The sequence below is a fragment of the Cupressus sempervirens genome, chromosome 5 (genome assembly GCF_028749045.1).
Source record: "Cupressus sempervirens isolate cs-2001-9-10 chromosome 5, ASM2874904v1, whole genome shotgun sequence".
Classification (NCBI taxonomy): domain Eukaryota; kingdom Viridiplantae; phylum Streptophyta; class Pinopsida; order Cupressales; family Cupressaceae; genus Cupressus; species Cupressus sempervirens.
In genome coordinates this window covers 941672279-941816457 of record NC_143122.1, presented here as the reverse complement: position 1 = coordinate 941816457, position 144179 = coordinate 941672279, and the positions used below count along the sequence as shown (strand labels likewise).

At 35.4% G+C, this 144179-nt stretch overlaps 1 protein-coding gene across 1 annotated transcript; it reads left to right on the top strand.

Annotated features, from left to right (window-relative positions):
* The first annotated feature begins 61956 nt into the window (after positions 1-61956).
* On the top strand, positions 61957-126777 carry LOC149559074 (uncharacterized). The gene is made up of 5 exons (XM_089833028.1): positions 61957-62619; positions 68426-68508; positions 68626-68838; positions 69040-69143; positions 126366-126777. The coding sequence occupies exons 1-5, from the start codon at positions 62439-62441 to the stop codon at positions 126526-126528; spliced, it is 744 nt and encodes a 247-aa protein (XP_089689154.1). The 5' UTR covers positions 61957-62438; the 3' UTR covers positions 126529-126777.
* Positions 126778-144179: the final 17402 nt, after the last annotated feature.

The following is a 144179-nucleotide window of genomic DNA, read 5'->3' as shown; positions in this document are numbered from 1 at the left end:
AACAATTCTTCAAGTACATTTTCTTGTAAAACTTTTCGTACTATTTCAACTCCAAATGTTTCTTTCAAAACCATATGTGAAAATGTAAACATTAAGTACAACATGTCCAATATTTTTGTAGATATACATATTAATTACACCAAATATTTCTTTCAAAATCATATGTGTAGATATAAACATTAAGTGTGAAATGTCCAATAATTTTGCAAATATACACATTAATTACTCCAAATGTCTCTTTCAAAACCATATGTGTAGATATAAACATTAAGTACATGTCCAATATTTTTGCAAATATACACATTAATTACACCAAATGTTTCTTTCAAAGATATAAACATTAAGTACAACATGTCCAATATTTTTGTAGGTAGACACATTAATTACACCAAACATTTCTTTCAAAACCATATGTGTAGATATAAATAGTAAGTACAACTTGTCCAATATTTTTGTAGATATACACATTGATTACACCAATAAAAAATTCAAAACTATGTGTGAAGATATAAACATTAAGTACAACATGTCCAATATTTTTGTAGATATACACATTAATTAGACTAAATGTTTCTTTCAAAACCATATGTGCAAATATAAGCTTTAACTACGACCAACTTAATAAGGGTACATGAATCATTTATTCATGTGAAGAAGGATCATGTCAGATAATACAAGAGAGTTTGATTGAAATAGGGAGACAATCACTAGATTGTTGTCTAACTTTCAAAGACTAGGCAATGACAAATGTTATTATCCTTGCAAGTGTTGTAATGACTTAAACACAAGAAGAATCAAAATTTAAAAAACTAAGTGACATTGTTGGGAGAATGGTCACACTAAAGGGGGGTTTGATTATCATCAATTGGTAAGTTTTTTGTTATATTGTTTTCATAATTAATATACTTATGAACTACAGAACAGGGGTTTGATTATCATCATTTTTATATAGGTCAATCTCCCCACAGTAGCACATGATATGGACCAACACATCTCGGAGGAATACGAAGGTGTGAATATGGAGGAAGATGGAGGTGAGAGTATTGAAGAGAAGATCATGATCTCATGGAAGATGATGATCATGCACTAGAAAACATATTTGAAGATGATGGTATGAATGCATTGATCCATGACACATTTGGTATTGGTGGTGGTGCTAATGATGATGATGATGACAATGGCATTGAGGTCGTCCATGATATACCTCTACTTGAGAAGGAAAACATGAACCTTTACAAAGGATCCCAATCAACTCTTCTCTTTATTGTATTGTTGTTGGTGAATTTGAAGGTTATGAATGGTTTATCGAACATAACAATGTCATGTATGCTAAGGTTTGTGATATACATTATTATAGTCTATAAAAGGTAAAATGTGTACCATTAGGATTATTTATACTGAAAATTAATATATTTTTTTGTATATTGATAGGTGACTATTTGTCACCACCATTAAATGTTCTCCCTTACTTGTGTTGAGAATTATGTGCCACTATAAAACATATTGGAATGGAGTATTGACCAATAGTGTTTGTCCTCAAGATCATGTAATTTATCATAAAGAACATGAAAATGCAATAGAATACCCTGAATGCCATATGAGTACATATCAAGATGATCAAGTGACAAAAAAGGTGCCTCACAAGGTTCTTCATTACATCCCCATTATTCTATGTCTTAAAAGATTATTCAGGTGCAGTAGCTTGGCACAATTTATGGATTACCACGCACATAATAGAAATTGATATGACATTATTTCAATGCATGTGGATGGTTTAGCATTTAAAGACATAGAGGAAAAGTGACCACACTTTAAATAAGAAGCTCAATCCATATGGAGAGATGAGATCTATTTACTCAATTTGGCCTATTTTTGTTATCAATAATAACCTTCCTCCATGGATGTCAATAGAGAGGGAGCACATTATGTTGGAAATGATTGTTCCAAGTATTTTATTATTTTATTGTTACCTACATGTAATTATAAGTCTTGGAGTGAAATGACCACAATAATTATCTAATGTTGTTCATTCAACTAGGTAAGTACCAAGTGAAAGATATGAATGTATATATTGTGCCTCTTATCGATGAGTTGCTAATGTTATAGAATGGTTTAACTATGTATGATATCTCTAGACCAATTGGAGAAAACCAATTTAAATTCCATTCAATGCATGTGTGGATAATTCATGATGCCCCAAGGTTGACACATTTATGTGGTATGTTATGTTAAAATTTAGTTGTACGCAATAATATAATTCTAAAAATGAACATATTTAATCCAATTGTATCATTATCTTGTAGGTCTTCAAACAAAGCGAAAATGTGCATGTCCAATGTGTGGTCCAAAGATGAAATCTAGTCATTCCAAAAGTTTAAGAAAGTAGGTGTTTGATGAGAATGGGCACTTCCTCCACAAAAAACATAAGTTTTGAAGTGCTAAAAAGCATATTTTCAACAAGAAAGAAGAAACTACATCAAAGCCATAAAGAATGATGCCTCACCTATGACAATTGGAATATAATATAATTTGAGGTCGTTAAGGGATCAATACTGACCACCTTCCAAAGGGACTAAAATGTTATCCTAGATAATTTAGTAAGCTGCCCTAGTATGAGAAGCTACAAATTATGCATTTGTTTAATGCCATGCATGTTGGAAAGAATGTAATAGGGACAAAATGGAAAATATTGGATGGAAGGCATGACAAAGAAAAAATTAACAAAATAAGTAGTGGCATTCATGATTATAATTATATAATAAAAAATATCATTGAATCAAATAGCAATGGAGATCAGATTAATGCAAGTGCCCATCTTGGGTTATTAACGGAGTATAAAAGTAATGCCATAAAAGAACTCATAAGAAAAATGAGATTTCCTATAGGATTTGTTGTAAATAGAAGCAATCTCATATCAAAGAAAAGTGAATTTGACCCGGGGCTGAAAATGCATGATTGACATACCTTCATCAAGGTAAGTCACTATCTTTTGTAATTACAATATATTTGTGAAATTGCACTCAATTTTCATTGAATTATGTTAGAAAAGAGTGATATGATCAATTAAAAATTGTTGCAGTATGTGCTACCCCTATCACTCCCAAACAACTTTGACAATAATACCAAATAAGTGATATATGATCTTGAAAAATACATGAGCTAAGTAGTGATATTTGTTCAATATATTAAACAAGTAATATATTGTAAAGTCTCGTATTTATATGTTTTTGTATCTTGAATCCCTTGTAAGTGGTTGTCATCTAAAGGAATCCATAAAGAGGATATAAAATATTGGAAGAAAATAATTCTTCTACTAATGTGTGAAATGCAAAAGTGTTTAACTTTTTTCAATGCACAAGAAGACTACCTTATACACCAATTTGAGGAGGTTGAATTATGTGGACCTGTACAACCTAGGTCAATATGGATGGTTGAGAGACACTTGAAATTTTTGAAGGTTTTGGTTCAATGAAGAGCATGCCCCAAGGTTTCTATGATTGAGGGATATATGGCATACTAGATGATGGTGTATGTTACTCAATATCTTCCTAATCTTGCAAAAAAGACCCATATAGATTGAATTTGGGATCTCAACTCAATAAAAAATTGAACAGGAGTACTTGGTGGGAAAAGATGATAAATTATGAGATGTTATTGTAGTTAATTAATTCTTAATCTTTAAAATAAATCTATTCTAAATCATCTATTTACTTTTGTATGGTTGCTAAAGACTAGGATGCAATACATTTGTTTATTGTGAATAATGAAGATAGGATGACTGTATGGATTGAACAATGTCAACATTCTAGTCATGGATTAAAATGGGAATCCATGTCTTTATTGGTTAAACAATCTCATTTTAATTGAGATCCCAATGTTACTCAAAAGGAAATAGATTTAGCATATGGTTTAAGAGATCTCTTTGTACTTATAAGTTTGTTAATCAACCATATGTTTTTAAACTCGTGATGGAATAATTTATACATGTTTGACATTATTGTAGGTGAAACACCACAAGACTATGTTCTACAATGGTTATAAATTTTGCATCAAATATTTAGATGACATGAAGAGAACTTGTGATTCTGGGATAAGTGCAATCTTCCAAGTGACCAATATTTCATCTAGAAATGACCTACATCCTCGACAATCTCAAAATTGATACTATAAAATTTTGGTTTATATATTTGACTATGACTTTAATTCCTTTAAATTAGTTCTCTTAATAATCAAATGGTACAGACTATGACTCAATCAAAATGATCTTGATAGAATTGTTATTGAGCATGAGAATGGATTTCCAATGATTAATACAAGATTGTTTGAGCCACCTGGGGATAAGCCCTATGTTCTTCCAAGCCAGTGTGAGTAGATATTTTACTTAGAGGTTCCACATAAATTAGATCAAGGTCATTTTTTGTTGAAATAATCCAAGGGAAAGGTCGATAAAGTATAATGCGACAGAAGAAGAAGATACCGAGGAAGAGGAAGAAGTGGATCATGATCGAGATTTAGTCAATGATGCTCCTAAAGAAAATAATGTTGCTACTGATCATGATGATGATGCTTCTACTGATCATGACAATGATGCTGATGATGACGACGATGACCAGGATAGTGGTGGTAATAATATCGATGATGATGATGAGATGGATGAAGAATAATATCAATGTATATACAAGTAAACATTTTCTATTAGATTTTTTATTTCTGAATTATTAATACAAGTAAACATTTTAAATTGAATTTGGTGTAGTACTACAAATTTTACTATAATATGCATCAGGATTAAGAAAACATCTTGTATTGCAGTTGCAGGGGATGCAAATGATGAGCGTGTTGAGCTCCAAGCTGGTGGGTAAGATGATGTGGTTGGACAAGGTAAAGAGCACTACAATGTTCTTTAAAATCTTTAAAGTCTCAATTTTTTTTTAAATTTGACCCTTTTATTTGTTATTGCATAGGATCAACCTTTGCAAAGGACAAGGAGTACACATCCATGGGTAAGAAGAAATATTGATGATGGCATGGATATGCCTTTGCAACAATATAGGGAAGGACAAAAAAAGAAAAAAGAAATGGTTCATGTGAACCTATGTAACTTATTTGATAATGACTAATGTTTATGTATAGATATTTTATTTATGTTCTATTGAATGTTTATGTGAATGTTCCAATGAATCTTATGTTTCAATGTTAATGTGAATGTTCTAATAAAACTAATGTGTTAGTGAATGTTATCATGTGATAATTCATAAATGTTACATTTTATTAATAGAATGAATGAATTTTAGGTGTTGATGGGGAATGTAGATGTTGGAGGCAGGGGGGGCCAAATGAGCTTCCACCTTCACGTGGTTGTGTCTCTAATTAGTAGAGAATATTAAACTATTCTCAAAATCAAGTGAAGCTTAACATTAACCTATGATTCTATGACAACTAACTCTGTGAATTTCTTGGTTTCAAGCAATATAGAAAGATTCCATAGTCAAACTCATTAATTTATGAAATTTAGGTGCAATGTATGAAGTATTTGAAAGAATGGCTTTCTATAGGATTGCCTCAAATTATTCCTCTCTATGGTCTTCTATTGTTTATATTTAACTACAATCATGTTTGATTGCATTTGATAACTTTTGTTGTAAATTGGGAGACATGAAAAAGAAGTTGAATAGTGGAAACAAATAATATTATATCATTCTAAAGTATACATTGATTAATGAACTATTCTCATTATTTCTTTTGAGTGTGGTGATATGTTGAATAATATTACAAGGAGGAAGAAGAGGATCATAAAGTCTATATGACATGCAATACTTAATGGAGAAAGCAAGTAACATTTATAATTTCATAATTTATAATCCTTGTTGCAAATTACAATGTGCAAAAGTCAAACTTCATTGGCTACATCTCTAGCTAGGTTTATATATGATATCTACTTATTTGAATTTTGAATTTTACTTTCAAAATACTTTGGTTAAATTATAGTTTATATGTGAATATTTTAGTTATTGTTTCCAAATGCCAAGTTCACCTTTTCATTTTAATATTTCATGCTTTTCTACTGGTCAATTTGTAGGCCATTCTTAAATGCAGATTAGTATCATTGAAATTTTTGCTATCCTTGCACAATAGTAAAAATGACAATCTTCTATAGCAATGGTTGGTGTCATGTTTGATTTGGCAAGGCATTTGCACAAGAGTGTGCATTGTACTTACAAGGCTTCTAATCTTAGTTATGACATAAACAACTAGAATAAGTCTTTTCAGGTTGCAATTGAAGAGAGTCTAGTGCAATTTGCAAAAAAGGTGATAAAATCAATAGTTGTTTTCCTTTCTTAAATGCACATGTTGTTAGATGACACATATGAAATTAGTATTAAATATCCACTAATATGTAGAGTTGGTCAACATAATGCAAAGTTCAACTTGTTTAGATACAATCCTAGAGACGTGCCAAGAAATTGTCTAGAATGTTCCTTCTCTTATAAATGATGGATAATTTGTTCTCCACAATCCCTCTTCCTAAAATTCCTATTATGATGATATCAAATTTACCACCAAACTTATTTCAAGTCTCATAAAACTTCCATAGAAACTTCTAACAATACTCTCTTCAAAATGCTTTGTAAATTTGCATAGTCCTCTATATACTTATAAATCTATCCATAGAAGCCTTCATATATCTGCACTTTATCTTGCCTAATAGATCCACATTAATCTTGTGTGTGCTTCCTTATTCACAACCCATGCTCTTGCCAAGATCACCATCTCTTTTATATCCTAACACCTTCATGAATGCAGATTTTTGAAATACAAGGATGAAATATAGTCTATATGAGTAGAACATCATTTTAAGCAAATTTGGAGAATACTTATCTAACCTTATCTAGAAAAATTGTCCACAAACTCAATAAGTTATTATCCTTCAAAGAATAAGAGAAGGAAGAAAAAATTCAAATAGAAGATTGTCATTACCTGTATTCAATAGAGTAGTAGAATTTTGTACTTCAAAAATATAAAATTAAATAATATTCACTATTATTAATAGATTTTACCTACTACAAATTGTGTAACACTATTATAATCATGTAGTAGAAAAAAAATGAAGAGAATATGAAACAAAAGAGTTTTAAAGTCATAGTTTTCTAAAAATGTACACTAGAAATAGATCAATCACATTTGTAAGAGGCATGATTGTTAATTGTTCTAAAACTATGATGACCATATAGCCTTGAATGAGGACACTCTATCTGTGGCATTCACATTTTGCCAAATACATATAGCAATTAGAGAAAGCTGCCCATTAACTCACCATAACCAAAATGCATGTAATTTGATCTCAATGTATAAGAAAAGAAATGAGTGAAAAAAAAACATAATATATGACCCAAATGGAGGAAAAAAATGACATCAAGAGAGAATTTAAAGCAGTATTTGCACCTGTCAAAATTGAGACCACTAAACCTTCAAAGCTGCAAATGCCTCGTGGGACCTAGAGCTTTCTTCTGGATTGTTGAATCTTAAAACTTTCTTAATGGAATTGAACTAACTTATTGTCATAGCATATTTTGGTGTACTTATATATTTAGAATAATCATTCTACTATATATCAAACTTCCATAATAGTGTTGAACACACACTAAAGACTGTTGATCACTAAAACATGACTATTCAATAGAAAGAGATAGCAAACTTGCCCAAACATGAAAAATGGAAAGAAATGTCAGTCATAATAGAAATGAACACACACTAAGAAAAAATTGATCATTTATCTTTGAACGTACAATTACAAATAAAGGATAGCAATCAGTAATATTTTGATCCCCTCCCAAACTGCATTTATGGGACTTGTCTAAAAAATAAATGTAGGAAGGTGCTTTAGCAATCATTGGCATGGATATTTGTAGTGCATTATCGTATTAGAGTAGCAAATGATAAGAGAAATAGAGCAAAAACAAAGGTAAAGTTAGGTAAACCCAACAACTATTTTGGCAAACACTTATATTGATCAAGACCCTATCACAACACCATCTAGCCACCTTCCACAAAACTTATGGTTCTCTTTGAATTCAGTGGTAGAGAATGTTAGTGCAATTCGATATATTTGTTATTTACAATGTCACTAGAGATTATAAAGTGTGCAGACCTATATTTGCAATTATTGACAATGTCTCAAATTTGAATCATAAATTTAAAGTGGAGAAAGCATGAAAGGATGACATAGGTGTTGTGGTGTTTGAAAAATAGTTGTTTGGTAGTTGTTTGAAATGTATTATTTCTCTACTTTCTTTAAAATTTTGAATGCATGCACCAAGTTTTGGGAATATTACACCATTTTTGTAGTTTTTAAAGGTTAAATAGGATTGATTTTTCAAGTTGTTGAAATAATTCATATATAAGGGAGTCCTTTTAGGATGGTTCCTATAATATAAGATTTAAAAAAGAAAAGCATTACATTTATTCTTATTAAATAGAGACGAAGAATCAAAGCATAGTATTATTTTTGTAAAATATTTGCATTCTTCCATAATTATGCCTGAATTCTCACATGGTATCAGCATAGAAAAATTATTCCAAGAGAAAAATGCAATTGGATAATTTTGGGGGATCTAAGCTGAAGAAGATTTAGACTATTATGGAGAGGCCTCTAATCTAGATAGTTATGGAGTACATGGTTGATCACTCTATTTCATGTTCACATGAAAGAGGTCCTTTTACTGGATGAAGAGTTTATTGCATAGATATTATGAGACATGCTACATGCAATTTGTATCTACCACTAAAGCAAGAACCTATTCATACCCTATTGTATATGTCTTTGTATTGTCCTCAATTTTTTTTATTGTGTAGGAGGTTAAGGTCAAGATATTTTTCATGTAACCAATTTCTCATAAGTGCACAATAATTTTACCATTTCTAATCTCTAACTCTAGAGTGTGAGAATTCATCTAGGCAAAAAGTTCTTGATGTATTTGGAAACAAAAACTTATCAAAGCAACAAGAATCATGTTGAAAGACTAACGAATATTGGTGAAGAAGAACTAGCAGCATGGAGACATATGGTAACCACAATTCATAGAGCGTAGGAAATATCTTATCAACTTTTGCATGGGTGGGCTTCTCACATAATGGATAGATAACAAAGAAAAGTAATCCACAATATTTGATATCAGTCTTCCACCCCATATAAAAAGATTATAGATTTTCTAAAGAGGATTGTTGAATTTCTCAATTTCCATTGATATTCTTTTCAAAGGAAGGTACTTTAACAATCATTCCTTTTCTAACAATTTTTGTGGAGTTCTACGTAATCTTCTTAACCACATGCATGTCTATATTAGTCAATTACAACTAACAAAGCAAATATTTAACTTTAGTGCAACATATATGTATAAGCTTGAAGAAGAGATGCACAACATTGTACTTGTGCCCTTTCCATATGATAATTTAGACATTTTCAGTCCTTGGGATACCACTTTCTCCATTGGCTAAGTACTAAAATAAGAGTACTACATTCTGATTAATTTTTGTGATCTTATTTCAATTAACCTCTATTGAATACTAGTTTGATCTATGTTCTATTCAATGAGCCTTGTCACAACATACGAATTTACAAATGGAATATACATGTTTGCAGAGTTCAAATCTTAGCAACCACAAGGACAACTACACCAATAGAAGTTATGACCATAACCATATGAGAAAGAGGAACTACAAAGCAAGAGATGAGCAAGGAAGACACACATCCCCCATTGAAACACTAAAAGGTAGGGTGGATCAACAAAAAAAAAGGAGCTCTGGCAATATCATCAACAATAAGAGGAACTCAAATTGTGAGAGAAGCAATTAGAACCATCACAATGGGTTCTTGAATCACGTGATCTTATATATAATCTTGTGAGTTATTAAGCATGATTTTAAGATCATACTCGTAATATGTTAATATACATTTTTCAGAGCCAAGTAACACTCCACAAAATCACATTCATTGCTCATTAATTTTAGTGGATACTTATATAATGCTATGTATTAAATATTCTCTATTAAAATTAGCTATTATAAAAAGATAATAAAAGACAAATAGATTTAGAAGAAAATAGTTAAAGTAGACCTTGTGCAATAGAGGAGGTTTGTAATATTAGGTAGACCTATAGGAGAGAAAATGGAGTGTGCTTTAGAAGGAGGAAATGTGTGCTACATGAATGAAATTGCACCACATTGAAAGGACCTTATAAAATCAATGTTAAGTAATAAAAAGGAATAGCAAATCCCTTGGGAGATGTGTAGATAATTAAATACAAGACAATATCTCATCATGTGTTAGGACATCAGATATAACAAACATTGAATGATACCACAAGGAAAACATCTGAAGAACATGTAAAAAAAAATAAAAATTCTTCTTTGTTAGAAATACATTTTACTATGTTGATCACATGTGTACATTTTTTAGAGTGGTTCATGTAGTTTCCTCTTTGGCCCCTCTCATGAAGATTGTTTTTGACATTCTTCTAAGTTCTTTGATTGATGTTGCTTCTGCTCAAGCGTTTCATAGATAGTGTTGCATTTCCATTTCCTTTTAATATTACTATAGATAAGAAGCCAAAAATCATGATTATTTCTCCATACAAGAAGTCATGGATTCAACATACATTATATGCACAACATTAGTTTATCGAGGAATTGACATGAAAACAGGTAGACCACTACCAAAAGGCCACCTGGAAACATCTAGTAGTGGTCCACTTGTTTTCATGTCAAGTCCTCAATAAACTAATGTTGCCCACAAAATCTATGTTGAATCCACAACTTCTTACATGGACAAATAATCATGATGTTGGGATTCTTATCTAAAGTAATATAAAAAAGAAATGGAAATACAACACTATTTATGAAACACTTGAGCAGAAGTAGTATCAATCAAACAACTTAAAAGAATGGCAAACACAATCTCCGTGAGAGGGGCCAAAGAGAAAACTACATGACTTGCACTAAATAGCATACACATGTGATCAACATAGTAAAATATAATTCTAACAAAGAAGAATAAATTTTTTTTTAATATATCAGTAGGTTTTTGCAATTGTGATGCCCATATAATGGATCATCATTGGAACAAAAGCATTGTTGTCACACTTACGATGGATAAACACGATAGAGAGTCATCACACCCACAATATTGGTGTCTCAATTCCAACAAACATTCTGACACTTCACTATTAGCCATACAATGCAAGCATCACTATTCAGATGGAAAAGTGAAACTATTAGATGGCATAATTGTGATGATGACCTATTGCAATTATGACAATATCATGGTGACCTCTTGGCCTTTCCTTCTACCAAATTAAAATACATTTCCTTTTTCCAAATTGTGACATCTTTTGGCATTGTAATTGTGACAAATGAGGTTTCCATTGCAATGTGCAATACCAAAAGTTTGATGTTCATCCAACAAAAGCCAATTCTTAATACTATCACCTGGGAGATGGTAGGTCGTCAAAATTTAGATCCAAACGTACTAGTGACCATTACTAGGGAATAATATACAAAGATGGTCTATTTTCTAGTTGAGACTAATGCTTGATGTTCACTTGGTATTTTGAGTTTCTGGAGTATGTTTCCTTATGATTTATGCTTTAATTGGAATGCTTGGATATCCTGTTTAGATGATGTTAGTCCATTTGATGCACTCCTTTGTTATGATGTTTTACATATGATTAGATGATGAAATTCACTATTAGTTGGAGTATCTATGCTTTGATGGATTAGCATGTTAGATCTTTTTGTTATTATGATGTTATTACATTGTAGTAGTGACGCCCTCATAAGACAACTCCAACTATCTAGTTGGTAGTTTGGGATGTTACGTGCAGGGGATAGTTCGGGCCTTTGAGGTCTCATGATGCTATTATGCTTGGGAGGAACATCACATGATCTTTAGTTGTGTTGGTGCTTTGATGTTTGGTTTATGAACCATGTATGTACATTACGATGTTCCTTTATACATGTTTCTTCATATGTTGTTATGGATAAGATGGATAGTTATTTTCTACTCCCTGTTGAAAAGTGTTTTGTATTTCATGTATTTGAGTGTCCAAGCCTCGATTATTGTGAATCTAGTACTCCCTGGTGTGGAGGTCTTAACTCTTTTTCCCTTCTGATCATTCGTCAGGTTATTTCTTTTCAATCTTGAGTGACAGTGGTTTAGCATTGGGTGATACTGGAAGAGTATTGCATGCCTTAAGGATTTCTATCATATGATATTGAAAAATATCGCACCATCATAGTGATAAATATCGTATGACACTGGTGAAGTATCACCTAGCCATACTAAGAATTATCATCTGGCTATATTGAGAAGTATCGCCTGGCTTTAGTGAAAAGTATCACATGGCCAAAAAGTATCACCTAGATATAGTAAGAAATGTTACCTAACTACAATAAAGTGTCGCTTGATTTCTGGCAAAAAAACCTGCTCAGGCAAACAATAGGTATCTCTAGACTTTTTGGTTGAAAGTTAAAGGGTGTTTTGGGTAGCCTTGAGCGTTGCACTCCTTCCTAGTTCAACAGATTTTCTATGGGGTTTAAAATATATCATTTTCCTTATACTTAATATATATTCTAATATACGTGATGATTCATTTGAGATAGGTTCCAAACCTCTCTAAGTTAAGATAAAGATTTTAGGAAATTTTAGGGCTTCAGAAATTTAGACTTAACCAAATTTCAAGGCTTCAAGATTTTAGACTTACCCAAATTTCAAGAGTTGACATTTAAATTTTATCATGGTGTCTAGTAGATTAGTGGATGTAACTTTGATCCCTCATCTTCTACATGACCGTTGTTAGCCTCTACTTGTGATCCTTGATTTTGATATGATTAACAGATATGGACTTTATGTCTAACCATGTTAGGAGCTTTTACTTTGGTTTTGAGGAGAACATTCCCTTGGTATATTCTCATGATTCATGTGGTCTTGGTTTGTGAGTTTCATTTTTAAGTTTGGAGATATTTGGAAGTGTTTGTAAGGCTTTCGTTGGTGTAGGTGAACATGTGAGTTTAACCATGTTCCCTGTTCTCATCACCTTGTCTTGGTGTTTCATTATTATACTTGGTTACTTTTGTTGTTGTTAAGTAACTTATCTTAAGAAAAAAAATTATTCAATCCATGTTTTATTCTTGTGTTCCAAGGATCTTTGGGCAGGGCATTACAAAGAGGAAGGCTTAGACAATGAATAGGAAGAGGTGGTTTAAGATGAACTTATTTTAATTATGTTTAGTAAGGTAATCAAGCTTATGAATGTTATCAATGCCAAGGAAGGACAAATAGGACAATTGAAGGCTAGGAAAGAGTGACACATGTAGATGAAGAAGACAAATCTAAGCTTTAAAATGAGGTAGAGAGTGGAGACACCCTCATTATTAGGAGAACCCTAATAACTAGAGAGGAGTTAGATTAGAGGAAGAGTCTACTTTGTATAAGGTGTGTGTAAGGGTAAGTATTGTAATATAATTATCGATAGTGGGAGAAATAATAATCAGGTATCAGAGGAGATGGTCATAAAATTAAATCTTAAGAGAAAGAAACTCCCACATCTATATTGGATTTCCTAGTTGTAGGATGAACAAAAGGTCATAATAAATGAATAATGCTTGGTGAAATTCAAGATTGGAAGCTACCATGATGGAATCTAGTAGAGGTTTTAGGATTGTTAAATTCATTTCAAGATATTGTATCTAATATTATCCTTGAGGGGTTTCCACCAGTAAGGAAACTGAGTCGTCAAATGCACGAACCACATTCATGTGGCACATGAATGAGGTACTAAAGAAATTTATGAGAAAATTTGATATTATGTATTTAGATGATAATTTGGTTTTCATTAAGGCACTATATGAACATTTGATGAGTATTCATAGAGTCTTTGAGAAGATAAGTAGAGAGAAACTTTTGATTAATATACAAAAGTGTGTGAGAGACCAACAAGTTGAACAAACTAATTTTCAATATAATAGCTAGTATTCCTAATAAGGATTCTTGTAGGATTCCTAGTTTTCATTGATCTTATTGACCTTAAAATCAAGATCATCCTATTGATACTAAGTAGTTGAAAAATTAAGTTCAAGAATTATTGAAGAAGGGCCTAGTTTGAGAGAGCCTTAGTCCATGTGCGATAGCTATTGTAGTGCCTCTCCCATTTGACTTTTGTAAGTCATCCTGATGGATGCAACCTTGTTGATCTTTTGTTGTGATGGATCATGATTGTGACCCTGAGTGGTCTACACCATCGAGGTGTTTAGATTTGTGTTTCTGTATCAGTTGCTTTGATTGTGCTTTTGACTAATCTATGAGATTATGATGTGATTTATGGCTCACTGAGGTTTGTGCCAGTGGTTACCAGGATTGATGTGGTATCATGAGGTCATTTCATGATTACCTTGAGAAGTGTGTAGAGATTGCACTATGTGTTATTACCATGCTACACTGGACTAGATTCCTATAGTAGCGGTTAGTCATGTTTATGACTATGGTTGTTTATGTGTTTTAAATGTCTTTTAATGTAGAGTAATCAATCATTATTTAAATGCGTAAGCAACTAGAATGGATTGTTCATGTTGGATTATTTGGTTGTGTGTTGCGAACATTTACCTTGTTATATATCTAATTAGAGAGATATTTGTCACTCATGTTATGATCACATTTGAGACGACTCGAGGGTCAAGTGTTATACTTTGATTTCTATATCATAGATTTTAGACTACTATGCAGTTCAGTTGATCATATTGCATGACGATGCCATTTTGAGATGACAGTGTGTTTTATGATGATATCTGGTTATATGGTATTTGGACATACCTCTGATTATGTTATGTGATGGATTTAATGCTATGGTTATTTACTTCATTCCTACGTTGTTATGCTTTATGTGAACGTGAGTGATGTAAATAGATTGTTTTAATATAATTAAATAAATGGTTAAATTAGGTGATTTAATGCATTTATTGCTTCGGCTATGTTATTATATGCAATTGCACTTGATCGTGTTGTTTAGTGTGCAGGATTTATATCCCTAGCAGTGGCACATGGAGTTAGTGATTCAGCCTTTCATATTTTACCAATGTCATCCATGTATGGTTGACGTATCCTTGTTTTAATGTTTAATTTAAACCTTTCGATGATTATTAAATCTGAACTCATTTGCATTATGTGATTAGACAAGTAAGCGTGTATGTGCATTTAGAGGTTCGCATTGTCACGAAAGTTATTAAGGAGTGTATCACCTAGATTAATAGTGCAAATTGAATACTATCTATTAAATGGAAGCATCAACAATACTAAGAAAGCTAACACTTAAGATGGGACCAAGGGTTATCACCACAAAAGGAAGCAAACCAAGAATAGTAGGCTCCTAATGGCATAACACAATGATGCAATGGATTGGTCCTTGATTGTAGGAATGTATGCTCACAAGTTATGCTTCAAACTTCAAATGGATGGCTTCAAACTTCAAATGGATGGATGAGGTGAGTGAAACAAGGTTTCAACAATGGAGTCATGAAGTGATTTTGCCATTATAATGGTATTTTGGTAGTTTATGAGCTCTCAAAATAGCATTATAACTTTGCATGGAAGGTGGATGGTTTTAGTGAAGGAGGAGGGTTCAATTTATAGGCAAAGGGCTTGAGGGATGGAGGGTCAAGATGAAAGGATGGATGAAAGCTTATGGAGGGCTCAGATTGTATAAGAGGATAGAACATGGATTATGCTTCCTTACAACCAATCAGGGAGTGACACATGTCACAGGGTGAGTGGATGGAGGAAAGGGCAAGGATGAGTCAACAAAGGAGGCTCAAGGCCTTAAATGGCCCTCATAATGGCTTGTAAGAGCTTTTAAGAGCATGTAAGATCATTGAAGGCTTTGTGGTTGGGATAAAGTTTTATGGTTGGGATATTTTGAGGGAGGAGACTTTGATTTGGCTTAGGAAAGTCTTAAGCTCACTTAGGGAATGTGACAAGGTTAGGGGGGGGGATTAGGCTTGGTTTAGGATTAGATTAAGGATGTTAGAGATGTGCAAGTGGATGGCATTAATGAGGGTGGGTGAGGTAGTGGTTAAGCTAGGTTAGTATGGGTGGATGGGGTGGATTAAGCTAAATGGAAGATTTAGGATAGTTTAGGGGCTATTAGATTTGAGGGTTTTATTTATTAAAGTGATTTATTTAATAAATGAGGGTTTTGGAATTAGATAGGATAATAGGATTTAATTGATAAATAATAGGTTATTTGATTTATCAATTAGGACTATAGATGATTAAATTAAATTAATCAGCTAGGGGATGGCAAAGGATTAATTAAATAGGAATTTAATTAATGATGCCTTTAGAGATAGCTAAATAGGATTACCAAAGCGATGTAATTAGATTTAGGTGTCTACAAGGAGATTTCTGTGTTTTTGGGTTTTCGAGCTTTTTAATTGATTTATTTTAATTTTTGGCAGCTTTGCCATAGATGAATTCCTATTTATAAGAATAACCTATTTTCTTTTGGGTCGATTCGAGGTTTAACTAGGTTGGCTAGTTATTTGCCCTAATCGATTATTCACTCGAAAAGTGAATAAATATCCAAAAAGGAATTCAATTCCTCACTTCTCACTTTTGAATTAGAAAGTTGGAGAGTAAAAAAACCAAAATCCTCTTCATGGATTTACTGTTTTGTTCATTGTGGGAGCTACGGGCGTGGGATCGCCGCGAGGTTGAGCTCGTTGGATCCAGCTCGGGGAACCTTGGATTGCCACGATTTTCAGCCACTTCTGTAGGCGTTTTATTTTGTGGTTCAAGTTCTCGTTTTTCCTTTTTGGCTGTGAGGTAGGGCTTTCCCATTTTATTGTTTCTACTTCATTTCATCTTTTGTTTTTGGTAGTTGTTTGTTTAGAGGCTAAGAATTAGTGTTCCCCTTCGTTTTTGTATGCTAGTTCTACCCAGTTGGGCAAGTATGAACATTTTCCTATTTTTCGGGATGAGGGTTTAGCATTTTACACTGTTATGCTGGCCATTTTTGCATACGATGTTCATTTTCAATTATTTTTGGATTTTTGGGGTGTTTGTGCCCAAAGGTCGAATGGGTTTTATTGTTGAAAGCTTTCCAAAATTTGGGTTTCCCACCTTGTTTTGCGTGCCATCCTATTTTCTCGAGGTTTATTGGCACAATGTGGGTCGTGGACTTGGATGATCCATTTGGATATCAGTCAAACCACTTTTGCATGTTTATGTTGCTTTGGGATGCGTGTCGCACCCGTACTCCCGACATTGTGTTTGGTTGAGTGATTTTATACCTAGTGTTATTCTTCCTTTTAGACCTTTGTTGTTGTTTCATGAGCGCTAGGATTCGTGTAGAATCCATACTTTCAGATTGAGGTCAGTTGAGTGAGTTCATGATCTTTGGTCTTGTTGCATCATTGGGATTCATGTAGAATCCATACTCTTGGATTGAGGTCGGTTGAGTGATTTTATGATGTATGGTTTTGTTGGCTTTGGGATTCATGTAGAATCTGTCCTTTCTGTGTTGCTTTCGGTTGGGTGTTTTCTTTGCATTGTGTTCTCATTCTGTCCTTATGTTATGATCTTCGTGATGGTGGTGCACCACACACAAGTACATGCACGTATATTTTTCAGGTGATTTGTGAGGCTCGTTCTTCTGTGGTACTTCCAGAAGTTATGATCATTGGAGTTGGGATGGGAGTATGCATGCCCACGGGCACTTGTCGTAGGATGACCATGGGTAGGATAGGGTAGCATATGGAGGGGGCTTCTATCTCGCAGCCTGGTGACCTTAGTCCCATAGGGTTGGCGCAGGATAGGAAGTTTTAAATAAGTGATAACTAAATAAAATGTGTGTGCGGAGCCCTTCGTTGAGGATTTGAAACACACGATTTGAGCTTGGGCTTGTCGATGCCAAGCGACTCTCCATGATGCCAGCACCTACTTAGTAGCCTTTTGAGTGTTTGACCAGGACCTGTACTCCTTGCATTCTCTTAGGTTCTTGGTTGCAACCCTCATATTGCATGAGTGTTAGCCTTGGATGTTGTTTTGTGTGTTTCTGGTCGGATCATTATCTCCATTAGCACAACGGGTGTGGACCTACGGGCTCCATGTGGTTGGGAGGCGTAGCTACCTTCACCACTGCTAGGGACCAATGTACAAAGATGATCTTGTCCTAGTCCGACCGTTGCTGGATGTTTTCACTTGGTACTTTGAGTTTTGGAGTATGCTTTCTTGTGATTTATGCTTTCATTGGAATGCTTGGATAGATGATGTTAGTTTACTTGATGCATTCCCATATTATGATGTTTGGCATATGATTAGATGATGTGAATTGTTGTAGTAGCATATCTTTTTCTTATTGATGTTTAGCATGTAATAGGGATGTTATCTATTTGTAGGATTATCTGATGCTTTACTACTAGCATGTTAAGTAGTGACATCCCTATTATGATAGTACCGATGATCGGATTGATGGCTTGGGATTTTATGCACAGGGATGGCTAGGATTGATGATGGTCTTATGATGCTACTGATGGTTGGGAGGAACCGCACACTTAATTTGGTTGTTTAGTTTCTTCTATTATCTCTGTTCATTTCGATGTGGCTTATGTTCTCGATGATGTTTCTTTATGTCATTTCCTTTGATGTTTGTTTAGATGGTTAGATTCCAACTTTTTGTCTTTCAACTTTTATCTTGTGTTCTTACCTCGAATTGTGGTATCGGTACTCCCTGGTGTGGATGTTCTAGCTCTGTTTGGCTTAACATTCTTCCTTTTTAGTCTTCTTGTCTTTTCCTAGGCGACCATGTGTCAACATGGTGCGATACAATAAAGCGTTGCATGCCCATTTGAACTCTGTGGTGCACACCCTGAATGTGTTGCATGCCTCTTGGAGTTTTTTCATGCGATACTTCACAATATCGCACTCCCTTAGAAGAAATTTCGTACGATACACTTCTAGTATTGCATGCCCTTTGGAGAAGTATTGCCCAACCCCTGATTGTGTCACCCTCCTTCTGGACAAATGTTGCATGACACTAGTAAAGCATCGCACAATGTTGATAAAGTGTCACATGGTTTTTATGAAACCTGTGCGAGCACTTTTCAGTCCATTCCAAACTTTTTAGGGATGGTTCGGGGTACCCTCTTAGGTGTTCTTCAATCCCTTTGGTGGCGCAACTTGATTTTCAGTTGTGTCTTTTTCGTAGTTCTTTCTTCGGGGTTTAAAATATATCGTTTAAGTATAAGTTGATGTTATACTTAAGATATATTTTAATATATGCGACGAATCTTTTGAGAGAGGTTTCAGACCTCTCGGAGACAAGTTATGGATTCTAGGAAATTTCAGGGCTTCAAAAATCCAGACTTGCCAATTTTTAGGGCTTCAGGATTTCAGACTTAGCCAAATTTCAAGATTCTACATTTTACCCCAACTTGGTGTTTTGTTGATGAGTAGTTGTTTCTTGAACCCTCATCTTGTTTGTGGTGGTTGTTGGCTTTTGTTCACGTGTGTCAGTTTGGTAGTGGCATTCAAAGATCTATTGGTTGTTGGGATTGAGGTGAAATCTTTCGTTGCGATCTTTGTGATCCCTGTATGATGTTGTCATGTGCATTCATACTTGTAAAAAAAAAAAATCTAGGTTGTATTTCATCCTTGTTTCCAAGGATCTTCGGGCAGGGCATTATAGCTATTGTACTAGCACCACAAAGGATGGAGAGTGGATGATGTGTATGGAATCTAGGACCATAAACAAGATAACTATCAAATATATATTTCCCCTTCCAAGTATGGATGATCTTATGGACTACTTGAGTATAGCTCAATACTTTACAAAGATAAACCTCAAGAGTGGATGTTAGCATAGTTGGATCAAAGAGGGTGGTGAATGGAAGATTACATTCAAGACCAAGGAAGGTATGTATGAGTGGCTAGTCATACCCTCTGGGCTGACCAATGCACTAACCACCTTCATGTGGCACATGAATGAGGTACTAAAGAAATTTATGGGAAAATTTGATATTATGTATTTAGATGATAGTTTGGTTTTCTTTAAGGCACTATATGAACATTTGATGTGTATTCATAGAGTCTTTGAGAAGATAAGCCCAGAGAAACTTTTGATTAATATACAAAAGTGTGGGTTTTTAAAAATGGAATTAGTCTATTAGTGTTTGTTGTCTCACCTAATGATCTCAAAATGGACCTAGATAAGGTAGTAGTCATCAAAGATTGGCCCACCCCAAGGTATTCTACTGAGGTAAGGTATTTCCATGGTTTGGTTATTTTTTATAGGAAGTCCATTAGAAACTTCAACACTATCTTTGCACCCTTGACTGAGACAATGGGGTGGGATAGAAAATAGTTCAAATGGGCTATAGGAGCTACAATGAGTTTTGAATTGTTGAAGAAGAGGATGAGAGAGAAAATTGTGTTAGAACTCCCTAATTTCAACAAGGTGTTCCAAGTGGATTATGATTCTAGGGGTAATTTCATTAGAGTTGTATTGAGTTTAGGTCAACCTATTGCATATTTTAGTGAGAAACTAAATGATGAAAATAATAAATTTTCTATTTCTGACTAGGAATTATATTCAATAGTTTAGGTATTTAAGGAAAGGGAGGCATTATCTATTTCCAAAATAATTTGTTTTGTATAGTGGCCATCAATCATCATAATACCTAGATAGTCAAGGTGAATTGAATCAAAGGCACTTGAAATGGGTAGAGTTCTTGCAGAGATTTAAATTTGTATTGAAGCACAAAAGTGGAATATATAATAGGCTTACCGATTCCTTAATTAGGAGTTAAATATTAATAAACTAAATGAAGATAGTGGTGGTTAGCTTTAATAAACTCAAGACTCTTTACCCTTGGGATCCTTATTTCGTAGAGGCTTGGAAGGCTTTCAAGGAACCTATTACTCTAGATAGGACAAGGTGGTTAGACTACATGGTCCTATTGGAAGTCTTATCGGGAAGCAAGATATTGGGGGGAGGGGATGTGAATCACGATCTATAAAACTTTTAATTACTTGAAAAAAATAACATATTACCTACATTCACTTCTAATCCATCTCATATCTTAGATCATACAACATGTAATCATAAACTATAAAAATAGAATAGATCTAACTACGCATCTCATCCATCAACATGAAAAGTAAATGTAAACACATAACACAAAGATTTTGGTTACCCAAAAACCCTCCAAGGTGAAGGTAAAACTAGGGTGGGGATAACACCCACAAATATTTACTACTACAACAATAAAGTTTTCATGTTAGGGCTACTATGTTGATCACTTTTGATTATCTACCTTGTGAGGGGTCTGCCCTGTTAAGATCTTTACAAGATTGTTAAGTCTATCTTGATTAAAGGATTTAAACTCACAATGAAGTAAGGACTCTATTAGGAGATTTAACTAGATTCATTAGAACCATTCTATTAAGAGATTTACCCTAATACAATGGTTATAATGTCTCAGTACTTGATCCTCCAGTTTGTTCTTATAACTTTTTTATCAAATATTCTCTTTCCTTGTCTAAATTTATCTTGTTATCTGATTTTCTCTATTCTATCCTTCACTGCTAGGTTGCTCTATGTATTTCTTTGTCTAATCTCTATCTTTGATTATCAGACTTATCCTTCCTTCACTCTTTCCTTAATCTTCTCATGCATACATGAGCATCCTTCACATACATTATGGTTTAGGGCTTGAACCCTTACTAAATAGACAACTATGGAAGGTTATAGATCAAGATCAACAATCCAAAATTCACCCTTTTGTTGCTTAGTCCTTCTGATTTAGTGGTTGGTTACTCTACCTTCCTAGGGATTGATGTCCTTTGATAAAATGTATAATTAGCTCCTAAGTTGCCTCTAGAATCCATAAATATTGTATAGAAGTCAGCCAAAATGACTTACATAAGTGTTTGTGCTATTACAAACACATATGTCAAGATTGGTTTACTTGGTAATTTAATATCTTGATGCTTAGTCATAATTGATATTCATGTTGTCCCTTAGCTTCTATATGCTCAAAAGATATTGAATCACTCAACATAAACTATCTCTACTTAGCTTAGCTTCCTTATGTGTTACTTGACATATATTGTGACTTGGTCAACACTGGGGTGCTCAGGAACTTTAGACTTGCTTGGAATGTAATAAAAATATAAACAAATCTGTGTGACTCAGCCTTCATTAGGTGGCTTAATCACAGTGATGACTAACCAACGTTATCTAGAAAATGACTAAGTGTTGGACACTAATAGGCAACAAGGCTTAGGGATCAACAATCTCCCCCTTTGACATTAGTAGTGAAAACACTTTGTCATAGCTTAGCAATCCATTCAAAATTTCAAAATAAAAAAAATGACACTCCCCCTTAGACTGTGGTTCGGTCTCCAAAAAGAATTGACTTTTCTATATATATTATATGTACATATATCTTCATACATGTGATCTATGATATCTAATATTTAATCTGATTTTGATTTTGATTTCCCTTTGTGATTGTTTTGATTAACATTCCACCTTGTATGGCTTGGGGTTTGTATGGGTCAACTGGTAGTTATCTAGAAATGATTTGTGATTTAGTAAAATCACCTCCAATCCATTATTCCATCTTAATTTTTCTTATTCTAGTACTTATATCTGGATTTCTAGTTCGACAGCTAGATCAACTAAATTATCTGCAATAAAGAGATGGGGATCTCTCTTGACTAGGTTTGTTGCAACTAATAGTTCTTTCTACATTACTTCCATATGAGATAGAAACATGGTTTGAATATGTAAGAAACGATAAGATAGAGCAAGGAACAAGAAACAATCCAAGTAAGTTAAGTGTGAAACAATGTTACCATGAGATAAGCAAAATCCAAGAGCATACACCAAGATGGTTCAACAATGGAGACAAGGATTTATAAGGGGAAAGCAAAGAAAACCCCTTGTGAGTATTATGAATGAAGGCAAATGCCTAGAGAGAGAGAGAGAGAGAGAGAGAGAGAGAGAGAGAGAGAGAGAGTGTGTGTGTGTGTGTTGGAGCAAAATAGCTCAATACAATAACATCAAATTGATGTGTAAAGAAGAAAGAAAGAGGAGCATCTCTTTTAAAGAGATGAGAAAGGAGTTGCATGTGTTTGCATGTGTAACTCCCATTTCTATGAATGCCACATTCATAATAGGTGTGTGCAAAGTGTCACAATCCTCTTAAGGAGGATAAACTAAATTCCTTAATAAAGGAATTATAAAAATGAGTTGTCCTCGCATGTGGAATAAAGGACAAATAATGACATGTCCTCCACATGTGTACAATAGGACAAACTACATTTAGGGATCCTTGGAATATCCCAATTAAATACATCCAAGGGAAGATTAATGTTTCTAACATCCCCCCTTAATCTTTACTTGGGGAGTTTACATCAAAGGGTTGTAAACCCATATTTTTACAATGAAATTGGAATCTCTATTTAGAAAGTGGTTTTGTCAAAATATCAGCCACTTGATGTTTACCTTTACAATAAAGAAGAGTAATTTGCTTGTCTTCAACTTGTTCTCAAATGAAGTGATGTTGAAGTGAAATATGTTTGGTCCTTGCATGAAAAATTGGATTCTTTGCCAAGGCAATAGCACTTTGATTGTCACAATGTAGAGGGGTAGGTGCTTGTTGAGGTAGACCCAAATCTTCAAGAAGTCTTCTAATCCATAAAGCTTCCTTAGCTGCATTGATACAACCTTTTTATTCAGCTTCAGTTGAGCAAAGGGAAATAGAGTATTCTTTTTTACTTTTCCAAGAAATTGCACCTGAACCAACAAAGAAACAATAGCTACAACTGGATTTCCCATCATTGGGATCTCCACCTAGATTGGAATCAATATAGCCATGTAAAATAAATTCAGAATTGGTATCGTAGAATAATCCCATATTAATAGTTCCTTTAATGTAGCTTAAGATTCTTTTAGCAACTTTAAAGTGAGTTTTTTGAGGTTTAGACATGAATCTAGAAACTAAACCAACACTATAAGCAATATCAGGTCTAGTAAGAGTTAAATAATTTAAGCTTCCTACCAACTGCCTATACAAAGTTTCATCAACAAAAGGAGTATTCATATCAGCCATTAATTTAGTTCGTAATTCACATGGAATTGAAACATGGTTAGAATCATTCGTCTTAAATTTTTCTAAAAGATCATGAGCATACTTTCTTTGAGAAAGAAAGATACCCTTAGGAGTTTGGCAAATTTGCATACCTAAGAAGTAATGTAAAATACCTAAATCAGTCATCTGAAATTTTTATTTAAGTTGAAACTTAACATCAGAAATCAAAGCATCTGAACTAGAAGTGAGAATTAGATCATCTACATAAACAATAACAATGATAATATCATCTTCAGTATGTTTAATATACAAATTAGGATCATTCTTACTTCTAGAAAAGACTTGAGAAATAAAGAAAGAATTAATTTTAGAATACCATTCTCTAGGTGATTGTTTAAGACCACAAATAGATTTTTTCAATTTGCAAACCAGATTTTCACTACCTTTCTTAACAAATCCAGGAGGTCGAGCCATATATGTTTCTTCATGTAAATCACCATTTAAGAAGGCACTTTTAACATCCATTTGATGAATAGGCCAATTCATTTTAGATGCTAAAGCAAGAACTAATTTAATAGTAGGCATTTTAGCAATAGGAGCAAAAGTTTCATTATAATCTAATCCTTCTATTTGTGAAAAACCTCTAGCAATTAATCTAGCCTTAAATTTACTAATTTCATTATTAGCATTCAATTTTGTTTTGTACAACCATTTACAGGAAACTATATTCTTGCCATGAGGTAACTTAACTAAGTCCCAAGTTTGATTAGCAATTAAAGAGTCATATTCCTCTTGCATGACCTTTTGCCAATGAGGCTAAGAGTTAGCTTGATCAAAAGACTTAGGATCATTAGAATTCATAGTAGTAGTCATCAAAGCATAATTACAATAATTAATCCTTCTATGTTTAATTCCACCAAATCTAGAAATGTAGTCATCACTTTCATTGATTAAGTTTTGAGCCCATTTAGGTTTACATTTAGTTGCAATGGAATCATCACTAGAGGAAGAATCATTATCAATAAAAGCATTATTAGTAGCTACTTGACTATCATTACTTGTAGAAGTAGAAATAATAGGTGGTGCTTGAGTTGTAGGGTTAAGAGGAGGAGTAGGGTTAAGAGAAGGAGGTTGGTCCTCCACTAGCACAATTTTAGTGCCACTGAATTCTGCATCATGTGTAGTAGAACAGTCATGGACACCATTTTCTGCAATACAAATATCTCTAGCAACTTGAACTTTGTTAGTAGTGGAATCATAGACGCGATAACCCTTAGTTTTTTCATCATAACCAACAAACATATAAGGAGAAGACTTAGCATCTAATTTATGCCTTTTCTATTTAAGAGTATGAACATAAGCAACAGATCCAAAAATCCACAAATGATGTAAATCAGGTTTCCTACCAGACCAAGCCTCTTCTGGAGTAATATTCTTGAGAGCTTTGGTAGGAGTCCTATTAAGAATATAAGTTGCACAAAACATGGCTCCAGCCAAAAATTTATAATGTAGATTCTTAGCATGCAACATGCATCTAGCCATTTCAACAATGGTCTGATGCTTTCTTTCTGCCACACCATTTTGTTGTGGTGTATAAGGAATAGTAAGCTCGTGTTTAATTCCACATGATTTCAAATAAGAATGAAAAGCATTATCCACATATTCCTTTCCATTATCAGTTCTGAGAATTTTAAGTTTAAAACTAGATTGCCTTTCAACAAATAACTGAAATTCAATGAATATATCAAGAACTTGATCCTTGCTATGCAAAAAATAGATCCAAGTTCTTCTAGAAAAATCATCAACAAAGGTAAATGCATACCGAGAACCTTGGATGGAGTTATTCTCCATGGGGCCCAAAAGGTCACTATGGACAAGGTGCAACTTATGAGTTGCCAGCCTTGACTTTCCACTTGGAACGGGCTCCCTATGCATCTTACCACTCATACAACCAGTATAAGCAATCTTAGAAGGAATAATGTGAGGCAAGCCATCAACCATATTGATTTTTTTCATTAAAGTAATATAATCTGAATTTAAATGGCCAAGTCTTTCATGCCATATATTGAAATCAATGGAAGTATGTAAAGAATATCGTGACCTAGAAAATTCATGGAATTTAAATAAATTGTCATTTTCCATTTTAGCATGAGCAATCACTTGTTTATTTTGAGGATCTATGACATAACATGTATCTTTATAGAATTCAACTTTATAGTCCTGACATAACTGTGAAACAGAAAGCAAATTAGTTTTCAGATCAAGTACATACAATACATCATGCAATTTACCATTAGGAATAGTTACATCACCTAAACCTTCAACTTTACAAGTCTGATTATTAGCTAATTGAATAGGAATGTAAGCAATATCAGGTTGCAGAGAATCAAAAAAAAATTTATGAGAAGTTACATGTTGTGATGCACCACTGTCAACAATCCATTCTAAAGGTCTACAAAGATTAAAGCTACAAGTAAAAGCATGACAAGAATTAGAACCAGTAGAGTTACCTTTTTTATGATTTGATTTTTGATTATGGTTACTGTTGTTCATAGGTTTTTTATCATTTTTCTTTTTAAAATAGTTATTGACAACATGTCCATCTTTGCCACAATAAGAACAATGAGGTTTGGAATTTGAATGATTCCTTTGATTATTACTATTACGATTGTTATTATGATGATTGTTATGGTTATTGTTATTATTGTTATATTTGGCATGAGATTTATTATTGAAGTTATTAGAATTATTATTATAGGGTTTGTTATTATGATTATGATTATTATTATTATTTGAACGAAAATTATTATTATTTGAATTTCGAGACATAAATGCATGTTCAGTTGATTTAAGGGTACCAAACTGAATTAGCTTAGCTTCTTCCTATCTTAATAAAGTTTGAAAAGTAACATAAGTTAATTGAGTAGTTAATGTAGGAATAGCAAGTTGTGCATGAACATTAGTTATAAACTATTGAAACTGTCTAGGAAGACACCTTTTAAGAATAATATGAATTAAACGAATGTCATCTAACTGAACACCTAAAGCAATAATTTGGCTTTTAATAGAATCAAATTTTAACAAAAATTCATCCATAGTCTTAAAATCTGTATACTTGAGATCTTCAAGTTGATCCTGCAACTGTATTTTGCAATATTCATCTCCACTATCATACTTGGTTTGCAAAATTAACCAGGCATCATGAGCTTTAGAACAGTGAGCAATTAACGCATATAAATCTGGAATAATGGAAATACCAATTAATCCTAAAGATTCTTCATTTTTAAGTTTCCAAGTATCTTTTTCATCTTGAGTAGCCGCTAAACCAGGTTCAAGAGAAGGATCAGTGGCTATCTCGTAGAGGTGTTTAAAACAAAAAATGAATGAAATATGAGTTTTCTAGGAATGATAATTAGAATGATTAAGTTTTATTTTTGGAATTAAGGTTGACATCTTTAAGAAAAAAAATGTCCCCCCTAATAGAAATATGACTTATATGTGAACTTGAATTAAAGAAAGTTGTTAATAAAACTATAAATAAGCTTCAAGAAAAAAAATACGACCCTGCAAAGAAACGTTAGAATAATGATTAATCAGAATGAAACAAAAAAAATATTGCAGAGATGTTTTACAATGATTAAATAATTATAACATTAAGAAAAAAAAAATGATACAGGAATCTAATTAGCTATAATTAGGATCTGTAATGATACGAAATGATTGAAGAAAAAAAACTTATAAGTATATATAAGAGGTCCAACTTTAAGTTAAAAAGTGAAAAAGACACAAAAAACTTTAAACTTAAGTATAAAATAATACGTTTTAAAAAATAATGATTCAAGAGGAAAGGGACCACCACGCTTCCGCTGTAAGAAAAAACTTTAAAAAAACGTAAGAGAAATTAACTAACAAAAAAGAATGAGTGCGAAAGGAAAAAAAAAATATAAAGACTCACCGAATAAGGGTCAAAAGATAATAATGGAACAAGTATGCAATAATAGATTCTTGTTTTGGGTTGAGCGTCGGATGACAACACACTAGACGTTTCTCTTTTAAAAAATGTCTGAAAACACAAAAATGTCTGCAAAAAAACTCCTTTATAACGTCCTTGCAGCACGTTATTTGCACTGATACCTCTCACGTTTTGGATAGCCCAAAACGTTTTCCTTTTTTAAAAAATGACTAAAAAAAAGAAAAAAACAACTGCAGAAAAAATGTCTGTAGAAGAAAAACGTCTTTGCAAGAATGAAAAATGATTGCTACAATGAAGAAAGCATGTAAGAAACAGGCATCTTAACAGGCGTACAGATTCTCTCGACCTCCTCTTGGAAGAAGAACAAGAGGTAGAAAGCTCCTTCTTTGCACGCGGCAAAGCTTGCCAAAAAACTTGTTAATAAACCTGTGGAAAAGCTTGGAGCAAGGCTAAGCAGAAATAAGAAGAACTCTCAAGCGAGGATTCTGAAGATGACCAGAAAGCCAAGTTGGAAAAGGAAAAAAATCGGGTTTCTTTCCAAAAAAATAAATGGATTTGAAAGAAAGTTTCTTAAAAAAACTGAACAAAGATTTGGAAAAAAATGAGATATTTAAAATCTCATAGATTTAAAAAAAAAATTATAATTCAAAATAGATATATTAAGATAAAGATTAGAAATTTATTTATTTTTCAAATATGAATATGAAATATTTAAATTATCTCAATATATATATTGAAATGAAATATAAAATTTAAAATAGAGATATAAGGAATGTTTTAAATTTCAATTTTTTAAACTAATCTATTTGAGTACTAAGGTTTGTTTATTAACACACTTAGAATTATGATTTCCTTCAAGAATGTTAAGGACAAATAATAAGAGTAATAAAATATATATATATATATATATATTTTTTTTTTAATTTAAAAAAAAAATTGCACAAATTATAATAAATGAGTGCTATGAAGTAATGCTTCTTTTTTTGGCAGCACGCCTTCCAAAACAAGAGCAAAAAAAATTGAAATTTTTTGAACGGAAAACCCTTTGGCAGCTAGCCTTCCAAAGAGGGTTGGTAAAAAAATTGATAAAAGATGATACAATAAAACCTGCACACACAAGATGTTAGAATGAGCAAACAGACACAACACAAACCTCTTCTCTCAATGACGTCTCCAAATAAGGTGTGCTCCAATGAATGGCAACCTTCAACACAAAACTTAAAACAAGGATTAGATTACAAGCTTTGATACCATGTAAGAAACGATAAGATAGAGCAAGGAACGAGAAACAATCCAAGTAAGTTAAGTGTGAAACAATGTTACCATGAGATAAGAAAAATCCAAGAGCATACACCAAGATGGTTCAAAAATGGAGACAAGGATTTATAAGGGGAAAGAAAAGAAAACCCCTTGTGAGTATTATGAATGAAGGCAAATGCCTAGAGAAGAGAGAGAGAGAGTGTTAGAGCAAAATAGCTCAATACAATAACATCAAATTGATGTGTAAAGAAGAAAGAAAGAGGAGCATCTCTTTTAAAGAGATGAGAAAGGAGTTTCATGTGTTCGCATGTGTAACTCCCATTTCTACGAATGCCACATTCATAATAGATATGTGCAAAGTGTCACAATCCTCTTAAGGAGGATAAACTAAATTCCTTAATCAAGGAATTATAAAAATGAGTTATCCTCACATGTGGAATAAAGGACAAATAATGACATGTCCTCCACATGTGTACAATAGGACAAACTACATTTAGGGATCCTTGGAATATCCCAATTAAATACATCCAAGGGAAGATTAATGTTTCTAATAGAATATAAATAAATTTGGTTATGATGTTATTGTCTTTAGCCATCAACTTGACTCATCTTCCTTGACCAAATGTTAGTTTATTAAGAAATGATAGCTTGAACTTTCATTCTTGCTCAAAGAATTAGCACTAGCCTTCAAATATGCTTATAAATGATCAATTGAGAATTGATTCTCTATGTTGAAGAAATCAACATCACAATTTTTTATATAGAAAGAGTGAATAAGCGACAAAATGCCTTCCAAACTAATTGCAAGGTTTGAAAGCTCAACCTATTTTATTGCAATTTCTATTAAGACTTTGAATGAAGGGTGTTCCCCTTAATACCATAAATGTAATGTCCCCACTTGAGTAGTCGACCAAGTGTGTGTGCGTTAGCCTAGTTCTACATGGTCCTCAGGGCTAACAAAGGGTTTAAAGTGATCTTAGAGTGTTTTGGCCTAGTCATCTCTAGTTTGGGCTAGAACGAAGTTGATTTTTTCAGTCTCAAGCATACTTACTATTTTTTAGTAAGTCAGTGGGACATAAGGGAGGCTAGTGATGGTGATTGGATTTGATACTGCTTGGCAAGAGCTTTCCAATGAGCTATCACTCGTTTTGTTCAAAGTTCGATAGCTAATATAGTTTTATGCTTGAGGTATTATTAAAGTAACATTTAATTTAGTTGTAAAATATTGAAGTGTTATTTTAATATTAAATTTTATGGGAATGTGTGCAAATCAAAGGGGGCACCTAATGGAGACATAAATAATTATTTTAATATGTTTTATTTGGCACATCTTTTATCCCACATTGCTCATGTGAGTTGAATTGACCCTTGGAGAAAGAATAATGGGAACATTAGTGGCTTCATTTGACAAGTTGAATATGAAAAGAAAATGTATGTGTGAGTTGTGGATCTGTTCTTGGCATTAGAGGATGTATATCCTTTTGTATGACATTCTAGACATCATTCCCTTGGGGTTTGGCCTTTGGGACTCAGTGCTATCAGCTTTATATCTGACAAATTTGGTGTATTTCCAGCTACAGTTGAGTTCCTATAGCAAGTTATTGTAGCTACCAACTTACTGTAGTAGTGTGTCACTGTAGCAGCTATATCATTATAGCAACCGTGTTACTATAGTAGTGTGTCACTATAGCAACCATGTTACTATAGCAGCCGAGTTATTATAGTAGTCAAGTTATTGTGGCAAGTTACTATAGCAGTTTTACTATAGCTACTGAGTAACTATAGTAAGTTACTGTAGTAGTTGCATATTGTTTGCAAAGGGTCAATGCAAGGGCCATGTCCTCAACTATTTAATATAAACAATGTTTGTTATGATTTATTGCTGGAGTATTCAATGAGTCAACTTTGCACTTGTTATTATTTCTTGGAAATCAATATAAATATAGTGTCCCAATTATTTTTGTGATATATGTTATGTTTTTTTTATGCGACATGCCAAACACAACACAATATAGACAAACCTTTTAGAGCCATAAGGGTTGTAGCACATAATGAAAAATTAGAGATTGCAAGCTAAGTGTTTGATAAAATTACCATATAGCTGTGAATACTTGTAAGAAAATTTTGGAGTTATCCATTACAGTGGTATTAGAGCTTTAAGTCCTCCCATCCTGTGGAGGCCTTACAGGGAATTTGGAACAACCAGGTAGAGGGAAATTGTTTGAAAAAATGTCAAAACACTAAAATCAAAAATAAAATAGGTTAAGAATGTGTATTTGAGCATGCGACATGGGCCATTAACTTCTACCATACCAGAGCAAGGCAACAAAGATTTTGATTCACAAAGCGAATAGACTAGTTCATCCATGCAAGTGGACATAAAATCTAGTCATAGAGACACAAAGGAGATATTCTTTGAACAAGAAAACAATATGGATGACAAAGATGACAAGAATACAAAACTAGGCAGAGGCAAGAATGTCGATCCAGATCAAGAGGAGGTAATGTTTAGATGGTTATTGGGTACATTAGAGGAGGGGCAACATATACAATAGGAGCAGAATAGGTGAATGGATATGATGTTGTAGCTTATGGCTAGATAGATGGGTGTCAATATTAATCCAAGTGATGAAAACAATGGAAATGGGGGCAATCATAATAATGGAGGTTGAGACCGCACTAATAATGGACATGGCAACAATGGGAATGAGGTTGATAACTTTAGACATGTTGCATGCCCAGCTCAAATAGTGAGCTCAAGACCTCTTCTACCCACCTTCCCACCCAGAGATCCAATTCAACCAGTAAATGAACCATAGATTACTGAGTTATAGGATTAGTTTAGGAGGGATTGGGAGGCTAGTGGACCAAAGTTTCAGGTGGATATTTCCCTTAGAGATTATATGGACTTAAGGATAAGACACATGCTTAGAGCAAGAGGGAGAAATCAAAATTTTGAGCCGATAAAGAAAGTTGGAAAACTTTCTTTAGCTTATTATGATGCCTCAAGGAAGATGACTGCACGATCTTGGGTGTAGAAGGTAGATACATACTTCTAGTTGAATCTAATGTCTAAGGAGAAGGCAATCAAGTATGTGGCTATTCATTTGGATGGTTTAGCACATGAGTGGTGGCACCATGGCATGGTAACCTTGGGGCATAATCAAATCACATCTTACAAAAAGATCACTAAGAGACTTGTAGAGAGATTTTATATGAAAGATCCTAAGTTTTAGTTTAAAGAGTTAGCACAACTCAAGCAGTGGGGATCATTGAGATGTATATCAGTGAATTTTAGAGGTTAGTTGTGTTGGTTATAGATATTCCAGAGAGTAGATTAGTAGTACTATTTATGGATAGACTCTTAGATCCCTTGAGGGGTTGGGTCAAGGGGCATGACTCAGCTACATTACAGGAGGCCACTAAGAAGACTCATGACTTACCAACTTCTTCTTTTAAGAGTAGGGATTTCAACCTAGTTATTCACATACGAAGAAGGATAAGGATAAGGACAAAAAACATTTTTACTAGGACACACAACCAAAAGGGGCTAATAGGAAGTTGGATAATGACACCCTGAATGAGGTGAGGAGGAAGAGGTTGTGTTTTCATTATAGAGATCCTTGGGACTTATCTCATAAGTGCGCTCTCAAAACTAAGGAAAATTAAATGGAGTATTTTTCAACAAAGGAGTCATAGTTAGGGGGGGAGAATCAACACTCTAATTCTGATGAGAGTACCACTTTAGAGGAGAACATCATTCCCAAGGATGATAGGTTGTTGGTACAATTGATAGGGGCTCAACAGGTGATCACATTTAGGGTCGGGGGTACTATCCAGGGGTAGAAAGTAATCTCTCTCATTGACACTAGCGCTACACATAACTTCACAGATGCATGGTTAGTAGCCACAAGAGGTTTACAGATTGAGGAGCATGTTGGGTTTAGAATCATGGTAGCTTATGGTGATAAATTATTATGCACTCTAAAGATGTCTGATCTTCACATCAGGTTTGGAGATGGCTATAAGTTGGAGGATGAGTTCTATGTAGTAGACATGGGAGGCTATGATGTAATCCTTGGCGTGACATGGATGACCTTTCTAGTTGAGTTCACACTCAACTTAGCAAAACCAGAGATAAGATTCCAACATGACGGAAGAACTATTGTACTCAGAGGACTTTCAGATGGGAGTTGTAGAGTATTCTCCCTAAGGAGAATGCAGAGACATTTTTGGCATAATGACATAGATTGGACAACAAAGTGTTTCATTATGCTAGCCCCACAAGAGCCATAGGTAAAGAGTCATCCACTAGATATCCAAGAGATACTTGATAGGCATGCCAAAGTATTTGGTGATATTCCATATGGGGTTCCTCCTGACTGGGGAATAGAGCATGCTATTGAGCTCAAGGAGGGAGCCAAACTGATCATGATTATCCCATATCATCATCCTAAGAAACCCAAGGATGAGATAGAGAAGGTAATTAAGGAACTATTAGAGATGGGGCACATTAGGCCTAGAAAAAGCCCTTTTGCTTCAGCAATACTTCTAGTAAAGAAGAAGGATGGGACAATGTGCATGTGCATCAATTATAGGGCACTAAATAAGAAAACAATTAAAAATAGGTATCCCATTCCTAGGCTTGATGAGATGATTGATGAGTTTCATGGTGCATGCTTCTTCACCAAAATTGATTTACGATTTAGATACCACCAGATAGAGATAAGAGTAGAGGACATCAAGAAGACAGCCTTCTGATGTCACTATGGCCACTTCAAGCTTATGGTTATGCCATTTGGGATAACCAATGCACCTGCCACATTTCAAAGTTGTATGAATCAGGTGTTCAAGGGGAAATTGAGGAGATTCATCTTGTTCTTCGTTGATGATATTTTGGTCTTCAGTAAGACCTAGGAGGAGCACGTGCACCATTTGGAGGAGATGTTATCTATTCTGGATAGAGAATCATTGTATGCTAATGAATCAAAATGGAAGTTTTGCATGATTGAGCTCCTTTACCTTGGGCATATTATTAGTGCCAATGGTGTTTAGGTTGGTCAGAAAAAGATTAGAGCTATTATGGATTAGCCTACTCCCACAAACCTCATACAGCTTAAGGGTTTCTTTGGCTTATGTAATTTTTACAGGAAGTTCATTAGGGGATTCTCACAAATTGCCACACCTTTGACAAATCTTACCAAGAAAGTAGCCTTTACATGGATAGAGGCAGCATAAAGATGTTTTGACCACTTTAAATAAGTGATGTCATCTTGTCTGGTTCTAGCTCTACTTAATTTCACGAAGCCATTTGAGCTTCATTGTGATGCTTCAAGAGATGGGATAGGAGTAGTATTCATACAGAGGAGACCCCATTGCATTCAAGAGTGGGAAATTCCAAAGAGTTGAGAGGAGTTATTCTATCTACAATAGGGAAATGTCAGCCATAATGCATGCATTGGCCAAATTCTAATCATATTTGGTAGATGGGCATTTTGTGATTAAAACTGATCACAATAGTATTAAATACTTCATGAGCCAACATGATGTTAATGATCTGCAACAGAAATGGGTTACTAAATTGCAAGATTATGACTTTGATATAGAGCTTGTCAAAGGCAAGAAAAATGTGGTGGTTGATGCTTTATCTCAGAGACCTAACTTATGTACTCTAGCTAAGGTTTTAGGAGATCAGAAAGATCAAATTGTAGTACATCATGCAGGAGATGATTGGGCTTCTAGGATAGTTACAAGCATTATTCAAGATGAAAGGTATGTAGTGTTGGATGGGTTGATCATATTTTAGGACAAGGTTTATTTGATCCCTACATCATAGTTTAGAGAGGAGATTCTAAGGGCATTTCATGATGCACCTATAGTTGGGCATCCAAGGGTCTTCAAGACCTATAGGCAGATCCAAGAGTGGTTTTCATGGAGAGGGATCAAGGATGATGTTCAAAAGTATGTCAAGGAGTGTGTAGTTTGTTAGTAGAATAAGGGACAACACACATTTCTTGTAGGTTTACTATAGCCCTTGCACATTCCAGACAGAAAATGGAAAAATATTTCTATGGAGTTCATTACTGGGTTACCACGAATGTAGGGATGAGATTGTATTTATGTGGTGGTAGATAGATTAACAAAGTTCGCTCACTTCTTTGCTATTCCTTCTACTTATACAACAACACAATTCACAGATTTATTCTTTAGAGAGGTTTTTAGGTTGTATGGGATACACAGAGTTATTGTTAGTGACAGGGATAGCAAGTTCACGAGTGTCTTCTGGTAGGAATTTTTTAGGTTGTGTTGTATAGATCTTACACCTAGTACGAGTTACCACCCTTAGACAAATGGGTAGATGGAAATAGTAAATAAATGGGTGGAAGGCTATTTATGGAGCTGTGACTAGACAATAGAGAGTGTGGGTCAAGTAGTTATACATGGGGGAGTATTGTTACAATACCACCTATCACATGACCATCAGGATGACTCCATTTATGGCATTGTATGGGTATGAAGCACCCAACTTCATGGATTTAGTTTTGAGGAACAACTAAATGCCCAAAGCCAAAGACCTATTGTAGGATAGTCAAGATATCCTAAGAGCACTCAAGGAGAACATAAAGTAGGCTCAAAAGCAGCAGAAGTTGTATGTTGATTAGCATAGGGTAAAGCACAATTTCAAGGTAGGGAATATGGTGTATTTGAGGCTACAACCATATAGGCAGTCATCACTCAAGAGGAGTGGAGTAGAGAAGCAAAAGCCTAGATTTTATCGTCCATACAAGGTGATTTGTAGAGTGGGAGATGTTGCCTATGAGCTTGAGATTCCAAAGGGTAGTTGGGTGCACAATGTATTTCATGTGTCAATGCTTAAGAAAGCCATTGGTCAAAGTGTAGTTCCTTCTACAAATTTACCCCCTTTGGATGAGGAGGGGAAGCTTGTGTTAGTACCTGAGGCTATTCTAGACACTCGAGAGAGGAAATGTAGAACTAGGATAGTGAAGGAGTATTTGGTCAGATGGAAAGACTTGTCAAAGGAGGATGCTACATGGGAAGGTGAGCAAGTTATTCAATAGGTTGGACTAGGATTGCTTGAGGACAAGCAATTTCAAGGGGGGCAGACTGTAATGTCCCCACTTTAGTAGTCGACCAAGTGTGTGTGTTTAGCCTAGTTCTACATGGTCCCAAGGGCTAACAAAGAGTTTAAAGGGATATTAAAGTGTTTTGGCCTAGTCATCTCTAGTTTGCACCAAAATGGAGTTGATTTACTCAGTCTTAGGCATACTTACTATTTTTTAGTAAGTCAATAGGACATAGGGGAGGCTAGTTACAATGTTTGGATTCAATACTTCTCGACAAGAGCTTTCCAACAAGTTATCACTAATGTTGTTTAGAGTCTGATAGCTAATATATTTTTATGCCTAAAGTATTATTAAAGTAACATTTAATTTACTTGTAAAATATTAAAGTGTTACTTTAATATTAAATTTTATGGGAATGTGTGCAAATTAAAGGAGGCACCTAAGGGATACATAAGTGATTATTTTGATATGTTTTATATGGCACATCTTTTATCCCTCATTGCTCATGTGAGTTGAATCAACCCTTGGAGAAAGAATAAAAGGGAGCATTAGTGGCTTCATTTGGTTGGTTGAATATGAGAAAAAAATGGATGTGTGAGTTGCAGATATGTTCTCAACATTAGAGGACATCTATCTCTCGTGCGACATTCTAAACATCATTACCTTGGGATTTGGCCTTTCAAATTCATTGTTAGTAGCTTTATATCCCATAGATTAGGTGCATTTCTAGCTATAGTTAAGTTTCTATAGCAAGTTACTGTAGTTGTTGAGTTTTGTAGCAGTGTGTCACTATAGCAGTTGTATCATTATAGCAGCCATGTTACTATAGCAATGCATCACTATAGCAACTAAGTTACTATAGTAGCCAAGTTACTATAGCAAGTTATTGTAGCAATTTCACTGTAATAGTCCAGTTACTATAGCAAGTTACTGTAATAGTTGCATATTGTTTGCAGTGAGTCAATGCAAGGGCTATGTCCTCAACTATTTGACCTAAACAATGTTTGTTCTGATTTATTTTTTGGAGTATTTAGTGAGAGAGCTTTGCACTTGTTATTAATTATTGGAAATCAATATAAATATAGTGTACTAGCTATTTCTGTGATATATGTTATGCTTTTTTTATGTGACATGCCAAACACAACACAATATAGACAAACCTTTTAGATCCATAAGGGTTGTAGCACATAACGGGAAATTAGAGATTGCAAGTCAAGTGTTTGATAAAATTACCAAATAGTTGTGAATACTTGTAAGTAGATTTTGGAGGTATCCATTACAATAAATTCATAATAGAAACAAAGAAACAAAAACAAATGTGAGAATCAAAATATGGACTACTTGTTATTGCCACAAATGCAGAATTACATAATTCACAAGTACAATATGCTAACCCATATGGGTGCCTTCATTACAGTAATCTATAAGACTAAGCTATGAACTACCACCTAGAGTTGTCCTAGATAATGTTTAGGCCTTTCTTAAATAAATAATTTTATGCTGATCGGGAAGGTTTTAGATGCTCAAACTTAATACCTAGGGTTGGCAGACCCTAACAATAGATATAGAGTCGGCTAAATACATCTTTGACAAATTATTTTAGATATTTTGGGTAGCCCAACTTCAGAAGGTCATAACTCACAAATCATTGTTCTAATTGGCTATTATAACCACTTTTTGGAAACACCAACTCTTGATCTATAGGCTCATATTAGCATTAGCGCCCTTTCGTCAAGTTTTTGGACCTCATCTAGGCAATCTAAGGCCTCCAAAGGTGAGCCAAAAGATTTTTTTGCAAAATTTTCCATCAAAAATCTAGAATAAATTCTCTGATGCTTAAGCTGGAACAATGGGATTTTTATGGTAGGCTTATAACTCTAAAATGAACCTTCTTGTAGAAAATGAGAATATTCCAAGTTCATATGACAAACTTACTAAAAATAGCAAGTTCCCAAAAATAACAATCTCCTGTCTACTACTCCTTATTAAAATAGAAAAGACTGAAATACAAATATTTCTAGGTGATGCAAGATTGCTCTTACACCTAGGATGCTCCTGCATTAGGCACCTAGGGTAATTTAAGAAGTGACTTTGTCATGTCACAGGTGTTCAGAGGAAAACCAAGACGATTAACCTCCTCCCTTGCTAGTCATGATGAATTCTCTACTAGCCTCCCTTTCCATTTGACCAAGTATTCCTCATAAGTTAGATTCCTTGTAGTTTTTCCAACACAACTGTCCAGTATCTCCTCAATCTCCTTTGTAGCCAAACTAGTTGTAGGAATACTCCACTGTGCTTCTGTAACTTCATCTTCATCACCTCCTTCATAATACTCTGTCAAATATGAAATATTAAATACTGGTGAATTATTCAATTAAGTAGGCAACTCCACTTCATAAGCATTCTCAGAAATATGCCTTTTCACTATCTTGCATAATTCAAACTTCTTTATCTTTAGCTTATTATATGTACCCACTGGAAAATGATCCTTTTGCAAATGAACCATGACTTCATCTCCAATATGAGATTCCTTATACCTCATTTTCACATCTGCCTTAGCCTTATAATGTGTATTCATTTTTATGATGTGCTTCCTCACATCCTCATGGATGTTCTTCAAATGTTCAGCAAATTCTTCTACTTCAACACTATTTATCTCTCATTTATCCAACTGTTGCAATTCAGAAGCATTTCTAGAACTACTTCCATATACAATCTAGAATGGTGATTTACTAGTACTCCTATTGATAATTATTATATGAAATTTCCATCTGTGGTACTCCTATTGAAAATTATTTACCAAAACTTCTATTCACCACTTTTGTTTGTCCATCAATCTGTGGATAATGCAATGAACTAAACTTCAAATCTATCTTCAACTTCTTCCATAATGTATGTCATAATTACCCAAAAAAATTGGTATCTTGATCTGAAACTATACTCTTTGGCAGACTATGTAGTCTCACCACTTCTCTGAAAAATAACTCTACTAGATGAACAACATTACTAGTCTTCTTACAAGGAATAAAATGTGTCATCTTTGAAACCGTGTCAACCACCACAAAAATAGAATAATGTCCATGTTGTGTCCTTGGTAATCCAAGAACAAAATCCATGCTAACATCCTCCCATGACTTCTTTGGTACTGATAATGCCTAATACAACCATGTATTCTGCTTCACTCCTTTTGTCATCTGACATAATTTGCAACTCTATACAAACTTCTTCACATCTTGCTACAACTATGGCCAATAATAATTCTTAGCAATCAAAGCAATGGTCTTATCTCTACCAAAATATCTAGTCAATCCTTCGCTATGTTTCTCCTTGATGAGATTCTCTCTCATTAAACTTTTGGGAATGCACAACTGGCTTCCTCTGAACAACATACTATCTTGGATCATGAAATCCAACCACTTTGTCTTGCCAAGTGTAATAGGTTTTGTATAAGCCTTCCACACTTCACCAAAATTAGGATCATCTGGATACAAAGTACCGAGTTCCTTGAACCCAACCACCTCTATCTTTAGTTCTGTCAACAAAATTTGTCTTCTACTAAGAGCATCTACAACTTTGTTAGACTTCCCACTCCTTTATTTCAAAACAAATGTATAACTCTCCAAAATCTCAATTTACTTCAAATGCCTTTGTTTTGAATTTTCTTGACTATTCAAATATTGCAAAGCTTGATGATTAGTGTACAAAAAAAACTCCTTAGGAAGAAGATAGTTATGCTTGAACTATAGCATAAAATTCCTGATCATAAACAAAATATTTTTTTTTTTCATCATTCAACTTCTCACTAAAATAAGCAGCAGGTCTACCTTCTTGGCTCATAACAGCTCCTACTGCAATACCACTAACATCACAGTCTACTTGAAACACCTTGTTAAAATTAGGAAGTGTTAAAACATGCTTCTTAGTAACTTTCTATTTCAATAGATTAAAAATATTATCTGCTCCTACAATCCACTTAAATTCTTTCCTATCCCCTCTCATTGTTTCAGTCAAGGGTCCACAAATGCTGCTAAAACCACTTATGAACTTTCTATAAAAATTAGCCAATCCATGAAAAGATCTTACCTCTTTTTCACTCTTTGGAGTAGGTTCAATGATAGCCTTCACTTTCTCTAGGTCCATTTTCAGACCTTCTATTGAGACTACAAATCCCAGGTACACCTACTCCTTTACAAAATTGTGCTTCTTTAGGTTTATCAAAAAAAATTCTTCCCTCAACTTATCAAACACCTTGTGAATATGGATCAAATTCTCCTCCAATGTCTTACTAAAGATCAAAATATCATCTAGATAAACAATGATAGACTTACCCAAAAACTCCTTTAGTACCTCATTCATGAGCTGCATGAAAGTGCTCGATGCATTGGTTAGCCCAAAAGGCATGACTAACCACTCATATAGTTATTTTGTCTTCAAAGAAGTCTTCCACTTGTCACCTTCTTTGATACAAATTTGATGCTACCCACTCTTTAAATCTATCTTTTTGAAATACTTAGCTTCACTCAAATAGTTCATAATATCATCCATCCTTGGCAATGAAAATCTATACTTGATTGTGATCTTGTTGATAGCATGAGAATCTGTGCACATCTTCCATTCTCCATTCTTCTTTGGTACTAATATGACTAGTACAACACATGGACTTAGACTCTCTTGAATCAACCCCTTCTACAATAATTCATGAACTTGTCTACTCAACTCTTCACTTTCTGCTGGAGTCATTTTGTGCGCTACCTTGTTTGGTAAATTGGCTCCTGGAACCAAATCCATCTGTTGACTAATCTTCCTCATTAGGGGTCCATTAGGTACATTATCTGATACAATATCAAAAAACTCTTCCAACATATTTGTAACTTCTGCAGGTACCTTCTTTCTTCTTCTTTACTATATTTTGGACTTATAGAAAAACACATATGCTCATGCTTCATAACTCTAAGAAACTCTTTTCCACCAAGAAAACATATTCTGGCAGCACTACATACCTTGTCTTCTTTCTCCTTCAATGACTTCAACATGTGTTTCACTCCATCCTTTGTTAGAGTGTAGGTATTTGCTCACCCATTGTGTACAACATGCCTATCAAATTACCATGGCCTACCCAACAACATATGACATATGTCCATAGGTACAATATCACAAAGTACCTCATCTTGGTAGCTTCCAATCTTGAACTTCACTAAGCATTTCTTATTGACCATGACCTTGTGGTTATCTTGCACCCAAACAATATAGTATGGATGCGGGTATTTTTGTCTCTTCAGCTTCAGGTTTGTAACCATCATTTCTAACGCCAAATTGTCAGTACTTCCACCATTAATAATCACATCACAACACTTATCTTCACATTGTTTGAAATATAAGAGGATTAACTGAGAGGGGATGGGGGGTGAATCAGTTACTACTAAAATAAATCATAGATCCCTTAGATGTCAGTATAGAAAAGTAAATTGAAAATTGAATATTGTTGGAGCTCGATAAACACACATAAAATGTTGTAACTTGGTAATAACTAAATTAGTTTGGTAAGTGCTTAGCATATAAACTTTAGATTTTATCTATGATTACCATTACTTTAACTTGGTTGCAAACACATAAAAGAAAATAGCTTGAACACAATAGACACCAAGATTTAACAAGGAAACCTAATTTGGGAAAAACCACCAATTACAACTAGTTATTGTTTTTCTTTCTTCTGAAGTGAGCCCTACTAGGAGCCAACCCTATTAAAGGTTACAAAACACACTATTAGGTGTGACCCTGTTAAAGGATTTGATCACCCTCTTAGGAGTGGCCTTGTTAGAGGTCTTTAGGAAATTCAATAGAACTGCCACCTTATTAGAGGATTTGCAAATAGTTGTTAAGCCAACTTTGTTAGGAAATTTAGATCACTACTACAATGGTTAGAGAGTAACAATGAGATGACCTAATTTGAATGCAACTAATTTAATAATTATAGATCTTTGTTATGGCTTGTACTTGATCCTTTATGATCAAATATAGTTTTGCTACTCCACATGGATATTTTGCTTATCCTTCAAATTCGCTTCCTCTTCTCATCATTAGATCTTCAATAACATCTTCATGCTTTCTTACATACACACTTTAAAATCACAACTTGACCTTATACTTATATCTTCCACTTTGTCAAGTCGGCTCAAATACAACTTAGAATAATTAATATTCATTACCTTAGTCGGCTAGAATCAATAGATAAATCAATTAAGCTTAATATGGAAAAATAAGAAAATCCTTCGTTAGTCAACCTAGCTCAATAGAAACTAACTGAGAAACAATTTCCTTTGTTAACCAACAAGAGCTTGGTTAACACTAAAAGCTCATGAAAATCCTTTGGCAACCGAGTGAGCTCAGTTAGTAGGGTAAAAGTACAAAGCTGTGTCACCTTTGAGGCTAACTAATCAGAATGATAGAATTTGAGTATTTCTATCTAAAAATTAGTTTTGTTCAAAATATGATCTAGATAAATTCATTGTAGCTAAGTTATATATGGTATCACACTTTTCCAATTGGAAATGCCTATTAAATTAATGTCTTATACTAGTTTGTATCCAATTACTAAAGAAATATAATTATTTCAGAAAATTGAAGTTTCAAAAATCTTACAATTTTTTATGATATATTTTTAATAACTTATAAACACCATTTTATAGAGCCCAAAGTCAAGAATATTCTCATGTAGAGTTTATAGTGTTTTAATTAGATATAGTATATTATAATTAAAAAATTCTACAAGCATGTATTTTAACACTCAAAAAGATGTCAATTTTGAGAAAGAAAAAAATAGTAAATCATATCCTAAAAATTTAAAACTTATATGAAGTTCTAGAGGAGAGAGTCCACTTCTAGAATGTATAATTTTTATTTTGGTTAGAATAGATTTGTCTTGAAAAATGTGGTGGGAGATAAAAACTATCGGTTTCAAGTGAGTTGAATTTTGAATGAGTGAAAATATAAGTCTAAAGAAATTTTTTATTTTTGAATGTTCCAAATATATATGGTATCTATAACATAGTCTGAGATTAGAGAGAAATAAGTTTATTTTCATATAGTTTTGTGGTGGGAACTAGACCCCAAATTTTCAGCAACTTAAAAATTATCTATAAAAATTATGAAAATATATCAATTCTTAATCCAAATAATTGTTAAAAATTATAATCCTAAACTTAATCAATTTCTACACATTTCATTAGTTTACTTCATTTTGAAATTCTAAATAATAATACTAGTTTTATATCATTTAAGGTGAATAGTTGTACTTTTGTCAACCTTTTCCTTCACAAAAGGGTGATACAGGTTTGTGCTTTGACCTAGCACTGGTTCCATCAAACTTTCCTTCATTGACTATGTGAGCTCAATTAACACTCATCTTCTACACATTTTCATTTGATGCTCGAATGAGCTTGGTAGACACTTCCTTGTGAACTAGGCAAACATAGGAATGCTTGGTAGACGCATAAAACTGTCTTCACTACCCGAGTGAGCTCGACATATACTGATTGATAATGATTATGAAATTTGTGTAACATCAAAGATAATACACAATTAATGAGTTGTATTCAACACACATTTACACCTTGTGCAAAACAAGATCCTTCTTTGATTAGGTTCATTCTCACCACTCAACAGGATTCTTCTGTTAACTAAGACTTCTCCTCTTTCAACATCTTTAGAATGTGAGGATCTAACATCTTCATCAATATTTGTAACTCTGGTTTGGCCTTATGTTCTTCAATTTGTCCTTCTTGGTATTGGGAACATTCGAATGCTTGATGCCCTTCTTCTCCGTAGTGAAAACATTTCCCATGGAAGCCTCCTCTTCAAATCCTTTTCCTTTGCTTCTTCCTCTTTGAGCTCTACTGTTTTGATCATGGAAATGATTGGAATTATTTCCCCTCTAGTTTTGACTGCTACATCCAACCTCATCCTTGTTCTTCTGATCATCATAATGACCTCCATAAGATCATCCGCTAGATCTTCCACCACGATCTCTTCCACTATTCTTGTTTTCAAACTTTTTGCATAGTTTTTCTTCAACTCTTAGGGCAAACTGGTATGCCTCCTTAATATTGTTCATTCGAACCAGACTCAAATCATCTTGAATACTTGGCCTTAACCCATTAACATAACAAGCCATTTTCTCCTTATTAGCTTTTGCATGGCTAGTTCTAATGAGAACTTGGTAGAACTCTTTGATATACTCTTGAACAGATTTTCCCGCTTGCTTCAACCCTTGCATCTTCTTCACTAGATCAAGCTCATAATCCATGGGAATGAATTGTCACTTCAGTTTAGCTATCATCTAGTGATTTTTTCATTTCCCTTTCTATTTTAGTCCAACTAAACCTCTTGCCACCAGATCTTTGCATGTCCCTTCAGTTTTGCCTTCACAAACTTGACCCCATTAGGATCATCAATATCTTCATACTCAAAGTACTCCTTAAGTTCATTGATCTAATCAATCAACTCCTCTAGGTTAAGATTTCCCAAAAATGTGGGAACTTCAATCTTAGATTTTTTTCCAATCTTGGAGATGGCCCTAAAAAGCCTCTCTTCCTTTGGGTTTAGAATTGCCTCCAGTTTGGCATTTTCTCCTTCTTCTTCCTCATCCTCACTTTCATCTCTTATGGAAAGATTTATTTCTCTACACATTTGTTCTTCCAATGCTTGCATTTATATTTGGAGGGCTCTAAAACCCTTACGTGTAACACCTACAACTCTTTTGCCACACTCTCTTCATGGAGGCATTTTCATGCTTTCATTGAAACCCTAGTGCAAATTGCCTCATAATCAATGATTTTTCTACACGCTCAGCCCAAACCATAGTCTTAGTGCGAACTACCTCATAGCTGACGATCTATCCACACACTCAAGAACTATAGCTTTGATACCACTTCATGAAGGGTGCCCCCCTTAATATCATAAACCCATAACAAAAATAAAGAAACAACAAAAAATGCAAGAACCAAAATATGAACTTCTTATTATCGCCACAAATGCAAAATTACAGAATTCATAAGTACAATATGCTAACCCACATGGTTGCCTTCATTATAGTAATCTGCAAGACTAAGCTGTGAACTACCACCCAGAGTTGTCCTAGACAATGTTTAGGCCTTTCTTAAATAGATAATTTTATGTCGACTGAGAAGGTTCTAGATGCTCAAACTTAATACCTAGGGCCGACAAACCCTAACAATAGATATAGAGTCAGCTAAATACATCTTTGATAAATTATTTTAGATATTTTAGGTAGCCCAACTTTGAAAGGCCATAACTCTCAAACTGTTACTCTGATTGACTATTATAACCACTTTTCAAAAACACCAGCTCTTGATCTACATGCTTAAAATAATGGTAGCACCCTTCCATTGAGTTTTCGGACCTCATTCGGGCACTCTAAGGCCTCCAATGGTGAGCCTGAAGATTTTTCTGCAAATGTTTCCATTGAAAATCTGCAATAACTTCTCTGATACCTAAGCTAGAGCAATGAGATTTTTATGGTAGGCTTATAACTCTAAAATGAACCTTCTTGTAGAAAATGAGAGCACTCCAAGCTTGTATGAAGAACTTACTAAAATAGCAAGTTCCTAGAAATAACAACCCCCTTGTCTACTAGTCCTTATTAAAATAGAAAAGACTGAAATTCAAATATTTTTGGATAATGCAAGATTACTCTTACACTTAGGATGCTCCTGCATTAGACTTCTCCAAAATTTTGTGCTCAAACTTTTTCTCAAACCATTTCATTATTTTCTCATTGGTCTTTATATCCTCATTATTTACCTTTTCAACTATATGAACTAACTTTTCAAAAATTGGTTGTTGCTCATTCACATCATGAATATCAATGTATCTACAAAAATGTCTTTTATATCATGGAGTACCTATTTCTGCTTAAACTCTCTTTTTTGTTGTTATTTCTTTGTCTTACGACTCAATAGTACTTGTATAATCTACATTTTCTTTAGTGTCGTAGTGTTAGGGTCATTCTTGGGTAATGTGATGACCTCATCTAGACTCATTAGAGTCTCTAGTGACTCAATCTTCTTCTCCATTATTTGAGACCATGGGGTGTTGACACTCAATAATGATATTTGTAATTGTTCCTCTCAACACTCGATCTAGGTGTTTGTTGTTATGGGGAAGTACTCTCTTGTTGAGTAGATGTGACTTGTTGAATAGGTGTAACATTCAATGCATCAATATGAATTAGAAAAACCATCAATAGTTGGATGAGGGCTTGGATAGCCTCTTGCTCCTTAGGCTTCTTGGCCTCTATTAGCTTAGATGGTTAAGCCTCCTTAGCTCCCTCAACATGAGGTCCTGAGGCATCTTGAGAATATTGAGCCACTTCACCTCTCTCTTATTCTTTCCCTTCAATTATATGAGTGAACTTGGGTAGCACAATAATAGCCTTACTTTGTTACTCGACACTCAACCTGAATCCATAATCGTGACTGATGTAACTTGAAAACCATCAATTGATGCACTATCAATCCATGGATAATCTTTTATTTGTAGTAGAACTTGATTGGTACATGGGAGAGGGGTGCCTAAGCTTTTTGTATCTACATTTCTCAAATCTTTTTTAGTTAAGATATTTTGATTCTATGGTGATGAATCAGGAACATCCTCTATAGTGACAATGTCTTGTTGTTCACTCTCTTCTTCCTTTGTACTTATTTCCTCTACTAGATTATCTGGTGCATCATAATCTTCTTGATTGTCTAATTCAATTACATCTCTTCTCTCTTCTTCTTTCTCCTATGTTGTCGATGGAAGTAACAATCCAAACGCTTTTTTCCATATCAAAATACTTTCATGTACAACCTCATCTACTTTATTTCTTAGAATTTTGTATGCCCTTACCCTTGACACAAATTTCTTAGCAATTTTTTTTAGGGAAATAGATATATGTGTCTTCCTTAAGTTAGACATTGTTTGGGCCGATGTGGTTTCCCTTATTTTCCTTTCACCATATAATGCCCACTTCCATTTTGCATCTAATTTATTATATAGATCTTCAAGAATGCCTTTGCCTAATTCTATAGGTGCACATATGATTTTTTTGATCATATCTAGCATGGCCTTCTCAATTTTCTCCTTATCTTCCTTTTTCAAAGAATCATATCTAAAAAATTTTAAGCCTGTTATACCAGTTGAGTTCCTTATGTTTGCACATACATAGTCAATTGTCATAGGAGGTCATCTGGGTAGAACTCGAAGCTTTCTCAAATCATTAGACTCAGTTTTCTCTCCTTCATGCTCCTCCTCATTAGGTTTGACAACCAACTTCCTTCTTGGCCTCTTTTATGGGCTCCACTTAGTCCTTTTTGTGGTTTGTTTCCCCTATGCTAGGCTTTTCTTTGTTCTAGCAGCTCAAGGTTGTGCTACTTTAGATCTTGTGATTATTCTTCTCTTAGGCTCAAGTGCAAGATGGGTAACATTTTTCTTCGCACTCTTCTTTAGATCCCTCTTCACCTTAGGATCAAAAATTACAATTTTCTTCTACTTGGGCTTGGCAACAACTAACTCTTTACCCTTAAAGTCTTTCTCCTCCTCTTCTTCTTCATCAGGTTTATCATCTTCACCTTTTCCCTCTTTTATCTAAAGTGGTCCATCACCAAGTTTTCCCTCAAGATCTTTTATCATCTTTCTCCTTTTCCTGTCCATCTTGGGCACTTTGGTTTGCATCACCATTTTAATCTTGGTTGACTCATAATTACCAAAGAACTTGACATTCTTGTCAATTTTTTTAGATAATAGTGTAGTAACTATTATAATGACTTCAACCACATTCACTTCATAGTGCATAGGTCTTAACCATGCAACTCTTGGTAACACTACTTGTGCATAAGTGAAATATGTGTCCACCATGAAATAAATATCTTCATAGTAGCGATCTACCAAATATTGTGGGATCCTCATTCTATTCTTCATCTTACCCTTAAACTCTTCAAAGTAATTATCCATTATAGTCTCAAAATTTTCACCCAATTGTTCAATGAAAATACTAATTTACTCAATTATGGGTTTGGTTCTATCCCATACAATAGTTCCAATTTTAGGAAATGAGTTTTGTACATAGAAAAATATATAAACTAACAAAGATCCAAACTTACAAGATGTATTATTGGCTTTGCTTGTCATTCCAAGATTTTCAAATAATTGTTGCACTTGTAGCTCAGTCAGGTCATAGCTATGGTCTTTCTTCACAATTTTATAACCTAGGTCAACTGTAATGCATAAAATATGTTTAATTGACTCGACTAATATAGCTTGTGTGCAATTACACACACTACAAATTCAACAAAAAGATCCACAATTCCATTAATCGACATTCCACGATCATTCCACTTGGCCTTCGCAATGCCATTCTTCATTGCGCATCTCATTATCTTGACCCTATCCAGGGTTGGATAACTAGTTACTTAGTGCATTATTTCTTTTTTAGTATTTAGTGGTCCACCTCCTAACCATAATTTCATATCATGTACTTCTCCCAGTACAGTCTTTATCCATTCCACTTTGAATACTTTTGGAAATGCTAGGGCACGAGTAAGCCCTTTCTTAACAACAATCTTGTTCTCATCTTTTAGGATTCCATTATCACATAGCTTATCATATGTAACTATCAACTCATAATCTCAAATCTCTCCAACCTTACACATATAACATGATCAAATATCATGAACCATCAAAACTCTAGGTGGAATTGATGATAGGGCACCAGATGCCTTTCTAGTCATCATAATGTTAGGGTATGCCTTAAAATTTGGTGGAGGATATTGATCATTCCTCACAATTTACATATTTCTTTCCTTCAACATTTCTTTTCCACATGTAGACACAACATATGGCATTTCAAAAATAGGATTTTGAAACTTAACTTCAAAAATTTCAAAAACAACAAAACTTGATACTTCAAACCTTACTCTATTCTACAAGTTTTTTGATGGCACACTGAGATTTGCTTACACTTTCAGTAAAATCACCTTTGAATCACCTAGGTGCTCTAAATTTCTTGGTAAATGAAAATGAACTTCAAAAATTTGATAGAAACTTTTAATCTGACAAATTAGGTATGAAATAAATGTGTTGTATTGTATTTGATACATTACAACTGTCTTGACCTTCACATGTCATTATCTTTGCACTACTTTCCTTCAATCACTTGGTCTCCATTGCTTAGCTCAATCAACATATAAACTTGGTTCTGTATGAATGCTCGACTCATATCGTGTTACTTAGTCACTATAGGAAATAATAGTGATACTCAACATATGAGTTTTTTTTCTCAATTCTTTTCTCTAATCTGTCCTAGTGCATCTTGATTCATGCAAATATGGACTTTTAATCACATCTCTTGTTAGGTACTGGTCTACAATTTTTCATTCAAGTGTACAGTTCCTTACATACCTTCTTTGCTTAATTAGAAGTGGTGTGATCACTTGATGCATTGGATTAGATGATCTCAACTTCATTTGACCCACTACTTCTTTCTTCAAGTTTGACTGATCTCTTTCTTTGTTTTCTCTATGTCAAATTTTCCTTTTCCTTTGATGTATTCATTTCTTGGTGTTGGTGCTTGGGTCTTGGGTCTTGCGGTTCTTGCTGACATGTCCAACCTTGTGACAATTGAAGAAAACTAAGCTTCCATTTAACCATTTCTTATCATTGCCTCTAAAATGTGTCCTAATGCAAATTTTTCAGAATGTGACCATACTTTCCACAATAATGAAAACTATACCATGTGTTATAATTCTAATTGTAAGAGTTACTTTGTTTAGGTGCATTCCTTATTTCTTAGATGTCCACTTGAATTTTTCCTTAGATCTGCATTCTTTATCTCTATGTCCATATTTCTGATAGATGTAGCAATGTCCTTCAAATCTAGGTGCAAGAGGTGTATCACTTGTCTTTGACCTACATTTATGTTCTTTGTGTCCTTGTATCTTATAATTAAAATAGTTACCAATAAACTTAAGTTTAGCATTTTGCTCACCAATCTCACTTCTGCAAATTTTTGTTGTGTGTCCCAACTTGCCACAATGATGACATATAGGTTTTCCTTTTAGTTTTGTATTTCTTTCTCTCCACTCTTGGATGATTCTTCTTCCTCAGTAGATGAGCAATACTTGATATTTCCTAATCCAAAGGTGTCACTAGATGATCTTGGTGATCACAATTCTTCAAAGTATCTTATAGCATCTTATAGCTTCACTAGGTTTATTCATCCTTTCCAATATTTCCTTCTAAGATCCTAACTCATTCCTTAGTTGGTCACTTTATAATCTCAAATTTGCAATCTGTATGTCTTTTCTGTTCAGCTCTTGATTTGCAAGTAGCAATTGATTAATTCATTATCCCTTGCATTTTGCACATATTTTGTATTAGAGAAGTGAGTTTCCTACTTCTTCATACAACCTTCTACCCAATCTTCTAGAGCTCTAGGAAATTTGTTTTATGTGATTCTATCTTTTTGGGATGGAAATCGATCTAGAAATGTAGCCTTAATTAGATGATTAGATGTTTAGTGCTTTTGTTGTTGCAAACAAACTGCCATCCTTCTTCTTGCCCTTCCATTGGAGAGTGGTTCTGTGAGATTTTGAAAGAAGACTTTTCCTTAGATTCATTGTTTGCTCAAAGTATCTAACTGCTTTTTCTAGGAATGCTCTCTACTTTTTGTGCCCTAGAGATTTATTTTCTTTTGATTTTATGTAGTTTGGCTAGGGCTTCAAAGCTATTAGTACACAGGATAGTAAATTTTGAGCTTTGTTTGGCTTTGGTAAGATTTTTGGATGCAATTTTCTGAGGGATTGGAGGCATCCATGGTTTTGAATTTATGTGCACCTTAGTTTGGATAGAGGATTGTAGTTTGGAGAATGCACAAGAAGAGGCTTGTTATGTAATTCAAATGTATTTTGCTATTTTTGCCATTTTTGCTGGTATGAAATTAGAGTAGAGCTTACACTAGCTACCTAGATAGTGCAATATTAATCTCATACTACATAAAATTTTATTGTTATTATTATTGGATTTCACATTACATCATAGTTCAATGTAAAAATAAATTATTTGATTAATCTTTGTTAATAACTATATTCTACCATTTTCTATTGGTTAGAGAAATTAAAATTTGTAAAGTGTGAAAAGATAAGTATTGAAAATGAAAAGTACATATTGAAGTTGATCCGACTGTGCTACGATGCCTATGACATGGATAATTTTGTGGAGGAGATTCGCTCCTCCACCCGATTTGGCCGTCCCACTCTGAACTGTCTTTTTTGCATTTCCTTTCTGCATTTAATTTTTGTTTTAATGGAAACTGGCTTCGATAGTTTTATTTTGAAAACCCTACCGAATAGCATTGTTCGACAAGCTTCATTAACATAGACTTTATCCCTCTCCTCACCATTACCTAGTAATCTGCCTTCTCCTTCAGCTGGTCTAAAGGAGGTCTCTTACAATATTTTTCCCTCTGGCAGTAACCCTAGCTCCTCGGCCCAACCACAGAGGAAAACTTTCGTGAAAACAGTGACGCCATCTAACCATGGCGTCCCAGTTGATGCAAAATTTGTGCAGGTGGTTGGAGGCAAGCGATTGTTCGAGGAAGGTAACGATTCTACCAAAGTCTTGACCGAATTTGTTGTTTCTCCTAATGATGCTATGTTGAAGGAAATTGCATTGGAGAAGTCTCGGCTCTGTGACACTACAATCTTCTTCGCATGTGTGGATGTTGAAAAATGCCCTCTAGGAAGTTTTTAGATGATTAGTTTCACAATTTGTGGAATTTAAAGCTTGGATTAAAAATATCATTCTGTAGGTAGGTTCAGAAAGGGCTTTTCATTATATTTTTTAACAATCATGAGGCTCAGGTGGAAGCCCTCAAATGACAATATTGGAATGTAGGCAAAACCTCATTTAGGGCTCTTGCTTGGTCTCATGATGTGATCTATGATGAAGTTTTAGCTTTGTCCTTCCCCAGGTGGCTTATTTTAAAAGATGTCCCACCTTTTCTGTGGAAATTCCTTGCTCAGTTGCTTGCTCCTTTTGGCTCAATTATCAGGATCGATGAAACTTCTAGGTTGGTCTCCAACCTTGATCCTAGGGTTCTAGTTTCTCTTAAACCAGGGGTTGACATCCCCCAAAAACTTACCTTGAAAATTGATGGCAATGTTTTTTCCTGTCCAGTTGAAATGCTCAGGGGTCTTAATGCATGTTTTTTGTGCAAAAAGGAAGGGCACATCTAGAAAAATTGCCCTATTATCGACAAAAGAAACATTGAAATATCTCAAGGGAACATACCTAGTGATTCTAATAACTGAGAACTTGCTATTGTGCCTACTACCTCGGCTCCTAAACGTAGCCTAGACCAATCTTTGGGTAAGTCCTCGAATGAAAACAACATTGCTAATCCCTTAGTTAATCAACCTAAAGCTATTCAACCCTAGGTCATTACGAACCAGAAAGATTCTTTGAAGGATAGTGAGGGTTTCCAAACAGTGAAAAATAAGAAACCTAGGAAAAAGAATGCTCAGCAATTGGCTTTAGATCAAATTCGAGCCACCACTAAATCTAACCCTTTTACTGCTTTGGCATCTCCTAACCTATTGATTGAAGTTGGGCCCTCTATGGAAAATATAATGCTTAATATAAACACTTATGAAGGTCAAAATGGTAAGTCTGGTGATGTTACCATGAGCGAGGACCCTGCATGTGAGGTTAAGGATCACCCTAACCTGAATGTAGCTCCCCCTTCTGATGGTAACACCATCAACCATTCCAACTCTGCTCTTAAAGAATTAGAGGATGATTATTTTATTGAAGTCATACTTGCCGACAATAATTTTGATAATACTACTTCTCAAAAGTTGGTTGGAAATAGTTTTATGAAGAATTTTGGAAATCTAGATAGTATGGTGACCTAGACACTTGATGGATCGCATACTATTGGGGATTTCAACATGGTTGAATCTCAGTTGAAGCTCTCTCAGTCTAACTTTGGAGAAGTTGAAGAAGATCCCTTTTTGGGTCCTAATGCCTCTAAGAAGAAAGGCAGGCCCTTGGGTTCTAAGAACAAAAAGGAAGGGGAGATTTTGACTCCGATTATTGGCCCCCTCATGCATTCTTCATCATGAAGTGCATATCTTGGAACATAAGAGGCCTCGAGTCTCCTAATAGGAAGCATATTATCAAGAGATTTTTATTGGGGCATAAGAATATAGACTTTCTCATGATGCGAGAGCTTAAGGCTGTTAATTTTCTTCTTAGCTCTTCTCTGGACTTTATTTGGAGGGATGCTATTCAAATTTGCACCAATCATTCCAAGGGGAAAGGTGGTGCTACTCTATCAATCAATCCTTATTGGGGAAAGTATATTAATTCCTTTGGTAGCTCCCCTTGCAATCATTGTGGCTTGGGCCATAATTGATTTCAATGGCTCCTCATTTGGGGTGTGCTTTGTCTACGCCCCTAATGAGGTTAAATATAGAATTATTCTTTGGAATTGGCTTTGTAACTTATCCAACATTCCTTGGATCCTGGCTGGAGATTTTAACATGGTCGAGAATCAAGAGGATAAACTTGGTGGTCTTCCCTTTGCCTGGAAGCATCAAGAGAAAATTTACTGAGACCAATGTAAACATAAACTTAATTTGTTTGATCCTTTGTAGAGACAAAAAAATGTTACCCTTGGCCTCTAGTTTACCTAGTGCAACTTTCAACAAGGGCATAATAGGATTTATTCCAGGCTTGATAGGTTTTATGTTAACTCTAATTTTTTTCTCCTTTTCTCCCAATCATCAACAATCCCCTATTTTTGCTTCATCTTCTACCCTTTCTGATCATCTTCCTATTATTTCCCTCATCAATATTAGGAATGCTCTTCCTCCTAGCACCCATTATAATGATAAATTTATTCTTAACACTTCCTTACTTAATGATCAGGACACCATTATCGCTGTTAAGATGGTTAGAATGTTTAATCTTGTTAATAACTTTCTTCCCATGTGGACCATTGGAATAGGAATGTCTCCTCTTGGAGAGTTATATTCCAAACTTTAGGCCAATGAAAGGCTAAAAATTATAGGAGAGTTGAAAATGACCTAAATGCCCGCCTGCAATCTGCTGAATTAGATACTCAAGCTAATCCCATTTCTATCCCTATTGTTAAACGTGTCTCGGCTATTAGGAAATCCTTGAGGAGACATCAACATGTTAAAACCATTGGAGCTGCTATTAGAGGGTGTCAACAATGGTTAAAATTTGGGGACAAGGGCTCTAAATTCTTTTTTAATTATCTCAAACTTAAACAGAGTAAGGAGAAAATTGATAGAATTGTCATTAATAATTAGGAACTCAGTGACATCAATGACATTGTTGCTGCCTTTGAAAACTTTTATAAATATTTATTTAGGTCTGAGGACAGTAGCATTGCCAAGGAGCTTAGGAATAAATGCAAGGCACTTATTCCTAAAAAAATTTATAAAAATGATGCTGCCACTCTTAGGGCTAGGATTTCTCTCCAGGAAATTATCGATGCTATGTCTGCTCTTAAGAAGGATAAGGCTCTTGGGCCGGATGGTCTGCTTGCTGAATTTTATAAATCTAATATTGAATGGATTGTTAAGGATTTGCTTGAGCTTTACTCTGAGGCTTATGATCGTGGCACTCTTGGTAGCTCTATTAATATGGGGATTATTAAACTCATCCCCAAAGATGGAGATAAATCTCCCATCAAGAATTGGAGGCCTATAACTCTGCTCAATGTTTCTTACAAAATTTTTGCCAAAGCCTTGGCCTCTAGGATTGTCAATATTCTTCCTAATTTTATCTGCCCCACCCAAATTGGCTTCATCAAGGGGAGATATATTCTTGAAAATCTTGTTACTAGTTGGGAATCTATGGAGTGGGCTAAGTCATCTAATCAAAATGTTGCTATGTTTCTCCTTGATTTTGAGAAAGCTTATTAGATTTGTTCAAGTTCTTCTTAAGGACTCCTCTACTAGAATTGAAATCAATGGTCTTTTATCGAACCCTATTCCCCTGTCCCAATCTAAGAGGCAAGGTTGTCCTCTTGCTCCCTCTCTTTATTATTGCCTCTGATGCTTTGTTCTATATTCTTAGAGATAATACTATTTCCCCCAAGGTTAATGGGATTTCACTTCCTGACAATTATGAGATTCTTAATATCCAATTCGTAGATGATACCTCTCTTTTCCTTGAGTTGTCTTAACATTCATCATCTTAATCAGAAGCTTGAACCTTTGAGGCCATTTCTAGTGTTTGCATATCCAAATCCAAATCTGTTATGCTTGGTTGGAAAGAGGAACCTCCTGATTGGCTCCTTCAGTTTGGATACTCTTGGGGGGGAGCTAACAAGATTGTTAGGTATTTGGGGGTTCCCTTTTCCATCTCCCCTTCACTCAAAGACATGTGGATTTGGGTTAAGGATAGAATTTTCAAAAAGTTTTACAAATGGGATAACAGGGTTCTTTCCCTCTCTGGTAGAGTGCAAGTTTGTCAAAAAATTCTATCTTCTTATAGTATTTATTATTCCTCAGTTTGGATATTTAGCAGTTATCAAATTTTTGAAATTCAGAAGGCCATTAGGAGATTCTTATGGTTTGATAGTAAAGGAAATAAGAAAAAACATGCTGTTAGATGGAGTTGGTGTCACATTGATAAGAGGTTAGGTGGGTTAGGCCTTAAAAACCTTAGGATTCAAGGAGTCTCTCTTGCGGCTAAATGGATCTTTCAGGCTCTTCATGGGCAAGAGCCTTGGAAAATTCTTTTGAGACATAATATTCAATCTGGTTTTCCTAAGCAAGCCAAGTATTGGAGGAATCTTCCTTTTGCTGATCTCGTTGTTGGGACGTTCTCCATCTCTGTTCAAGGTTCTCTAGTTTTTAAGTCTATCTGGAAGGCGTAGGAACTTGTAAGAGGCTTCATTTATAATTCTAATTCTGACAGTAATAATACCATTCATGGTGAATGCTCCATCTGGTGGAATTTGAAGCACAAGGACAAGCCTCTCACCCTGACTCAAGGGTGTTTAGCTAAGCTATGGAACGACCTTGGTATTAAATGTTTCATTGATATCCTTGAGAATGATAATCTTGCTAGTTGGCAGGATATCAAGCTTAAGTTTAATCTTCCTAATTCCCATAGGCATACTTATAATCTGATTTCTAATGCTTGCAGTTCATTCAATCTTCCTTGTGTTAGGATAAACCACGGACAGAAATAAAAACTACATGCAAATATAACCAATAACAAAAATAATAGAATACACAGAAATGAACACAAGGCACCAAGATTTAACGTGGTTCACCCAATCCCTGGGCTACGTCCACCAAACAGCAAGTCCGATCTTATTACAATCCAGTGATTACAACCTGATTACAATCCGTAATCCCTTACAGCTCAATACTGCCCCAAGAACCAATTTCGTATCACCACACATAAAAATACCCAACCCTAAGCCCTTTTTATACAAGTATTAAACCGCTTTAGGGTTATAACATGTCGGCCATATGTCGGCCATAATATGTCGGCTACCATGTCGGCTACTTCCAAAAAAAATTTTTTTCGGGGCGATGCCCCGAACCCCACTATTTATGAAGTATGTACAGTACTTTCCTGATCAGTCACCACAATCTAACACCTTGTAGGTGTGATGTGGACTATCACAGATTCTTATCCTTTCGTTGGGATGATGGTTCTCTCTTGCATAAACTCAAGGCTAAGGATATTTATAAAGTTCTTAATAAAGATAATTCCATTCTCTCCCATCTAAATTCTATTTGGTATATGAATCTTTATTTTTCTGAATGGCAAAAAATTCTTGATAGGTTTTGGAAATCTCATATTCCTCCCAAAATATTGCATTTCAAGTGGTAGCTTCTTCTTGATAGACTTTTTATTAAAGATCAATTTGGCAATACTAACTCTTGCTCTATTTGCAGGACTCCTGAAAACTTAAGACATATTTTTCTTACTTGTTAGTTTGCTAAGATTATATGGATTTTTTTTGGAATTATTATTACTGATCATGTGTCTGTTATGGATATTATTCTTGGCTATATTACTGGTCTCAAAAAGGATGCTAATTTCTTTTGAAATATTCTATCCTCTCATATTCTTTGGTTTATCTAGAAATTTAGAAATGAGGACAAATTCCAAGACATTGGTAGATCCCTTACTTTGTTTCAATTGAAACTCATACGATTCAAGATTGTTTCATAGGTGTGTTGCATCATGAAGCTTGAGGAAAATAAATTGAAAAGATTCTTGCATGATGGCCACGGACTGGAACGACTAGCATTATAGATGATCAGGCAGCTTTCAAGGTTGCCCTTAAGTGTCTGCTGAAGGAAATTAGAGAAACCAGAGGCCCTTTTGCTGATAGGCTGGATTTCTTTGCACATATCCTTGAGAGCAAGAAAATAGTTTGGCTGGAAGGAGAGTAGGGTTGGACTACTTAGATTGAAGACCATGATGACATTTTGGATTAATTTTCATCTTTTTATTTTGTATTCTCGAAAAAATTGATTCGTATTGTGCGAGTTAGCTATTTTTTGGATCTTAGTTGAACTTGATGGTTGAGTTTGGTGGTTGAGGCTTGCCTCCCTTGCTCTGATTTTGTACTCATTTCTTTTTGGATGTTCGATTATTTAATTTTAAAAAAAAAGTAGATATTAAACTTAGAAGATAAATTATAGTTTAATTTATAAAAATAATAGAAGAAAAAATATTAAATACAATGCAAAGTTTACTTAAATGAAAGAATACAAATAAAAAATAATTTAATACTAAAAATTAATTTAAAAAACATTATATAAGAAACAAGGTTGCAATGCAACAAAGTGCAAAAAATTAGGAAGATTATTTTGTTATAACAATATATAATTTAAATTAATCACAAAAGTATGTGAGAAAAGTAATTTCTAAAAAATCTAATATGCACAATTACAATTATCTTGCAAAAAAAATTAAAAAATTAAAAAAAAATAAATAAATAAACACACGCGCGCGCGCACACACACACACATGTTAAATGTATTAAAATCAATGAATTGATAAAATAATAATTCAAACTAGCTATAGAAAGAATATAAACAATGGTGACATACATTAATTAAATACTTTTTAAAATTTTTAATTTTTAAAAAAGTTTCTACAAATATTTTAGGGACTTAGGATTAGTCTAAATAATAAGAATTCATTAGAAAATGTAAGGATAGTTCTAATGAAATATAAAAATTAGTAATTTAAAAGAAATGTTATATTAATAATCTTAAAGTTTCAATGGATTAGTAAATAGGTTACTTATCTTCTAAGTTTTTACAAATAATCTATAATATGATAGTTGTAAAGATTGACAAATTTTTAATATGAATTTAATGTGAGCTACACAATCTATAATCTTAAACATGCACACTAAGATTTGCCTTTACATTTCCTAAAATTTTTAGTCTAAACAATTTTAAGAAAAAATATTCTACTATTTTGCTAAAAGTTATTAATATAAAATAATTTTAATTTTAATTCTTAATAATTAATTTTTTTTTATTCAATAATTAATGAGAATAAGATTATGGAGTAAATTAGAATCATATTAGATTCCCATAATGTAAATGAAGAAGATCAAACATTATAAATATTTTTGGTTCAAAATTTTCAACCAATTAAATTATAAATAATTAATATTTTCAATATGTTTTTGTTAAGAAACACATATTTATAAGGCAAGAGTCTAAAACACAACCGGTAAATTGTGAGCCTCTTATCGAACAGGTCTTGGGATTGAATCTACTCACACTTGATAAGAAAAATAAATAAATTAATCACAACACATAATAATTAATATTGGCTTTGGCCATTCAAAAAATAAAAGAAAAGAAACACACATTTATAGTTTAAATAATTTTTTTTCTAAAACATTAAATGTATTTGATTTCTGATTGATACTAATATAAATGTTTAATCACTATTAAGTTTTTGTTATTGCCTATAGTTCTAGCCTGCTACCACAAGGACTAACAAGTGTCACATAGTGGCATGTATTTGCCGTAATTTATAATAGATTAATTAGATAGAGCAATAAAGTTTAAATTTTGGTAAAATTTAATATAATTTTATTAATATTTAATTAATGTTATAAAATTTGATTAATTTTTATTTTTTTTAAGTTATACTTTTACATAAAAAAATCTAATTTTCATTTAGAAAAAAAAATTTAATAAAAAATTATAATAAAAAAATTTAATTAAATATAAATGTCATTATACTATTATAACTAATTAAGTTGTATCTTAAATTTTCATTTTTTATTTAAACTAAAAAATATTATTCATAAAATATAATCAGAAGTTATTATAAAAGAAAATATTTTATTAAAACAATTGTATAGTAACATATTATTGATATAATAATTTTACATACCTGATATAGTAGTGGAACAAAAGGGAAACAAGAAGATAAAAATTGAAAAACTGGTTGAGGTTGATGGAGAGGATTCAGAGGAGGAGATCGGGGGTAAGGCTAGGAGGAGATTTGGTAGGCTTGCACAATCTCAGGCTAGGTGCAAACAGAAATCCATCAGAGATCTAGTTGAGGAAGATAGTTCAGATAACAATAATGAAGGAAGGGAGGATGAAGATAATTCCAATTTCAAGAAGGATGATGGAGAGGAGGAGGGGGAGAAAAGTTTTAACTCGGGGGATAACTCGATGGATAATGCTCAGACCCAGGTGTCTGCTAGTAATGCTGTGAATATGGAGATCACCCATGTGTCTGCTAGCTTTTCCCTCAAACCCATTACCTTTTGTGAAGAGAGTAGCAAGATGGACACTTCCCCCATAACTATTTCATCCCCAGTTAAGGATAATTCTAAGGTTTCCTCTAACCCAAGGGTTTTGCAGGATGACATCCAAGTGCAGAAAGCTAAGGAGGAAGCATTAAAGGTGGAAGCAGGGACTAAGGAAGGGACCGAGGTGCTGGAGGAACGGTATGCTAAATTGGACAAGAGGGTTAAAACTTTGGAGGAGGGGTTTTTTACCTTCTCCAAATTTGGCCTCAAAGTCACACATGTTGCGGCCACCACCCTTTAGTTGCTAGCACAGGAAAAGGAGGACACGAGTATGGATATATAGGACCACAAGTTGCTCTTTAAGTTCCTTGTTGATGACTGGGCTTGGATCCTGTTGGACGCGAAGGGGAAGGGAAAAAAGAAAATTAAGTTTTTTAGTTTACTAGGATCCTTGGATCCAAGATTTTTTTTGTTTTACTGTTGGTTAACGTTTTGCTGGTATATAGTTGTAATTAAGACTGGGGTTGGCCTGTTTTGCCAATTTTGGTTATGTTGAACTTTTGTAGTTTGCTAGTTATCTCTGTTTGGTTTTAGCTTAGTTGCTCTTAAACTCTGTTGGTCTTTGCAGACATTTGGAACTATGTTGATGTTTAGTTAGTCTTTTGTCTGTTGGTGGTTTCTAGTAGTAATGTGTTGGTTACTAGCTTTTCGCTTGTATGGGCCGACCCCCTTGTTTTGGTTGCTTTTAATTTCAAAAACATATTATTGATATAATAATTTTACATAATAAAATATTTTTACATTCTAATATCGCGTAGTGCTTCATTAAAATCCGCTCTTATAAGACCCAAAATTTATAAGCCAATAAAATTCAAGTAAAATAAATTTTAAAATTTTAAAAATTAAAAATCTCATAAATAAACATTTCAAATATTAAAAGTTAAAATTAAAATAAAAAATACTTACACCTAATTGGTTGAGATAGAAAAGTTTAAAAACTAGTTAAGTAGAATTAATTGCAATAATATAGCCTACGAAAAATACAATTATAAGGATGCAATCTTATGAGAGAGGTTTAAGCTCTATTTTTTAAGAAGCAAATGGTCTCATGAGAAAAAAGTAATTTTGTTATGGAATTATTCAAAATCTTGTCCTAAAAAGAAGCCCCCTCTGATTTTTAGGAAGAAGGTGAAAAAGGGGTGGGGTTGGAAATAGCCCCACCAACTTAGGAACGTTTCTTTCCACTTGTCAATAATCTAAATATTAGAATTTTAATTAAGGGAACTAAAATTTTCAATTTTTTTTTAATGCATACATTTTTTAAATTTCGGAGTTAAAATTTTGAGCAGCATAAATCATGGGACCGCTAGCTTTAAAATATTCCCTAAAAAAATAGCAAGCACTTTTGCTTCATTTAAAAGGAAGCCCCCTTCAATAAGACTCCAAACTAAGAATATATAAAATAATTAAATATGTATTATCCACTAAAATGACCAAAGGTTTCTTTCAAATGTTATGTGGATGAAATGCATACAAATAAATTCTCCCCAGTCATCCATATGTGAGTTGAACTACTCTTTACGTGGATAGGTTAGCTACAACAATACTTAATAAATAATAATTGGTTTCTTTGAGATGCAACTTACGTACCATATCATTCGATAAAAGTGAAATTTCTAACAATGATGAAGTCGACTCTGAGTTTACTTCTTCGTTTTGTTTTTAAATTAATGAGTTTACTTAATGTTGACGAATCATTCGCATGCTTCAGGGATAAAAATTACATTCTGGCCAGCTTTAAAAATCAAATAAATAAATCCAACTTTAGATTTATTCGGGCACGCTTTTAGCAATTCATCAAGGTTTATATTATTTCCTCCAACGTTATATTATATGCATTCTGTCCTTTCGTATCAGAATCATCTGCGCTCTCTTTTTTTGTTATACAAAGAAGTATATAAAATGGGTATGGAGATTCTATGAAGAGTCTGACTTACGCTGTTAAAACTATATAATATTCCACATAGGAATCACAGTATTGTGATGATGAGAGTGATAGTGTTTTTTCATTTTGTCTGATTTTAAGAAGAGTAGATCTGTCTAGGAAGAGTAGAAATCCGCGACGATGAATGCAGCAGTTGCGAAGAAAGGAGTTGGGTTGCTGTTTAACGCCACCAGGAATGGTTTGTCCAGCATTTCCAGTGGAATTAACAAGACAAAGAAAGCCTATTCTTCAAAGCACGAGACTGATGTGTTGAATGAGATCAAGCAGAGGGGTGTCAGCCCTGAAGATCTTATATTTCAAGGTGCGTACTTTTTCTTTTTGGTTTTGATAACGAAAATACTAGATAATCATGATGGATTGGTTGGTGGGCGAATCCTGCTCCTCGCCGCTTCAACCCAAAAAAACACTCCACCCAACAAAAATACTACTTATGTTGATCTATGCTTAATTTCGAAATTTTGTATTGAATATAATACCGTTTTTTAGTGGGATGTTGATTATGGGGTGGTAGAGCCCTAAGCTTTACCAGCTCAAACTCAAGTGATGGTAGTCCTGGATTTTATTGAACTGTGAATTTGAGAAAACGAATGGTCCTTTAGCTTCAATAAAGCACAAGAAAGATTCCATTCCACATCGATCATGGGGTCCAAGCATGCAACTCAGGGTAGCTCAGCGGAAGCATGCAGCCCACGAGCAGGCACTGATCCAGCAGGCTTTAAACCCGGGTGGCTGCTGCAACTGTGCCACCCTAGTTTCAACACACTAATGCAATCAACGGCCTGCCTGTTTGGATTGCGAATTTAGGCAGATATTTTTGAAAGTGTGATTGATGTTAATGATTTGGGTTTTTGAGAGCGTCATCAATATAGATCATTCTGGATGTTTTGTTTTTCTGATTTATTTTAAAAGGTCATTTGTTAGGTCACACCCTAGCCAACACAACTCTTGCGCATATGAGACGCTTTTTGTGAGAGCATGTGGTCTTTTTCATATATATGGCCTAACCTTATGACTAAGATCAAGATAAATTGAGCCTTCAAAGGCATCTACACCGGGAGTGCTTATGGTGGATTAATGCTCGTCATTGGTGTTTTGGTTTATTTGATGAATGTGTGTTGTGATGATTGTTGAATACGATGGATGCTTATCTTGTTCTGTCAGTATGTTATATCCTTTGTGTTGTAATTGTAAAATTTTCCAGATGTTTTGGAATTCGATTAATCTGCACATTATGATTGATTAGTGTTTTTGATCAATTGGGACTCTTGTGGATGCTTCTGCGTTTGAAGGATCCTCATTATTGCTTGGGCATTGAACAGTGTGTGCTGGAATTGAAGATCCTTAATCTTTTTTTCCTTCTTTTTTAAAGTATCCATTTTCTTCGTATTTTAAGTGACAGTGTGCCACCATCCCTCTACAATTTGCATCTATACTTCAGAAGCTTTTAAGACAATGTAATGCTAGAACAGCTTTTCAAACAATCGCTAGAGGTGTGGACAAATTCTTCCTGCAATGCATTGATTCCACGGCTCTCTTTGAATGCTAGGTTATTTACAATTAAAGGGACTTCCTTCTATGTCTGCACTTATGGGTGAAAATTATTAGCCAGTTTTCCAAATATTTGAATTCTTTTTGGCACTGAGTTTGGAGGCTAATCAGAGAAAATCAAACTGTGCAACACGAGCAATCAACATTTGCCAAAAAACCCTTGTATTCTTCAGTTTCCTCAGAGAAATTGCATGTCAATAAGAAGCAAAGATCAAACGTTGCAAGAGTACGAGAAGAAGCAGAAGGAAGGTAAGGAACCTAAAGCTTGAAAGCTTTTGTTTTTAATTTAGGATGGTGCAGAGTCCAGACGATCACCTTTCCATTACAAAGCACACAGTCTTGAGCTTTCCAGACGGAATGTTTTATCTTTCTATTCCTCAAGAATCAGAAAAGGTTAGCCCACTTAAAATCTAACAGGTACAATCTAAAATCTGATGGAGCCAATAACATCATAGATGCACTTGAGGTTATGTCTTTCTAGCAATCTAGTCATCAGGAAAATGCATTAGGCATGGAAGAAGAATTAAGAATACTACCTACAGTACAAGATAAATAGATCCTTTGACTGAGATGCACTATTAACTATGCAACAAGAAGGGGGGTCCTGGTAGCCAGGCTATTTCTGCAACTCATATTTGCAGAGGATGCAACCTGCTCATTCCATACTTGGCCATCAGTGACGACAATAGGATATTTATTTGTTGTCTAGGATCTGTGGTCAGTATATAATGGAAAAACAGAAGATTATAGAGGTAAATAAACTCATTGAGTTTCACTAGGCCAATTTTCTTGTCCTTCGTGGATATCTAATTGATCTGAAGAGAATACATATGTGTCTGCTAATACAAGTGCACCTAAATGGTAGTTGAAAGGCATATGCAATGTAAGAAGCAGTTTTGAAGTTTGTGATGAAATTTGATATCATTGTTCATAACAGATGTGACATACCTTGCACCTGGATAAATTGCCACACCATTTCTCCACGGATGAACATAAGATTCATCAAATTAGGGAGCATAAGTCCAACTTTGAAGAAAAGATTGTGTCGACAGCAAGAAACATAGGTGGTGGGGGACCTGCATATGGCAAGCAACATAGTTTTTAATGTTTGGAACTCAAACTCAAGGCAGCATGATATGGTATTCAACAATATTCACAGAATCATTATCATTAGCAGTCTCCAACATGCTAGAGAGAAATGCAATAGCCAAAACCTTAATGTTTAGCAATCAATGGTGCAGTTCCCCATGGAAGAAAGTCCAAATTTTATTATCCAGTACCTTTCTTGGACAGATAAATTAAGTAAAGAATCTGAGCATTAGAATCACATCGGCTTGGGTATGCTGACCTTTTTCACAAAGGAATAGGAATCTCAGTTAGTCATGTGGCATGTACAAGTAATCTTCCTCTTACTATGATATTGTTATCAATATTTAGTTGTGTAGTTTTTGAGTCGAACTCATTGACCCATGTTTCATGAGTAGTGGTTGACAAGAGCCCATCTCTCACGAGAATGAATGGAACGCTTAGCACTCTTTGCATCTAGGTGAAGCGTTGGGCCTTCCCAAGAGTTCACCTATTCCAGTGCTACTCCAGTTTAAGCACACTTAACCAATGAGTTTCCTCTGAGGTTAAGCCCACATAGCAAATGGGGTAGCAAGTTCAATTGGCTTAAGCTTGGAGGAAACTTTGTAGTTAAGTGTGCGTAAGCTGGAGTAGCACTGGGATGGGGCGACCTCCCCGGAAGGCCAAATGCTTCACCTTTGCAAGCATTACCTAGATGCAATGATTGCCAAGTGTTCCATCATTCTCATAAGAGGTGGAACCACTACTCATGAAACATGGGCCAATGAGTTTGACTCGAAACATATGCAGTTGAATCCTGATAGCAATATTATAATTTGATTTGCTGTGGAAAATATCTCCTATTTATCAATTTTCTTCTTGTTTATGAAAGTAATTCCAAGACTTTCCAATGGGGAGATGCTAAAATTTGCAGCCAAGAGTAAGACAAAAATATCATTTTGCCAATGTTGCATTTAGGCATGTAAAGCTACTTGAATGGAAATGCAGTTGTTGGTAACAAAAAAAAGAAGAGGTGCAAGTTCTAATTAAGTTGGATTGCACAAAAAGACTCATTGAAGAGCCCACTTTAAGGTTGAAGAAGGCAAACAATTCATGTCAAGTAAATGATGTTGGGATTAAACGTACGGTCACTCTTACAGATTTGTAGCTATCAAAGAATACTTTGGAACAAATGAAATCAAAATGTTTGCAACTGATTAAAGATTGGGATATGGTCATCAGAATTCAAGGAAAAGGAGGAAAGGGTTGATGAATTCTTCTTTGCATTTGAAGCAACCGAGGGTCTCTCAGAAAAGACCCAAAGGCATTTTTGGAGGTAAAAGAACTACTTGAGACAGTAGTATGTGGTAGGAAGCAAGAATATGAAGCCAGGGTAAGGAAATTGAACAGGTGGTCGAAGAGCATGATATACTCCAAGAAGACTTTGATTTAGAAAAACTTCTAGTACTATCAGAATCTGCAAGAATAAAGTTGCACTTATTTCAAATCAAAGAGTGTCTCTCCACTCCACCAATCAGAACCAATTTTTAGTTGTATGTTTGTATGTAAATATATTTATCCCACAAACAAAGGTTTCTGGTAGAAACACTGAGAATGTGAAGTGTCATAGAATTAAATTGTAGTAAAAAGAAGAAATTGTTAATCTATTCCTTGGTCAATCCATCATAGAAAGCACAATGATGTATTTAGAGTGGTTTTCATGGGAAATTCCTTTACTTTTGTCTCATAAATTAAATTATTTTGACCATGAAAATGAAGGATTGCTGCAACTAATTTCTCTCGAATTTTGACCTTATCTATGATGCTAAGATACCGGATTCCACCCCAGACCTCTGGAATTGGGTCCAAGTGCGGTCTGGATCAGGGTATGGTCTGGGTTCACCTTGGGGTTGTCTTGGGTGTAGCTTGGGCATCCAGATTTGGCAACAGTCTCCTGATCTGTTCTAAAAGCTTCAATCTTCTTTTTGGTCTTTCATTCCTCCCTTCCAAACATTCTATATATTGGTAACATCTTTGATTGATCAATTTAAAGTGTTGTGTGTGAACTGCTAAGTGCCCAATAACACCTAAAGTCGGATCATAGAAGACAAAGGTGTCCTGAAAATTGGTGACTGGTGTTACCAGGTAGAGATCTCCTGGCATAATTTGGTGACTGTGGTAAGCTGGTTGGACTCATTGTAGATGCCATTGCTTTGTGTATTGCAGACACTTTGTCAATTTTCCCCAAGAAGGAAGGACTTGACATGACTGGCATACTAGTATACTTTTACAAATTCGGTGCCCCTGAGGAATCTCTCAAGCTGATCTTCCAAACTGGTTTTGCCTTCCAAACTCAATGATACAGATAGGGATATAGAGGGTTGAGAAAAAGTGTTATAAAACTTAAAACAAATATTAATTTAATTTTAATCTGAAACAAAATAAATTTTAAAAATTATTATGTAAATATAAGTTTATAATATATAATACACACAGACATACCTGTATCCATACCAGTGTCTGTAACCGTACATGAATTGATGACTTAGATATGAAAGGTTCTTCATTTCGCCTCTCCTCCTAGGTCTGCTTTTGTGCACACAAAACCATCTTTATATCAGATGATGCATCGTAAGTTATATGAATATTTTTTTAATTACTTAATTTATTCATGCACAGCAATTCGACCTCCCACTCTTTTTTCAGTATCCTAGCATCCTGTGAATCATCCCACAAAATTTGATGGATCAAAGATTGTATTTAAGACTGAAATAAACTGAAGATCAGAAATATATTCTTATTTTAGGATGAAATAAATTGAACATCAGAAATAATTTGTTTCACTGAAGGCCATTAACATTTTTAGTGCAATTGAAGTTGGTCTCCCAGATAAATTACAAGTAGGAACATTTATCTTTTCTTAACAATTACTGTTCTAAATTTGGTTTTTAATTCTTGGGTAAACATGACATATCCTATTTATTGTTTTCAAAGTCACTTGGAACCTTATTTCCCATGATGCAGATTTTTTTAGAGAGATGAGCCATACCTACAGTCTTTCACCTGTTTAGGAGAAGGAAAGATTGCATTCACAATCTCTGATAACTGATTGATCTTCTTGAGATCTGTGTTTAGTTAGGGTTCTTCTCTCACATGGCTATCTGTAGTTGTACTTAGCTTTTATGGTTTAGAGTTTGACCATGCTTGGTGTACCGGCTGCTGTCTTCTTTGTGTTGAAATTTTACTGTTTACTTTCTTATACATGCCGTGGTAATTTTACCAAAGCTTCTTTCTACCATATTTTGATTTACACTGGAGTTCCATTGAGCCATTTGGTAATTTGTTGATACCTACGTTATGTCATTCTTTCTGTAGCTCATCATTGAGTCCCATTGACCCATTTGGTAGTTTGTTGATGATCATGTAATTTCTTTCTTTTAGATACTGATATATATATATAAGAGATAAAATATGTTTGTGGATTGTGCTTGCAGCCTTCCAACGGATATACTTTTTATACATGGCTGGCTACAAACATGAGTTAGTTGCGGCAGCCCAAATGGCTGGCAAACGCCTAGTAAGTTGATAGTGCATCTATCTATTTTGAGTTCTAGTTTGACAGATTGGTTAAAAAACAAAAAGTGATTATCTTGTTTTCCCCTTTCTTTGTTTTGGCACCTTTGGATTGTCACAGGCAGATACTTCAAAAAGTAGTGTGCCTTTTGAAGCACTTATGATATTAGGAAATTCTCTATGCAATGAATGTTCACAATATGGAGACTTTGAGAAGGGGAATTTCTATCAGAATATGCAAGATTTTATGACAAAATCAAGAATGCCAAAAGATCATTATGACAGAGATTCAGTTGTACATGATATTTATTATGCAGTACTGATTGCAGTGGAGGTAAAATACTTGACCCTGGTCTAGATTTTCTTTCAACTGACAATGAAAACGTTATTTCCATACTTAGAACAATATTTTTCATTCATGGCTTTAACTAATGGCTTGTCATGGAAAGAAATGAAGAATGCAATGAGCCATGCACCATGTATAGAGTTATCAGATACTCACAGTGACTGGCTAATGAATCTATTTTGTTGTCAGAAATATGGAACAGAGGAGCAGACATTAGAGAAAACATTCAAGGGTGCTGCATCTCGTATAATTGGAAGTGCAATGCATGTAACAGATCCCAAAATTGATCCAAGGTAATATTTTCATTTCCATTCCCTGTTTCAACAGAGTGAAGTCTCTTGTATTCTAATCTTAATAAGGAATTTATAACAACACAATTGCTCCTTGTAAATTATCTTAATTCTTTTGGCTTGGATGAGGATTTTGAAGCCAGCACTTTCTGGGTCATCTATTTTTCTTTTTAGAATCATACAAATGAAACAAGGAGGTAGGTGTTGGAAGAGATTTGTTGTTTGCCCAAATTTTTATTTGACAAAATCTATGTTCCACCAAGCTCTTGGGATTCAATTTGAATTAACCATAGTTCCAGTAGACATGGGTTTGTAGTAAAATATGTTACCCATGACAGAGACAGTTATGATTGCAAATCATTTATTCTAGCTTGTTTGATGCCATTGTGAATGCACTTTTAGATGCCCATGATTGCCCTGAAAATTGTGACTGTAAATCCTTCATTCTAGCTTGTTTGCTGCCATTGTAAATGCCCCTTTACAAACCCATGATTTCTCTCAGTTACTCAGAAAAAACACTTGTATCCTAATGGCCACAATTGTAAATGAAAAAATGTGATTGTATTGCCTTGGTTTTCAACAACATTGTGACCAAGAAACCATCCCCCATGATAAAAATGCTTGCTAATTTCAAATTACGAACCAGTTTGAATCTTGCAATATTTAGATGCAAATGCACCACAACTTAGAATAATCTTTAATGCTCACTATTGTAGCTTATTGTAAATATTAGAATGTTTCTAATATTTAGGTGTAGTCTAGAATAGAATGTTTCTATTCTATTCGACTCTCCTTTTGTATATATAGATCATTTTGATCTTTGTTTAATCAATCAAGTATTCTGCCATTTACGTTTGTAACATGGTATCAGAGCCTTTATAAGGATTTTTTCGAAAAATTTATAATTTCTTTCGAAATTATCTGCTAAATTTTTTGAAATTATATTTAAGGATTTCTCTATAGCCCGTCCAAAATTTCTACTTCTTTAAGAAATTTATCTGTGCACATCTGAGTTTCGGCTAGGGTTTAAATCCTCTGTGCAAATCGCGCCTTCAGCTATTGGCTTTCTTGGAAAATCGTGGATATGTTTTCTGCTGTTTTTTTCTTGGAAACCCATGGCTCAGTCTGTAAATCACAAATTTGGAGGTCGTTTCTTCAAATCTGGAGGTCGTTTTTTCAAATTTGTAAAAACATGGACGTTTTCTTTGCAACACGCGATTTTGGGGGCCGAACTCTGCAAATCGCGGCTTAATCTTGGTCGGCCTGCGTCTACACTTAGAAGCCATCATCCAATCTTGCAAATCCGACTGCAAACATTGCAATTTTATACCAAATCTGCCATTTCTTTGCTTATTCGACCTCCCTAGCTGCCGACTGTTATTCTGCTCGAAACCCTAGTCTTCTGACCTCGGAATTTCTTTTTGTTTTCAGATTCTTGGTGGGTTTTTCGAGATCTCAAATGGGTCTTCATCAGAATTTTGTGGGTGCCTCGATTTTTGAGCCAGCTGATTTGGATTCCGATAGCGTATTATTTTTGGGTTTTTCGAGCTCTCGTCTTTGTACTTCTCCGATTTTTCTGGGTCTTTTATTTTATCACTTCGAAGTTTGTGCCATTTGAGATATTCACATATTATGAGCATTTGTATCAGCAGCATCAGAAGTCAGAGTCAATTAAAAGACAAGCAAATGTTGCTCAACACTCAGAGCAGAAAGAATCTATCTATCATGCCTTTATGGCTAGCATACCTGTAGATCATGTGAAATCTTTTGCTTGGTACATAGATTTCGATGCTTCCTAACATTTCACTCACAAGCGTGATTGGTTTGTTGAATTCACTCCTTATTCTGACTCAGTAATCTTTGGAGGCAGCGAAGAATACAATATTGTCGGCAAGGGCAATGTTCAGATTCAGTCCGGAGGAAAAAGACTCATGTTCCTCAATGTATGTTATGTTCATGGCATGAAATATAATCTTTTGTCTGTTAGTCAGATTATAAAGCACTCCCCTCAGTTGGATGTCGTTTTTAGTGGAAATAAGTGTTCGATTATTGATCGTGCTTCTCGCACTACACTTGCTGTTGTTCTTGAGGATCATGGTAATTATAGGCTTGTAGATTCAGGCAATTCCCTTGAGCATGCCTTCATCGCCAAATCATCCACTCTCAGCAGCCTCTGGCATCAGCGATATGGTCACTTGAACATTCAATATCTAGCACAATTGGCTCGAGATAATTTAGTCCATGGCCTACCTGATATCCAGACCTAGAACCATCGCGTTTGCGGAGCTTGCCAAGCAGGGAAGCAACATAGGACAGCATTTAAGGATGGTGAATCATGGCGGGCATCTAAAGTACTCCAGCTAGTCCACGCTGATGTATGTGGCCCTATGAATACTCCTTCTGTTACTGGGAATAGGTACTTCTTACTCTTTGTGGATGATTTCAGTTTCAAAATGTGGGTATATTTTCTTAAGCAAAAATCATATGCTTTTCCTGTATTTCAGTAGTTTAAAGCTCTAGTAGAAAAAGAGTTTGGTTCCTCCATCCGTACTCTTAGGACCGATAATGGGGGGGAATTCTATTCTTCTGCCTTCTTTGCCTTCTGTACTACTCATGGCATTAGATGTCAGTTCACCACACCTCACACCCCTCAGCAAAACGGTGTTGTAGAGTGTCGAAACCATACCATCACAGAAATGGCTAGGGCTATGCTAGAACATAGAAATGTTCTTAGAAAATATTGGGTAGAAGCAGTATCCACAGCTGTCTATCTTCTCAATCGATCACCCACCCTTGGAGTTAACCATAAAACTCTTGAGGAAGCCTGGTTTGGTCGCAAACCTAGGATCAACCATTTGAAAGTTTTTGGCTCTCTAGCATATGTATGGATTCTTGATGCCAAACGCACTAAGTTGGATTCCAAAAGCCAGAAACTCATGTTTATAGGATACAATCACACACATAAGGCCTATAGATTGATTGATGTAAATACTGATCGTTTAATCTTCATTCGTGATGTTGTGTTTGATGAGGAACTCAGACCAGTTCGGCTCTCTGCCTCCCCACCGCATTCCGAGATTCAATCTTCAGCAATCTCTGACTTGGGTTCTTCTATTTTATATGAGTCATCTGATGCTACTGATAATATAGCTCCTTAGCCACTTCCCGATAATACAGCTCTTACTTCTGCTCCTCATTTAGCTATTTCGACAGCATTTGATATTGGCTCCTCAACCCTTTGGCCAAAATGTTGGGCTCAAACGATTAGTGATCTTCGTCCTGATGAACTCATTGAGGGTAGAACCTCCAGAAATAAGAGCATTCAGCACAACACAGTTAATGTTGCGCTTATGGCCAACATCCACAGTATCCTTGAGCCCCAGACATATGCAGAGGCCAAAGGAATTCCAGAATGGGAATAGGCAATGGATGCTGAGCTTCAGAGTCTTAAAAAGAATCACACCTGGGTTCTTTTAGATCTTCCTCCAGGGAAGAAACTCATTAGCTGTAAATGGGTCTATAAGGTCAAGTACCATGCAGATGGTACCTTAGACAAATACAAAGCTAGACTTGTTGCTCGAGGATTCACCTAGCGCGAAGGCATTGACTATGAGGAGACCTTTGCTCCGATAGCCAAGATGAGCACTATTCGCATTCTTCTTGCTATTGCAGCTCAGTATGGTTGGAAAGTTCATTAGATGGATGTAAAGAGTGCTTTTTTCAATGGTGAATTACAGGAAGCAGTCTACATGACGCAGCCCCCAGGTTTCAAGGTTGCCGGTTCAGAACCAAAAGTATGTAGACTCCAAAAGGCCATCTATGGTCTTCAATAGGCCCCTTGGGCTTGGTACATAAAGATTGATCAGTACTTGGTTAATCAGGGATTTCAATGCAGCCCGTTAGACAATAATCTGTATATTAAACACTCTGGTAATGATATTCTTTTTCTTGTTGTCTATGTGGATGATCTGATCATTACTGGGAGTTCCGAACATTTGATTTCAGATATCAAACAGGATCTATGCAGAACTTTTGATATGATCGATCTCGGATTGCTTCATTATTGTTTAGGTATTGAGGTTTGGCAGACTGACAATAGTATTTTTTTGTCTCAGTCCAACTATGCCAGGAATTTTCTTGACAGGTTTCAAATGCAAGATTGCAAACCTCCCTCCACTCCTATGGAGACTGGTTTGAAATTGTTTGCACAATCTGATTCTCCTCCTGTAGATGAAACACTCTTCAGGCAGCTAGTAGGTAGTCTCATTCACCTTACTACTAGACTCGATCTCAGTTTTGCAGTCAGCTACATCTCACGGTTCATGACGAACCCCAAGATTGATCATTGGATTGCAGCAAAACGTGTGTACACAAGGAGTACTACTCCTCAACTCAGTGGATTCACCGATTCTGATTGGGTCGACTTAGTTGATGACAAGAAATCTACTTCTGGCTATGTGTTCAGTATCGGATCTGTAGCAGCTACCTGGACCAGTAAGAAGCAATAGGCACATGCACTCTCCTCTACAGAAGCAGAATATAGAGGAGCTATCAAGGCAACTTGTGAAGCAGTTTGGCTCTGTCAGATGCTTGCAGATAAGCATATTCCTCAAGCAGGTCCAACTTCTTTGTTTTCAGACAATCAAGTAGTACTCAAACTTGCCAAAAACCCAGTGTTTCATGAACAGACCAAGCACATAGAGCTTCATTGCCATTATATCCGACAGTTAGTAGAAGATGGATCTATTCAGTTACTCTATGTCCCTACCTCAGACCAACCAGCAGATATTTTCACAAAACCCCTTGGTCCTGACAAGTTTGTTAAATTCAGGGGACCTATTGGTGTAGTAAATAGATTGAGCATTAAGGGGGGGGTATTAGAATAATCTTTAATGCTCACTATTGCAGCTTATTGTAAATTTTAGAATCTTTCTAATATTTAGGTGTAGTCTAGAATAGAATGTTTCTATTCTATTTGACTCTCCTTTTGTATATATAGATCATTTTGATCTCTATTTAATCAATCAAGTATTTTTCCATTTACATTTGTAACAAACTGCTCACATGTTTATATGCAGTCTTTACACAACTATTCACATACTAATATGCAATCTTCCCATGTATGTTCAGGGATATGTAATTTTTATTGATATTGAAACTTAAATTTCATATGCATTAACATCCGTTTTGGTCTACGATGTGTTTTGAAGCTAATTTTGATTTTTATATAAAGGGAAATATGTTTCATAGATTCAATAATGTGCATGCTTTTGAAGAATATTTTAAAACATGTGTAGTTTTTAATGTTTGGTAAATTTCTAAGTCTATTTTTTGAGCTATGATGTGAAACAATATCTATGCAATAAAGGAATTGACAAATTGTGAAAGGAAGCAACTGGCAAGCATCTTCAAATTTGATGCATCCTTGCCGTGTCATGTCCACCATCCAATTGCATTGAATTGAGTTAATGTAATTCTATTTATCTCCGCTTTTGGCTTGCTTAACATTGGACAACAAAGATTGACAAAACAAGCTGCTAGTCCAAAGTAAATTTGCCTTCTCTGTTCTGTACATCTTTTGAAGGGCCTTCTTTAACATTTCTTTCACTTTTTCATGATTAGGAGACACCCTACTAGTCCTTGGTGCATACCATTTGGGATTTAGAGTATAAGTTGTTATATGAAGTGAGGTGTTTGTAGTGTTCCACCTTTATGTCACAAGAGGCTTGACATACATCTGGTTGAATGTCAAATTGGGATCCTTGGTATGAATTGTTTTCTTTATTTGTCTAGGCATATTGCCAAACATCTTGTAAATCTCTCCAAGATTAAGGGAGTTTGTATTTGATGGAATTATTGTCATTGATGTGAAAGGTGTGAAGAACAATCGTCATTGGTGGTTATACAGTTATTGAAGATACTATGATGATGATACAACAGTTACTTCAATGTGCATTTGTAACATGAAAAGAAACATCAGATATATGAAAAGATGCATGGAAAGAAACAAGGGAGATTAATATTGCCTATAGTATGTGAATGAGAAATATATAGTGAAGTAACATCAGTATAAAGAACATCGAGATGATGATGAACATATAAACTGCCTGACATGAGGATTCTATAACAGAAACACGATACTAAAATGTCTCAAAGTGACAATGATTTAATATACAGTTTTCAGCATTTAAATAAGCTTATAACTGATAGCATGAGATACAAATATTTTGCGAGAAGAGATTACACACAAATATTTTGCGGAGAAGAGATTACTGAACAGTGGCAGAAGATGTGATTAAAGTAAAGATTTGCAGGAACAATATTATGTCAGTAGATGACATAAAGACTTCAGCACACTTCAGATAACAACATACACCAGATAGCATCACAAATCGTATCTATTGTGTTGAAGATTATGATATGAATAAGGGTCCCCGAATATCATAGTTTCTTGGAATGATTAAAGTAAAAGATGTGTAAAAAATGACAAAGCAAGGTCAACGGTAATAATTTGAGACAAACAGGGTAATAAACAAAAATTAAACACCAGCGATACGATGACACCGGAAGACATATTGTAGAGCCCAGACTAAGATTATCGGCAGAATCAGTCAAACCATATGTGTGTCAACAGAGCATACAAATAAATAACTTGAAGAGCCCGCTATGGAAGGATATGAATGGTGTATTGTGCATATATGATAAAATCATTACTATTAAGAAACAGATTGAACAACTGAGTGGAGGATATGATATCAAGAGACATCTGAAATTAAAACGTCTGACATGCAGAGAACGGAATTTCATTAGACAACAGCAACACAGAGTATTACTGTGTGGGAATAGAAGATCGGCTTTTTCGTTAGTGAATATATTTCAGAACAATCATGATACCCGACAGCACGGAAGAGTATTTGTCATTGGCGGCTTTGAATATATTACTAAACAAACATGTTAAAAGGTTTGTGGAGATGTAAACTACAATAAATGCAAACAAGTAATATTCCACATCATGCTAACAATAAAAGGATATTGTAGAGACGATTCTTATAGAGTGAACAGGACAGCCGAGATGGCCTCTGTACACGTGAGTATGGAAGACGACATGTAATGATAGTATATAAAACACACAAAGATGTTCAGATGATTACAAAGGAATTGACGAGTCAGTGGTTGCCAGAAGCAGCGGGGCATATCATTTGTGTATGCTGGAGTTGGACTTTGACAAGTGGTCGTCAATCATTTATCTTACGTTGAAATCATCCTTGTGTTTGGGAATCTACAGTTTTATGAAGGGCCTAAATAACATAAAAAATCACATTGGATTTTAAATCAAAAGGAGTAAAAGTTAATTGATGTGTTTAAGCAACGATGGAAATAAAAGTTACGAAGAGTTGAATTAGGCTGCTGATAAGTCATCGGATGCAGCAATATAAAGTAGCAATCTTATGGGGTGCTGTTAGTATTAAGAAATGTATGAACACTGAGTTAGAAATGAGTCTACCATGAAGTTACACGGAAATGATTGAAACAAATCCATTATAATGTTTATTAGTGAAACAATGAACTATGGAAACATGTTTTGTCGATGATTTGCTTAAATTACAAACTCTTGGCTGAGTTTGTCATGATGTGTCGTGACTCTTTTAAAGGCCACGTACCTCTTCCATAAACTGCCTAAGTAACATATATATATTAATCAAAGTCTTTGGTAACAGTGAGTGTGTGAAGTCAGCAGCAGGAGAGAGAGAAAATAAGAAAGGGTACAAGGCTGAGCTGTAAAGAAGAGAGCAGATGTGTATGAAAGATATAAAGCATATGTGAAGATAAGGGTGTGGATAAAGAAGCCAATAAGAAAAGGGAAAGCTGTGTATTTCAGTTAGCTGAATTGTATATATATATATATATATGTATGTATGTATGTATGTATGTATGATTATGATTAGAGGAGGATATGAATATGAGTAGTAAAGTAGATAAGTGTGTAAGAAGTGACAAAAGAAATATATGATTAAAGTATCGAAGATGTGTGAAGAGTAATTAAAAGAAGTGATGCAAAATAAAAGTAATGAATGTGTAATAAAGAGGAATATATGTATTTAGATTTTTAATCTAATTTATATATATCAGAGATTGATAGAAAGCGTGAAGTGGAATATAAGAAGTAATATTTATAGACATAGAGAAATATATAAAAGGCTGAATTCAAGAAATGTGTGTCCCAAAATTAAAGATCTATATATAGATATTAGAAGAAGATTTGTGTGCTAAAAGATTTCCATCACTAGTTGAGTCAGCAACATCATCAAGGTGGAAAAGAAGTTCGTGTGCAGTGGGTTGGTGCTTACGAAGACAGAAGGGGGAGTTGGTGCTTCCAGTAAGTTGGTGCCTGCGAAGTGTAGGATTTGGGACTTCCAATGAGTTGGTGCTCGTAAACATAGGGGTTGGAGCCTCTAGTAGGTTGGAGCTTACAAATCATTGTAAAAGAACAAGTTTATATAAAAACAATTAATTTGCTGCAGTTTTCTACCGCATTGGGTTTCCACGTAAACATTGTGTTGTTGTGTTCATGTGCATAATTGTTCATTTTTAGCATTTGAAGTTAATTGCTTGGATTAAAGTTTTAAATTGACAAATTTGTTATTATATTGATTCACCCCCTCCTCTCAGTATAATCGTGTGCTTTTTAATTGGTATAAGAGCCGGTTCCTTCTATGAAGCTTAATTGCTTGAAGGAATATCTATTGAGGACACATTGGAAAAAGGAAGGAAATAAAAAAAAGGAAATTTGAAGAAGAATATTAATAACAATGAACTGACTGCTAGAGTTGAAGTGATCGACAATGAATTCCTTGAAAAAGGAGACGACTCTACATATAGTGATGATTGCATTGATATTGTAGAAGAAAATACATGTAATATTATGGAGGCGAATATATGTGATGAGGCGGAACTTGGAAAACATATGGCTATGGAAAGTAATGATGTGACAAATTAGGATGATCATGTGGATGATGGAAAACTTAAAGAAGGATCTACTACATATATAGAAGATGAAGAAGAGGCCTACAACGAGGAAGAGGATGTTGATATTATGGAAGAACTCCATTATGCTTATGAAGAAAAGAAAGCTTAAGAAAAGGAGTGCAAAACTGAAAACACAAATTCAAGGATTCTATGAATCTCAAAAGGAATCAAGCAAAGTAATTGAAACATTGAAAGAATAATTAGAAGAAGCCAGACAATTTCAGGATGAGATGATGAGAAAGTTAAAAGAAAAAGAAGCGGATTATACCAAACTAGAGGAAGAAGTCATTGTGTTGAAAAGTGATTTAGAGACAATCACTGCCAAATTGAATACTAGTCTCCATTGTCAAATTGAATACTAGTCTCAAGTTTGAAAAGAGTTCTGAAATTCTGACTAATATAATTGACAGCCAAAGGCCATCCTCCAGTAAAACAGGAGTAGGTTATTAAAAAGGACCAAAGCATCATGATTGTCTATTCAAAGGTTTCATCAAAGAAGGGAGTAGTATGGCAGATTCATCTAAGGAAGAGGAAGAACTTGAAAGATATGTTGAAGTGTTGATAAATCCTACCAAAGAAGAAGAGAGAAAGGATCAAAAGTCAGCCACATATTTAATAAATAAGGACAGAATCAGAAAGGCTTTTTCTTCTAGACGAGAGCATACATATAAGCTTCGACATAACTTCTATGGATATTGTTATTCATGCAATATTTTGGTCACAAAGCAAAAGAATGTAGAATTGGATGGAGAAACAAAAATCATCATAGGTACTCATTGCAACATTGCAGAGATGGGTTCACAGATTCACATGAAGAATGCAAGAGAAATTATACAAAGAACAAACAAAAAGGACCTATGTTCGTATGGAGAAAGAAACTTGGCACTGACAAAGAAAATAATGAAATGTGGTGTACCTTGAGGCAAAATAATTACAAGAGGAGAACTACAAAAGTTTGGAGAAAGAAGATAATTAAAGGAGAAGAAGAAAACAATGCAAGTGCAACTTGCAGTTCATATACATGAAATGGCGACCTAGAGTATGCAAGAACATTATAAATAATTCTTCTCAGGGGGAGCGCTTGAGAACATTCACAGGTGGAGCATTTGATGACTGGTTTGCAGATGGATGACCAGCATGATGGTCATCCCTTTGCCATTGATGTCGAAGGGGGAGAGACGGAGAAAGAGGAGATTCTGAAGATTTGTTATTGCCATCAATGAAAAGGGGGAGATTGATGGAATTATTGTCATTGATGTCAAAGGTGCGAAGACATTTCGTCATTGATGGTTATACAGATATTGAAGATACTATGATGATGATACAGTAGTTACTTCATTGTGCATTTGTAACATGAAAAGAAACATCAGATATATGAAAAGATGCATGGAGAGAAACAAGGGAGATTAATATTGCCTATAGTATGTGAACAAGAAATATATAGTGAAGTAACATCATTATAAAGAACATCGAGATGATGAAGAACATATAAGCTGCCTGACATGAGGATTCTATAACAGAGACACGATACTAAAATGTCTCAAGGTGACAATGATATAGTATACAGTTTTCAGCATTAAAATAAGCTTAAAACTAATAGCATGAGATACAGATATTTTGTGTAGAAGAGATTATTGAACAATGGCAGAAGATGTGATTGAAGTAAAGAATTGCAGGAACAATAATATGTCAGCATACAAAATAAAGACTTCAGCACACTTCAGATAACAACATACACCAGATAGCATCACAAATTGTATCTATTGTGTTGAAGATTATGATATGAATAAGGGTCCCCAAATAACATAGTTGCTCAGAATGATTTAAGTAAAAGATGTGTAAAAAATGACAAAGCAAGGTCAACGATAATAATATGAGACAAACAAGGCTATAAACAAATATTAAACACTAGCGATATGATGACACTGGAAGACATATCATGCAGCCCAGTCTAAGAATATTGCATAATCAGTCAAACCATATTTATGTCAATAGAGCATACAAATAAATAACTTTAAGAGCCCGCTATGGAAGGATACAAATGGTGTATTGTGCATATATGATAAAATCATTACTATTAGCAAAAAAATTGTACAACTGAATGGAGGATATGAAATCAAGAGACATCTGAAGTTAAAACGTCTAATATGCAGAGAACAAAATTTCATTACATAACAACAACACAAAGCATTACTGTGTGAGATTAGAAGATCATTGGTTTCGTCAGTGAATATATTTTAGAACAATCATGACACCTGGCAGCATGGAAGAGTATTTGTCATTGGCGGCTTTGAATATAGTACTAAACAAACATGTTAAAGGTTTGTGGAGACGTAAACTACAACAAATGCAAACAAGTAATATTCCACATCACGTGAATAGTAAAAGTATATTGTAGAGATGATTCCTATAAAGCAAACAGGACAGAGATGGCCTCTGTACACATCAGTATGGAAGACGACTTGTAATGATAGTATATAAAACACACAAAGATGTTTGGATGATTACGGAGGAATTGATGAGTCAGTGGTTTGCCAGAAGCAGCGGCATATCGTGTGTGTATGCTGGTGTTGGGCTTTGACAAGTGGTCGTCAATCATTGGATATCAAATCAAAGGGATTAAAAGTTAATTGATGTGTTTAAGCAACAAGGGAAATAAAAGTTACGAAGAGTTGCATTAGGATGCTGATAAGTCATCGGATGCAGCAATATAAAGTAGCTATCTTATGGGGGGCTGTTAGTATTAAGAAATGGTTGAACGCTGTGTTAGAAATAAGTCTACCATGAAGTTATATGGAAGTGATTGTAACAAATCCATTATAATGTTTATTAGTGAAACAACGATCTATGGAAATGTGCTTTGTCGATGATTTGCATAAATTACAAACTCTTGGCTGAATTTGTCATGATGTGTTGTGACTCTTTGAAAGGCCACGTAGCTCTTACATAGGGCTGCCTAAGTAACATATATATATATATATATATATATATATATATATATATATATATATATATATATATATATATATATATATATATATATATATATATATATATATATATATATATATATAAAGTTTTAAATCTTTGATAGGAGTGAGTGTGTGAAGTCAGCGGCAGGAGAGAAAGAAAATAAGAAATGGTACAAGACTGAGCTGTAAAGAAGAGAGCAGATATGTGTATGAAAAATATAAATTATATGTGAAGATAAGGGTATGGACTAAGAAACCAATAAGAAAAAAGGAAGCTGTACATTTCAGTGAGCTAAATTTGTGTGTGTATATATCTATGTGTGTGTGAGATGATTAGAGAAGGATATAAATATGAGTAGTATAGTAGATAAGTGTGTAAGAAGTGACAAAAGAAATATATGATTAAAGTATAGAAGATGTGTGAAGAGTAATAAAAATAAGTGAAACAAAATAAAAGTAGTGAATGTGTAATAAAGAAGAATATATGTAATTAGATTTTTTATCTAATTTATATATCTATGTGTCAAAGATTGATAGAAAGCATGAAGTGGAATACAAGAAGTAATATTTACATGCATATATAGAAATATATAAAAGGTTTACTTCGAGAAGAGTGTACCAAAATTAAAGATCTATATAGATATTAGAAAAAGATTTGTGTGCTGAACGATTTCCATCACTAGTTGAGTTAGTAACAACATCAAGGTGGAAAAGAAGTTTGTGTGCAGTGGGTCGGTGCTCACGAAGACAGAAGCGGGAGTTGGTGCTCTAGTAAGTTAGTGCCTGCGAAGTGTGGGAGTTGGAGCTTCTAGTGAGTCGGTGCTCATAAACATAGGGGTTGGAGCCTACAAATCATTGTAAAAGAACAAGTTTATATAAAAGCAATTAATTTTCCGTGGTTTTCTTCCGCATTGGGTTTCCACGTAAACATTGTGTTATTGTGTTCATGTAAATAATTGTTGATTTCAGCACTTGAAGTTAATTGTTTGGATAAAATTTTAAAATTGGCAAACCCCACTTCCCACCCCGCCCCAACTCTTAGTATAATTGTGGGCTCTTTAGTATCAGCGTATCTAATGACCCACACAACAAGAGATTAAGGAGCAAGCATGTTTACAAACAAAAATTTCAAAAAAGAGTAAGACTCAAAAGATATTAAATGCAACAAAAAATGAAAATAATGTACAAGCACTTACAATTTGATAATTTAATTATAAAATAATAATTTTCTTGCCTGACAATGGACCATCAATAATCATTAGGGATCTTTCGCTTTGCCTTTTCTTTAAGCTATGTTAACATCTGGCCATATATTCCATTTTGGATTAGCATTCACTAGTTATAGAGGCTCTTGCATGTCAAGCATCCTTTGTAACAAAATAACTTAGTTGAAATATCTAGTCTCCATAGGTTTGAAGTCCTTTGTCGAAAAAGTCTACAAATGAACATTTGTATACTTGTCACTTTTGTCACCACTTAAATCATATCCCTGCCAATAATGAGATTGCAACCTCTATAAAATCACAATTTTGCAAAAAATGAGATCATGGTACTCAAACTCAAACTTGTGGATGACATAAGAGGGCAGTGATTCATATGAGATGGTTGATTGAGTTTAAAACTAAGAATTTCATTTAACAACTGTTATTTAAGAAGTCAGTTAAAGAATGTACTAAAGAATATCTAGGGCATTTGTTCCCTAGAATAAAAGTATAATTAATCAAAAGTAAATTAAGATTCCAGGCCAACAATTAAGGTGAATGGTTGTGACTCTTATGAAAGGCAGAAATGATAAAGAGGTGTGTTTCTCTCAAATATAAAGATATAAGAAAGAAGAACAAATCATATGGAGGGGTATTACAAAGTAATTGGTAAAATACTTGCTTGTTATTAATAGAGATCGAGAGGTTTATATATACAATAAAATAAAGCGATGTTTCGTTAGGAAATGATCCTAAAGAATAAAAATATTCTATTTTAGCTAAAAGAAAGCTAACAGATAACTACAACTAAATGAATATTAGAAACATTCTAATATTTACAATATATTACAAAGAGATAATCATTAACTAATAATAGAAGCTTATCTATTATCATAATACCCTCCCTTAATGGTTAATCTATCCACAACACTAAGTTGTTCTTTGAGTTTGACAAACTTATTAGCACCAAGAGGCTTGGTGAGAATGTTTGCATCCTGATCTATGGTAGGAACATATTGCAAGTCTATTGTCTTGTCTTCAACCAGTTGTATGTAGTGACAATGAACATCTACATGCTTGGTTCGTTCATGGAAGACTAGATTTCGTGCTAACTCGATAAGGCCTTCGTTATCAACAAACAAAGTGGTTGGTCTTGTTGGTGACATCTGCATATCCCCAAGCATCTGACAAAGCCAAACAACTTCACAACCTGCCTTGACTGTCCCTCTGTATACGACCTCTGTAGAGGAGAGAGAAATTGTCTGCTACTTCTTGTTGGTCCATGTGACGATGCTAGATCCCAAACTGAACACATATCCAGAAATTGACTCTTTATTGTCAATAGAACTTGTCCAATCTCAATCTATGGACCCATTGAGTCTAGAATTAGAATTTCGAGAGTAAAGAAGTCTATAATTTGAAGTGCCCTTCACATAACGAAGTACACGCTTTGCTAGCATCCAATGATAGAGCTCCGACATATTTGGACTGAGAGATAAATATACCAGAAGACTGTTGCCAAACCTCAACACCTAGGCAATAATGCATGACCCCAAGGTCAGTCATGTCAAAAGACTGTCATAAATTCTGTTTGATTTCAAAGATGCCGAATTGCCAGTGATGATCAAATCATCCACATAAATAACCAGAAGGATGATGTCATTGTCAGTAGTTTTGATTTACAAATTTGAGTCTAAAGAACTCCTCTAGAAGCCTTGATCACTGAGGTACTTATCAATTTTTATGTACCATGCCCTAAAGGCTGCTTCAAGCCATGGAGAGCTTTCACCAATCTAAGACGCTGATGGTCTTTACCAACAACCTTGAAACCAAGAGGTTATGTCATGTAGACCTCTTTGTGGAGATCACCATTCAGGAAAGCGCTCTTAACATCCATCTGATGGACCTTCTAGTCAAACTATGCTACCATGGCTAGGACTAATTTGATTGTGCTCTTCTTTGCAGTAGGAGCAAAGGTCTCCTCATAATCAATGCCCTAACACTGAGAAAAGCCCTTTGCAACTAAATGAGCTTTGCACTTATCCAAAGTACCATCAAATTTGTATTTTTTTGTAAAACCATTTGTAGCCAATGGGTTTCTTCCTTGGTGGAAGATCACAAAGGACCCAAGTGTTATTCTTTAGCAGGCTCTGGCGTTCAGATGTCATGGCTTGTTCCCACTCTGGAATTCCTTTTGCATCATATTATGTTTGAGGTTCAAACACGTTGTGAATGTTGGCCATGAGAGAAAAGTTAACACACTCTATAGGTTTGCTCTTTTTCTAAGTAGTTCTGCCATCAATGAGCTCATCATGAAGATCAACAAGTGTCTTAGTCCACCACTTAGCCCAGAGAGGAGAACGACTAACATTAGTATTAGGAAATGCTTGGTGATCGAGTTCCTCATCAAAAGAATCTGGATCAAACTTAGGTGAAGCATCTACAAATCGAGATGATCTCGCAGGAGAACCTGGAGGTGTCTGTACAGGGATCATTGGTATAGTTGGAGTTGCAAGAGCTACTAGAGCCCTCCCATCAAGTGGACCTAATGGAAGCCTAATTCCCAAATCATGAGTCTTCATAGGCTGGTTTGCTAGATCAGGAATAGGAGAAACATGCATGAATGGTCCTCATTGCTCATCAAAGACTACATCATGACTGTACAGGAGATGAGATGTCTCAGTGTCAATCAAGCGATAGGCTTTGTGAAGACTATTGTATCTACCAAGCACATGTTTCTTACTCTTGGCATCCAACTTGGTGAATGATGCATCGAAAATCCAAACAAAAGCAAGGGAGCCAAAAACCTTCAGGTGACTGATTCTAGGCTTGCAACCTGACCAAGCCTCTTTCAGAGTCTTACCTTTGACTGCTACTGTGGGTGACTAGATTAAAAGATAAATTGCAACGTTGATTGCTTCTGCCCAGAACTTCTTTGGAACGTGTCTGTGTTCGAGCATGGATTGAGCTATCTCGGTGATTGTTCTGTTCCGACGTTCAACTACACTGTTCTGTTGTGGTGTGTTAGGTGTGGTTAACTGGCGTTTGATGCCATGAGTATCCAAGAAGCTAGAAAATTTATTAGAACAAAATTCCCCCACATTGACCTAAGAGTAATAATAGATTTCCTAGACACTTTCAACTAAAGGTTTAAATTTTTGAAATACAGGAAATGCATCTGATTTCTTTTTAAGAAAATACACCCACATTTTTCTATTGAAATCATTAGCAAACAACAAAAAATACCTGAACCCAAGAACAGAAGGAGTGGCCATAGGGCTGTAGATATTGGCATGAACAAGTTGAAGTACCTGAGAAGCTAGCCATGAATCGACACTGGTGAAAGGTATGCGGTGTTGCTTCCTAGCCTGGCATGCATCAAAATCTCCAAGCGGTTGAGTTTGAATCTTTGGCAAAACAAGGACAAGCTCTTCTAGAGCAAGCTAAGAGAGATAATGTACATTTAAGTGGCCATACTGCTGATGCCAAAGTGTGTTAACAGAAGATTGTTGAGAAGCCATAGCTAAGTCCCGAGAATCACCAAAATCGGTAAGTCGAAAAAGATCATGATCCTCAAGATACATTGCAACAATTGGTTGAGTCGTCCTATCAGTGATGATATACTGTTGTGAACTGAAGGTGACATCTAGGTGTGGAGAATGTTGCAGTAACTGACTGATTGAGAGTAGATTTAGTTCCATCCTTGAAACATAGTACACATCGAGGAAAATGAGATTCCTCCCAACATATTGAATTTGAATGTTGCCTTTATTGACAATGGTGTACTCTTCTCCGCCACCAAAAACAACACAATCTAAGTAAGGTTGGTAGTCAGTGAACCGGTCTCTACGGTGGGTGAAATGATGAAAGGCACTTGAATCAGTGTACCAAGTAAACGACTTCACATGATTAGTAGGTCTTTTAGCGATGCAGGCGTAAAAGACAGATTCTTGTCTACTCAGTGTGCTCTACATTGTTTTCTTTGGGCTATGAACTTGATTGCTTAGATTGGGCATGTCATATCCCTATTTTAAGATAAAATTTTAATAATAATTAGATTATACAATGCTAGTAAATAAATAATGATAATAAAGTTATATTAAAATTAATACTAAAATATAAAAATTGGAAATAATTATTATTTAATCTATATTATCAATGAAATAATATTTAGTATGATATTTTAAATAATTAAAAAAATAATAAAATCAAAATGAATAAATAAAGAAATTAAATTAAATCCAAGAGACAATATTGTTGTATGTTAACTTTCTAAATATATATAATAATAAACACAAATAAGTAAGTAAATAAATAATATAACATAGATAAATATAAGTGAACTAAATCTAATGAAAAGTCAAGAGATATTTAACAAATAGACATGACTCCTTAAAATTAAGATATAAAAGGGAGGATAGTTTATTTTAGACAGGGAGAAAAAGAGGAGAAGAAGATAGGAGTTCAAAGAGGAAAAAATGGAAGAGGAAAGTAATATGAAGAAAATAAGGAAGTGACTTTCTAAAAAGGTATCAATGATATTGAAAGGATATGAACCTTCGAAAGGGTCATAATTATGAATAGTTGCAACTCTTCAAAAATGTCGTAATTATAAAGTATTGAGACTTTTCCAAAGGATTTTAGTTATGAAGTGTTGTGACTTTTTGAAAGGATTATAATTGTGAAGTGTTGTCACTTTTCAAAGGATTTGTATTATGATAGGTTGTGACTCTTGGAAAAGAAGAAACAAAAAAGTATATTTTATCCTTTTCTTATAATTAAAAAAGGAAGAATTTTAGAAACTAAATATAGCGTTGAGATAATCTAGAAGGACTAATTCATTGCAGGGCCAATTAACGATAGAGCCACAAGGACCAAGCAAAGAGGAAGGTAAGAAAGGTATGCTTATGGATTATATTTATTTAATTATGTTTATAAATTTATTTATATTAATGAATCATACTTGTGGATAATTTATGCATATACATGGGTATATGTAAAGATGTAATTTGAAATGGATAACACACTTTAGTTAATGGTTAATGGTTTGAGATCAAGAGAGTCCCTTTTTAGGGAAGAGAGTGATCTTAATATGGTTAATAGCTTAAGATCAAGAGAGTCCCTTTGGGAAGAGAGTGATCTTAATGTGGTTAATAGCTTAAGATCAAGAGAGTCTTTTTGGGAAGAGAGTGATCTTAATATAATTATAAGGCTAGAATATCTCATAGATGTTAACATATGCATATGTGCCAAAGGCCTTGGATAGAGAATGTCTCTTCTAGGAAGGACCTTAAAGGGAGCACTTTATAGAAGACGAAGAAGTAACCAGGGATCTAAAGTTCCTCAAGAGGGTTATTGATCCCGATGTGGAGACGTCTTTAAGGTTGGGTTAGGATATAGTGTAGAATAGTGAAATATACTTTATTATTTTATAAATTCTAACATTTATTTTGCAAGTGTTATTGTCTTTGCTATTGGGGACATTACAAGGCAGCTAAGCATTTCCGACATTCTACTTTCATGTGACCAGACTTGTGGCAGTAGTTGCATTGAATTTTCTTTTGGGACCTTTTTGAAACTGGAGCAGAGGACTTCTATTGAGAAGACTGCTGAGACTTGCCTTTATCCTTCTGAAAGGATTTAGCAACAAAGGCTTTCTCTGTGGTGGTAGAGTTAGAACTGCTACTGAACTGTTGTTTCTACTGATCTTACTGAAGCAGAAGTGTGTAGAGATCCGTGAACTTCAGATGAACATCAGAAGACGTAATGTTGAGACTCGATAAATTGCTCGTAGGACTTCAGTAAACTCCAGAGAGTGATAACCACAATGCCCTCTTCCTCCATCTCGCGACCAATGGCAAGCAACTGATCACAGATTTATTGAATCCTATTCAAGTGAGCCTTGAGTGATGTTCAGTCATCCATGATTATAGAAAATAGAGCGTTCTTCAAGAAGAAAGATCTGCTTTTGTCAGAAGTCTCATGAGGATTTTTGAGATGTGTTCATTTCTTGATAGCTGTCTTGTTAGATGGAACTTGAGAGAGCTGATCATTAGCTATGGATAATTTGAGAAGCGTCACCATCTCCCGATTATTCAAATCCCATGTATCCTGATCAGCACCAGGGCAGTCAGACACTATGTAACACCCAGAACAATTTGATCGGTATTTTGATATTCAAAAAATGCTATTATCTACTGCTTCCAAGTACCATAATTCCAACCATTGAATTTGGAATTACTCTTGAGCAGGGTATTAGTCAATGATGCCATAGCACGTTTTTCAATGAAAAAGCGTGAAAATTTGTCAAGGCATGTTCTTTGAGGCAAAAAAATGGAAGACCAAAAAATTTGAAAGGTGACCTAGAAGAGAGCTTGAAAAACCTAGAAAGAATACATTGTTGATTTTTGGATCCATTGGCTCGAAAATCAAGGTACAAAAATTGAGGCACTTAGAAAAATTGGATGACAACCCAATTGAGTTCTCGAAACACCCATCAAGAATCTTCATTCATAAATTTTTTTCGAGCCCAAAAATTAGGGTTTCAAACAAAAAAGTCTTGGGCTGAAAAAAACTTGAAATCAATGGCGAATTTGCAGCAAAAAACACAGTTTCTAGCTGCAAATCTGTTACTGAGGGTTTTAAGAAACCCTTGGCATCGCTCCTAGCCTTGGATGTGAAAAAAAATGGACAACAATGCCCAAAAAACAGCCACATTTAAAAAAAAAAGACCAAAAGAAAAATGTGAATATTGATCATCAATATTCTTAGACAAACCCTAGTTCGAAGCAAATATTTCAGAAAAATAATTTTGAAAATAGGGTTTGATAATTTCAGAGAAGAAATTATGAATTTTGAAAAAATTTAAAGTGGCTTTGATACCATATTACAAAGTAATTGGTAAAATACTTGCTTGTTATTAACAAATACCGAGAGGTCTATATATACAAAAGAATAAAGCGATGTTTCCTTAGGAAACAATCGTAAAGAATAGAAATATTCTATTCTAGCTAAAATAAAGCTAACATATAACTACAACTAACTAAATATTAGAAACATTTTAATATTTATAATTGATTACAAACAGATAACCATTAACTAATAATAGAAGCTTATCTATTATCGTAATAAGGGGATCATCTGAGAATCACCTCATAAATGAGCCCAACGTAACAATGAAGGAATAATTAATCAATGGAGAAATGATCAATTCAGAAATTTATACAATATCAATTCACTCTACCATATATATAAAATTGGAAATCCATTCAAGAATCAATTTATTCAATCATCACTCACCAATACTTCAAATCATCAATCATTAAATCATCACCCATGGATTTGTTAAAAGCAAATCAATCAATCACACTAACATCAAACATTCATATATTGATGATTCAATAGCAAGCAATCAATCAATTAATTATACAAACCTCAATCATTCATGCATCAATTCATTCAAGCGACATTTAATCATCCACTCGTCAATCCTTCAAGAAATGACAATAAAGAGAAATCAAATGAATAACAATAATCTAGCGAATTCCTTTGGAAATCAGTTTTGAATTTCTGGGAGTGTCTTGCAAATAAGGACAAAATCCCTTCTAAGTTCACAAGAGATGAAAAAACCGATCCCCCCTTTGATGCACTTATCAAGTTGAACTGGGTTTGAAGGACAGCCTTCCATACTTGTGGGCTCAATCAAGGAGGATTGAAAGCCTCAAAGGTGGATTGAGAGATGGAAGGGCAGTTCACCTCTCATGTTCTATGCAAGTCGAGTTTCCAAGAAATTTGCAATATGATTGGCTGTAAGGAATATGCTATGATGTATTGATTTGAATATCATCACGATTTCTTGATCTTTAATATTTTTAATATTAGTTTTAGTGATTAAAATTATTGCATGTGTAGAAATCAGAAATCCCTTAAATAGGGACAGCACAACTTTCTTCGCGCATTCTATTTTTTCCATATCTTTTAGTGCATTCTTCAATGGATGAACACATAACACAGTTCAATTTTTTTTCTTTTTAAGCATCTTACAAGACCATGCTAATTGATTTACACACATTGAATTAGTGACCACCCAAACAATATTTGAGGCCCCAAACCTCTGATATGACCTCTTTTGAAATTTGAAACTGGAAGCCTGCATCCTTGTACTTCCATAAACAATCAATTGTTTAAAAAAAGTAAGAGCTAACTGCACATATGACTACAATATTGATGAGTAATCAATGTTGTATATCGGTTCACATGTCTATGTGAATAGAATAACTAAATCTTAGCTAAGTGCACCTCATGTCCTCCATCATCAAATTCACCCTAGAATTGTCTTTATCAAGGAGGCTTTTACATAGTTTAAGCTACCTAAGGGGGTTGGTAAACGACTAATTGGCATAAAGTAGATCTTTAAACATTTATTGAATTAGGGAGAGCATGTCACATGAAAGAGGATAGCACGGGCAAAGAAAAAGTTGGCAATCAAAGACTATCATTTCCTTTGATTGCATGTTGAACATATCTGCAATTGTCCTAGACTTTTCCATTAGTCTTTGTCTTTCCTCTTGTAGAAACATTACTGCTAGAAACCATGGATGATATAACAGATTCCTTAGGCTTTAATAGCGTACCCTTAGATCATGTTTTTCTCCATAAACAATCTATTTACTTCTGCCTTCTCAACCATAGTTATTGTTTGACAGACCTTAACTCTGTGTCCCACTATGCCCAGAAAATGACTAGATACCTTGGTGTAGTTTCATTGGAAGTTTTTGTTTCACAAATGACAGCCAAACTTTACTGCTTCTTGGAACTTAATTTTATCTTTGTTACAAATTGCATAAGAGCTTTAGAGCGTTTCAATGGGCCTTTGCATAAACTTTTGGGACATCCAAATGTGTTCTCTAACTTCTCCGCGTTATTCATAGCACATCCACACCCTAATGGACCCGTGATCTCCCTCCCACCTTCAAGTCTTATTTGTTACATACTGACACTTTCATGTCCACTGCTTCTCATGCTATTGTTTTGTGAAAAAACTAGAGTGCAAAGTGCAAACTGAACGTGAAAAAATTCACTCTTGAAAGCTGAAATTTGAAAGGTTGAAAAAGAAATTCAGAAAATAACAGATGCTTGCCTCTGCTACTGTTTTTCTCATTACTAATGCTGTTGCCGTTGTTTGTAAGGTTCAAGTTAACTAATCCACTGTTCAATTGTTTTAACATTCAACTACATGCTTAGGGTGCTGATATTTTGTTTTGGCGTCAAATTGTAGTCAACGGGAACAAAATTGGGCCATTTTAGGGCAATGAAAGTGGTTTGTGGGCATCCCTGTAGTCTTAATTTTTAATTATTTTATCCGAGGAGTGCAAGTTTTTAAAATACCTTCAAATTTTTCTAGATGGGTCCATCCCTGCTATTTCCCACTGTTTACAAAATATCCCAGGATGATGGATACTGTGAAAGTTCCAGAGATGTGTACCTAGGTAACAAAGGAGAAAAGAATTAAAAAGAGTCTTAGCATGACAAAAAGCTTATGAGCTGTGAAATAGTATTCTGTAAGATTTTTACTCCCAAAGCATGTACTATTTGCATATAGGAGGTCATACATTTGTGTTCACAAAATAAAAAGGAAACAACTATTATTTAAAATATTATTCTAAAATTTTAAAGCAAGATGGAATTTAGAGCTGATTCAGGTTTATGGATCTGGTTTGCCAGTTCATTTAAAATTGTTGTTGGGTTTGGGTTTGTTAGTACAAAAGCATGTAAATATCATATATATAGATATATATATATTTCTTATACGCTTAAATAAATGCTGATCAATGTGAACTATAAATTTGTTATAACAAGACCAGATGTATGAACAAATCCAAACTAACAAAATCATTCATGTCTAACCATGAACAGCTGTTATTTACTTTCATTAATGATGTAACTAGTATTTTTTTCTGCACTAATAAATGTTTAATATCCCCTTCCTAATTTGTCCTAGAATTTGACCTAGAATCCTACCGTCACCTAGGGATGCAGCTAGCTTTTTCAGCTGTCCCTGTCCTGGCAATGTCGTGGGGATAAGGAATGTCTAGGGGACTGTGACTTCTGATTCTAGAGGAAATTTGATTGTGTCTCAAAAACCACAATTTTGGCATAAGAGTTATACCAATTCTTATAAGGTTCTATAATGTACAAGTGCATGTGCTATCCATCTTTCATATGAATATTTTAAATCTCCCTACATATTTTAATTTTCCTTTATTTTATATAACTACCCGTTACCTGTCCCTAAAATCGGTAAAAGAAAAATTTGCCGTCCCCGAAACTTGGGGTAACCTCGCTAGAATCACAATTGCAACAAATTAGGGTTAGGGTTACATTGTACGAAGGAAAATATGTCTTTAAGCTAATTGATCCTAGATTTGTATGCAAACATATCCCAATAAACATGCACATGCCCACACACTTTCAAATATTAGAGTTAGAAAATAACTTATTGCATTCATATGATATCAATAATATTAAACAAGCACATTAGGGTTTGGAGAAAGAAACATGATAGGTCTGCCTAAAGCCATTTGTACACAGCCCAACACAGAGTGAATGCTAGAGCTCTCTTGGCCTTGGTGGGCAGTCAATATGGACATCCACTAAGATGGCCTACTTAGTGGGCTTCCCGTACCTGCTTTCCCTATCAGTGTCTTATCCCCCTATAGACAAGTGCCATCATTGTAGAGTCGGGCAGAGGTTGTAAGGGGGCGTCTTGGTTCTTCTTTGTAAGCCCAAGAGCAAAATGAATGCTAGAGCCCTTTTGACCCTAGGAGCCAATTATATCGTCATCTCTAGGATGGTTCGCTTAGATAACCTCTTATAACCCTCCTCTTACATTCCAGGCCCTTCCTACATGATGCATTTTAGACAGTCAGACGCACCCCGTATTCTATCATATGAGTATACACTTAAGAAGAATATCTATCTATGTATCTGTATATTTGTGGCATTGAGAGTGTTGAGAAGACAGATCTGTATTTCAGACTGCTGTATTTTGCCTGATCAGAAGATCACTTCCTTTGATGTATTTTGCTGTTAGACTTCTATGAGTCAATCTTAGATTTATTCGCTCTTATGAGAGTGCTTCGATCTTCTTTATCAACCTTCCTTGATGAATGGTATTTGTGTACTGGTTGTTTTCTATCTGCTGAATGTCTCTTGGTATGATTATATTTTAGTGATTGGTTGATTGAATTAATTCTTTTGAGTGTAAATTTGAGGTATTGGTGAGTAGTGATTAAGAGATTGTTGATTAGATGATTGTAATGAGTACTGGTTTGATATAATTGGTGAATTGAATGCATGCTTATTTGATGGAGTGATTTTCTGATTGATTGTTTGACTAATTTGATATTTGCTTTTGTGGATTCATGAGTGATTTGTGGTAAGAGATCCTTCAATGCTTGGAATGAATTTTCCTTTATATTTTACTGGTTAAAACCTAAGTTACCGGTTTGAGTTTGGTTCTAAGTTCAGGTTAAAAGAATGGTTCATTGGTATGACAAAACTTAGGAAAGCGGTTTGGGTTCGTTTGTGCAAAACATCTAAAAGTTATATATACATATTTACGAAGCATAGAAGCATGAGTTAAAATTAGTATGTCACATTGTATCATAAAATCATATGATTTAAACAACAAAAAAAACATAAACTTTGGAACTTGTAACCATAGCATCATTAATTGTGATCATGCCATCATATATTTCAACATCAAAAATTGAAAACACTAAAATTAAATCATAACAAGTTCAAGTATCATTGTTTCAAGTTCAACTAAGCATGTCAAAAATTTATTAAATTTGACAAAAAACGTTACTTTATTGAATTATGTGGAACCCAATTTCTTGAAGTTTGAACAAAATTCACCTGGGTTTGATCTGAATAAGCCTGGTTCGCTTGGGTTGCATTTTCCAGCCTGCTAGTTTGAATCGAGGCCCAGGAATTTGAATCCTGCTCGGACTAGTAGGCCAACTGGACTAGGACCAAGGACCTGTTTGTACCCAAGCTGGTTCAGTAGGGTCTAGGGGCAAACCAAGGTAACTTAGGTTAAAAACTTAAAGGTTCACCACCTCATATGAACTGAGTCACCACTCTTCATTGTTGCCTTTGATAATAATATATTATTCCCAAATTGGATTTCCCTAAATGTCCTTAAATGAAACCTTCTCCACTTTATATCTTCCAATGTGGGGAAGAGTCACATCTCTTCATTATGTCTGTCTTTTGCAATGGTCACAACTGTTCACAATTGCCACCCTTTGGACAAGTCATAATCATCCATAACTTTATCTTTTAAAAGAGTTAATTCTTTATTTTCTTCTTCATTAATTCTTTCTTGACTTACTCCTTCAAACTATGTCTTCTCTTTATACTTCTCCTTTAAGTTTGTGTAACATACTAAAAAATTATAATCTAAGCTCAGTAATTCTAATGTACTTGTTTAGTTTAGAATTGCAAGCAAAAAGCTATATTTTTTTTTAAGAAAATGAAAATAGCAAGGCATAGTAATTGTAACACTTAATCTATACTTAACAAAAATAAGTATTTGAAACTGTAACAACCCATTTTCCGGGTCTTAGCTTACAACTAACATAACATAGAAATATAGATACTACTTCACATTCATGAGAAGGCGGTTCTAACAATTGTGCTCATACAAGAGAGATTAATGGATTTAATCAGTTTTAACCGAAATATCATAGCTGAAAATTGATGGCATCATCAATTAATCTAAATAGAGGATCTAAGTATTCCATACCCTATTTTCCAAAACCAGAATCCGCCTAGGGCAGCATTTGTAAAAACAAGGTTAGTCCACATATACCACCTAGGTGACAAATAGTTAAACCAATGTATTGTAATGATCAATACCATTTAGGGCATCAAATACTGCTGTATCAAAATGACCAATACCATTAGGGCATCAAATACTGCTGTATCATCCCTTTTCTTTCCTATTGCTAATTATGGCAATAAAATATAGTTAAAAGATACGTTAATTTTCGTTATTCACATAAAAGGACAGTTATAACATCCATCAAGTAGGCTTATCTCAAGCATACAGATATATTTCATGTTCAATTGGCAGATAATTGATCTAACTGTTTACTAATTACATTGAAGAGAGAAAGCTGATTGCATTGAAGGGAATAACTAATTCAACGATATTAATCAATCTAACATATCTTTAAATTGTAACTTCAAATATCTTTAAAAAAATGCCCATTACCAGAACATATTGAATGCAGAATCATATCCGTGTCTTGTGCAAGCCTTGGCATCTAATGGAGAGGAGAAGCATTGTCAGGGGCTTAACCTGCCAACCACAGACCCTAAAATACCCCCACACAATCTCATTCGAGAAAGACTCTCCCTACTCGGAAATAGACATGGAACACCTTGTCCAGCCATTGAGCATCTTGATACTAGAGTATTAATCCCACCGCTCGACTAGGCATCAAGATCTTAACATTGGACTACCATGAGCTCACTTAGCATTACTTATATAGTTTAACTATTCATTTACTTCCATTTACTGACATTCATTTGTTCTTGCAGGGATACTTCTTCTCCCCACCCATTAATGCTTGACCTTCTTGGTCTTGGGTGTATTCTGCGAGATTAAGAGTCACGTATAATGCGAATATAAATTTAACAATCAGATTTACTTCATCCAATCTGATCTCATCTCAATGGCATATGGACAACACCACGTATAAATCAGATCGATGCCTAATATTATATATCAGTGCTAGCTTCTAATATATTGTACAAAGTATGCCATTTAGAAATGTGCTCGCTAAACATTCATAGTGGTGACAATTTGTTTTATGAAGTATGGGTCTGTATGATCGTCAACACCCGATAAACAAGGTAAGAAGAGAGATGAAGTAGTTTCTATACTTTCTAAATCATCATATTATGGCCTTTGGTTACATCTAGAATTGCTTCATTTGTGATCAAGGATGCACATTGATACTACAGTCATTCAATTACATCAAAGATAACCATATTGAAACAACCCGAAATAGAGAACATATGATAATGAAATATGAGCAAATGGTTGCATGACTTGAGAATGGTATTTTTGCTATGTCTATCGCGGCTCGGGATCACGAGCTCCAATGCAAGGAATGGAGTCTAAACTGGTGGCAAAATAGCATTGCTTAACTTGTAGCTTGGGATGTCACGATGTGGAACAGAGAATAATAGAATACTTCCGATGGAAGTTGCAATTGGTTTCTAGCCGTGGAAATGAATTCTTTGCTAGATAAAAACTTAGAGCCAAAATGTGAAAAGAGGAGAGGAACATTTTGGCAGCGGGAATGGTTTAAATGGATCACCCACACGCTCCCTTAGTTATGAAAAAGACAGTGGCGGTGCAGGGCCAACCATCGGTCACAAGTAATTCCCTGAGCTTTTAAAATTTAAAAAGGAATATTAGTTGATATGAAGGTGGAAGTCGCTCATCAATATGGAGCCGAATAAAATATGAAGATAAATATAAGGGTCCCCCTTCCACATGATATAAGATATATATTGGCATCATGGTATTGTGCCATCTCTATTTGTACATACATGTGCATATGTTTTAATTCTATATTTATTTTATATCATCATATTGATATATGCACATATACATATACATGTATGCGCAAGTATTGATGTCATAATAACATGGTGTCAATATACTTAGGAGACTCCACAATGGTCAAAGGTAACAATTTAAATTATTAAACAAAATGCTTAATGTTTTCTTGTCTTATGAACCGACTGGGTAGCTCGTGGTTATCCAACGTATGCTCCTACTTGTCTAGCCATTTTTCCTTAGCCATAGTGGTTCACTACTTGTACCTATTTTCCCAGTGATGGCGGTGCCCCCTGTGCCCAATTCCTTTTTGGCAATGCTTTTCCCCCTTCGATGTCCTCTTGCAAGGAAAGGAAATTCTCTACGATTGTATTATATTCCTCAATAAAATCACAATTTCCATAACAAGTTATTATCCATAAACCAACACAACGGCTAACCACCATATCACTTCCCATGAATTCATAATGAACAACCATTTTCCAAGTTCTCAAGATAATGATAGAATAACATCATAACAATTAATTAACATGTCATCTTCACATGAATCATAACTAATTTTACCTGTCAACTGACATCACATGAAACCTCAACGGCTATATGAACAATTTTAAATTGAGCCAACAATTGGGATGTAACATACCCTCCCCCTTTTGTTTCATCGTCCTCAACGAACTTTAAAATTTTAACAAACACTATAGGGAGCATTTAAAATTGGGCCAAAAATTGGGATGTATCAGAAACAAACTAACAATATTCAATTTACTACTTTAAAAGGAAATAAATTCAATGAACTGCTATGTAAGGACAAAGTACAACTTTCAAATAAATGATTTTCTTTTAACATTCTCAAAATAACTTGCAGCAAAACTAGATAGAATACTCACATTATATGGAAGGAGGTTGAGTTTGATAGAGAGGATTCTGCATGACACTGTATCCAAATCTCCGGCTTGTGACTCAAACAAGGGGACAAAAAGTATCATTGGGGTGTTTAACCACCCAGTAATGGATAATGATCCGACCTCTGCAAGGTATGGTGGATGGTCAAGACAAGACTTCTGTGAATTTAGTGTAGTCACCTACAATGCGATCGGTTGAACCCCGTAGCCTTCTGCTACTCTAGTTCAACACTTGTCATGAATGTATCTGGTGACCACATCGTGACTTCCAATACTCGTACCTTGGCCAAGGATTTCTTTTATTTGGAGCTATCATCTTACCTTCCTGCTTGTCTCTAGGTAAGGTTAGCTTTCTAGGTTTTTTTATCTTGATGAGTCAATTGAGAAATCTGTTGTTTTTTAAGCTCTTAAGTAGGTTGGTGTAATTTCAAATGCTGCTGCATTAGAACACCTCGACCTTGGATGGTCACCTTTAGATATGGAGCGATCGTTGACACAACTAAGTGACATTTCCTTGCTAGTGGCTAATAACTTGAGTACTCCTATAGGAAGTTGTCTTTTCTTATTCGGGGAACTAGGATGATTTTTTGTCATGATGTAACCACATTTAAGACTGAAGCTTGATTACCAACAAGACGTACTTCCATATGTAGGTACTGAGTTACAATTTAATGGTATAGTCTCAAGAGGTGGCCTAATAGATTGTAACACTTTTTATGGTTAGCTTGAGTTCTTTCTTTAAATTTAATGACCGAGTATACTTCCCAACTTATTAGTTTTCTATATGAATTCATTCAATGTGGGCAACTATAGGGTTCAAGACCAAACTTGTTTGGTAAGGTTATAATCGTGGTTATGTTTTCAATAGAATGGTTAAGCAACTCCACCCAACTCAATATAAGTCTGGTTCCATCATGCCATCAGATGATTCATAAGCCAACTGGCCTAATACGAGCATCCTGATTGCATCAGACTTTCTAAGAAGTTTAGAGCAGGTTGACCCATTTTTTAAGAACAATTTTTTATATGGAAAAGGAGCAAGATTCGTTATTGATATCAGAAAGGAGTCCATTGATTTCCTAACAACACCAAGGAAGATTAATGGCCCTTTTGAATCCAACATTCGATTTTGAGAGCTAAAATGAGCATATGCTATTGCTCATAATCTTTCTCTAGTTGCATACATTTTTTAATTAAAACATACGACATTCACATTTCTTTTGTTAAGCGGTAAGCAACCAACATAAAAGACAATGATATTCACGGTAGGAAAAGAGTGCATATAGTAAAGGTTCTACCAAGCTTTCGTAGTAGAAAATTGTTTTCTTGAAACGGGAAGAATGTTTACAGTAATATGATATGAAAAGATTGAACGTTTGTTCAAAGAAAATGGTATTAGTTTGCAGAGAGGAATGAATTGTGCTTGTTAAGTTAAGATGAGTGAACATTGAATGATGGACTCTTTCCACTTAGTAGTTCCTCAATCGATACTCTATTCCTAGCCTCCCTAGTTTCCACTTGTTACTTCGAGTGTGTTTCTCTTTCCCACGCTTCCTTCCTTTCTATTATCATTCCAAGGTGATATCTCTAACAAAAATTCGTTTCCTATCCCACCCTAATTCTGAATTTGTTTGCATCATGGCTTTGCTGGAAATCTACACCGTCCAATGGTCTGAGGTGGTCCTCCTCTACCAACTTCCCATCATGCACGGCTCCTCCCATATCCCAAACACAATACCTTTCTTTAAAATGCTTAAATTGTTTCTTTCTTTTCTAAGGTTGCTATAGTGAAATATTTCCATCACTAAAATTTAGGATCGTAGCTTATAATATATGGTTGGTGAAAGTGAATTGAGAGGGTGAGGATGACTTTCGGAAAAGTTTGAATCCAACATTAGAGTTGGGATTAAATAATTTTCTTATTAATTTATTTACGGGAAGAGAGGAAGGTTTCCATTGAATGATAATTTTTGCGATAACAACAACGTAGAGAAAGGTGTCCCATGCAAGGTTGGAGATGGATTATTATAACTTTTAAATTTTTCTAACATTTTAAAATTATACCAAGACCCTATCTTCCATTAATATCAATTTATTAGGGTAAGAATATCTTCACGATAAGAAGAGTTGTGATGAACAAGATAGGATAGGCTACATGCCAGTCTCTATGATGATAGATTGATCATGAGAAATGTTTAAGATGATAAATCGTCCATTGGTTAGAAGGAGACATAAAGGTGAGTCCCTAGAGTTTAGTCACCTTGGCCACCTAGGTACAATTTGTCAGATCTCACCACTTTCAGGTTGTCTAGAACTTGAACGTCCAATATCCTCTTTCCCCGTGATGCCTTTTCCCCCTTTTGGTTTGATTCTCGTTCTTCCTGTATCCAATCAGAATGAGTGGTTAACCCTTGATATTCAATTTAAGTAAACAAGATCTTCATCATGTAATTACATTACCATGTCTATAAACGTATTTTTTATTAAAATTAAGTTTGAACCATATAAATATTCAATAATTTGATTACAATTAAGACAACCAAATAAAACTAAATTAAGAATTTAAGTTTGCAATATCCTAAATTCTGAAAGCAGATTCAACCTAGGGAAAAATCTTCACAAATCACAGTTAGTCCACATATACTACTTAGGGCACAAAAAGTTATACCACTGTATCATAATAATCAATACCATTTAGGGCAACAAAACCACTATTTAGATTAGATCTTTTCCCTTTTAGGGCATATTTACAAAACCATTATTGAAATAGCTAAGTTGATCTAGAGCATCAATTAGTAAAGACATGAACATAAAACTATCAAATAAAAGGGGTGTGCCATACTCTCCCCCTTATGAGTCAGGAAAACCAAAATACATTATAATTTACAGAATATAAGAGTTCTTTCTAAACTATCTAGTTATAAACATTATAAAGATGAGGAAATTGCTGGTTTATTTCGTTGTAGTCTTCCCACGTGGCATTGTCTTCTAAATATCGGTCCCATTGTACCTTACACTGTTTAACCTCTTTGTTATGCAGGCGTAACCTATGTGTCTCTAGCACTCTAGCGGGCTCGACCACGACCCCCCCCCCCCCCGCCCCGAGTCTCAGATTTGCAAAGAGTTCCAATCAATCATGTGTAAGAAGTCAGAAGTATACTTTTAAGATGAGAAACGTGAAACACACTGTGCAATCCAGATAATATTGGTGGTAGAGAAATCCTATACGTAATTGGGTTGATAACTTCCAAGATTTCAAAGAGACCAATGTATCTAGGAGCAAGTTTGGAAGATTTGCCAAAGGTTGTAGTGCCTTTTTTGGGTTTTACCCTTAATAGTATTTTCTTACTAACCTTGAAGTGGTAGTTTGGCATCGATGTAACTTTTCTGCTGATTGGTAGCTTCTGCCAACCTTTGTCTAATTAACTTGACACGCCTTTCCATCTCTAAGAACATCTTTGGGCCTAGTACAATCCTGTCTTCCAACTTATCCCAGCTGATAGGAGTTATGCACTTTTTGCCATATAGTGCCTTGAAGGGGGCCATTTTGATCAACGATTGGTAGGTATTGTTATATGCAAGCTCCACCAATGGAAATAATCTTCCCATTTGTATTGCTGATCCATGCAATACATTTTGAGTAAATCTTCCAAGATTTGGAATACCTTCTTTGTTTGCCCATCCGTTTTCGGATGATATGCTGAGCTTATGTTTAGTTGCGTTCCCAATGCTGAGAAGAGACTGCCAAAATTTGGAAGTAATACAAGCATCTCTATCACAAATTATCTTCTTTGAAATTCCATGGAGCTTAAAAATTTCTTGTACAAACTTGTGCCAATTACTGGAGCTCCATCTGTTAGGTTACCTAGAATAAAATGGGATACCTTGGTAAGTCTATCCACGACTACTAATATTGTATTGCGCTTATTGTGTGACATGAGTAGACCTTGGACGAAGTCCATACTAATAGTTTGCCACTTCCCTTTTGGAATAACATGCGGGTGGAGTAATCTAGCCGAGTGGTGGTGCTTGGCTTTAACCCTTTGACATTTGAGGCAGCTAGCTACAAAATTAGCTGCATCCCTCTTTATGTCCTTCCAAAAGTATAAGGGTCTGATATTTGCTAAGAGTTTCATGGCACTAGGATGTCTCGAGTATGCTGCTGAATGAATCTCCCTGAAGACTAAATTCCTTAGTTTTGGGAATTGTGAATTTATATACGCCCTTGAAATTTGAGTATTCCATCTGGTTCAAAATGGAACCCATCATATCGATGATCTTGTGGGTTTACTTGCAATGCCTTTTTAACCCGATGGTAGTATTTATCATTCCCATAACTCTATAAAATTTGTTGTTTGAAATTTGATTGAATGGATGTTATGGCAAAGACATGTCGTCTTTGGCTCAAGGCATCAACTACCTTATTTTTCTTTCCTTTAATATAATCGATTTCAAAGTCATAGTCGGAAGTCAGTTATAGCCACTGTTCACCGCGTACGGGAAATAAGATTAAATGTATAACATCACACAAAGATGCTTATAAAACATGACACAGATGCTTAGGAACAAGATGAATCTTTCATTAATACTCAATGCTTTGGTTACATCATTGACAATACAAGACAACAAAGATGTACAATAGTATATGATTAATGCCTCGTATTTCCAAATAGAGTGTACATATAGGACTCGAAGGGCGTGACTCAACCGTCACGTTGTAACAACGGAACACCCTTCGATACATACCACTAACTAATAGTTTATTATTCCAGATGGCAATTTACGTATTTGCCGACATCATCATCCCCAAAATAAAAGGTCGTCTCTTGATGACTTACAAAATTGGAGACAATTACTAAATACATCAAAAGATATAGACTAAGAGGGAGGAGGGTGTGTCCCTGGAATGTCTAGTATCCCCCGTAGCTCATATACTTGGTCGGTGCAAATGCGCGAATCTTTTTGTGTCCTTGAATTGACCTCCACAACTTCCTTCAGCAAAAGTGCCAATTTCTATAGCCTGTGTTTCCTTTTGTGTATAGGCCACTCTACTCACTGTCACTTTGGCTCTGGCCTACGCTAACTCCTTTTCGGCCCTATCCTTATCCTGTAAGAGTGTTGCTCGCTCGGCTACCCAATCCACCTGTTGGTTAGCCAACTGATTTGTTAACTCCTCTCGAGATTGTGCCTCGACCTCTCTGGACCTCTTAGTCACCGCTCTATTGACTTCCACACGTCGCTTAGCATAGTAGGCGCCTTTGTATACCTCTACTATCTTGCGGGCAAGCCTCTCCATCTACAGCTACCTGGTCCCAACTTTGGTTCAGTAGCCCAATATGCCATCATCTTTGGCGTCTAAATTGTCGAACACACTTGCGCCTCGAATCAAGAGCAGAAGCGGTCAGGATATCATGTCCGGATGTAGGCTAGGAAAAGCTATAACTCCCTCATTCGAGTCAGTGCATTTTGACCAATTATCTGATCCTGCCCAACACAACCTCCATGGCCTTAATGTAAGACATCGTCCACTCGGTATCTGATCCATATTCTATTTTATCCTCTTCTACTTGCTCAACATCTACCTCCATTCTTCTTGTTGCTGCTATTTCCACATCCGGTGCGACCTCGTCATTTGGTGCATCCTTTGATTGTGGACTCTCCACAATGTGTGGTGTTGCAATTGTTGGCGGTTGAGCTAAAAATTCTTCCCTTCTCGGGGACTAAATGAAAGGTCCTACTTTTGCAAGAGTAAGTTGGAGCTGCTGTTGTAAAAACATGTTGGCATGATCCATCACTAGTGGGACGTCTGCTACATCTGGCTGTGGCATAGACACTATGTCGGTCAATAAGGCAGAAGAAATAGTTACCATGGCCTCAGAACCAATCACCTTCAGCCTGACCTGGGGTGCCGGTGGTGTACTCTCTTTTGTCGTTGGCACATCCATCTCTTCACCCTTCTGGTGCAAATGTGTTGCTCCTTGTGCATAAATTACATCAACTACATCTGTGTCGGCTTGAACAACCTCTACTATCTGGCTCTCCTTAGGAATGTCTACCGAGGATACCACTTCTAGAATTCCTGTCCCTATTACCTCAGAAGATGCTACCTCGGTTGTTGCCACTATCTCTATCTCCCCTACCACTACCTCTATTGGAGCTTCTTGTGTAGTTCCCACTACTTTGGTCTCAGGCACTGAGGAAAACACAGTTGTCACCGATGGTGGCCTTATATCAATCGATGCTCTCATCTGTCCGAATGGCAAAATGGAAGGCAATGTAGTGGTAGGCACTAAGTGTGCTGAAGTGGGTAGCATAGGGGATGTAAAGAATGTTCGAGGTGCTGACATGACATCCATTTGGTCATCCTCGTCCTGCTCTGCTTCTTATGCCCTTTATAATGGAGTCAAACTCCGCGAGGGTGAGTTCTCGAGCAACCAATTTGATCAAATGCTCCTTCCGATCTTGTGAGAGTTTGTGATTCTTTATCTCTACTTTGTGTTCGCCTCGTCTTGGAATGGTAAAAACCCTAGTGAAATCTAGGGCTCTGAATAGGATGCTTCCTATACTAAGAGGAGCTGCTCCTCCTTTGGCTGTTGTATGCTTCGATCATCACCTAAAGGATATGCTCGAACAAGCGAATGGAGAATACTGACATCTAAATGGCCGAATGTCTGCTTTACTAGGTCTGTGTCAGGTGTCTCTTGCCACCATCACCGACATTCAAGCCCATTCAATGCCTCAAATTGTATTGTAAGATGTGGGATGGCTTCTTTTTGGGAAGGTTGCTGAATCCTTGGACGAACCTTTTTCTTCTTGCTATCGGAGGATGCTTTCGGCATTTGGCCTGCAACTCGAATGCTTGAAGATAAAATTCTTGCATTATAGTCCATGCTCGAATTGTCGGCTTCCAATTGATCTTTACAACGCCTTCGTTTCCTTGTTGCCTGCATATTGTAACTGCCTCTTGTTTTGCCTTTATGCAAAAAAATGGTTCGGGCCGAATTGTTTGCGCCAAACCTCCACCTTGCCAGACGATGATCTTCTCTTGTCCCTTTGGTCACACTTGTGTTTTCTGTGCGACTCTTTTCCTCTACCTAACCAATCCGTGGTGAATGCAATGCATTCTTTCACAATTTCGATTCTCCTTAGTCGTCTAAATCATTTGCGGCCTTACTGGTGTCTCTCATGGCCTTCTCTTTCTTTCACGGACCTGCTATGCGTAGAAAATATTTTCTGAGGTAGATTCAGCTTAGCAGTCTCCTCCAACTTCTTTCATTCTTTAAGATGTCCACAACTCACCATCTGCGTCCCCTCTCACACCTACCCAACTTAGTGATAAAATTCTGAAGACAAGGGGCGATAAGCCAGACTTGGATCTTATTACCATACTCTGCTGAGAGACAAGCACACTATGGAAAGAAGTTAGACAATTCCACTGCGGCATCGGAGGGTCTCCCTATGTCTTCCACAGAGGCTTATTTGTTATTTGCTGGATGATTGTTATCTATGGTTTCATATCTTGTGGAGTCTCCTATGTTTTTGCTACTCTCAATTGTGTGCCCACAACATTCATTTCCGTGGGGAGGAGGAATTTTCGTGGTTGTCTAATTGTTGGTGTCTGCGAGAACTTTTATCCGTGGGTTTGCACTTAAATTCACGAGGGTTGTCTATGGTGGTGATAGTCACTGTTCCTTCTTTTTTAATTAAAATAAATAAATTTCTTTTTCTTAGTTTTTAAATTTTTTTAAAACTTTTTTTTTAATTAAAAAAAAACTAAATTATCCATGCATTCCGGGACGATCCTGTCTTTCATGCCTTTGGTGATAGATTTCAACTTCAAGCCATTGATCACGTCCGAAATTTCTTTGCCATTGAGTGTCCATAGCTTCACGGCTCCATTAGCTGTAACTTCTTGAACCTTATAGGGACCTAGCCATTTCACTTTAAATTTGCTAGGCTTAATTTCATTTCGCCCGTTAAACTTCATTACCAATCGACCTAGTGTAAATTTCATCCGTCAGAGGTGTTTGTCGTGCCAGAGTTTCCTCTGCTATTGTGCCGCGTCTGTTGCCCATTGTGTCATCGCCCTTTCCTCATCCAATTTGTTGAGGGCATAAAGTCTCTCCTTTAGACTTTCCATGTTGACAAGTTTGTTATCAATCACTATCTGCCGGCTAGGAACCATGAATTTAGCAAGTACCACTACCTCTCGTCCATACATGAGCTGAAAAGGCGTTTGCCTCGTAGTCACCTTATAGGAAGTATGGTAGGCCTACAATACCATAGGCAATTTCTCTTCCTAGTCTTCACCTTCAACTCCACAAAACTTATAAATAACTCCCACCAAAATTTAATTGGTTGCCTTCGCTTGGCCATTTGCCTGAGGATAGTATGGACTCGACAACATATGAAAGATTTTGAATTCCGTAGTTAGGAGTTTAACGACATGATTGACAAAGTTACCACCTTTATCGCTTGTCAACTAAATGGGGATGCCATACCTTGTTAGAATCTCTTTGTAAATGAATTTTGTTGTGCTTAGTGCTGAATTGTGTGGCAATGCGTGTGCTTTAACCCATTGCATCAATTACTTAGTGGCCACTACAATATATTGATATCACTAGGTACGACTAGCCTTTAGAGGTCCGACAAAGTCCAACCCCCATCTTTCAAATAGCTCCTAGGCATGGGAAGGGTTAAGTGACATAAAGTCTCGCTTGAGGGGTTTTCCTTTTTGTTGGCAAGTATCGCATTCAATGACCCATTCTCTTGCATCATTGTACCAAGTCGGCCACCATAAGCCTGCTAGTAGTACCTTGTCCTGTCGGGACCCATATGTCTCCCTATTGGTCCTTCGTGGGCTTCCCGAAGCACACTTGGTACTTCCTCCATGATGCACTGCCTTAGCACTTGGTCTAGACCCATTTTATATAACAATCTGTTTAATAGTTGGAAAGTCCTGCTCTTGAGGACCAACTTCCTTCATTCCCCTGGTGGCATCCCATGGGGAAATTGAGTTGTTGATAGATACTCTTTTTATACTTGTATACCACTTAGGGAGAACAACAATATGAAACAAATGCATGTCTAGGAAGTCATCATTTACCCCAAGAGGCAGCTCGCCAGACTTGATTTGTGATGGTTGGCGATCACGTGACTACATCTTGACCGTACATAATTCTTGAATGTGAACTCTTGGAGTAAGAGAAGCCATTGGTTCACACTACCCTAAATACTAGGTTTATTGACTAGGTACATGAGAGCTAGGTGGTCCGCATAAAAGTTGAATGGCGTCGCCAATAAGTAGTGCTTGAATTTCTGGACAAAATAGACCCTTCCCAGGGCCTCCTGTTCTATAGTGTTGTAATTCTTCTTTGCATTCGACAACAACCCACTTGTGAAATATATTGGGTGACCTAGTCCGTGGGCTCCTTCTTGAGCGAAGGTGGCCCCAATGGTATAATTTGAGGTGTCGAGGTGCACATGAAATTCTTTATCCCAATTAGGGAATGCCAAAATAAGAGCACCCAACAACCTTGATTTTAGTTCCTCGAAGGCTTCTCCTTGTTCCTTCTCCTAAACGTACGGCTCCCCCTTCCTCGTGAGCCTGTCTAGCGGAAAAGAAAATTGTGCAATTTTTTTTGATGAACCGACTGCAATATCCAATGTGGTTGAGGAAGGATTTGACGCCAGTCACATCCATGGGGCCTCCATCTCTACTATCACCCGCACTTTATCGAGATCTGTTATCAGTCTTGCTTGGCATACTATGTGCCCGAGCAACTTCCCTTGTTGCACCATAAACTGACACTTCTTTGAGTTAAGTGCTAAGCGAGCTTGGCGACACTGTTCCATACACTCCTCTAAGGTGGCAATATGCTTGTCCTTTCAGCTAAACATGGACCAGTTGTCAAGGAATGCTTTAAAGTTTCTCATGGACATCTTGTCGAAGATGTAGAATGATGTGTTGGAAGGTCTTAGGTGCATTACAAAGGCCGAAGGGCATCCTATTGTACGCATATACACCATCCTCCACTACGAAGGTCATTTTCAATTTGTCTTCCTTTGTAATGGATATCTGGTTATATCCAAAAAACCCATCCATAAACGAATAAATCTCATGGCCCACTACCTCCTCCAGGATGCTGTCAGTGAATGGAATAGGAAACAGGTCCTTAATCGTTACTGTATTAAGACATCGAAAATCCACACAAATGCAGATTTGGTTCACATCCTTCTTTAAGGAGATCACAATTGATGAAACCCACTCGCTCGTCTCCACCCAAAAGATAATACTTGCCTCCAACACCGTTCAATTTCGGCTTCTACCCTTGCAGCATAATTCTTGTTCATCCTGTACGACCTTTTCCACACAAGTTGGGCTCCGGAAACTAGAGAAATTTGGTGTATGCATAACTCTAGAGGTACACCATTTAAATCCTTGTAGGTCTAGCCGAAGACGTCTTTGTACTCTGTAAAGATTTTTGACGTTGCCGTCTATAATACCAAATTACAGTCACCCCCCATTAGGGTGATTTTTCGGGTTTTCCTTGTCTTTGCAACTTATCTCCTTCAGCTTTGCCTCCCTGTATCTTATCGGTTCATTTTTGTAGAACAGATGGGCGTGACTCTTCTTGACTCATGCCTCGTCATCCTTGTATTCTTTGGTTTCTCGAGGAAACTTGTTCGGATCTTCCTTGATTTCGAGCACATTACACAACGGAGGGAATGATTCATAATTACTCATTTGCCATTGGAATATGCCATCTATAAAATCTGTATCATCCTCCAACTCTAATACTCCTTCGTCGTTAGGGTCCATATTCCTTTTCTTTTCGTCTGCTCTATCATCAGATTCCAAATCTGAGGAAGACGCCATTTCCTCTCCAATTAATTAGGTTTTGAGGTCCATCACAAACTTTCTTCCCCCTTCTCGAACGACAAGGTATTTCTCTTCCAATTATGATTTGCCTTTGCCATCACTAGCCACCCTCTCTCGAGGATGGCATCATATTCCTTTCACTTGAGAGGGATTATGATGAAGTCCATTGTGAAGGCTTGTGTCCTGATTGTTACTTGCTGCACCATTAATGTTCCTAGGGGTTTGATGCTATGTTGGTGAACCCTCAATAAGTTGAAGGTTGGCGGCCAGAGTGTCGGCTTGCCTAGGCTCTTCTGAGTTTCTTTGGGTAAGACATTTACCCCTAACCCATTGTCAACAATTGTGTTAGCATAGTGCCCGAAATGCCCATTTCCACTACTGTCAGGTTTTGTTCGTTTTTGACAAGTATCATTTGGTCTGTTGCGAAACCATCAGGAACCTTTGCTTGTCCCAATGTACTCGTTGGGATGGTTAGGCTGTTGAACGAGGCTGCTTTCAAATGAGGCATTGTTTCCAATAGGTCCTGGACTTTCATCGGTATCTCTAATTGCATCATCTGTCTCAATATATTTTGTTCTGCCATGGCTCAAGTAGAAGAAATAGGGGTATCCTTTAGGTCCCTTCTAGCCCATACTTCCTTCTCAATCTCGACCTTCGCCTCGAGCACTCTCTATTTCTCAGTACAAAGGTCAAGATATGCGGCCTTTTTTGCTTGTGCTCGTGTAATTGCTAGGATGTCTTCCTTCGTATTTTATGTTTCCACATCAATGAGATTGTAACCAGGCTTCAGGCAGTTGGCTTCCTCTGGTCTCTTGGTCCACACCACTTACATAGTTTCTATGGATCGTCCTCCTTTTGGTAATCCTAGGCAAAGTGTCCCCACTGGTTGCAATTTCTACATTGTATCATTGGCCTTCCTTTTGCATCATATTGGATCCGTGGGCGGTTGTTATTGTTATTTCCTTTGTGTCCCCGTTAGTTATTTTTGTAGCTGTCGAATGATGCAGTATTATTATTATTTTGTTGACTGCCGGTTCTAGATGTGGAAGGTTGCTCTTGTGTGAACAACACTTGTTGGTTTCTGACCCTCATATTAGAGGGACATTCTTTGGTGGAATGTCCCGCAATCTGGTAGATGTCACAAAAAGATTTCTTCGGGTAGGACCCTTTTGTGTGTTTAGCTTCCTTGTAGTCCGTACACCACACCTCATCCTCCTCGGTTTTATTTGACCCTCCTTTTGTTGCCTCAAGTTCCTTCATCATCCTCTAAAGGTCTTTTTGTAGGCCGTGCACTTTCTTACTTGATTCTTCCTCGCTACTTTCCTCCTAGGACTCATCGTCCGAGGACTTAATTTTCTTCGAATTCTTATATTCACTTTTGAGGTCATGGTTATATGCATTTTTTCGTACAATGTTGGTGGTATGCTATTCATCTTCTTGTAGAGGGCAATTCATAATCCTTCAACAAACCATTGCCTCTTCACTTCGTCGGCTGGGGCAAATTCCATTTTCCTCATTAATTCCTTTAGTCGTCGCCCATAGGCTTTGACTGACTCATTCTTCCCTTGTTTTGTGCTGTAGATTTTGACAAGTATCTCGTTGTTATCCCTTAGTAGTTTAAATTCCATTTGGAACACTTTCTGCACGTCTACCCATGTTAGTAGACCAACTTTGTTCACATCGGAATACCAATCAATGACTCCTTTCCTTAATGTGGCAGGAAACTATTTGATCCAATCGTCCTCATCGGTGACACCATTAGCAGTCCAAATTGTTTCACACGACGACAATGCTGTACTGGGTCTTCTTTTGCTTGGCCCGTAAACTTGGGCAGTTTTTGTTTGTGCCCAACCATGATTGCTGGTTGTGCCACCCATTGTATTATTGATGGTGTTGTCAACTGCCTTGGTGCATTACATTGCAGTGTAATAGGTTCCAAAAAGAGGTTCATTTGACTATCAAACTATACTCGTTCGTACGATGTGTGAGGGACAAAGTGGTCACCCTGAGCTCGCACTCCTTCGGTACCTAGAGCTGCGTTGGTTCCTTCACTTTTGTTTGGATTCTCTACCTGTAGTGTACACAAATTCAGATATTCTTCCCTCGTTTCCTTGTTCAGATTCAAGCTTTGTTGTGTCTCTTCGAGTAAATCCTCCATACTTCTTGGTTGTAGACAGTTAGGGGAACCATGCTTTCCGTTCAGTGCACCTCCTGTAGCATTGTGGTCACCCTCTGTGACCCCACCGCACTCGTCAGTGAGTTGCCAGAGCCTTTTCCGTTGTTCGACTTGTTGTGCAAGGATCAATGCTTGATGTATGGTGTGGACATCATCATTGTTTTCTTCTCTTCTATTTCTATTCTTCTTCAATTGATTCGGTGTCAATTCTAAACAAAAACATTATAAATAACAAGAACACTTTTATTTATATATATTCTCCGTACATACATCATCATGGGTTGTCTATATGATTATAGAGTTTCAGTGTTCTTTTCACACACTCCATTTACATTCCCACAATCAAAGGCTCACGGGTTAGATGATTTTCATCGCGATCCTCCGATTTGCGATGGTTACATTCTAGAAAGTTCTTGAGAGTTTGTTGCCTACACTGTTGTCTCTCAACTTCCTCTCTTTGCAGTGCTTGGGCAAGGAATGCTTTTGCAAACATTCGAGGGAATCAGTGCAAAAGTCGGTTGGCAACATGCTTGACGTTGAGAGTGTCACAGAGTGTGTCCTTTGGAGCTTCCTCCCATATGGCTTCTCTGCAACCAAACGTTTCAATCATCGTATGAAAAAGTATATGGAAGTTCTCCACTAGAGTGTGCTCACCTATGTACAACTCTGTCACGCCGTCTTCATTAGTTTGGATGTTTTGGAGTGTGGGTATTCCCATTTATGCCATCCGCTACGTTGCACTTTTCGGATTCAAATTGGCAACGACACCAAATGTTCACCGCATACGGTAAACAGGATTAAATGTAAAACATGACATAGAGATGCTTAGGAACAAGATGAACCTTTCATTAATGCTCCATGCCTTGGTTACATCATTGACAATACAAGACAACAAATATGTACAATTGTATATGATTAATACCTCGTACCTCCAAACAAAGTGTACATATAGGACTTGAAGGGTCGCGACTCAACTGTCGTGTCGTAACAGAAAACTCTTCGGTACATACCACTAACTAACTAATAGTTTATTATTTTCGATGTAAATTTACACATTTGCCGACAACAGCCACCACCTTTGTCGCACGTTCAAATTAGGTTGAGTAAAGATATACTTAAAGCCTTGGTGATCGTAATTCAAATGTTTTCCCCATCAAATAATGCCTCCAGTTCTGTAATGCGTGCACTATGGCGGCCAATTCCAAATCGTGAGGTGCATAATTTACCTCATAATTCTTGAGTTTTCGCGACTCATGCAATAACATGCCCATCTTGCGTAAGTATTGCTCCAAGTCCTTCACAAGATGCATTTTTTACCACAAGGAATTGTCCTAGATCAGACACTTTCAAGATTGGTGTAGTGGTTAGTTTTTCCTTGAGTAAATCGAAAGCTTGCTGACACTTGTCCATTCAAATCTCTTACCCTTGCACTGCAGGTTGGTAATGGGGAAGGAGATTTATGAGAAATTGAGGATGAATTTTCTGTAGCAATCTGCTAGGCCCATAAAACTTCTGACCTATTGGACATTCCTAGGCGCCGACCATTCTGCTATAGCCTTTATCTTTGTGGTATTGACATCTATTCCGTCTTTGGAAATTATATGACCCAAATATTGGATTTCTTGTTGGAAGAATGCACATTTTGATAACTTTCCATACAACTTATGTTCGAAGATGTTGAAGGACGAAGTGAAGGTGTTGTAAGTGCTCTTCCTCGTCCTTCGAATACATAAATATGTCGTCGAGAAAGACTAGGATGAATTTGTCCAAGCAATCATGAAAAATATTGCTCATTATGTTCATAAATTCATTAGTTAAACTTGTCATGTTCGTAACGAGTTCTGAAGGCTATTTTATGTCTTCATCCCTCAATCTCAACTGGTAATATCCTGACCATAAGTCTATTTTAGAGAAGACTGTGGCCCCATACATTTGATCGAAAAGATCGTCAATGTGAGGTAAGGGGTACTTATTTCTAATATTGACCTTATTCAACATCTGATAGTCGATGTAGAGCCTTAATCTTCCATCTTTTTTCTTAGCGAAAATTACTGGTGCTCCCTAGGGAGAAACACTGGGCCTGATCAAACTTTTGTCTAACGATTCCCGTAGTTGAGCCTTAGCTCCAACAATTGCATTGTGGTCATTCTATATGGTGCCTTTGATATTGGTTTGGCTCTAGGAATTAGATCAATAGAGAAGTCAAATACCCGCTTCGAGGGCAGCCTTGGTAAAGCTTCAAAAAAAACATCTATGAAATCCTTCAGATAAGGGTACTTCTCTTCGAAAGATTCTTTTGGTTCCTGATCTATTGAATTTTTTATATCGAAAATTAGGTACTCATTTGAATGAGTACCTTCAGTAGTTTCTAGGATCTTCTCCATCTTAATCATAAACAACTGACATCCTTTCTTCTCACTTTGTCTAAGTTGGGCTGCGGAGAGGTGTCGGAGTTTCAGATCTCATTTAATTCCTTGGACAGTTACAAGGTTACCTAAGTCATCAAGACACTAAGCCCTTTTTACAAAACAGTCCTCGTGGGCTTTATGTTGCCATAACCACTTGATTCCTAAAATAATATCATGTCCCTAGGGGTACAACATACAAGTTCACTTTAGTAGAAAACCTTAGAAGTTCTAACTTGGCTTCAAACATGGATTGCTCAACCTGAGCTTTGGACCGGTTTGCATATTCTACGGTCCATGGGTTTCCTATGAACCCAATCCGTTTTGGAAAGTGGCTTGAGATTTTAGGGTTAATAATTGTTTTGTAGCTCTATTGTCTATGATAATGGAAATTGAGTTCCGATAGAGCATATTTGTCACCTCTATAGGTGCCAGCTGAAAGTCTACTTGCTGATCATTCACCACTGTGTGAATTCTCTGCTAAAAGGCATTCAGCTGGCTAGGCTGTGGATTTTTTCGATGGTGGGGCATTTTGGTTCTTGCTGGGATGTTGATTAGTGTAATGTTCACCTCCACATGTAAAGCATTCGCTAGAAGGTCCTTTTTTCTCTCCTGCCTTGAGTGTTGGTTCGATATTATTTTGATATCCTACCTATTCCTTCTTGTTACTTAGGTTTTTTTAATTGTTACCCTTGACCTTCGTATTGGTTCAGGGTTCATTTACTTCCTTCTCTGTTTTCCATTTATTGAATTGATTATTATGACTCCACTTATCTTTTCCTCGACTCTTATCTTTGATGGAGTTGTCTCTTTTTAGTTTCAATTCTTGCGGGATTGCTTTTTCATACGCCTACGTTGTGGTAGTTGGACACAATACATCCATGGGTCCCCCGATTCGATTGTTGAGTACCATAATGTACTTTTTGAGTCTGTATGTTTCATTGTCCTGTAACTTGAGCATGTACTTCAACAACCTGTTGAACTTTGCAATGTATTCATGCACCAATTTATCCCCTTGTCTGAGTTCTTGAAACTCGACCAACTTCTGCTGATAAAACAGTTGTGGGAGCAATCGTTGTCTAAAAAGTTGGACAAACCTTGTCTACGCAGCTGATGTCCTTGTTAACCTTAACGCCTCTTTCTTGCTTTCCTACCAATTGGCGACCTTCCCGGTCAGTTGGTATGAAGCCCAAACAACTTTTTGCACCTCTGTGTAATCTCGAAACTCAAAGTACTTTTCCATGCCTATCAACCGAGCCTCTGCTACATCTTCTGATGCATCTCCTTCAAATTGGGGTGGTTTGACCTTTTTCATATCACCGATCATAATTCCTAACCCTTGGTTACCCTTTGTACTGTGTACCTCATGGTCAAAATGCTTTTCTCTATGAGAGTTAGTGCCGTGAGTGTGTCCTGTTCTTTGTTCTTCTCTATTAGAGTGGGTGTGGTGAGTGTGTTCTTGTCTACTTCGGGATCTAAAATCTGATCCTTTATTTTCCGATCCCTGTACAGTTTTGAGTTTGTCCTCAAGAGCATCCAGTTTGTCTTGAGTTTGCATCCTCATAGCTAGTAGCTGGTCTAGCGTTTGAGATGACGAGTTGGGCAACCCATCCTAGTTATCTCCCATTGTAAGATACACTTTTCCTGGGTCTTAATTAACAACTTCCTGGGTCTTAATTAACAACTAACATATCAAAGAATTACAGTTATTACTTCATTTTCATAAGAAGACAGTGATATCAGTTATGTTCATGTGAATGAGATTAATAGTTACAGTTACTTAAACGGAAAACTCATAACTAACATTTGAACCCACCATCAATGAATCTGCTATGGAAATTAAAATCTACATACCATGGAATTCGAACCAAAAATCAATTTAAGGGTTGCTTCTGCAATCACCCAAGTTAGTCCACAAATCACTTAGGATCAATTGACAATTACCATCAAATACCACTATATCAAAATCAAATGATGATTACCATCAAATATCACTATATCAAAATCAAATGACGATTACCATCAAATACCACAATATCAAAATCAAAAGACGATTACCATCAAATACCACAATATCAATATCAAATGACGATTATCATCAAATACCACTATATTAATATCAAGTGATGACTACCATCAAAAACCACTATATCATTTAGGGCATCACATACCACTGTGTCAATTAGGGCATCAATTACCATTGGATCATTTAGAGCATCAGATACCACTATATCACTTAAGGCTTCAATTACCAGTGGATCATTTAGGACGTCATATAGCACTATATCATTTGGAGCGTCAGATACACTGTATCAACTAGGGCATCAATTACCATTAAATTATTTAGGGCATCAGATACCACTGTATCACTTGGGTTGTCAGATACCACTGTATCATTTAGGGCATCAGATACCATTGTATCATTTCTTTTCTTTCTATTGCTAACTGTGTCAATAACACAAGATTAGAAGATTTGCTCATAATCATTATAATTATAAATGAAAGACTGACATATCAATCCAATAGATATATTCCATATTCAGTTGGAAGGTCAACCAATCTAATGATTACCAATTGCATCAAAGGAGATAACTGATTTCAATGATATAAATTAATTCTTCATAAATTCTACTTGTATAAATATCATAAAAGTTAAAACACCTGTTACCATTAACATTTTGAATGCATAGCTTATCTTTATCTGATGTATGTTTGACATTTTGTGGAGAGGGGAAACATTGTCAAGGGCTTAACCACCCAACCTTAGACCATCACTTAACCCCACACAATCTCTAACAAGAATGACCCTCCCTACTCATAATAGACATCGAACACCTTGTCATCCACTGAGAATCCTGGCATCTAATCACACCAATCGACTTGATGGCATGAGAATACAATAAACATGATCATGCATGAGCTATTAAATGATTCCTTTTAAAAATGATAAACATTGTTATGTCACATCTGATTCTGTTTCATATTATTGCAAATTCCTTTCTCTCACCGCCCTTTTCATTGGCTATATAGTCGGGTGAGTCCTAGGTGTTTGAATCTTAGAGCAATCCGCTCTTTCTATTGATTCTCAACTATTTCATGATTGATAGATACATATATTCTAGCTTATCACAATCTGTGATTTGAGAAAAATATTCTTAAAAATTGCAAAAATTATTGTTTAACTCTAATCTCCATTAGCATAGTGATTCAGGGATTCATATTATGGTTTCTTGGCTTTCACTTGCTATGATTAAATCTACTTTAAAGAGGATCAATTCTTTAATATCAAACAAGATACCAAACAGGATATCATCATGATAAATATTGTAGCTTATTGTTATGTAATTCAATGTTACTGCACCATTTGATTTAAGAAAATCAAATTTGAAATATTGGATTTGGGTGTTACACATAACCTGAACAAATTCTGAGATGATGTCTTGTTGAACGATCAACTACTTGCCACACCTTTACTTGCAAAATATCTAACGCTATCCCAACATAAAAGTGCTCACAATTTCCGGCAGAATATTTGAATGGGCAAGAAATCGTTGAAAGGATTAATGTAATGGTATAGATTGGTATTAGTAGGGATATCAACACTAAGAAGAAGGTAATCAGGTGTTGTGGAAGAAGGTGGAAGTGATTACAGAAAATCGTAAGCATAAATGAGGTAGTATGTGCCTAGCTGGCTGCTATGATTCAGCCTCCCATAAACGTTCTTTAGGCGCCAATATCCAAAGTATATATAATCACGTATTCTGCAATCAAGATTATAAAATAAACTTGGATTGCTATGGTGGCAGTGATTTTCCAATTGAAGTTTGTAGGTTATCGACTAATGCAAGAAAGTCGAAAATGGGAGAGATACAGTCGGAATCTTGTGAAGGCTGTCGGGTGCTTGAAAAGGATACCTCTGCCTCTCCCTCACAACTTCTTATAAAAAGAATAATGTGACTCCTTGGCTTCCAAGAAGCCGTAACATAAAGGAAATATATTGGCTCTTGGACACCAATTAAATGAGCCAATTGTTCAATCGATTTCAAACAAGAAAAGAATAATAAGGATGGAAGAAGAATTGAAGGTTATAATTCGAAAAATATTATAGTTTATATCTATCTACGTATACGTAGATATATTTGTGAGGTGGCATTATTATATTGTGGTGTCACTTTATATTTATCTCTGTGTATGTACATAGGTACATATTAAAATAATATTGTGAAAGATCATTTAAAATCCTTTGAGGTATGTATTATATTTTAATTAAGTTAATAAATTTTTTAAATTGTTTATTTTATAGCTCATGTGGTTCCATCGATTGTATCTTGATGTTCAAGTCAGTAGGTCTTCAACCCATTTGCTTAGTGATGGTAATGCTTCTGTGCCTAATTCTTTTTTGACAATGCTTCCACCCCTTCGACGTGCTTCCTACAAGGAAATTCTCTGCAGTTGAAACAAGTTACTAATTATAAATAATCATAATGGCTAACCGCCTTTTCAATTTCATGAATTCATGATAAATAATCAACTAGCATGTTATCTTCATATGAAATTATAATGACTAACCATCTTACCATTTCGCAAGATTATAACAAATTAAATTGTTAGCTGACTTCATGTGAACCTCAATGGCTATATGAACATTTTAAATTAGGTCAAAAATTGGGATGTAACACCCATTCTAATCTGTAGTAAACTAGGTCACTATTATATATATATATATATATATCTTTATTTTTTATAAATATTCGTTCTAAAAGATAGACAAAGATAGAAGTATTTAACAAATAGTTATGCACAACAAATCGATTTTTTTATTTACTCATAACATTTGCAACCTTTCATTTACTTAATCCCATAAAGGGTCACAACAAAATTTCATTTACATAACCCAATAAAGGGTCAGAACAGTTTTTTTTTTTACATAGCTCCTTATTGGAGTAATTCTCTACTTTGGGTGTTCCTACTAGGTACACCCTATGCATTGTTCTTCGCCTTCACTGTTTGTGATGGGCTCTTCCTGGTCCGGGAAGTCTGAAGGTATCAAATGAAACCCTGGACCCCAATGAGATAGGCTGCATCAACACTTAAAAAAACACATATTTCTTTTATAAAACCCTTTCTCTTTCAATTTTAAAGTGGGCCCCTCCTTCCAAGTTCACCGTAACATGCTTATTAATGTTTGGTAGTTTCAAGATCTTTGATCGGCCTCTTTTTCCATTGCTCATTGTACCTGTAATTGTGACTGGTGAGTATTTGAGCAATCATCTTGATACAGTCCATGCCTTAGCCATTTAAACCCTTAGATTTTTGTCTGAAAGGCTAATCATTACATCATCAAGTTCTTTGAACTGACACCTTCATGACAGCTGAATTTTCTTCTCTGAATACCTGAAATGAGACCTGCTCTCTCTATATATTGACTCTTAGATGGCCCGTTTATTTATCCTCCATTTATTTATCCTCATTGTTCACAAACCTGTTAATTCAAATTATCTATACAATGAATTAACAAGCATTTTTTTTGGAAAACATGTTCTAGCTGCTATACACCTGCTCATGAAACTGTTGTATAAACCTATATTTCATGTTTCCCACAATTTTCATGTCTTCTTCATCTGAATGCTAATCAGTATAAAATTTCACCCATATGTTAATCTTCCGAAACACAATATATCATGAGGAACAGTGTCTTTTAACTTTTAAGGGATAAGCATCTTGACACCAGTATATCAGCCTTTATTTTATCGATTCAAATCCTCCTATTCCATTTTTCAGTAGAGGAAATGCTTCAACTTAGGGCATTCCTCAAGTATTGATGAAAATGACATTTTGTAAATATTTCTGTATCCTTTCAAATAGCTTTTTGCATTGTGTTCGTTCTTCTTGGTTGTGCTTGGTCTTATCCAACCAACACTCACCTTCATCCTAAAACCATGTACTGAATCCATGCTAATGAAGAGAGTAAAACTGTATGTTTTGGGCCTTGGCGGCCATCTTTTTCTTTTATCTGTTGTTTATTTATGCTTCTTTATAGATTTTAGCAGAGAGAACAGAGTTTCCATGTTAGTGTGAGGGCTTGAAAATCAGGCCCTTTTTGCACTTTAAAGCACCTTCTGTTCCTTTAGAGGTAAAAAACTGGCCAATCAAACAATATCTTTGATGTCGATCCTAGCTGCCACTCTTACCCTATTATTGATTTGCTAACATTCTGGCTCTCTTTTACTACTGCCCCTTCTTTACCCTTTTTTTTCTGATGAACACAAGCAAAGGAACAGGCGTGTCTTCTCTGAATTTTGATGTTGACAATTAAAGGGCAAAGAGGACAGTTTTCTCTTCTTCCCTTGTTATTCTTTTTCAACCTGCCATGACAACCTAGGTCTTCTCATGTGCATGTTGGGGTGCTCAATCAATGAGCTATCACTCATCCTTATGAATGGGGGCTATTTGGTATGCTGCTTGTTACAGTTCAGGCGTGTCTCATTCTTCCATCACACCCCATTGAGCACTGAGGGTTTCTAGTATGGCACAAATATTATATTATTTTCCGTGGACCAGTGTGGACTTGAAAAAAGGTAAATATATTTTCATCTGTTGTGTAGTCATTATAGGGGAATCCATTTCATTTTGGCATCACTTCAGCATTGCACTGATAGTTTTACATTGCTTGTATATAGCTTTAAGGTAGGATACTGTTTTGAGCTCAATTCCTAGTTCGGGTGCAAACGACTGGTTCGCTAGTACGGAAAGAAATTGAAAAGGGATTTGGGTTTGTTAGGTACACACTCACTCACACACACACATTTATGAAGCCTAGAAGTATGAGTTGAGATTAGAATGCCACATAGTATCATAAAACACTTAAAGAACAAAAACACTATAAACTTGTAATCAAAGATTCAAAACATCAAAATTAAATCATAACATCAAGTTTAAGTTCAACTAATGGAACTATCAAATTTTATGCGTCTAGATTCGAATGTGTGATTATTTTTTCATCAATGTTTCAGATAACACTCTATGATCCTTCATCAAGATGAGAGAAAGAGAGCATCATGAGAATGCAGGAGAAGTAGCAGACTAGGCCAGATGAAAAGGGGAGAAGCAAGAGAGAGATCGTAGAGTGTGATCCGAAACATTGCTCTCTTTCTCTCATCTTGATTATGGATCGCAGAGTGTGATCCGAAAGGTTGGTGCAAAAATAATCACACAATCGAATCGAGAATCATAAGTTTAGATAGTGTCATATGGATTGTGGAAATCTTCTTGTTCTTATTCAACTAATGGTTTAAAAATTTATTAAATGTCTTTTTCTTCTTCATCTTCATTGGCATTGGTTGACTCAGCAATAGAGCTAAGGCCAATGGGATCAGCTGTAGCAATAATAGTATTGGTGTCAAAATCTTCAAATTCATAAAGTGCAAGTTGAGAAGTGGAAGCATCCAAGTCCACAAGCTTTGCATTTATATCCAACGTCTTCATCTCCCCTTCATTGTATTCTTTACTCTTGTGTGAGACGAGAGCAAGTTGTAATACACAAATACAAAGTTATGCATTCTTTATGATTGCAACCTATTGCGCTTCATCAAGTAGATAAAATAATAGGTGCTCTAGTTTCTTTCGGATGTAGATGAACTAGCAAACTACAAAGACAAGACAAAGGAAACAATTAAAATAAAATTATTAATCTTATAAAATAAAAATTACTTCCTAGTCATGAAGATAAAGTAAGCTTAATAAATAAAACTTGTAGTATATTTTGATGCAAGGGGCTGCAACGTTTGTAATCTTTGGCCATGAAGGTACCACCAACTATGAACATCGTTCTGAATTTGACAACGAAGAGCATCATTACTTAGATCTCTTGCATTCACAAACTCTATGAACTCAACCATAATCAAATCTCACATGTCATCATCATGAAAGAGTCTTTCAAATGCTACTTGTATCCATTAGACACCTGTAAATCTCTTTAGGGTGGCAGCTTTTGCTAGATCAATTTATTGGGTGCTATAGCATTGGGTGTCAATGCATAGGCAAACTAATGTAGAGGAGTGGTCATTTTGTTCCATCATTCTACAACAATTGCTTGCAATTGTTTGAAGAAGGCCTATTGGGGATCTTGCTCTTTTTCATTTACAATTTTCTTTATCTTCTCAAGCATTGAGTCTATGCCATCATAGATCTGTCTAGTCAAGGCCAATCCATGCCAATGCACCTAAGCATGCTCATAATGGGTTCAGTGAACTTAATGAGATATTCCACACGTTCCCACCATACATCATCCAACATTGTTTGCTTTATTTTGGCTGCCCTCTCATTGTTGCTTTGCCTTCGTATGGCCCAATTGTTGTTGATTACCATATTGGAAAGTGCCTCTTTCACTTGTAAAAGTCATCTCAAGACGATTAGATTTGATGCAAAATGAGTTTCGACAACTTGTAACATAAATTAGAGCAAAAAAAATCTAAGTTATCGAGTTTGGTTTGGGGCTGGATTTGGGTTCGAGTTCGTGAGTTCGGGCAATTTTTTTCTCATTTGGGTTTGTGTGTGTGTGTATAAAAGAGAAATGTGCACAATTATTAAACTTAGTCATTTCATAGTACAAATATATGTTACATTGATCATTGATCAATCCCAAACATCAAAGATAAACATTAAATACCCATTCATTAATCTATGTTTATGATTGTAAAGAAAATCATACATTGAATTACTAAATTGCAAAATGAAATTTCAAAACATAGTGTAGTTTATCAAATAATAAAGTTTGAAACATAATGATAAATGACAAATGTTTGAAAGTTAATCAATGATCATAGTATCAAATCAAAATGCCCTTCAAGGGTCAAATGGGTCATCAAGCAATGAGGGATCAATGGCTTCATCCCGGGCTGCAACTATATCTAGATCCTCATCATTGGAACAAACAATCTCTACAACCTTCTCTTAAAACTTGCATAATGGGCACACCAAAATGAGAGAGCAAATGAGTCAAATGTTTTTTATTAGGCTCCTTTTAGGGTTACATAAAAAAAAGTGTTAAAAAAATATATTTTAAGTTGTTTTATTTGATTTTTTGGACCCTACTGCTATGGGTCCTCCTGGGTTCACCTAGATTCGTCCCAGCAAGGACCTAGACAAACCCACAGTCCAAAATCTGGACCTTGCCCAGACTTGCATCAAACGCAGACATGAATTTGGACCTGCGCAAACTTGGATTGAATCCAAGCTGTAGGGTGTGAACCACGTAATAGAGAAAAAAAATACGACTATTAAATACTTTAAAAAATAATACACTACACAATCAAAATATGAAAATTAGAAAATGTAAGATATTTTTTTGAATTAAATTACTAACTTGAGTTCATGTTCACTTATCTTTGGTAGCTCCAAATGTGAGAACATTCTAAATATTCCTTGAGTTGTGGTGGTTTGTGGCAATCATCTAGATGTTCTTAGCCTTTGAAATACACCAATCTACTCAATTTTAATCCCAATCTTCTATAGCATAAGATTAAGTGAATGGACCCCACAAGGTGTCCAAAACATATGTTGATAGCGCTTTTCAACCAACAAACCAACAACTCTACAAATTTTTGCATTGTTCGTTATGACTCGGTCAAGTTTTTAGCACCCACTTTTTCAATGGCAAAGATGTGAATATTAGCAATAATAGCCCATCTTTTACTTTCCCCTCACAATCCACGTATTTCAAAAACATTGTTCCTTTAGGGGACACCGCCATGACATCAATCAAGGAATGATTTCTACCATCTTTCCACCCATCTGAAACAATTGATAGTCCCATATCAATCCACGAATCCTTTATGGGCTTCAATTGATCATCAAGCTTGTTGACCTTTTGATCCAACAAGTGGTTCGTACTTTCTCATAACTAGGGCCCTTAAACCCTTTTTAGAGCTTCATTGGCACTTTTCAACATCTTCCTCCAATATCTCCAATATGGAGAGGCAAATAACACTAAAAGGCAGCCCATTTCTATACAAGCATCTTATCACATCAATGTCAGCAATTTCCTAACTTTGATTTGGAAATGCAATTTCTAGTGGTTCTTTTCTTTTGTGTAAGAGGCATTTCACTTTCAAACTCAAGGGCAGCTAAGGTAGTAGAAAAGGGGTGGTCTTCTATCACAACATTTGCAGGGGTTGCATTTTTTTTTTTTTTTTTTTACTTTTATTGCTAGTGCCATCGGTTTTATTTTGCATAAGTTCTTCTCTCTTCTGCTGCCTTGTGCTCTTGAATATATTTTAATACTATCGCATGTGATACAGACACATTTTTCTTTCCAAGGCATTTCGTGACTCCTCTTCCAGGGTGTCCACACAAATGGCTCACCACACAAAAATATGAACAATTCCTTTCTACATCACAACCTCAACATTTCCAATGGAATGCATCACCTCCTAGAAGGCATCTTACAAAATCAACATGCTTCCACTGGGGAGAATCAAATTGGGTTCTATTTTTTGTTCGGTATTGCCTACTGAGGAAGAGGTAGATCCCATTATAGTTACTTTTCCTATGGCAAGAAATTGTATATATATTCAATATAAAACCTAAGAGCAAGAGAATGAAAAATTATGGAAAAAAAAATGCTAGATCTTGTGGGCAATGAAAGAGAAATGAAAAAAAATAAAAAGCTTAAACAAAAGGAAGAAGCAAATGGAACAAGAACTTACCTCTTCCACTCATTGTAAGCTTGCAAATGTGTAGGAATGAGGCAAAAACACTTGATGAAGGTTCACAAATCAATCTTCCAACTCCTTGCACAACCAAAATCTTGCTCAACCACCTATTTGCTTTAAAATAACCTATTTGCACACCACAAATGAGAATGAGAAGTCAACATGAGCCTTTCATATCAACATTTTAGGGTTGTGGATGTCAAAATTTTATAAAATTTGCAAAGAAAGAAATGACCTAAAACAAGTCTGTGGGACCCAGTTTGCGGTCAACTCGAGCAGAAGCTGACTGGTTCCCCCTGGGTTTGATTGGCTACCCTGCTGGTTTGAACTGGGTGTCCAAATTTTGAACCATGCCCGGACCAAAAGTCAAACTGTATCGGAACTAGGTACGAGTTCGAACTTCTGCAGGTCCGGAAGGGCATTTCCAGTGAACTGGAAATCCAAGGCTTTAAGCATTGTTTATTGATTTTTGTATGATATCATGCTTAGTGTAGAATCAATTTTTTTCTACAGCATTCTCACATCTTAATATTATTTATGTCTGCACATGAAGTTGCACTAGTCATATAACTTGCTGGTTCAAAACCTCTTTTTTGCTTACAGATGATAATTTTTTCTTCACCTTTATCATGTCTAGCATAGCTTCTTGAGTTACTATCTTTGTATTATAAATATTTTAGCTTCGCTAGGAGATATCTAAATATTTGGCAAGTTTCACCATGATTGATTGTTTGGTCGCTTAAAACTATTAAAACAAGAATACTAGGTATGTCCCTGCAACCTCTCTGTGGATTCCAGAAAGATTAAGCAGTAATAGAACTTGTTCTGTTTGAATGAATCGTAGGGCTCTCTTAACACAACTTCTTTGTTCTATCATTTCTATTGCCTGATTAATTACTAGACAGGCTTGTTTGTTGATTATTTATCCTTTACTTGCAACTTTTTTTGTGTAGTTTAAGGAATGTGTTTAGTTTGAGTCCTAGTTACTGGATTCGTGCCTAGGAGGCCAAATTCAGGTTTGGGTCCGATTCAGATTTGGATTCATGCTGATCCGGGCAGGATCCTTGTTTTACATAGTGATTTCATCTAGATTCATGGGCCCATGAATCTAGACAAATCCACTGTGTAAAACAAGGACCCTGCACGAATCCAATGCAAATCCTTGAGAATCCAGCGCAAATCCTTGAGGATCCACGGGCAGGCCAAGGTTTTAAGTGGTCCAACTTTTTTTAATATGAGTTTTTAAATATATTGTTAACCTTCTAACACTAAAACAACCCTTTTATTCAACATCCAAATACATTTTACCTCAAATTGGCTCTCTATTTTTGCTCTTTCATTGTATATTTCTCTTACACACACACACACACACACACACATGAAGCCTTACGAATCATAATAGGATTTTTTTTTCATGAATCCACAGATCTGATTTGCATGCCCAAATCGGCAAAGGTTTGAGTTGTTTTCTGGTTGTTTCATATTAGCCTTTACTTCTCACATACCTAGTCTAGTTTTTTAAGGCATAACTAAGCATGAGCTATTCTTCTCAATCTTCATCTAGCATTCCTTTCAAATTTCTTTTGTTAGGATTTTCTTAGAGTTTTGTTTTTTTTTTGATTTGTTTCCGTGTTCTCTTTGTTTTGGTTGAATCATGATCATTTTTGTCTTTCTCCTAGCCATTCATATCCCAAGTGTAATGTAATTGACAGTTGGATTTAATTGTGATATCCTGTCTTTTTCTAAAAATGATCATTAGTTTGGTATTTAAAATGTATCAATGGTGGTTGTATTTATCAACATTTACAAGAATTAGCAATGAACAGAGGGTCTCACCTCAAATGATAACCTCTACCACATATTTCTTCTTACAAAATTGAATGTGATAATCCTAAGAGACCACAATCAATATAAAGTTGATGAATGCATGCAGCAGATCTTGTAAACATAAATTGTTTTCTTTTACTAGTGCCTACAATTTTATTCTCACAGAGACCGTAAGCGAGTTACCAGTTATGCATAGTTGTTTCTGGAAAGAATTGTGTGATCTTTTTTGCATCACACTCTATGATCCATCATCATGATGAGAGAACAGAAGGAGGAAGTGTAATAATCATTGATGAATGCAGTTAGCAGTTGATGAATGCATGCAGGAATACTTGTAGACATGTTATTTCTTCGTGATTTCTTCCTACATGAGCATCTTATTTAATAGTAATAATAGACAGTTTTATCCAAGCGAAGACTTGCCCAAGCATTAGCATTGAACATTGTGCTAATATAAAAGGAGTTCACTTGTTGAGCAGGGTAAAAGCAGCAAAAGCAATCTACCTCTTCGCAGCAGAAATTAGTTCTTGTGGGAGAGAAGCTGAATTAAAGAGGCAAAAGGCAGTGGAAGATGCAGAAGATTTTTTGAGAAAAGAGAAAGAAAAACAGCGCAAATTTGGTCGGAGTGCTAGTGCGGTATGATGGTTCAAGGCTGTGGACGCAGGAGTTTGCCCCCTTTGGTCCAGGGTTCTTTCTTACAAAAATTTTACCCAATGGAAATGTATTATTAGCTCATATTAATGTAATATTGTATTAATTAACGACTTTTCATTCAAGTAGGTCATTGTATAGAGATTTGGCTTTGGCTATATTGCAGCATCTTTTTATTAAAATTAAAAAAACAAATAAACAAGAATTATATCATTCATTTTATTCTTTTTTTCAAGATAACTTTGTGTTTTATGGTGGTCAAGTTCCGTACCGTGTAATTGTAACCAATCTACATGAGCAAAATTGTCATTGTTCTAACCAATATATGTATATAAATAAGCTGACCTGCTGTATAGATTTGTTCATACAAATCTAATGTATCCAATCTGTTATCCTCAATAATTTTGACTGATAGAATGATAGAAGTCAAACTGAAATATATTTGCACATATTGCTCTCAAACCCAACAATTTAAACTAGAATTTTAAGCATTTATAACTTCCAGTGAATTTGTAATAGATGTGACAGACGGCAACAAAATTCATATATGCATTCTGATATTGCAAACTACCTCCAACTTATCCTTTACGCTAGGAAGATAATGATATGCACTCGTCTACAATATAGGTCCAACAATGAATATTAATGCCCTTTCCTTTGCTTTTCTAATTGAGCTTTGATCATACCTAACAATTTCAATTCTCACTAACAGGGGTTTTGATAAATCTCATCATATCTCTACAATGCTTCATGACTGTCTCTGAATTTACATGCTGGTTTTCTCATTGAACATTTCTACTGTTTCCTTTGTGATGGTTTAATTAAATTATGCTTCTTCATTGAAGATTGCCATGCACACATATAGTAAAATTTTAAGTACAACAAAACAACAAAATGCAAAGAAATTACATCATGTTTGGGTATCATGTTTGGATGGTAAAATAAAATTGATATTTTAACATATTAGAATTGATTCTAAATATAAGGCAATGAAAATTTTTATAGCCTTATTTTTTCCCACACAAAACCAAACATATGCAAAAACTTACCAACTAATCTAATTACAAACTATTTTTGTGTAAACCTTAATTTTCCTCATTCATGCACTCATAAATCTGGCCAAAGATTTGTCACCATTTCTGGATCACAATATTTTGGAAGATGGCATGGAGGAATATATTTATATTTTCCTTTTCCATCGGGCTTCTCTACTCTCGAGTTTAATACCCTTGATGATAAAGAGGTGGTGGTAAAAAATGGTCCTTGACTTTTTTATAAGGATATTTTCAATGTGTTAAACCTTGTCATCCATATTTTGATCGTTGTATAGAGACTTTCACTTCGATGATGGCTAAATACTAATCTGAAACATAAGTGTTACCAAAGGGGACACTTTTTTTTTTGGGGTCAAAATTCTTTGTCCTTTGGTAGCATTTATGTTTTAGTTTAGAATTTAGCTAATACCTTTCACTTTTGCTTTCCTTCGGATTCATTTATCTTATGTGCCTCTAGTTATCCTTTTGCATACAGCTAGCTATCCTTTTGTTTTGAGCTACTTTTCCACAGTTATTAACCGCTAGTTTTGTGGTTCTATAACCACCCTTTTCTTTTCTTCTTGTTCTACTTGTTTTCGTTTTGTTTTGTTGTACTTAGACACCACTTGGTGGTCTGGTTGCTTTCTAGCCCTTGTTTGTATTCTTAGCCCCTTAGACCCGCTTGTGGAATAAATTATCTTATCTTACTATCTACAATTTTTGAAATTAGAGATTCTACAAGCTATTGGAAATAGGTCAGGTAAATATTATTATGCTTTAGAAGAAATGATTAATTGGTCAAGCTCTAGTTGTACAAATTTATTTATGTAGAAAGATCTTTCCAAAGGCCTTCTAGCTAAGTTTTCTCTAAAATTGGGCCACAGAAGTTGGAGGCAACTAGTTCACAATGAAAGAATTGCTTTCAAGTGCACAAAATGCTTCTTAATAGATCAATTACCTCTCAATGCCCAAAAGCAAAATCACATGAAGGTGCAAACTCAAAACTATATCACGAAATCTAATAAATAATCCAATTTCACATAATAAGGAAACAAAATGAAATATCATCAACATATATAAATTACATAATACATTTGACATGTAAAAGTGACTAGTCAACACTATAGAGTACATGCAATATGATATACAAGGACATAAACTAAGCTTTCATGTACATCTTGTCATAACAATACAAAAAAATACAAATCACACGAGTCTTAAATAGATGCTAATCCAAATGACCAGTCACAAATCAAGAGACAACATGATTCAAGCACTTTTCTACCTAATTATGAAGTTTACACTTCTTTGGAATTCATTCTTCTTTCTGAAAGAATACCCAACCTTGCATGAGAAGCCTAGTGATTGGAACATTGCATGAGAAGCCCAATGATTGAAAATGTCAACCAAATATGATATGATGAAGTCTGATATGTTTACACGCATTTCACATATGAACATGCTATGTTCTACTATCAAGGTATAGTGAGTAAATAAATAATAAATAAATAAATATCTATATCAATTATATAGATATAGTTGACCAAAGCAATTCAAAAAAAAAACTAGTAGATAGGTCTTGAAAGGATGTACTCTTCTCTATTAGCTCATATTCAACACCCATCTTGGAAGATAAGGCCATCTAACAAAACAAATTCCTCTATCAAAGATGACTCAAACAATCATGCATGTGCTAAATCATAAAAATAACGCTTTTTCATTTTCATACAAAAATTATAAACATCTATTGACACAGAGTGCACTACCCTCCAACTACAAACAATAGACTCAAACACAATCAATTGCAAAGACCCTTTGTTCCAAGTCTATTTCTGCAGAAAATAAAAACACTTTTTATTTAGTTATTACAAAGTGTCCTTTCCATGGCTTGTCATCCCCTATTTTCTCTCTATAATTCACACACAATCTCCGTATTAGATTCCTTTATCTTCTCTTGGGCCTTCAACACACTCCATGTCCATCTTCTTTTTGCTAGGCTACAATTTCATGTCTCCTCTTGACCACAGCTATATAATGTTCAATACTCAATATCTTTGGATATTTTTAATAGGCTAAATATTATGTTAGTATGTATATCCTTGTTTAACTAAAGTTGCGGGAGTGAAGCAATTGTCCACAATAGTATGACCTTATAAAATATTTAATTAGTTCCACCAAACTTACTTTAAACTTTGAATTAGTGAAAGATATAAACATGAAAAGCACAACAAAAAACATGACACTAAACTTATGTGAAAAACCCTATTAAGGGGAAAACTACAGTGAAGTTTATTCTCAAATATATGAACACTAGTTAAGGTGGTTTACAAGTGTACGTGAAGAAAAGGAAAGTGATGTAAATAGATAGGTAAATCATTTCTTGTTTTCATGAATTGCACATTTCAAAAAGAAGATGCCTTGCTAGGTTCAAGAGGAGATCAAACACTAACTGGAACAATGATCCTTTTTAAAAATATGTAATTATAAAAATGGAAATGATGAAATGAAGTAATTTAGATGATTAATTAAGAAAGTTATTGAAAAACTATAAATAATAGATTGATACAAACATACAATGAGCCGAAATGTACATAAACAAAAACTAGAAAGAAGATATGACCCATGGGTGAAATTTGGGCTTAGAAATGTAAGGGACATGATGACAAGGTACTTGGGATGATGACATTGATGATTTATCCTTGCTATTTTTGATTGAATTTTTTACATCTTGTCTGATTGTTCCCAATCTTCCCAAAAATGTGTTGACGGTTTATAACATGTTCATACATGTAAAAAAATAGTGAAAAGGTTGTCTAATGGAGTTTGCTTGGGTCAAACCTTAGTTTAGGAATCGACCTTGAAAACAAAATGAAATAGAATAAAGGAAAGTAAGTAAAAAGACAAATGATTGATTTACCTTGCATAAACTCTCATGGACAAATGTACAAATTCATCATACCTTTGAAGATGCTTGAATGTACTTCAAATTCAAAGGGTTGACATTGGAATGCGATGTAGGATCAAGTATACCCTCACAAATGCATAGATCTATGAATGTTACTCTTAGATTTTGAATGTGGATATGCTTGATAATCACTTGCAAAGGAGAGATAATGTGCTTGGAAGGATGCATCTTCTTGTTTGATTGAGAATTTATCTACTTGGCCACCATGGAAGAGAAAATTTCTTCAATTGAAGAAGATTATCTTTGACTTGGACGATCTTGAGGAATTGTGGAGGTTTGGAGATCTTGATCTTGCATGCTTGCCTTCAAATCTTAAATCCAATTGCTCAATTGCTCTTTATTGCTTGATTGAAAAAGTTGTAAATCATGAATGTATTCCAAAATGATGAGAGGTAGGGTTTTTTCTAATAATTGATCCATCATTCTTGAATGAATAAAATGATCCAAATCAATTGCAAAATCTAATCTCGAATTAATATGTGTACATTTGGCTAGGGTAAAATAATAGGTTATGATCCTTTGGCGACATGTCTCGTGAACAATGACCAACATTCAAATAGGATATTGGGATGGGTGAGAATCTGTGGGAAAAGAGGAGTTAAATGTCCATAATCAAGCATAACAAACATCAGATCTAAAAATCACCAAAATAGGATCTAATAGACCCAATATAGCATTCAATCATGTGTGATAGCATTTTAAGATGGCACACCAAAAAAGGATCAAAGGCTAAAGAAAGAAGACTCATTTCCTAGATGATGTAAGTGTACTATCTAAAGTTGAAGCACTTCAATTGATGACCTTTTAGCTCCTCTTCAGTGCACTTGGAGCACCTCTCTCTCTCTCTCTCTCTCTCTCTCTCTCTCTCTCTCTCTCTCTCTCTCTCTCTCTCTCTCTCTCTCCCTCTCCCTCTCTCCCTCCCCCTCCCCCTCCCCCTCCCTCCCTCCCTCCCTCCCTCCCTCTCCTAGGTGAAATTGAGGTAGGACCTAACACATCCTTCTCAATTTCCCTCTTTCCTCTCATCCAAGGACCAAGGTAGGATATGATTTTTATGCATCCTCCTCTTTGTAGGTCTTATTTCTTGATTTTGATCTCGATTTCTCAATCTCTTGATGCACATTACACCCAAAGCTTTTGCAATCCCGAGATCTTGGGATATTGCCTCAATATTCTAGCCTCTTAGGATATGGGTCAACCTGGTGTATAGGTAGACTAATATGATGTATATCATTATAGGTTAACCAGATCAACATGTACTCTAAAGGTTGGGAGTTTTAGGCCCTGGTCCTAATTCACAATTTTAAGAGTTTCTCGCTCATTGCACTTAGCTCATGTGAGGTAATCTACAAAAAAATCACTATAAAAAGACATTAATGACCTCATTCGGAATGAATGAAAGCAAGGTACAAGCACACGTGGACACCTTAACCAGACATAAAGCAATTGCAAGGTGGAAGCAAAGGGCTAAAACTCATTCATTCATTGACAAAGAGAGGGGTTTGTCTACATTCTTCAATTCAAGCACCACGACATCATGGAGATGCAAGGGGATCATGAAGATGGGTAGAGTACTTCAACCTTGGCAGCTTGGTATGCTTTCTATGCTATGTTTAGATCCGATCTTTGTCTCTTTGTATCTTGCACACACTTACATTTACATGTTAGAGTCTCACTTGTGAAGTACATTCTTAACATTTTCTAGATCTACAATCTAGAATTCACAAGTGCTACATACACACAACAATCTTTGTAATGACTATTCATGGAGGTGAAAATTACCAAAATAGGGAGTTCCTAAGGCAAATCCCTGTATAGCCACCCACAAAAAAAAAATTGTAACAGACTTGCATGTTATCGAAATTGTCACTTTAGATATGAAAACTACTAGTTGAGGGCTTAACAAAAAATCTGGTTTTACTTTGTTTCAATACTTTGAAAATATATTTGTCATCCTGTAAACCTACTGGTAGACATCACCCAAATCAACCCATACTTGAATTTCTAGAAAAATCAAGATTTTCTAGGTTTTCTATTGTGATTGCAAATATATTGTTAGATTTTTAGTCACAATTGCAGAACAATAGTTTTTCAAGTAGAAAGGTTTCTTCTTCTACCATTTTTTGAGATAAGTCATCTTCCTCCTTTTTCTTTCGTACATCAGATATGCTTTCTCATTTTATTAGGTTTGTATATGTGTTTAGATATGATTATCATAGGTAAAATGGTCAATTTAATTCAATTGTATCACATCTTGAATCTTAAAGTTAATAAACATTGCATGAAAGATGCCTTGCTTGCATACTTCTTTAGTGTGATTTGGGTTTTATTATTAACATCCCTTAATCCCATTTGGGTCTTGTCAATCTAAATTGAATCAAATTGAGAGTTATGTTTGGAAGCCCCCTTTACTTTTGTATTAAATGGCTCAGGGTGAAAGTGTTTAACTTGTCTAATCTAGTTTGCATTGTTAAACTCATTGATGCCATTTCCCCCCTGTACATTTTGGTGAGCCTGATGTGAACCATCCTTTGTTTGATTTTGCTAGTTAGATCTTTCTTTTATATGAATTGCATTTATGTTTGTGTAGTTATATTTCATAAACATAAAATCATAATTTTTTTTGCTTTGTTAGATTTGCATTTCATTTCTATTTAAAGAAAATACAAAAATAATTGCATTTCATTTAATTTGGTTTATGTCATGAGTATTTTGGTGATGCATTCATTAGGAAACCCTGTGATATATCTAGTAGTGAAAGTTTGGATGTAACAAATGAGGTCCTAAAAGAACCCGTTTTGCTCTCATCTTCCTCTACATCTTTCCAAGACAACCTTTATGATAGACTTTTGTCATGACCTCCTTTTTGTGAGGCCATTTGTAATATTGAACTTGTTGAAATGGTTCTATTTTCTAATCCTCTTATAACCCTCAAAGGATGTCCTCCTTAACAATCACTCATTACTCTTAAGGTTTATCCTCAAAACAGTGAACCTCTCATAGTTCTTAAAGGAAAACTTGATTACACTACAATGACTTATCTTATTGGACATAGAATAATCCTGAACTAACTATTCTAGTTGTTGCTTGTAATGCCCTCGTTATAAAATAAATATATTTAATTAAACTGTGTTAATGGGCCGATTGATATAATATATCTTGGACCCATTTTAAATTTGATAGTTTTCGTAGGTAGGTGTGGTCGTTGGCTATCTTTGTACACCCTCAAATGGTTTTACCTGATGAGTATTTAAGTGCAACATGTAGGTAGTTGTTGGTAGGCAATTTGGATTATTTTTTTGTACTGTGGATTCCTGTTGGGATTCTCTATTATTCGCCATTGCGGAAGTGAAAGATCTTCCCTACTTGGCTTGTCCAATTTTAGTGGGATTCAACCCTTACCCTATTCCATCTCCTCTAATACTTTGCTTGGATTTGTCAAATCAGAGCAACATCTCTTGGCAAATATTAATTGATGGTTATTTGTGTTCAAATGTTTATTCTTGTTTGGATTTATTTCATGAATTCGGATCTATAAGTTTTTGGTTACATGACTTAGTTTTCCCCTCCAATTTGCACACCATCTATCACCGTGGCTTAGCACAGCTGTTTGTACATCTGCCCATCACCATTCTGTATGACCATCTGGGCCTACTGTATGGCCATATCCTTGTCTCCATCATACCACAGTCATTCTGCTTCACCCACAACAACCATACGACCCTCTCTAGCCACCATATGACCCACTCCTTCCTATCGTACGACCAATTCCATACCCCTCTACTGTACGAACCACACTCGCTTGGCACACACCGTACGACCATCACCCAATTGTATTCCATATGAGATTTGGAGCTTAGCATATAGATATCCCATACATTGTATGACCTCTATCTTTCCCCTCCCAAGTTGGTGTGGCACATGTACGAACCTTCCTACATTGTACGACCATTTCAATTTTGTTTTCCCTCAGTCTGAAATCTAAGTTGCAAATTGGTCAAATACTTGTGCAGAGGGAACATAGGGGAATGAGACATCATAGTGGTATCAGAGCTTTTGATCTTGCTAGCCTGTAGAAGTGAATGCAAGTTTATACTCAAAGGAGAAGGTGAAATGATTTTATTGGTAGAATGGCAGATCATCAAGATCGTATGGTAGAACTCATGAATTTTTTAAGAGAGCTCAACTGAAACCAAATACAAATCAATGAAACCTAAAGGTTGATGTAAGAAATACTAAAAAAATATTTGAGGGATAGATGACAGGAGAATAAAATGGGCATAGCGACGATTCAGTTTCAGGAAGGGAAAACTTTCAACCCTCTTGCTCTTGACCCTTGATACTCATCTTCCTTGCAAGGACAGAAGCACCACGCCAAGAAAGAGAGCCCACTTTTCAAGAAATGCATGAAAAACTTTGGGAAGATTGGCAGAATGCAAATATGGAAGGTGATATATCTTATAGAGACAATGTTGATCTAAGAATGATATATTGTGGAGGGGGAAATCATGACTATTTTAATGATGATCTTAGGAGAAAGATCAAAAAGGTAAACTTATCGCCATTTGATGGATCTGGAGCCATTACTGCACAATCATGGGTTCTAAAGGTAGATACCTATTTCCAACTCAATCCAATGCCCAAAGAGGAAGCAATAAAATTCATAGCACTTCACATCTAAGGAGTGACACATGACTGGTGGCATCATGGATTGGTCACTCTCGAAAATGACCAAGTAACCTCTTATGTCGAGTTCACTGAGAGACTCATTAACCATTTTGATGGGAAGGATTTGAGCTAAACTTCAAAAATCTAGCTCAACTAAAGAAAATGGGCTTGGTAGACAACTACATCACAGAGTTCCAAAAGCTATCAGTATTAGTCACAAACATCTCTAAAAGACAACGAATTTTATTATTCATGGATGGGCTGAGAGAGCCTTTGAGAGACTGGATCAAAGGGTTCAACCTATGTGCACTCAACAAAGCTATTAAGAAGGTGTGTGACATGGCCACATCTTCCTCCAAAACTCACGCAGCTACACCAAAACCACCCCCACAAGAAGAAAAAGATAAGGAACCAATTTAGAAAAATCCTCAGTTTGATGAAGATTCTCGAAAAGAGCTCCAAAGGAAAAAGCTTTATTTCACGTGCAAAGAGCATGGGGAGCTAGTCATTGTTTCCATGGGAATGGAAAGATTCATTATATTGAGGTGATTCCTGACGATGACGAAGGACAAATTCTTACAACAATTGATAAAGAAATTACCCAACAGGAAAGAATAAATGCCCTAATACAAGAAGGGGTTCCATTGCTACCCTCACTACAACGACTAGGAGTGGCATCTTCAGGGTTCATGAACACTTCATGGAAAATGAGTCCCAATCACAATTGATAGTGGCACCACACTCAATTTCATCAATTCATCTTTGGTCACTAGTAAAGGCTTGTGCATAGTTGAGCATGAAGGATTTGAGGTTAAGGTTGAAGGAGCAACCTTGTTACCTTGCACTCATGTGATCCCGCAGCTACATATTTCCATGGGAAACTATACCATGACAGATGATTTCTTTGTCATAGATTTTGTTGATATTGATATCATATTGGGCATCCAGTGGCTAGAAACTCTTGACCAGTACACCCAAAGTTTCAAAAAGATGGACTTTTCATTCGAGATGGATGGAAAGAAGGTGCTACTAAGAGGAATGTCAAATGAAGGATCAAGGGAAGTCACAATCAAGAAGATGGAGGCCATTTTAAAATATGATTTGATTGCAAACACTGAAAGTAAAAACATGATAGTCAAAACCTTAAACCATTCCTTCGACAATTGGTGGGCCCATCTATTGCTCGAGTAGTCCAAGAACACTTTTGCATGTCAGTTGATGGATGGCTATATATGTGATGAAAGATATTGTAAGAATTTTCCTTAGGGCAGAATTCACCCAAGATCAAGGAACTCAAACAAAAGCAAAATAGTAGACCAAAAAGAGTATGATTAGAATGACGATATATTTATTCGATATTCCATGTGGAAGTATAGTAGGAGTGTCTATATATAAAGTCCTATGGAATGCTTCTAGAATGCATAGAAGTCAACAACATGATAAGTCATACAACCAAGCACATGTCCACTAGATATGGGTTATCCTCCATTGAGCACGAAAGTAAGTGTCATGATGAGAGGACAAGCCTACAATGGTGTAGTATGAAAAATAATGTTGTAGACAGCATGTGCTGAAATGGGAGTGCGAATAATTGTGTTGTCAACATGAAAACTTAGTGAATGATGCAAACTCTAGTGTTGTAGACACCATGTGCTGAATTAGAGTTGCTTACTCCAGTGTTGTCAACACGACAAGTTATGAGAGTACGCAAACTCCTAAGCGTCTCACCTAAATAAATAATAAAATAATGCAATATAATAAAATAATTCATTAACCTAAGTAAACTTAAGTAAAGTGTAAATAGTAAATACTTATTTACACCAACACACCCCCTTAAGTGCAACTTAGGGGAATGCACTTAAGCTTATGAAAACTAGAATGAAATGCATGATGGGTCCTGGCTACTAGGCCATGTTAGGTATCCATGTACATAATGAAATGAATTCTCTTATAAAGTGGAGAAAGAGGGAAAACCTCATGGGAAAAACCTTCCCCCAAAAAGAGAGATGAAAAGACAAGATGCATGGATGGATGGAGTAATCAAGACCCCCCCATTATGACATACATCAAGTATATACAATGGAGAAATGTGAGAAGAACACTATCCCAAAAGAGGAAAAGTTCCCCCCCATAAGAGGGAAGAAGAAGAGAGACAAGGTAGTCTCCCCCCCAAATGAAGAGTGTCACTCAGTGATAGCTGCTCCGATGTAGAAATCGATCCAGGAATGTTGAATATTGTTCCTCCCCTTTGGAAGAAACAATGCCATACGTACAAATGAGATGCTTTTGCTATGTGTGGAAAGAATCCAAAAGATGTATGGTGTCTTTGAAACCTGCTCAATTGTCCCTGTGAAGGATGAATGTAGAACCTGTCCCAAAGAATATACTGTCTCCTCAACTAATAAAGAGACCTCTGACAACTGCTGTTCTTAAGGATCCACAATCACATCAACTTGTAAAGATCGATCATGTAGAGAATGGACATGAGGGTCAGAGTGAGCCCTCACAAAAATTGTAGAAGGATCTTCTCCATCAAAGAGAAGATGTATATCATCAATGATGTCCCCCAAATCCACTATGTATGACTCCACAAAAAAACTTGAAATATCTGCTATGTAGTCATCCTTTGGTGATGGAGCTGGAAGACTAGGTGTACCCTACTTTTCTAGGCCTATCACTGTGGCGATATATGCATGTGGAGTATACTGATGCTATGACCTATTTCTGCAACTGTCGATAGAAGCCCACATATAGAATTTGTTGAAGCACTATCTAGTGTCACTATCAGTTTCCATAATGTATGATGTGTAGGGAGGGTTAGAGGATAAGTTGGGTGAAATTTCCTCAAAGTGTACATCCTTCTCCACAAAAAGGTGATATGTCTTAGGATCCATAAGTCTATATGCCTTCACACCGTCTTCATATATGATGAAAGTACAAGGCCAAGGTGGCGGTGCCTTGCATCCCATGGAAGATTTTTTTGTCCATGCAGGACAACCAAAGACTCTAAAGTGTGTCACAACTGGTTTTTGACCACACCATGCCTCAAAAGGAGTCTTTCCATCTAAGGCAAGATGAGAAGACCTATTAAGTATGTGATTGGCATTGCTGATTGCTTCGACTTCAAGTGATGGATCTAGAGACTTGGCTTGTATCATGCAACTTGCCATGGACTTAAGAGTTCTAATCCTCATAGTTGCAACATCTATTTTATCTGGATTGAATGCTGGTGGATTCTGAAGATCAATACCCTTAAGTTTGCAAAAGTCCTTAAGTCTTTTGTTTACATATCTGCTTTCATTGTCCATCCTTAGAACTTTGATAGCTTTCCTTGATTTTTGTTCAACATGAGTCTTGAAGGATAGAAACTTTTCCAACACTTCATTCTTGTGATGAAGAAAGTAAAACCAAGTATACCTTGAAAAGTCATCAATGAAAGTAAGTATGTAGAGACCCTGGTTGACTAATGTCACTGCAAAAGGACCTGCTAGTACCATGTGAACCAACTAAAGAAAAACTGGTGCTCTTGAAGACTTTCCTTTATGAAACTTCTCCTCTAGATGCATATCCACTAAACCTATTGAATAGTCACCTGTGGAAAAGTTGATTGTAGGCAGACCTTTGACCATTTTGTGTGAGCAAAGTTGCTGAAGACAGGGGAAGGCAAGATGACCAAACCACTCATGTCATAATTGCATTTGTGAATTTGATTGGGTCAACAAGGCTTGTGAAGGAGACTTGGGCACAAAGTGGGAGAAAGAATACAACCTTCTGTAATAATTAACTTTCCCCACTGCAACCACTGAATATTTTAGACTGTGCACCGTTATTGAGTCAGGAAGGAACTCAACTTTATGAACATCTCCAAGGTGAGTGATTTGGTAAATCAAGAGGAGATTTGAACTTAGGTTTGCAACATAGAGAACATCTTTGAATTCTCCATTTTCCATTTCCACATTTCCTTTTCCTTCAACTTCCATTTTTGTATCATCTCCCACAAAGATGTACGGTACCTTTGATTGCTTCATTGAAGAAAAATCCTCCTTTGAAGAATCCATATGATATGAGGCACTTGAGTCAAGAATCCATTCTATTGAAGAATTTGAATTTTCCATGAGTGCTTGTCCTTTGCCCTTAGAATCTAAAGAAGACCCTTTCTCCTTGTAAGCATTAGGCAGTGGAACATAATGTTTCTTCATGATCGAGGTCAATTCATCAATCTTTTTATGATAACACTCATGTTCTTAATGACCTAATTTCTGGCAATAAGCACACTTTTTCTTGTCCTTATTATTGTCCCCCTTCTTATTTGAATTCAAAGACTTGCCTTGTTGATTTGATTGTGGTGTTGTCTTTTCTGCATCCTCTGATTTATTCTTCCACTTCTTATTCTTTCCCTTTCCTTTATGTGAAGATTGTCCAACTGAATTTTGAGAACCCTCATTATTGGCCACCAATTCCTTAGACTTTGGTGAATTGAGAATCCCCATTGATTTCAACTTCTTTTCTTCTTTATCCAATAGATCAACATAATCATCAAAAGAGACTTCTTGATATGTAGAACCTAATGTAGTCTTTGAGGTGTTATAAGTAGAAAAAAATGTGGAGTACTCAGATGACAACTTGTTATGAATGAGATAGATCAATCTGTCATCTTTAATAGGACTCCCACAATCATTAAGCTTTTTCCTTAGTTCATTCACCTTAATGATGAAATCCTATATAGAATCAAATGACTTAGGATCTAAGGAGACAAGCTCATCTTCAATTTTGAAAACATCCTCTTCAGACACTTTCCCATATAGCTTTTGGAGGGTATCCCAAGCTTCCTTGGATGTACGAGACTTCTGAATCTAATACATGATCTTGTCATTAACGCCCAAAAAAATATCACCTAGGGCTTTCCTATCCATTGCTTGCCAATTGGTGATTTCACTAGTAGATACTTGATCACCTGTTGGTTTAGGAAGGGTACCATCTACATATTGAGAAACTCCTTTATGCATTAAATGACACCACTTTTTAATGGAGCATGTAGCATAGTTATGTGGAGTTAATTTTGGAAACTTAAAATTTATCATGATGCAGAAAATGAAAGAAAACTACAGAAAAAGAGGAGCACAACACCAAGAACACTCCCCCTTTTCACTAAATCAAGAAAAACCCCCAAAAAAGATGCCTTGGGCATTTTATATGTAGTGCGATTACAATGGCCACTTGCCAATTTTGGCCTTAGTGGACTTTTGATTTTGCTTTTTACAACCTCCTTATGGAGTTCAAAATTGAAACATTACAATCTATCTCAGATATACAACAATTCTAAAGATATATCAAAGTATTACAATGCAGAAAAATGACCTAATTCTGAAAGTGGCACTTTTTGTCCACACAACCCTATAATTTGATTGTAGATCTAGAAAGTAGACGAAAAATAATGCACTTTCAAAAAATGGAACCTATTTTCATGTCTAGATGAGCCTATACGGAGCATTTGAAGTTGCAAAATGTAGGATTAGATAGGTATAGTCACCAAAAGATGCAATTTCTAACAAATCCATGCACCAAAACTAGATAAAAGCTACACCATTGACAAGTTTGGGAAATTCTACCCAATTTCAAAAAAATCACACCTTATTTGGAGTCCAGATGATTGAGATATGGCCTCCCAAAGTTGGATTGCAAAATAAAAAATCAATCTGGAGAGGGGTTGCATCAACAAAAGATGGGGTTAAATTTGATGGTCACATAGTCATTGCAGTAGTTATAATTTGCCCCTAAATGATAGTCAGACAACCATCAAATTTAGGCCAGTGAACTTGATGACATCAATCGAAACTCCACCCTAGATGATGTCAGTGCTAACATTGGCAGTATAGATGATGACAATAGTATATAGACTATACAAAATTTTTAGACATGGCAGGGTACGATCTATCTAGCTAGTGTGTACAATTACTATATGGCTTCGTTGATGTGTCCACCAAGTAGGTGTTGACTATGCGATGACGTAGGTGCTGGCGTGGAGATCGGAGGTGGAAATATGTATGGATGACTATTCTAAAGATGTGTGTCTAAGCTGTGACCTCCAAAATGGAATTTTGCAGGTGCCAACCAAGAAACGGGTTACTGTTGCTGGTGCCATAGATGGGTTTTTCGGCACCGGAACCCTGCACCAATCGCCAAAAACTCTAAAAAAAATCCCACATGCATGGGGAATACACTTAGCGTAGTGTATAAAACACTCAAACCACAGGTATAAAATAAAACATGAGGCTACTAGTTGAGTTCTTGTCGGAATAAATGTGCTCGACCACCAGTGAACCTCTGTCAAGTGGGGTTCGCTAATTTTTGGTGATTAGCCCAGAATGTAATTGCCAAATGCTAGATTAAGGTTGAAGCACGCCAAATAAGGAATATTTTCCACTAATTAAGGAATATTCTTCCCAATTTGTAGGGCCGGGGTGTGACTGCCCGGTTCTACAATTTTTTTTTTCTCTGCTAGCCTGACTGGGCAATTTTTTTTTTAAAACATAAATTTTAAAAAGCAAAGAATTATTAGATCCAAAAAAATAATTAAATAGATATGAAAATGACCATACTTGGTTCACAAATTGGTGCCTTCAGGTGTCAGTTTTCAATTTTTTTTTTGCCTTACGATCAACTTTAGCCTAGCATAGGCGAATTTATAGTTGATCTTCACTGAATTGACGTTCCAGACGTAATGGCGAGGTCAGATTTGGCTCTAGGCACTTCCAATTTTTGCAGATTCTCTAGATTCAGGTTGAGGTGTTGAAATATAAGAGTTTTTTATAGCTCTAATACCATGTAAGAATTTCTCTTAGGGTAGAATTCATCCAAGACCAAGGAACTCAAACACAAGCACAAAATAGACCAAAAAGAGTATGATCAAAATGACAATATATTCATTCAATATTCCATGTGAAAGTACACTAGGAGTGTCTGTATACAAAGGCCTATATAAGAATGCTTCTAGAATGCATAGAAGTCAACAACATAATAAGTCATACAACAAGGCACATGCCCACTATATATGGGTTATCCTCCATTAAACACGAAAGAAAGTGCGATGATGAGAGGATAAGCCTACAATGGTGTAGAACACAAAATAATGTTGTAGACAACATGTGCTAAAATGAGAGTGCGAGTAACTGTGTTTTCAACATGACAACTCAGTGAATGATGCAAACTCCAGTGTTGTAGACACCATGTGCTGAATTAGAGTTGCTTACTCCAGTGTTGTCAACATGACAAGTCATGAGAGTACGCAAACTCCTAAGTGTCTCACCTAAATAAATAATAAAATAATGCATTAACCTAAGTAAACTTAAGTAAAGTGTAAATAGAAAATATTTATTTACACCAAAAGATACAAAGTTGTTGATGACATTATTTACTTTGATGGGAAGATCTACTTAGTACTTGACTTGGAACTAAAGAAGCTGATTACGAAAGGTTTCCTAGAACTAGATTTACATTTGCTTGAGATGGGAGAATGGTAATGTCCCCATTATAAAATAAATATATTTAATTAAATCATGTTAATAGGTCGATAGATTTAATATATCTCGAACCCATTTTTAATTTAATTATTTTCATAAGTAGGTGTGGTCATTGACTATCTTTATATACCCTCAGATGGTTTTACCTAGTGGGTATTTAAGCATGACATGTAGGTAGTTGGTTGTAGGTAATTTTGATGATTTCTTTGTACTGTGGATTCTCGTTGGGATTCTCTGTTGTTCACCATTTCAGAAGTGAAAGATCTTCCCTACTTGGCTTGTCTGGTTTCAGTGGGATTCAATCCTCACCCTATTCTGTCTCCTATAATACTTCACTCACATCTGGAAAATTAGAGCACCATCTCTTGGAAAATATTAATTGAAGGTTATTTGTGTTCAAATCTTTATTCTTGTTTGGATTTATTTCATGAATTTAGATCTATAAGTTTTGGGTTACATGACTTAGTTTTTCCCTCCAATCTGCACACCTTCTATCATTGTGGCTTAGCACAACTCATTGTACATCTTCCCATCACCATTTTGTATGACCATCTGGGCATACTATACGACCATATCCTTGTCTCCATTGTACAACCCTCTTTAGGCACCATAAACCCACTCCTTCCTACTGTACAACTCTATACCATATGACCAGCTCCATACCCCTCTACTATATGACCCACACTCCTTTGGGACATACTATGCAATCGTCACCCAAGTGCACTCCGTATGACATCTAGAGCTCAATAGATAGACATCCCATACACTATATGACCTTTATCTTTCCCCTCCCTACTTGGTGTGGCACATATACGAACCTTCCTATGTTGTATGACCATTTTAAATTTTGTCTCCCTCACTCTGAAATTTGGTCAAATCCTTGCACAGAGGGAACATAGGGGAATGAGACATCACATTCCTAATTCTTTACCCCCTTCTCAACCAGTGATTCCTTAAGAACCTCACGTTCATAGTTCTTAAGGGAAGGAGTAAGATCATTTTGACCAGTTACGTGTTACTCCTGCTAAGATCTCCTTTTGGGAACTTGTTCAAACTTTTGCTACTTATGATGAAGCTGTACACAACGCTTTATCCACTCTTCCCTTTCTACCACATAATCAAAACAACATAAACTCATTCTTGGAGTGTATGCATGCCATATCGGCTCCTCCTTGAATCATTATCACTCAAGAAGAATTACCTCCCAGAGAGGTGCAAAACCACTATGATGTTCTTATGGTTGCTATGCTCATTAGTGGAAATCTTAATTGTAGACTCTAGTTGATAATGGATTAGGTTTGAATGTGTGTAGTTTAGATATGTTAAAATCTATTAAGGCAGATATGTTCACTATTTAACTTGAGAACTTTTCTATTTGTGGCTTTGATAACATTGCTAAGAAGACTTTCAGAATTATAACTTTATCTATCAAAGTTGGTCTAATTATCCTTGGTACAC

What these genes read in the sequence shown, in the direction of transcription:
- LOC149559074 (XM_089833028.1), top strand. Translation starts at nt 62,439, where the DNA reads ATGAATGCAGCAGTTGCGAAGAAAGGAGTTGGGTTGCTGTTTAACGCC. An exon ending in AAATGGCTGGCAAACGCCTA is followed by an intron (nt 68,509 to 68,625) that starts GTAAGTTGATAG and finishes GGATTGTCACAG; the next exon opens with GCAGATACTTCAAAAAGTAG. An exon ending in GATCCCAAAATTGATCCAAG is followed by an intron (nt 69,144 to 126,365) that starts GTAATATTTTCA and finishes CTTGTTGAGCAG; the next exon opens with GGTAAAAGCAGCAAAAGCAA.